At 47.7% G+C, this 131796-nt stretch overlaps 1 protein-coding gene across 1 annotated transcript; it reads right to left on the bottom strand.

Moving 5' to 3' along the window:
• Nucleotides 1-46742: 46742 nt before the first annotated feature.
• On the bottom strand, nt 46743-114854 carry PKP1 (plakophilin 1). The gene is made up of 16 exons (XM_050956170.1): nt 114744-114854; nt 114138-114354; nt 96843-97087; nt 88305-88405; nt 76340-76746; nt 68202-68346; nt 66741-66948; nt 65228-65405; nt 61643-61757; nt 60935-61090; nt 60413-60589; nt 56167-56320; nt 55266-55452; nt 49890-49974; nt 48646-48749; nt 46743-46950 (listed from the first exon to the last, which is right to left on the bottom strand). Exons 3-15 carry the CDS (start codon nt 97042-97044, stop codon nt 48678-48680), a joined length of 2187 nt encoding a protein of 728 aa, XP_050812127.1. The 5' UTR covers nt 97045-97087; nt 114138-114354; nt 114744-114854; the 3' UTR covers nt 46743-46950; nt 48646-48677.
• Between the last annotated feature and the right edge of the window lie 16942 nt (nt 114855-131796).

The following is a 131796-nucleotide window of genomic DNA, read 5'->3' as shown; positions in this document are numbered from 1 at the left end:
TCCAGCTTGTGCAAGGGTGAAAAACTTTGACTTGAAACAGGACCAAGATCAAACGACTCACTCTCTAATTTCAGGTCCACTCGGTGTAGTTCATTACGTAGCTCCCACCTGGCGCAATGGAAGGAATGTGTGCTTTTTCTCACATGCCCGTCTCGCCTGGAGCACAGGGCCCTTGTATATCTCTAAGTGGCCTTCTCTGCTCCCACAGGTAGGCATTGTAGATCCCCAGTGCCTCTGGGCCTGCCCGATGGAGCAGGTGATGGGTTGTCTCTGCAACACCTCTTGCTCCCATGAATACTTGGAGGCCCTGCAGCCATCTCCCAGCAGCTCCCTGCCTTGCCTTCCAGACTGATAGACCCAGAAGCCTTCCTTTGCTCTTGACACCATCCGCTAAAGGTGTGTGCCAGTGTGCTCTATAAATCCATACCTGTGTGTCTATGGAATCAACTCTCTTAGCCTGGAATATTGCTAGGACGAGTCAGCACAGCAGCTACGATATTTGCTCGTGTGTACGGAGCATATCCACTGCAAATAGAGGTGGATATAATCTCTTTGCAATGGGGTTAGAGTATGATTCTGCACATGCATGTCATGGGAGAGCATGTCGGGTCCCTGAGTGTGGGACCTTTGCATCTCCAACTGGCCTAGCTCCTGGGACAGAGAGTACCTCGCTGTTGCTCGGTGGAGTCCTGCAGTGGAATAGGGACTGACTCTGAGCAGCTGCTCAGTAAAGACCAGGACTGTGCAGGGATCTCCAGAACATGAAAGGAGGATCCACAACAGGCTCTAGCTGCCCACAAATGGATGAGGCAGGCCAAGAGGGTGACCTCATGGGCTCCTTTGTCTTGCAGGGCGGCCTGTCTGGCTGCCCTCCCTATGGCACCTGTGAGCTGTCTGCATCTATCCCAGCCCTGTGCTCAGTAACTGAGCTGGCTGGCAGTAGGGTCAGCCAATTGGCATCTCCCTACTGCCCCCTGAAGGTGGGTGGCACCGTCCTACCCCCTCCAAGGAATTAGGGGCACATCAGGCCTCAGCCAGCCTGCAACGAGCCTCTCTGAGTGGGAGTGACCATCCACACCACAAAAGGCCAACACGAATGGAGGGGGCCCACTTGACCTTTGCTGAGGGGGCAGAGAGGCGTGTTCTCTGCCCGCCCCCTGGCAAATGGGCCAGTTGGTGAAGCTGATCTAGCAGAGCTCACAAAAGCCCAGTTCATAGGGACTATCTGAGGGCAGCAGGGGCCTCAGCCTGGCTGGGAAGGGATCGTTTCCCATCTGTCGTCTGCCACAGAGGCCATGAGCAGGGGGCAGTGGGTGCTGGGACCCTGGCAGTCATGCAGAGAAAGGGCATCTGACACACATCCACCTGGGCTCACCACGAGGTGGCACCATGCGTGTGCTCCCCGAAGGCCTGGTGTGCTGGCCACACCCTGGGGTGTCACCTTGCTTCCCACACAGCCACTTGTTTAAAGCAGTGCTGGCCCCCGGCCAGGCCAGGTTGATGCGGCCACACCTGTGCACTCTCCCAGGGCAACGCCCGGGCGCTGCCCCACCCCATGTGTGTTGTTCTGAAGCTGAACCACAAGGGAGCGGCTGAGTCAGCATGTGGGGAGAGCCAGCTCTCAGGCCAGCTCCAGCCACAGCTCCCGTCCCTCTCCCTCTTGCCTCAAAGGCCTCTCCAAGTAGCAGTCGCCTGCTGGCTTCAGAAGGGCCAGAGACCCAGCCAGGGGCCTAACTGCGGAGAGTGGTTTCTCTGAACGAGCTAGCGAGCAGCAGAGGAATCCAGGGCAGTAAGAGTGATGGCGGATGTTAGCTGGTCAGAACTCAGCCCCCATGTGCCTTCTGCTGGGGTCAGGCTGCACAGCACCAAGTCCTGGCTCCGGGGACGTCATCCATCCATCCAGCAGCAGCTTTCTGCTTGCTACAGGGGCTGTGCAGGTTAGAGCAGAGGTGGGTTGCAGAAGCCATCAGCTGGATTAGGACCATGCTGCATGCTTGGGAATCCCTTAGCCCTGCAGAAAGCTGTGCATATGGAAAGGGAACAGGGCCCCAGACCTGGTAATCGCAGAGGCATTGTTGAACGTTTTGCTTGTGAGTGACTGATCACTGGGATGATGCTGGGAGCTGCCTCTTGCTAGGCCTTCATGTGGTGGGTAGTACAGTCTCATCAGCCAGCTGTAGATAGAAAGAGGCATTTTTGGCACTCACTGCTCTCTGGGAGTCTAGGTGGGGAGATAAGGCTGGCAGGACCATAAATTGTGCCCCAGCAAGACCACCAGGATCAGGTATTTTCTGCTGAGGGGATGGCTCTGGCAGTTCTTCAGAGTGCCAACCAGTGGTACTGCTTTTTGTCATGGGTTGAGCCTGAGTCAGCTGTGACCACACGTTCCATACGGGCCAGATATTCCAAAGAGCTTGGCAACCAGCATACACTCAACATGCACTCAATGCACACCCAACATACACCTAATGCACACCCAATACAATCCAACATACACTCAATGTACACCCAACATGCACCCAGCATACACACAATGTGCACACAACTTGCCAAACACAGGGGAAAAATCTGCCCATATATTTTGGTGCCTAAACGGGCACTGAGTTTTTTTTGAAAATCAAGCCTTGATTTGGCAAAGCCTTTAAACGTGCTTACTTTTAAGCATGTGACTAATCCCATCTGTCGCAGGGTGACTGGCCCTTTAAGAGGGAGAAGGGACCTGTGCACCTCTGACTGGTCAGCTGCCACTCAGGTTTAAGAGAAGGCACCTGGGCTCTGTAGAAAGGGAGATTGCTAGGAAGGGGCAGGTGATAACTGCCAGAAAACAGAGGGAGAAATGGCAGCTGGGGGAAAGAAGCTGAAGGAGCAATATACCTGTGAGTTACCAGTGATGAGGACTGGCTAGTGCTGGGCTGAGTTGCAGGAGGGCTTGTGTAAAGGAAAGTGGGGATGAACCAGCTTGGTCACTGCAAGCAGGGCTAGAAGCAAGGGGCTGACTCTGCAGGGTAACTCTCAGGTGGGGGTGGGGTAGGGCTCACCAAGGAGACCTGGGGAGTGGGCTGCTGTGGGAAGCCCCCCTTGCAGCAGGCCTGACCCAGGAAGAAGGTGCTGGCAGGAGAAAAGTTCCCCTGAGCAGGGATAGGACTTTCAGGCAAGGAGGAATCTTGGACCTCTCAGGCAGAAGGTCTAGTGAGTGGAGAATGGGAACAGGGGCTGACTGGTTAGTGACTCTCTGGAGAGTCAGCAGGGGTTGGTTCCCTTTGAAAGGGATTGAAGAGCTGTTGTGTTGTCCTTGTTTTGTTTTGATGTTCCTTCATCTGGCTGGATGAAAGGGAAATGGAGGTGGGTTCCCCATAACACCCTCCCAGGTCAACGAAGCACATGCTTATGTTTTGTTTGGTTGTACCACAGCCTGACTGTGGAGTTGTACGGTTGGGTTCTATCAGCGTAGCTGTAGCCTTATAGCCCAGAGCACCCTTATGAACTCCTGTAGCCTCCCCAGATGTAAACCAAGAGGCAACAGGAATGAACGCTTCAGGACAGGCAGGCAAACAGTTGTATAGCAATCCTGGGTAGTGGTCATGAGAGCCATGCAGTGCAAAACCAGAGTGAGATAGCTACAGCGGGGCTAGAGCATGCCAAAGTGAGCCAGAATGTGCCCCTTCCACTGCACTAGGTCTAACCACAAGGACTTATGGGTGGGAATTGGTATTTTTGTATTTATTCCTGGGTGTGATCAGGACAAAGTGCTTCATTTCCACCAGGGGATGTGGCTTCCCGTGGCACAACAACGTGATGATCCGGTGACTGGGGAACAGATGGGGAAATTGGTGGCACTGCATTCTACTCCTTGAATGGCCAGTGACTGACTTCTGTGACCTCAAATGAGCCATTTCCTCTCTCCCTGTGCTTGCTTCCCCACCTGTTGAGCAGGGATAATAGTACTACTTATCCTCCTTTGCAAAGAAAGCACTTGGGTCCAGATCCTCAAAGGTATTTAGACTCCCAACTCCCACTGATTCCATTGGCAGTTAGGTGCTTAAATGTCTTTGAGGTCTGCAGTTCAGGGCAAGGCCCCTAGCCAGTGTTATCTCCACTGGTAACTTAATTGTGGACAGATGGGGGCATGTGCACATATGTATGCCAATCTTGTCTGTCCAACCAAGACTTGGTGGGATGATTCCTAAGGCCTTGTACTGCAGCAGCTTCCTCCAGGCAGGCTCCCCATGAGTTTAGGGTGGGAGTGAAGGGTGTGCATATGTGAGTGGGAAGTGTCCCAACCCATCATGTAACTCATCGGAGACCGTCTGCCCTGTGTGTCCCCTGGAATAGGGCTACACTGGGGGAAGTGGTGGTGTTGTCCAGATTCACTTCCTCTTTCCCAGCCTAACCCATCTAGAGCTAGTGAGAGACATGCCCACCTTGCTGCTTGCCTCAAGGAGGCTTATGAGAGAGCTGCTCAGGACACGGGTTTTCCCATGGAAAACTTTGACTTCTTTTTTTTTTCTTTTCCCAATAAACTGAAAAGCAAAAAACTAGTGGCTGAAATGGCTGCAAACCCAAATGTTTTTCAACTGAAACACCCCAAAATGGGGGTGGGGGCAGCATTCAACTTCTTCTTTTGGAAGAAAACAGACACTGTGTGGAAAACATTCATTTTATCGAAAACCCAACTTTCTGCTGGGGAGTCAAAAAACATTTCAAGGGGAAAATGTCTGACCAGCCATTGCTCACAACCCCAGCTCCTTGGCTGCTCTATTCTCAGCAGTGCTGGGACTGTCTCTTGCCATGTGTTTGGCAAGGTGGCTGCATCCTGGTCCAGACCTTGCTGCAGTGAGATGGACCTTTACAGCAATCCTCCTCCCAGCAGACAATGCATTTGAATGGTCTCCGAGCAGAAAGCTGCAGCTTGTTTGCTTAGCAGAGTCACCTGCAAGCCACATAATGCCTGGTCTTCTTAACTGCATTGGCTTCTATTTGATTCTGAGAGCAATTCCTTGGATTTGAATTAGGAGAGGGAACAGATTAGGGCCCAGATCCTCAAAGGTGTTTAAACACCTAACTCCCATTGTAATCAATGGGAATTAGGCAGCTAAATACTGCCCAAGGATCTGGGCCTTGTAGCAGGGCATTCTGAGTTGAAAGTCCTGTTTCTGGAACTTGCTTCCTTTCTGTGCATGACTGAGAGACTTGAAGGCCAGAAGGGACCATTGTGATCATCTAGTCTGACCTCCTGCACATTGCAGGCCACAGAACCTCACTCACCCACTCCTGCAACAGATCTATAACCTCTGGCTGTTAGTGAAATCCTCAAATCTTGTTGTTGTTTTTAAAGACTTCGGGTTACAGAGAATCCACCCTTGGCTCTAGTTTAAACCAGAAAATGACCCATGCCCCTTGCTGCAGCAGAAGGCAACTCCCCTCCCCGCAATTTTTTGCCAATCTGACCTGGGTAAAATTCTTTCCTGACTCCAAATATGGCAATTGGCTGAACCCTGAGCGTGACCCATGAGCTAGCTACTTTGGGTAATGAGCGTGGTGAAGCTGCACAGAGTGTACAAACCCCTAATCCTTGGTAATTACTCAGGCAACTGAATTCCACGTTGCCATGGCTTCGCTGCTCCTGGTACCTGGGCTAGCTAGATCAAAGCTAGTTCAGGATGTCCACATGCTACAATCACCCCTCCCCCCCACTGCAATGCAGACATCTCCAGCCTCCCCTTGGGGGTCAGAGCTGGGGATTGAACCCCAGTACTATAATCACCAGCCCAGCCTATGCTTCACCCACAAGACCATCCTATGCAGCTGGTTTGGTTATAGTGTAGGATACATCTGTTTGCTCAGGCTTCTGCTAAATGCAGGTTGTATGTTCTCTTTAGGTCTACTTAAGACAGGATTTCTTCCCCCCCCCCCCACAACCAATTTGGCCTGTAAATTGCTGGTGACTGTAGCCAGTACACAGGTATCAATTGCAGCGGAATTAGTAAGTGTGACTGTGATAGATGGACATCTGGATTCAAGCAATACAATCAGTAATGCTCTGGGGAGCCATTGGTGGGCAGGACTGGCCTTACCATGAGGCAAACTGAGGCAGCCACCTCAGGTGCCAGACTGTGGGAGGGCGCCACTAGGACCCAGAGTGTAGAAAATTGTGTCTGCTGCTAGTGTATATGTATTCTCTCTGCTCTAGATGCACAGAGATGGTGGAGTGTTGTGCTGGAGAAAGGAGGGCGCAAGAGACAGAACAGGCAGGCAGGAGAAAAGGGGAGAGGGAATAACAGAAAGCAGCAGGAACTGCAGGGAAAGAGAGGAGGAGAAGCCTCTTATGTACCTCTCCAGCACCCCCAGGAGCCTGGACTGATTCACACCAGCTTCTCGGGGAGCTTCCTGTTCCTGCTGCTTCCTGGAACCCACTTGAGGGAAAACGGGCAGTCAACTGAAGTAGTAGGAGCCAGTTAGGCCCTTAAGATGCTGATATCTTCCCTCACTCAGGCCCTGCTACTAGCCTGCTTATTGGTGCCCTTCAGCTGAGTGTTGAGAGCCACTGTAGCTGGCACAGAACAGCAGTCGTGAGTGAAAGAAGAAAACGCCACCCTGGGGCAGCATTCAGAAAAAGAAAGAAAGCAAAGGAAGCTTTTCTGTCTAAGCAGGAAGGAGCTCTCCTGAGATACAGAGACACAAATGTTCACACTGAGCCTTCTGGTCCCAGTGAGGATGTCAGTGATGAGCAGATGCCTGATCTTCCAGTTAGTCAGAGTGCAGGGGACCTAGCAGCTACTGCAGCATCCATATCTCCATCTCAAATGGATGGAACCATGCACATTCCTGAAGAAAAGTGTAGATCAGAGAAGAGTTTGGTGGAGGTGCAAGAAACAGCTGCTGTGGAGTTCAGTTCCTTAAGTCTAGATGATCCAGGAGTGTGGACCCACTTGAGCAGTAGCCTGAGGGACTTCCTTGTACTGCATGGGCCACAGCAAGTGAAAAACTTCATGTTCCCCAAAGACAATGAAAATAGAAGTTTCCATCCAACACATTACTAGCCTGAAATCCCCAATGGTGACAAAGTGGAGAGGCCATGGCTTATGTACTCAAAAACCCAGAATGCTGCGTACTGTTTTTGTTCCAAACTCTAATGTTCCAGCCACATCGGGTTCTACAGGAACAAAGGACTGGAAAAATCTGGCTAGAAATCTGGCATGCCATGAGAAGGCAGCAAATCACCAGAGACCATTCTATAGGTGGAAAGACCTTGAGATGAGACTAAGGTTAAAGGCCACCATAGATTGCATCAGCGTCTCTTTACTGGCAAAATGTTCTGAACATGCTCATTGCCATTGTGAGAAGGCTTGCTATCCAAAACGTATCACTGCGTGGCACTTCAGATCAGCTGTATATGCTAAACAATGAAAACTTCCTTAAAATTGTGGAGCTGATGGCTGAGTTTGTTGCTGTACTTCAGGAGCATCTAAGAAGCATCCAACAAATGTACACACACCATTACCTTGGAAAAACAATTCAAAATGAGATCATAGAATCATAGAATATCAGGATTGGAAGGGACCTCAGGAGGTCATCTAGTCCGATCCCCTGCTCAAAAGCAGGACCAATTCCCATCTAAATCATCCCAGCCAGGGTTTTATCAAGCCTGACCTTAAAAACCTCTAAGGAAGGAGATTCCACCACCTCCCTAGGTAACCCATTTCAGTGCTTCACCACTCTGAGTGAAAATTTTTTTCCTAATATCCAACCTAAACCTCCCCCACTGCAACTTGAGACCATTACTCCTTGTTCTGTCATCAGTTACCACTGAGAACAGTCTATCCTTCTTGGAAACCCCTTTCAGGTAGTTGAAAGCAGCTATCAAATCCCCCCTCACTCTTCTCTTCTGCAAACTAAACAATCCCAGTTCCCTCAGCCTCTCCTCAAAGTCATGTGCTCCAGCCCCCTAATCATTTTTGTTGCCCTCCACTGGACTCTCTCTCCAATTTTGTCCTTTTCTGCACAACTGCTTTCTAGCCATTCGGTCCCTAGTCTGTAACAGTGAATGGGATTCTTCCGTCCCAAGTGCGGGACTCTGCACTTGTCCTTGTTAAATCTCATCAGGTTTCTTTTGGGCCAGTCCTCTAATTTGTCTAGGTCCCTCTGTATCCTATCCCTATCATCCAGCTTATCTACCACTCCTCCCAGTTTAGTGTCATCTGCAAACTTGCTGAGAGTGCAGTCCACGCCATCCTCCAGATAATTAATGAAGTTATTGAACAAAACCGGCCTCAGGACCAACCCTTGGGGCACTCCACTTGAAACCAGCTGCCAACTAGTCATGGAGCCGTTGATCACTACCTGTTGAGCCCGACGATCTAACCAGCTTTCTATCCACCTTATAGTCCAATCATCCAGCCCATACTACTTTAACTTGCTGGCAAGAATACTGTGGGAGACCATATCAAAAGCTTTGCTAAAATCAAGGAATAACATGTCCACTGCTTTCCCCTCATCCACAAACCCAGTTATCTCATCATAGAAGGCAACTAGGTTATTCAAGCATGACTTGCCCTTGGTGAATCCATGTTGACTGTTCCTGATCACTTTCCTCTCCTCTAAGTGCTTCAGAATTGATTCCTTGAGGACCTGCTCCATGATTTTTCCAGGGACTGAGGTGAAGCTGACTGGCCTGTAATTCCCCGGATCCTCCTTCTTCCCTTTTTTTAAAGATGGGCACTACAGTAGCCTTTTTCCAGTCAACTGGGACCTCCCCTGATCACCATGAGTTTTCAAAGATAATAGCCAATGGCTCTGCAATCACATCCGCCAACTCCTTTAGCACCCTTGGATGCAGCGCATCTGGCCCCATGGACTTGTGCTCGTCCAGTTTGTCTAAATAGTCCCAAACCACTTCTTTCTCCACAGAGGGCTGGTCACCTTCTCCCCATGCTGTGCTGCCCAGTGCAGCAGTGTGGGAGCTTGTTTGTGAAGACAGAGGTAAAAAAATCATTGAGTACATTAGCTTTTTCCACATCCTCTGTCACTAGGTTGCCTCCCTCATTCAGTAAGGGGCCCACACTTTCCTTGACTTTCTTCTTGTTGCTGACATACCCGAAGAAACCCTTCTTGTTACTCTTAACATCTCTTGCTAGCTGTAACTCATAGTGTGATTTGGCCTTCCTGATTTCACTCCTGCATGCCTGAGCAATATTTTTATACTCCTTTCTGGTCATTTGTCCAGTCTTCCACTTCTTGTAAGCTTCTTTTTTGCATTTAAGATCAGCAAGGATTTCACTGTTAAGCCAAGCTGGTCGCCTGCCATATTTACTATTCTTCCTACACATTGGGATGGTTTTTTTCCCTGCAACCTCAATAAGGATTCTTTAAAATACAGCCAGCTCTCCTGGACTTCTTTCCCCCTCATGTTGTTTTCCCAAGGGATCCTGCCCATCAACTCCCTGAGGGAGTCAAAGTCTGCTTTTCTGAAGTCCAGGGTCTGTATTCTGCTGCTCTCCTTTCTTCCTTGTGTCAGGATCCTGAACTCAACCATCTCATGGTCACTGCCTCCCAGGTTCCCATCCACTTTTGTTTCCCCTACTAACTCTTTGTTTGTTAGTAGCAGGTCAATAAAAGCTCTGCCTCTAGCTGGTTCCTCCAGCACTTGGAGCAGGAAATTGTCCCCTACACTTCCCAAAAACTTCCTGGATTGTCTGTGCATCATACAGTTACTGGCAACAAAAGTCAAACAGAAGATTGTGGCAAATCTGAAGTCAGCAAGATTTTACTCCCTCAGACTGAGACAAACACCTACAAGATCTTTATCAAGTGTTCTTAAAACTACAATACCCACCTGGGGAAGTGAGGAAACAGATTGACAGAGTGAGATGGTTACCCAAAAATCACCTACTACAGGACAGGCCCAACAAGGAAAAATAACAGAACACCACTGGCCATCACATACAGCCCTCATCTAAAACCTCTCCAGCACATTATCAATGATCTACAACCTATCCTGGAAAACAATCCCTCACTCTCGCAGATCTTAGGAGGCAAGCCAGTCCTCACTTACAGACAGCCCCTCAACCTGAAGCAAATACTCACCAGCAACTACACATCGCACCACAGGAACACTAATCCAGGAACCAATCCCTGTAACAAGCCCCGTTGCCTGCTCTGTCAGCACATTTACTCTAGTGACACCATAATAGGACCCAACCACATCAGCCACAGCATCAAGGGCTCATTCAGCTGCACGTCTACTAATGTTATATGTGCCAGAAATGCCCCTCTGTCATGTTAATTGGCCAAACCAGACAGTCCCTATGTAAAAGAACAAATGGACACAAATTGGACATCAGGAATGGTAACATACAAAACCCAGTAGGAGAACATCTGGACATTCTATAACAGATTTAGAAGCAGCTATATTTGAACAAAAAAACTTCAGAAACAGACTTCAAAGAGAAACAGCAGAACTAAAATTCATTTGGAAATTTAACACCATTAATTTGGGCTTGAATAGGGACTGGGGGTGGCTGGCTCATTACAAAAGCAGTTTTGCCTCTCCTGGAATTGACACCTCCTCATCTATTATTGGGAGTGGACTACATCCACCCTGATCAAATTGGCCCTGTCAATGCTGGTTCTCCATTTGTGAGGTAACTCCCTTCTCTTCATGTGTCAGTATATAATGCCTGTATCTGTCATTTTTACTCCATGCATCTGAAGAAGTGAGGTTTTTTTTACCATGAAAGCTTATGCCCAAATAAATCTGTTAGTTTTTAAGGTGCTATTGGACCCCTTGTTGTTTTTGAAGCTATTACTCTTTCATTCTGGACTGCACACCTGACATCCGCCATACAGAACAAATGACTTTAATTATGCGTTTTGTAACAACAACAGAACCTAATGAAAATGTCCCTGCAATGGTGATGATCAGAAAGCATTTTCTAGAATGTATTGACATTGATGATACTACAAGAGCTGGTATGACAAGTGGGCTTCTTAAAAAGCTGGAAAATACTGGAATTGTGATAAGCTGACATGAGAGGTCAGGGCTACGATAATGGTGCCAACATGAGAGGAAAGAACAGAGGAGTGCAGACACGGATCCAGGAGTTAAACCCTCAAGCTTTTTTTGTCCCATGCAGTTCTTGTTAATTGAACTTGTCGGTCAGTGATGCAGCATCAGCTTCTAGTGAGGCTGCTGAATTTTTTTAATATAATTCAAAGCAGCTGTGTATTTTTCTCTGCATCAACTCATTGATGGCAAATTTTGAAGCAACATTTGGGAACATCCTCTCTGACACTGAAACCAGTGAGGTGCCACATGATGGGAAAGTCTAGTAGAGGCGATAAAGCCTATCCAACACCAAATTGGGAAGATAGATGATACCATAGTTGCTATTATGGAGGATAATGCCATGACAGGAACTGTTCGTGGGAGAACAGTGGCAGAGGGAAATGGAATCACCAGAAACATACATAATTTCAAATTTCTGTCTGGCTTAGTGTTGTGGCATGAAACACTGTTTGAAATAAATGTTGTAAGCAAAAGACTCCAAGGTGTTGACCTTGATATATCTGGAGCAATGGAACAACTGGGCAAAGCAAAGTCAGACCTACAGTCTTACCCATCAGATGAGGGATTTCAAAACGTTCTGAAGAGTGCACAGAAGTTGGCAGAGGAACTTTACACTGAAGCTGTTTTCCAATCCATTCAAGAATACAAGAGTCACTGAGGAAGACATTTTGACCATGAAGCATGGAATAATCCCATAAAGACCCCAAACAACAATTCAAAGTCGAATTCTTTAACCAGGTGCTAGATTGTGCAATACAGTCAGTTGAAGAATGTTTCATGCAGCTCAAGGAACACAGCAGTATATTTGGGGTGTTTCATGATATTCCAAAACTCCTCACTATACCTGAAGATGATCTACACTGGCAATGCAGGGCACTAGAAACAGTGTTGACACATGATGACGTGCGATATTGATGCGAGTGATTTAGGTGATGAACTGAAAGCCCTTTCAAGATACACTTCAGCAAAATCAACTCCAAAGGCTGTTCTGGAATATATGTGCACGAATAAGATGACTGCCCTCTTTCCAAATGCTTTTGTTGCTCTGTGCATACTTCTAACATTTCTTGTAACAGTTACCAGTGGAGAATGCAGCTTCTCCAAACTGAAGTTAATAAAAACACATCTATGCTCCACAATGACACAGGAGAGGCTGGTTGGCCTTGCAACCATCTCAACAGAGCATGAGCTGGCCCAGACTGTGGACCTTCAGGAAGCAACTCAAATCATTGCAACCAAGAAGGCATGGAAAGCACCACTCTGGTTATTCAAACAGATAAAAATGCCAGTGTTTACTATGCAGACAAGAAAAATTAACTTTCAAATGCCTGAACAGCAAATGTAACAGTTTTGAACAAGGCATTTTAAGTTGTTAGTTATCCTTTATTGGGGTAGGTAGCAGAGCAGGACCAGGAGAGGAGTAGAACAGGAAGAAGGCAGAATTGAGACCTTTCAAAGTTTGGCCCAAGCGAGGAGGCATGGGGGCGTCATTTGAGCTCCCTGTTTCAGGTGCCAAAATGTTGTGGGCTGACCCTGTTGGTGGTCACAACTCAGCATATACATCACACCAGGCTCTTGTCATTGTCACCCGGAGTATGGCAAGTCCAGCACCATCAGAGGCTGCTGCTAAAGCAGGCTGTGAGCAGCTGGGCTGAAAAGGAAAGGGCTCTACCTGTAGTCTGTAAGCTGCATTTTATATGAAGAAGAGCTGGCTTCCAGCTGAGCTCTAGAGTCATGGCTTTTGCATGTGGTCTCATGCCCAGTGTTTGCATACAGGTATCAGCTGCAAGCTGTGCTCTTCTCTTTGTTCAGTGCAGGAGTCAATGGGAGGTGCTGAGTGAGGTGCCAGGAGTTATTGGCAGCCTGGAGTTTCACACTTATTGCCTGGGTCAGATCCAGAGCAGTGCCTAACTACGCACCCTTTAGCAGTGCCACCTTCCAGTGGCCAAACACACAGGGCTCGTGTAAACTAGGGCAGAGTCCCTGACCCTACTAGAGCTGTGACAGTTTAGGACCAGATCCTTGGCTTTGGAGAAACACTGACCAGCTGTAGCTCCTGTTAGAACCCATGGGAGTAGCTGATGCTTGGCAGCCTCTCAAAATCGGGCCCTACCCAGAGCAGGTTGGGCGTGTGTTTTGATGTGCTCAAATCCAGCTGGGTAGAAAGAACTGATCTGAGAAGAGGATTCAGCCAAGACACACCCTTCATTGCTGTCCTGGGGGAGAAGAGATCTGACTCCACTTCTCATTCAGGGGTGAAATTGATCCTTTATGGAGAGTAGACACAAGGTTCATAGAAGTGCACAGTCTCCTGTGCACGGGGAAGTGTCAGAGAGCATGGGGCAAAGGGCTCCTCCCTCCAGGTACCTAGACAAGAAGGGATTGCCCTAAGTCCCAAGGAAACAAGTGTGTGTCTCCACCCGCCCCACAACACTGACTCAGTGAATGGGGCCTGATATAACCCTACCAAAGCCAATGGTGTTTAGCCTGTGTCTGTAGATCAGGTAGTTGTAGGCAGTTTTATAGGTGTGTCAGTCCCCGTAGGATAATTGGGACAAGGTGGGTGAGGTGATATCTCTTATTGGACCCTCACTCACCTTGTGTCTCTGTGCATCAGGGGTGTCCTTAGGAGAATGCAGTAAACAAGACGTGTGTGTGTGTGTGTGTGTGTGTGTGTGTGAGAGAGAGAGAGAAAAAAGAAGGGGTTTGCTGGGCTCCTGGCCAAACCCTGAACTGATCTGGTGTAGCACTAAGCTGAGCTTGGGTTTAGTCACTGCCCCTCCCCCAGGGCTGGATCGCTGATGACACAGATCCCCAGAGATTAGCATCTCCCTTTCATTAGGGCTCTCCTAGTCCCTTGTTGCTGAGGAAGGTGTGGCGCGAACTCCAGGCACAGACTCCTCCAGAAGCCTGGGAATGTCTCTGTGGGGCCAGCCCTCTGCAAACACCTCCAGGGCTTTGGGGTTTGTTGTTATCATTAGGTTCCTTTCTGAAATGCTGCCTTCCTCCTGGGAACGCTCCTTAACCCTACAAGTCCAGGCTCGCTGGCCGCTGCTGCCCTGCAAAGGAGAGTTCCCCACTCTCTCAACTACACAGAAATATCAGGTCCCCATGGTATGTACATGTGTGCGCACAAACACAACATGCACATGCCCATAATCAAACCAACCACACTCAAGGACAGGGATGTGCACTCTGTACACTCCCATACACACATGTACACTCCCATACGCAGTTGTGCCTGGTGCAGCACCGGATCTGCCAGCCACCAGCTGTAATGGGCTCAAAGGGGCTGCAGTGTCAGGCTGGAGATAGGGCATGCTATCCAAGTCCCTACAGCTTGTGACAACCCCAGCTGATTTAGTAGCTCTTGTAGAATTAATAGGATCCTGCACTGGCCCCTCCTATAACCCCTCCATCTCTTCCCATAGGTGTGGTGCTAATTACCCTTCCCACAGGACCCAACAGTAATGCTGAGCTAAAACTTTGTTGGGCAGGTTTTATCGTGTGCTGTGAAGAGGGGGATGACACACCAGGCCCAGGGAGGGGGAGGAAGGTGGTTGATTGAGGGTGCAGGGTGCTTTCCTTGGAACCCCACCCATGCCAATTTGCAGAGCAATGCTTGTTGCGCATAACAATGTGCATCTGTGGTTGCTGCAAAAGTTCTGGCACCAGCTCAGAGGCCTTGGTGCATGTGAGGGCATTGTTTGGAGGGCACCCACCACCATAATCGGCATTTCGACCCACTATTGCCCCAGCTGTAAGTGGTCTTGCTGAATGTGGGATGTACAAGCCAGGAACCAGAGACTCAGAATGTACAAGCAAAAGATGCATGTTGGCAAGGGTGGTGCTGTGTGAGAGGAGTGCGTACGCTGTGCAGACAAAAAATGAGAGGTTGTAACAATCCGTGGTCTCGAATCTTTCATGATGTGTTTCAACAGGATGGGTGGATTGAGCAACATGTAATGGGGCCTGGGCAGAGCACAGGGGAGGGGACTCTGCTCTTTTGTTTTTAGACGTTTTCTGTTCATTTAGTTCTTTTCCTTCTTTCAGTTCCCAGCTCTGTGAACTGCAAACACACTGAGTCTGATCACTTCAAAAAAAAATCATTAGCTGGAATCCTGGCTCCACTCAAGTTGATCAATAAAACTCCCATCAAACTTAACAGCACCCTGTTCCCCAATAACTTTTAGGGCATGAAATTCACCCTCCCATGAGGCTTAGGCACCCTTTACATCTCAGTTTAGCCCTGTTTTGGAGTCTATTACAGTCAGAGGGACTTAACTACCTGCTTCAAGTTAAGCATGTGCTTAAGGGCTTTGCTGAATTGGGTCACTGGACCCAATCCAACCCCTGTTAAATTCAGTGAGAAGGCCTCTATGGCTACGTCTACTCTGCATTTGAGACTTGTTGCTGTGCCTGTTAAGAGCCCAGATCTAGAGACTCAGGCTTGTGCTAAGAACAGCAGTGTAAACACTGCAGCTCAGGCTGGAGCACAGGTTCCCAAATTCACGCCCTTTTTGGGGTTTCAGGGCCCAAGCTCCGGCCTGAGCCCAAATGTCTGCACAGTTTGTCTGTTAACGCTGTAGTTTGAGCTTGGGTCTGTGGACTCCGGCTCTGAGACTTGCTGCTGCGGGTTTTAAATGCAGTGTAGACAGACCTCATTGGACCCATAATGTAGAATAATCTGGGCAAACGTTCTGAGTACGGTTGCCAGGCATCCATTTTTTGACTGAAATGCCTGGTTGAAAAGGTGCCCTGGAGGCTCCAGTCAGCACCACTGACCAGGACGTCAAAAGTCCGGTCAGTGGCGCAATGGGGTCCCAGGGCTAAAGCAGGTTCTCTACCTGCCCTAGCTTTGTGTGGATCCTGGAAGCAGCTGCCAGGCTCCTGAAGCCCGAAGAAACAGAGTGGCCAGTGAGGCTCCAGGCACTGCCCCCGTCTGAGGGCCGGCTCCGCAGCTCTCATTGGCCGGGAACCCCCATTGCAGGGTGGTGTCTGTAGGTGAGAGGGCAGCGCACAGAGCCTCCCTGGATGGCCATGCCTCTAGGGGCTGCAGGGACCTGGCGGCTGCTTCCTAGGAGCCCGGGACCCCACATCTCAATCCCCTCCTGCACCCCAATCCTCTCATTCCTGTCCCCACCCCAGAGCCTGAGCCCACACCCCCAGCCAGAGCCCTACCCCCTGCACCTCAACCCCCTGCCCCAGCCCAGAGCCTCTTCCTTCACCCCAAACCCCTCATTCCTGTCCCCACCCCAGAGCCTGAGCCCACACCCCCAGCCAGAGCCCTTCCCCCTGCACCTCAACCCCTGGCCCCACCCCATATCCCACACCTGCAGCCAGAACCCGCAACCAACCCCCCCGCACCCTAACTCAGTGAAAGAGGGTGAAGGTGGGGGACAGGGAGGGAGGATGGAGCAAGTGGGGGTGGGGCCTCAGAAAAGGGGTGAGGTGGTGGTTTTGTGTGATTAGAAAGTTGGCAACCCTAGTTCTGAGTTATAATAAAACTAGAATTTACTACATTATGAGGATTTCCTAATGTCCTGTCATCACTCCTGACTTCTTGTATGTAACAAACAACTTAACACAAAACTATTGAACAGGGAAAGGGGAGACGCCATTGACTGAGGTTCCCACATTCTCATCCTAACCCTATCATGTACTCAGTGTTAACTTGAGTAAGTCACTAAGGTGAGCATTTCCAAGAGTGACTTACAAACCGGGGTGTCTAAAGCCTGCCACCCAGAATTAGAGGCTGCTTTTGAATATCTTGCCTTAACCTTTCTGCTTCTGTCTCCTCCTGCCTGTAATAGGAATAAGTCTCTTGCCCAGGGTGATGTGGCAATTAGCTAAGCATGTCATGTTTGTGAAGTGCTTTTGACGATGAAAACTTCCACTGAATACATTAAATTACCCTCTGGGCTTGACAACGCAAGACCTAATAGGATTGGTAGATTCCCCGGTAGGCAATCATGGAATAAATTGCCCACAAGGGAAGTTTCTTCCTGACCCCAGGTAGTGAGTTGCTGGCTCATGCCCTGGAGCATGAGGATTTATATCCCATATAAATATGTATTTCTTCTCATACAAGTGTGGATGGCTTCATTATCCATGTTACAAAAAAAGTAACCCATGCTTACTCAGTGGAGTGCTCTATGCTTGTCTAGTGGCTGGGCCACACACAACTGACGAGAAAGCTGCTGCCTGGCTGACAGAAGTAGGCTTTGTAGTGCAAGCTGTAGAAGTTCATGGTAGGGGTTGATCCAGAGGTCTCCAGTTCAGTCCTAACTGCTGATGACCCAGCCTGGAGCACTGCGTGACGCTTAACTTCTACTGAGCAATTAGGGTCCGATTCTGTCCTCTGCTGAGATCTGCTCTGACTCCTTCTCTCTTGCTCCACCAGTATGTCACCTGGCATGAGCTGGTGCAGTCGGTACCTACAACTCCTTTTGGGGAAAAGCCATCTTGCCCTTCGTGCCCATTGTGTCTTGTGGCCATGAGTTCCACAGGTGAAGTGTGCATTGTGTAAGAATATTTTTCAGTATTAAATCATCTGAAACTTCCCTTTTTTTCAAATTTATTGCCACTGTGCTAGCTTTTATCTCCTGAGGTGATCAAATGTAACTATATTGTGGTCACTGTTAGTGGCTCAACTTCTTGATCCAGCTACTGTTTGTCACTTACGCATTAGACCAGCATAGTCTGCCTCTTGTGCGTGCTAGACTAGCTAGCCTCCAAAAAACAGTCAAGGTGTCATGCAATTGCTTCTCTAACCCTTGTCCTGTTGGAATGTTTGACCTGCTTCATAGAAATATGGGACTGGAAGGGACCTCGAGGGATTGTCCAGTCCCTGTGCTGATGCAGAATTAAGCATTTACAGGGAGCTGATTTCCACCACTTGACAGAACTTTATCAGAGTTAGTCACCTCTGACTCACCTCATCCTTTTCCCAGGCTAGAGGCCGAGTAATGCAGCCCTACTTGAATATTTGTATTCTTAGCACTTGGGAATTGGTAATCGCACAGACTGTACTGTGTGGTCCTTGACAACCAGAACTCATCTCACTAGGGATTCTTTTATTAGAGCTCCATTCCACCAACTGTATGACCTGAGCAGCTCTTCCAGATGGGCATCAGAGTACAGCAGGGGTTTTAGCCATTCCTCCATGTCTTCAGTGTTCACCTTCCATGCCATGGACCCTTTTCCCACTGCTGCGAGCCTTGGACTCCAAAGCCAAGTGTCTGTGTAACAGGGTGTCTGGCCCCTTTAAGGGCTAGAGGTCTGGGGTCCAGCTCTCTTTGGTTACTAAGCCCACGTCCAGACTAACCCGCGGCATCGGCGGGTTAAAATCGATTGCTCGGGGATCGATATATCACGTCTAGTCTGGACGCGATGTATCGATCCCCGAGCGCGCTTACATCGATTCCGGAACTCCATCAACCCAAACGGAGTTCCGGAATAGACATGGAGAGCCGCGGACATCGATGCCGCGCCGTCTGGACGGGTGAGTACCTCGATTTTAGAAATTCGACTTCAGCTATGTTATTCACGTAGCTGAAGTTGCGTATCTAAAATCGATTTTAATACCCTAGTCTGGACGTGGCCTAAGGAGGCACAGCAGAGCAGGGATCAGCTGATTTCCCTCGAAAGATCAGCAGGGGGTTGGGAGCTGCTCGGGGTGGAATACAGAGGATGGCGGGAGTGAGGAGGTGCCAGCAGAGACTTGGGAGTGAGGCTACAAGCAGGAAAGGCCTGGGAATAAAGGGTAAATGGATGACTTTGAGAACTTTATTTTGAGCTGTTTTTGTTAATAAAACCAGACCCCTAGGTGGGGTAGTGTTGGGAAACCTGAGGCAGTGTGCTGCAGAGCCACCCCTCTCCAGGAGGGGGTGCTCAGAAGGCAGCTTGCACTGTGACACTGGTGTAACGAACAGGATTGGAGATCTCCTCCCAGCAAGGCGAGCAGTTTTGAGGGCCAAGAGGGAGTCCTTGTGCTGCACCCATTGTAGTGGTGTCTGAGCGTCTCTTTTTTTCCAGGGGCGAGACTGTCGGCTCCAGCTTTGGAAGCTTGTTTGCTCCTGTGGCTCTGGGGAATATCGCAGCTCCGAGTCTCCATCTCTTCTCCCAGTCAGGGGAGGAGGTGCTGAGAGCAGAGTCTGTGCCATTGCCTACGTGAGCAGGATCTTCTCATCACTGAGTGACGCTGCTCTCAGGCTGAAGAGAGAGCCACTGGCATCTTCAGAGTGTAGTGGGGTGTCTCTTCGTTGTTGTGACCAGAACTGGTCCAATATGCAAAAAACAGATTTGCAAACACTGAGCTTCTCCTCCAAGTCCTTTCTTGTGACCTGCAGGTCCGAGCTCCGAGGCTCCAGCTGGTGCTGAAAGCTGAGGACTGCCCTCCGCACATGTAACATGGCCATTTCTTTGTCCTGTACTCCATTCCCAGATAACCCCACTTGGGGCCAATTCATTTCAAGAGCCAATTCAAAATGACCCTGACTCCATTAACTTGCTCTTGGATCTTTCTCTCTACTCCCCTTCTCTAGCACCTGCCTGATCTCTGACCCTTCATGTGTTCACAACACTCTGCATGCAAGAGCCTTCCCCTCTATCTTCTGCCATCTGCAACAGCCCCCTGTCTCCTCGTGCCTTGCCACCTATTTGTCCATTTTCTTATCGCTGCTAAAAGCCTCCCGTTTCTGCCTCACTCTTTCTTCTTCTTGTTCTTGGGGTTTTTTTTTATCTGCCTCATGTGGAGCATAGCTGATGTGATGGATTCTATACAAAAAATCTGTGCTGTATTGCAGGCCAGGTTTAAGGCATATCAGCAGAGCTGTGAAGGGATATGTGTATATATGCATGGCTGGTATAACAGCTGGGTGGCATTGTGGTGCATTGGAAGTGCTGGGCTGAGGGGGGCTCATGGCTGGAATAACAGCAGTTGCTTGCAGATTGGGACTGAGGTGTAATAGCAAATCTTGTTCAGTACCTGCCAACGCTCCATATGGCTGTAATTAGTGCACTTCACTTGCAGTAAAAGTGTTCCTGGATTCACCCAAACATTGAAATGACAAAGGAACAGCTTAGTTAGTAAATCTTAACTATCATTGTCTTTCTGTGGCTGCCACACAAAAGCCCCAAACATGAGCAACTAATTCCCCGTGGGAGGCACCCTGGCGTAGCACCAGTACAAATTACCAGCTGCTGCTGCCATTGCAATACGTGGAGACTAATCAAAACTTGCACTGAAGTACTTCCTCTTGGCAGAAAAAACTTTCAAGGAAAAACAAAGTGCAGAAAGAAAAGGCAGAGCTGGGTGGTGGGATTAAACCGGCGTAAACTGAATGAAACTAATCGCTATGACCATAGTAACTTGAGGTCACAAGTGAGATCAGGGCTCCATTGTGCTAGGTGCTGTACAAACACCCAGACCAGACTTTTCATGATGGCCCAGCTCCCATTCTGAAACCTGAATATGTGGCTAGATTTTCAGAAGAGCCCAGCAGGTTGCATACTGACTGAGCTCTTGGAAATCTGGTTCTGAGCTTTCTTGAAAATTTGGCCTGTAATAAGGGACATCCCCCTGCCTCAAGTACCATACTATTATCCCCATCTTACCGGTGTGGGGAAGTGGAAGCCCGGAGATGAGGGTCCAGTTTCCAAAATAACTCAGCATCACAATAGATGCCATGATGGGAGTTGAACACTTCTGAAAACTTGAGGGCATCTACACTGCAAGTGAAGGCGCTCTACAATGGGTATGCCTGCCTGCACTAGCTTTAATCAAGGTAGCATGTGTCACAGTGGTAGTGTAGAAATGGCAGCATGGACTGACAACCAGAGTACAGAGTAACTGGGGTGTCTGGGTAGGCACTTGAGTTGCTAGCCTCTGCTGAAGCCTGTGCTATCACATCTGTATTTCTATGGTTACCCATGCTAGCTAGATTAAAGCAGGCACAGCTGGGCCTACCTGTGCTACAAGTATCCCTTGATGTGCAGTGTAGCTGGACCCTGAGTGACTTGTCCAAAATTGCACAGTGAATGTGTGTCAGGGCTGAGAATTGATCCTGTTTCCCCAGGCCAGTGGCACAATCTTGAGCCCATCCAGCTCAGAATGATTGGACAGCTGCAGGTGTGGGAATGGTACAGCTCTGGACACAGGGTACTGTGACTGAAGAATGCCCTTTGGCAAAGAGAAATCAAAGGATCAGCACATGATATTGGGAGCAGGGCTGGATGAAAATATCCCTTTCCCATGAGGGGAGCTGGCTGCTAGTTGTACTACTTCCAAGGAGAAGGCAGGACTCTTTGTGCAGGGCTGTTAAATTCAGTACTTTCTTTCTCCAGCACAGAATTCAGTCAAAAATAAATGAGTTTGGGACAATTCCATTCTGTGTGTGACTCCTTGTAAGTCAGTTACTCCAGCACTGAGGCTGGCCCTCCTTTTCAAAGCCGTGGAATAAGGTCTCCAGCTGATGTGACCAGGCCTTCCTACGAAATTAGTTTTTAGCGGCATCTTCAAAGACCTGTTGCAGGCAGAGTGAATCATGTGGCTTCTCAGCTCTTAGTCATGTCCTTCTACGGGTAATTAATTAGCTTGTGTTTGTAGAGTGCTCTGAAGGTGCAAAGCACTGGAAGTGTGAAGGATCGTTCTACATGATATCCTGTGCTATAGGGAACTATGGGCCAGACTTGGTTTTGAGATGCTCTGTAAGCTAAGCAAAACCTTAATGTGCCCAATTATATTCACACTTACACCACTGGTCTACTGTAAATTCATTAAACCTGGTCCTCATTTACACTAAGCACCACTGTGGCAGAGTAAAGGGAACTTAAACTGAATGCACATATGGTTTGGCATCACTGTGTCTTCCATTTACCCTGATGGAGCATGGTAAAGGGGCCTTAGCATAAATAAGAATCAAGGCCTTTTACTTTAATGCAGTGACTCTCTTGATTTACCCTGGAGTAAATCAGAGAACTGAGTCTTAGGGGTCAGATTCTCAGGTTCAACAGTGGAACATCAGTTGAGAATCTAGCAGCTCTAAGGTATGTGTGAAATTAAAAGTTATATATGACATGCTGTTTGCCATTGTAGGTGAAAGATGGTTCTTGGGTGTCTGATGTGTCCAAAGCTTCTAAGAAAAAAACTAAAAATATCACTTTTAGTGAGACATTCGTCAGACCGATGGTGAGCTCCAAAGGACTGGCTATTTATCATGCATTTTTAGTGTGCCCATCACTGTGTATTGTACTTGTTAAAACTTCCTTATCTAGATTAGTTGCTCCATAGTTAGAAAACACTTGGGATCTTGCTTTGAGCCATTGCAACCTGCCTGAAGGCATTTCAGCTGCTGATCTGTAAGGTTACAGCTATTTCTAGTCAACAGTACTGAATTACAGGGAATATAAGTTTGCTTAGCCAGTCATTGTGAGAGGAAGTTGCTTGTTGCTCATGCAACAACTGCCATCTTGGTTGCCACTGGGGATTGAACTGGGGGCTGCTGCTTCTAGATATAAAGCCTGAGCCTATGCAGGTTGAACCAAAAGACTTTTTTGGTATAGATTGCTTGCAGACACCCATTCTCTGTGGATGGGACTGACAGGAACACAACAGTGACCATGTGATGGTTGAGGTCAGGATCCTCACGAAAGGAAGAAAGGAGAGGAGCAAAATATGAACCCTGGACTTAAGAAAAGCAGACTTGGATCTCTTGGGAAGCTAATATGAGGGAGTAAGGAGTCCAGGAGAGCTGACTGTATTTTAAAAAAGCCTTACTGAGGGTGCAGGAACAAACCATCCCGATGTGCAGAAAGAATAGCAAATATGGCAGGCGACCAGCTTGGCTTAACAGTGAAATCATCAGTGAGCGTAAACTCAAAAAGGAAACTTATAAGAAGTGGAAATTTGGACAGATGATTCAGGAGGAGTATAAAAATATTGCTAGAGCATGCTGGAGTGTACTCAGGAAGGCCAAGGCACAATCGGAGTTGTAGCTAGCAAGGGATGTGAAGGGTAACAAGGTTTCTACAGGTATGTTAGCAATAAGAAGGTATCATAACCTAGTCCCAGATTTGGACCTTAGCGTCCAAAATATGGGGATTAGCATGAAAACCTCCAAGCTTAGTTACCATCTTGGACCTGGTAAAGCTGCCACCACCCAAAAAATTAGTGTTTTGGGGCACTCTGGTCCCCCCAAACCTTCCCTGGGGACCCCAAGACCCAAATCCCTTGAGTCTCACAACAAAGGGAAATAAACCTTTTCCCTTCCCCCCTCCAGGTGTTCCTGGAGAGATACACAGAAACAAGCTCCGTGAATCTAAACAGAGGGATTCCACCCTCCCCGTTTCCAGCCTTGGAAAACAGAAGTACCGAGAGCTAATCTCTCTTCCCCCCCTCACCCAGAGGGAATGCAAAGTCAGGCTAGTAAATCTAACACACACAGATTTCCCCCTGACTTCCTCCCACCAATTCCCTGGTGAGCACAGACTCAATTCCCTGGAGTTCCCCACTAAAGAAAAACTCCAACAGGTCTTAAAAAGAAAGCTTTATGTAAAAAGAAAGAAAAATACATAAAAATGGTCTCTCTGTATTAAGGTGACAAATACAGGGTCAATTGCTTAAAAGAAATATGAATAAACAGACTTATTCAAAAAGAATACAATTCAAAGCATTCCAGCAACTATACTATGTAAATACAAAAGGAAAAAAACAATAACCCCTATTGTATTATGATCTCTGTACTCACAACTTGGAAACAGAAGATTAGAAAGCAGGAAATAGAGAAATCCTTCCCATAGCTGAGAGGGAGATAGGCACAAGACAAGGAACTCAGGCACAACCTTCCCTCCACCCAGACCTGAAAAGTCTTGTTTCCTGATTAGTCCTCTGGTCAGGTGTTTCAGATTACTTCTTTCCAGGTGAAAGAGACGTTAACCCTTAGCTATCTGTTTATGACAGAAGGTCAGGGAAAGTGTGGTACCCTTACTGAATGAGGGAGGCAAGCTAGTGATAGATGATGTGGAAAAAGGTGAAGTACTCAATGCTTTTTTTGCCTCGGTCTTCAAAGACAAGGTCAGCTCCCAGACTGCTGCACTGGGCAGCTCAGTATGGGGAGGTGGTGAGCAGCCCTCAATGGGGAAAGAACAGGTTAAGGACTATTTAGAAAAGCTGGACATGCACAAGTCCATGGGGCCAGATCTAATGCATCCAAGGGTGGTGAGGGAGTTGGCCAATGGCTCTGCAATCACATCAGCCATTATCTTTGAAAATTCATGGCAATCAAGGGAGGTCCCAGATGATTGGAAAAAGGCAAATATAGAGCCCATATTTAAAAAAGGGAAGAAAGAGAACCCGAGGAACTACAGACCAGTCAACCTCGCCTCAGTCCATGGAAAAATCATGGAGCAGGTCCTCAAGGAATCCATTTTGAAGCACTTGGAGGAGAGGAAGGTGATCAGGAACAGTCAACATGGATTCACCAAGGGAAAGTCATGCCTGACCAACCTGATTGCCTTCTATGATGAGAACTGGCTCTGTGGATTGGGGAAAGCAGTGGATGTGATATAGCTTGACCTTTAGCAAAGCTTTTGATACAGTCTTCCACAGCATTCTTGCCAGCAAGTTAAAGTAGTATGGACTGGATGAATGGACACTAAGGTGGATAGAAAACTGGCTAGATTGTCTGACTCAGCGGGTAGTGATCAATGGCTCCATGTCTAGTTGGCAGCCGGTATCAAGTGGAGTGCCGCAAGAGTCAGTCCTGGGGCCGATTTTGTTCAACTTCTTTATTAATGATCTAGAGGATGGCGTGGATTGCACCCTCAGCAAGTTTGCAGATGACAGTAAACTGAGAGGAGTGGTAGATACACTGGAGGGTAGGGATGGGGTCCAGAGGGACCTAGACAGATTGGAGGATTGGGCCAAAAGAAATCTGATGAGGTTCAGCAAGGACAAGTGCAGAGTCCTGCACTTAGGATGGAAGAATCCCATGCACCGCTACAGGCTGGGGACGGACAGACTAAGCAGCAGTTTTGCAGAAAAGGTCCTGGGGATTACACTGGACGAGAAGCTGGATATGAGTCAGCAGTGTGCTCTTATTGCCAAGAAGGCCAATGGCATATTGGGCTGTACTAGTAGGAGCATTGCCAGAAATCGAGGGACGTAATTATTCCCCTCTATTTGGCACTGGTGAGGCCACACCTGGAGTATTGTGTCCAGTTTTGGTACCCCCACTACAGGAAGGATGTGAATAAATTGTCGAGAGTCTGGTGGGGGGCAATGAAAATGATTAGGGGACGGGGGCACATGACTTGTGAGGAGAGTCTGAGGGAACTGGGGTTATTTAGTCTGCAGAACAGAAGAGTAAGTGGGGATTTAATTGCAGCCTTCAACTACCTAAAGGGCGTTTCCGAAGAGGATGGAACTAGACTGTTCTCAGTGGTGGCAGATGACAGAACAAGAAGCGATGGTCTCAAGTTGTAGTGGGGGAGGTCTAGGTTGGATATTAGGAAACATTATTTTACTAGGAGGGTGGTGAAGCACTGGAATGGGTTCCCTAGGGAGGTGGTGGAATCTCCATCCTTAGAGGTTTTTAAGGCCCAGCTTGACACAGCCCTGGCTGGGATGATTTAGTTGGGGATTGGTCCTGCTTTGAGCAGGTGGTTGGACTTCCAACCCTAATGTTCTATGATTCTAACACAGTGAGCAATGGGTTATACTACAATTTTATGTCTTCAGGGTGTGGTTCCCCTCACCCCCAACCCTCTCCAAGTACAAATGAGAGAAATGTCTAACACTAGCTTTTTTCCCTCCAGTGGGAACTGGTTTCTTCTCTGCAGGGCTGGTGCAAGGATGTTTCGTGCCCTAGGCAAAACTTCCACCTTGCGCCTCCCACGGCAGCTCCCCCTATCTGCCCTGAGGCGTCCCCTCCCCCCCGGCAGCTCTCCACCCTGAGGCACCCACCCTGCCCCAGCTCACCCCTGCTCCGTGCACGAGCACCCCGAGCACGCCCTCACTGCTTCACTTGTCCTGCCTTCCAGGCTTGCGGCGCCAATCAGCTTAGGCAACTCAAGCCTGGGAGGCTGGAGAAGTGAAGCAGCCACAACGTGCTGGGGAGGAGGCGAAGCAAGAGTGAGCTGAGGCAGGGCGTTCCCCTGGTGCCGCCACCCCCCCCTTACTTGCTGCAGTGGCCCTCCTCGTGCTCCCCTGCCCCAGTTCCCTCTGCCTAAATGCTGGCGGCGACAGGGGAGGCCGAAGATCCAGGAGCCGCGGTTTCTGCCAAAGAAAATGGCACCCCCCAAATCCCAGCGCCCTAGGCGACCGCCTAGTTCGTCTAAATGGTTGCACTGGCCCTGCCTCTTTGCCTCTTGTGCGCTTTAAATGTGATCACCTAGGGGACAGTTTCAACACTTAGGGCTGTCTGCTGTTCAGATTTTTAGGAGGATGCTCTGATCTGGAGCTTGTTTTCAATTGCGTGTGTGTGCGCGTGCTTGTGTGTATACACAGATGGTTCTGGAAGCCACTCACTTCAGAATCATGGTCCTATTGGCTTGAAGAGCCAACCCATCCTGTGTAGAGTGGTGGATCCAGTGTTTCTCTCAGCGCTCGGAGGGGGCTGTATTATCCATGTACATACACCACAGAGCTGTTAACAGAATTAGCACTGGGTCAAAGATCATTCTTTCCTGGGCCTTCGTAGCAACTTGACGCCCCCATGATCAGTTCTGTCCTGGGGATGAGAAGTCACATGACATAATCTCCATTGCTCACATGAGTTTCTGTGATCAGGGTCCTGTTTCCAGCCCATCCCCTCACCCATAGCTCAAGGCAACCCTAGTAACAGCCAGGCCTGGTCATCCTAGGGGCAAAATAAACCAGGTTATGAGCCCAGCTTGTGTAGTCTGCCTATCCACAATGCAGTGTTGTCAAGTCCTCCAAAAACCATAAGATTTTTTTTAAATGATAAATTGGGGGAACTTTTATTTGCCTGCTGGCTTCTGAGCCCTTAAACTTCACATATCAAGTTTCTCTCTGCAGCCAGAAAGGGTAGAAATGTACTTTATATTCAGAATCTTGGCTATTTTTCTAATCACATGACTCCAGGTGCTCACACTTTTAAAAAGAGAAACACCAAATACCACTGGACTTGCAATAAAAGTGCAAGAATTGGTAACACTGCTGTGTTACAGGACCATAAGATCTTCCCAAGCTGGCTTCATCCAGTTCTTTGGTCCCCAGCTTGTTTTGCTTGGATGTCAGGATTCCACTAAGCTGCGGGAAAAGGCCTCTCTTAGAATTCCATTGGTCTTTCCTCACATGTACAAGGGTGAGGTTATTAAAAGAAAATCAGGTCCCAGAGGTGTCCCGCCACAGAAGTTTGTTCCTTGTGTGCATAATTGGAGGGATTGGTTTTATTAATATATATGCTCGGCACTTCAAAGACATGGGCTCAGATCCTCAAAGATATTAAGGCATCTCACTCCCATAGGAGTCCCTTGAGGCCCTACCCCAAAGAGCTTACACAATAAACTATCTAGGTATTCACATCATATTTATTTATTTTGCGGTAACGCCTATGGGCCCCAGCACCATTGCACTGTATGCTGTATAAACATGTGACAAGTCTGTTCCTGGCAGTGGAGTACATGAGCACCTCACAAATGCTTAACCCCCCTGTGTGGTACAGTAAAACATTTACCCCCATTTTACGGACTAGCACATCAGGGGTCAGTTTGTTTGTTTTTTAAAGGTAGTTAGGTACTTAAAGATGCAAAGAGTTGCCTAGTGGGATTTTCAACTGTGTTTAATTCCCATGGCAGTTAGGGACCAGCTAGCTATATCTGCTGAAAAAGTGGTCATTTTGCTCAGGTGATAGTGACAAATGAAAATCTAGGTCTAGTTTCGGCTTTGCAAATGCATGTAACTGACAACAGTTGTTACTCTTTTCAGGAGCACTTTAAATTGTATGATGAGTAAAAAGCCGTTTGTAGCAGGTGTGATCCAGAAACAGACTGACTCCATTGGCGGCAGAAAAATCCCCTCTCGTCTCTTTTTTCAGTTTGGCAGCTCAGAGCCCTGTCCCTCACTTCTCTAGGATGAGGAGTGTATAAGAAACACAAAGTTCTCTGGGACCATCCTCTTTATAATCTTCTAGGACAAAATTTTAAGCCTATGGCCAAGATTTTCAAAAGCCAGTATTGACTTTGGGGACTCAGCGTGAGTTGCTTTGAAAGAATCTGGTTCCCGGTGAGGGGGTGCTCAGCACTTTCTGACAAAGGGGTCCCTTTAAAGCTTCTCATATGGGGCACTGAAAGCATAAGGCCCCCAAAACAGCTACTCACTCGGCCCAGCAGCCTAAAAGTTAAGCACTTTAACCAATGGCCCGATTTTTCAGATATCTGAGCTCCCCCTGACGTCAGTGGGAGTTCTTGCTGTGATGCACTTTTATTTAGGTGCCGAAACATGGTTTTTGGAGCTTAACTTTAGATAGCTGTGTTTGAAAATTATGGCCTCTGACATCATGGGGTCAGCTCTTCCAAGAACTCGGAGCCAGATTCCCAAATGCCCAGCACCCAGCGGTGCGGCTCCCACTGTGACGTGGTCATATTTTTGAATTTTCATGGTGGGGGCTGAGCTATTCTGAAAATCCAGTGTGTCTCTAAACAGGAGATGGGCTTTTTCTGAAAATCTGACCCTGTATGGGAAGTTTCACGCAGGGAGCTGATGGGATGAAAAGACAGGTCGCACCTCACCTTGTAACAGCCAGCCTGTTTACATCCAGCCCTGTGCTCTTCTGGGCAGGGCGTTTTCCTCCCTTTGGCTGAAGAACATGGCGTGCCAGTCTCAGCACCAAGCTGCACTGCCAGTTCCAACTCATTAGAAGCATCATAACCCAAATCAAAGCAACAAAACAAACGCCAGAGAGCTGAAACTTGCACTTACAAATAGCGTGGATTCACTTTGTGCTTTAGAGGGACTCTGCTGAGCTCCTGGAGATGGAACATGCAGGCTCGGGGACAAACCCATCCCTCTCAGCAGAGAAGCCTCTGGATTAGGGAAATTTTGCTGTGCTACCAGTGCAACTGGTTCTCAGCCAGGGATGCCGCCATTTTCATGCTGAATGGTAGAAAAGAACTAAGGGCTTCAGAAAGGCTGAGTTTTATATGGGTGAAAATACTGGTGTTCCATGAATATCTATGAGCAGAGTCAATTGAATATTTGTATGAGCAGGCAAATGGGACACAGAGCAGGGCAAGGGATGGGAGCCTGTTGATTATCTTTCCAGATCAAATGCATTGATCAATACATCATATGCATTCAGCAACAGCTCATCTGCTGCTTCCGAACATGATCAATCAGACAGGGAATGATGATCAGTCCCTGGGCTTAATGTCTCGCCTAACATTGAGTGATGAATCCCCAACAGTGCAGCATCCTCCAAGTCCCACTGTTGTAGGGGGTATTGGCACATGTCTATCTTGCACAGACTGGAATGCCCCTGTTTGAAGCCCTGGCACTCAAAAAGGCTGACCTATTGAAGGCAGGGAAAGGATTTCCATTCAGTTCTGTGAGCACCAGACCAGAACTGTAATTGCTTATTGTGCAATGGGATCTGTAAAAGTGCAGCATCCCAGTGAAGCCATAGATGGGGGCCCTAGACTGGGAGTCAGACTTTGGGTGTCATTCCCAGCTTGCTGAATAATATTGTCCCCCTCTCTGTGCCTCTTCTCTTCTCCCCCCCCGCCCCCCATTAAACAAAGGTGGAAATGATCTCCCACGTGAGTAAAGTGCTGGGAGATTAGCAGATGAGAAGTGCTGTTACTTTCCAGACGGCCTTTGCTCCTGGTAGCACAACCGACTTGTGTTGATTCCCGTTCTGCTGCCATGATGATGCGCTCAGCAGTAGGAGGGCCAGGGCTGCAAAGCATGAGGTGAGTGCTAGCTTAACACTGCAGTACTGTTGTACTTGGAGATGGTCGGAACTTTTCTGAATGGGAAAGGGCAATAGGGGGATGGATCACTTGATGATTCCCTGTTCTGTTCATTCCCTCTGAAGAACCTGGCATTGGCCATTGTCAGAAGTCAGGATACTGGGCTAGGTGGGCCATTAGTCTGATCCAGTGTGGCCATTCTTACATTCTGACAAAACACAGAAATCGCAGAGGGGACACTGACACCAATCGTCAAGATCACTCGTCTGATCCCAGAGAGAAAATTTCCTCTTGAAAACACTATGTACTGATGTTTCTGAAATGTAATGCTTTCAGAATTTCTGGTTCATGGGAGACTTACAATTTGGTTTCGCTCTGAATCAGAATGAAGCCAAATTTTGAAATGCTGAAACTTCTCGCAAACTAGAAATCCTGAGTTTCAGCCAGCACTAGGTGTGTCTAGGAATCTGATGGATAAATCCCCACTGTAACATTGGAGAATTTGTTTCTCCTTCCTACTGCTTTAAAACTCTGCCCGTACAAAGATCGTTACATTCCTGGGGTGCCACTGTTTAGCAGCGTTGTAGGAAACTGACTGTCCCTTAACCCCACCTCCATCATCCTATCAATTTCCATGCCAATGAAATCCATGTATTTGCCCAGCTACACATATGGTGAGCTTGTTGGCCCAGATCTTCAAGTGGTGGTGTAAACTGGTGCAGCCTCACAGAAGTCTGTAGAGCGATGGTGATGTACAGCAGCTGAGAATCTGGCTGTGTGTGCGCATCCCTCCCTTTTTCTCATGAGCACGTTTGCCACCTGCTTAGGTAGGGGAAGGTGGGGTTCTGACTCACTTTGCATCCATGTCTCTGCTGTACAGCAGGCATCTGAGTGCTCTCTCGATTGATTTTTCCCATGATGGCTCACCCCAGCAGGAATGCTGGCATTCTATCTAAGAGCTTGTGCTGGATGAGTTTCAGGAACATGGCCACACCCATGCAGGTTTATCGCTCCATGCCATCACACATCATGGAGTCATCGCTTTGAGTAAAAGAATAAATGGACACAAATCTGACCTCAGGAATCATAACATTCAAAAACCAATAGGAGAGCACTTCAATCTCTCTGGTCACTCAATAATAGACCTCAAAGTGGCAATTCTTCAGCAAAAAAACTTCAAAAGCAGACTCCAATGTGAAGCTGCAAAATTGGAATTAATTTGCAAACTAGATACCATCAGGTTAGGCCTGAATAAAAACTGGAAGTGGTCAGGTCATTATAAAACCTAAACTTAATTTCCCCAATCCAACTTCTCCCTACTGTTACTCTCACCTTCTTGTCAACTGTCTATAATGGACCACTCTCTTACCACTTCAAAAGTCATTTTTCCTTGCTTGGTATCCTGCTGTTAATTGATTTATCTCGTTAGACTGACCTAACACTTGGTAAAGCAACCCCCATCCTTTCATGTATTTATACCTGCTCCTGTATTTTTTTACTTCATACATCTGATGAAGTGGGTTCTGACCTATGAAAGCTTATGCCCAAATAAATGTGTTAGTCTCTAAGGTGCCACAAGGACTCCTTGGTGGGTTTTTTTGTTTTTGTTTTTGTTTGCTGATACAGATTAACACAGCTACCACTGAAAGCTGTAAACAGCCTGGTCTGTTCATCCTGGCCTTGACTTTAACCCTCTGGCTGCTGGCCACCCCAGGCCTGCAGGAGGTTGCATCCACATCACTTTTGAGTTGAGGAATCATCGCTAGGAAAAGGCAAACTGGCCTGACCCTTCCCACAAAGCACCTATCAAATGACCAGGTGCCACTTAGGAGAGGTTGGCTGGAGCACTGCTGTGGCCAGGACCGGCTCCAGAATGTTTGCTGCCCCAAGCGGCGGAAAAAAAAGCCGCGAATTGATCAGCGGCACTTTGGCGGCAGGTCCTTCCCTCTGAGAGGGACCGAGGGACCTGCTGCCGAAGAGCCTGACATGCTATGTCAAGCACCTGCTTGCTCAGCTGGTGCCTGGAGCCGGCCCTGGCTGTGGCACTCAGGAAACATGAGTCTTGGTTTTGCTGTTTTCCCCTGCTATGTGATACTGAGCAAGGGACTTCATTGCCCTGCTTCTTTCCCCTAATGTAAAGTGGGGACTATACTTTCCTCCTTTTGTAAAGCACGGCAAGGTCTGTGCATGAGAAGTGCTATATAGGAACGAGGTGGTATTGTGCAGTTTGAGACAACCTTTAAACTTGCAGGTAGCCCTTTGCTTCCTGGTCTCATCTCGTCTTATGCTCTTTCCAGCCCTGCTGAAAGCTGGGCCCGGTTCTCCTGCTTGAAGCCCACAAGAATCACTCCTATCCCACAGCAGAAGTAATTGTATCCTGTGATGGAACAAGAGGGTTTTCACAAAGAAGAAAGCAACAAGATGTGCAAACCAAATAGGCTAAGAATTTGTTCAGCTAATGTAACCCACATACCTCCTGAGTGTGGTGTTCTGTCACATCTAGTGGCACCGAGACACTTAGAGAGAGAGATTAATGTGTTTGCCACGTGGCTTTTATCTCCTGCTGCAGAGGCTCATGCATTTAGTGCCGAAGGTCCCAGGTTCGATCCCACCCACCAACAACCAGGGTCTGTTGGTGTTGCACTAAACTCTGTGCAATGACTCCATTGGCTGGTTTGGTTTTTTGTGGACCGAACCTCAGCCGTTGGATTAACAGCAGCAACCTCTACTGCCTGAGCAGAGGCCCCATGTCAATTAGCCCAGTGCTAGTGGCATATTTATAAAGCTTTGAGGTCATTCATAAAGAGAGAGAGCTCCTCAGTGTCAATGCAGTTACCTTTTGGAAAACTCCACATGGACAAAACCTGCAGTGGTTTTGGTTTTTCAAAAGCTTAGGTCTGACTCCTCCCCACCCATGGTGTCGTCATGCACACAAATGCAGAGTGGGTATAGCACACTGCCTTTCTGACCTGGTAGCATTATAACAAGCTTTACTCTCTGCTTGCACAAGTGTCAATGAATCCACAAGGTGTAAAGGCAGTAGAGAGCCAGGCCTCTTGTCTTTCCCTGCTGAGACTCCTTACTGGCATGCAATGGTAAAATAGGCCTGTTGAACTGATTGACAACTGTGACTGTAGATGCCCTGCAGTAAGCCTCTTATGCCTGTGGCTGGCAGAGGCTGCGGACTCTCAGGCCTGCTTTTTGTCTAATGCCTGCTACCACCACGTTCTCTGCTCGTGAAGACCTCAGGCTGCTAACATGCCTGAACTAGTTCTGTTACATGCCTGTGCTGCTCTCATATTCCCAACACAATCTGCCAATGTAGAGGGACCTCTCCTTCCTTCCTTTGAGCTGCAGTGTCACCAGCTAGTGAGAGAGTTGTGATATTTGGTGTCTGTCTTAAATCCCCAATTCCTGGAGTCCTGTGATTATATGAGAAGCTCAGCTTCCAGTTTAAAAAAAAAATTGCAAAGTTTGATCCAGATGCACCCTAAAGGCTCAATCCCAAATTCACTGGGTTTTTCAAAGAAAATCTCTTTTTTAAAGCAGGTGTATCCTTATTTCTTTTTTAGAACATGGAGGTAGGGGAGCTGGGGGATGCTGATACTGCAGGGTTGTTATCAAAAACAGCTGTAGGAACATTTCCTCTTCCAGATTCATTTGTACAGGTTGGCTGCCCCTGGAGCACTGTAATCTCACAATATGGCTGAGTCAGGATTACAGGGGTTGTAACAATGTTTGATACTGAGGAAGGGAAGTCACGCTGTTTGGTATTAAGTGTGAGAGGGTGGCTGAGAATAGCAATTCCAGCTTCCGCAGCACTGTGTGTACTGTTTGTACAGGTTTGCTCTGTGAATTATTTCAGTCTAGATCCTCAGCTGATATAAATTGACTTCAGTGACGCAGCACCCAGTTGCACCGGCTGAGGATCTAGTGGTGTGCATGTACACACAGTATGTGGACGCATGCCCTTTGTGCACACCCTTTGTGTGAGTGTACATGGTTACTATATACTATGTGTTGGGGGTGTGTGCATATCTACCCAACATCTGCCAAGAGTGGAGATAGAAACAGGTATGTGCTCACATTCTGTATGCACTAGGCATGCACATGGATTCTCTGTGTATACTGTGTTTATGCTTGTGTGCATGTGCGTGCTCTGCATTCAGCCTCTAATGCGATGCTGCTTGGCTGCTCTGTGAAGAGCAGTCTTAGAAAACTAACTAAAGCTTAAGAACCATTTGTACAAACCCAAAGCTGCTGTGTGTCCTTTTAATCTGCTCTTATTTGGTCTTGGAGTCATAAGAACAGAAGAATGGCCATACTGGGTCAAACCAAAGGTTGATACAGCCCAGTTTCCTGTCTACCGACAGTGGCCAGTGCCAGGTGCCCCAAAGGGAGTGACCCTAACAGGTAATGATCGAGTGATCTCTCTCTTGCCATCCATCTCCACCCTCTGACAAACAGAGGCTAGGGACATCATTCCTTACCTGTCCTGACTAATAGTCGTCATTAATGGATTTAACCTCCATGAATTTATCCAGTTCTCTTTTAAACCATGTTATAGTCCTAGCCTTCACAACTTCCTCAGGCAAGGAGTTCCACAAGTTGACTGTGTGCTCTGTGAAGAAGAACTTCCTTTTATTTGTTTTAAACCTGCTGCCCATTAATTTCATTTGGTGGCCCCCACTTGTTATATTATGGGAGCAAGTAAATAACTTTTCCTTATTCACTTTCTCCACACCACTCATAATTTTATATACCTCTATCATATCCCCCATTAGTCTTCTTTTTTCCAAGATGAAAAGTCCTAGCCTCTTTAATCTCTTCTCATATGGGACCCATTCCAAACCTCTAATCATTTTAGTTGCCTTCTCTGAACCTTTTCTAATGCCAGTATATCTTTTCTGAGATGAGAAAACATATGTACACAGTATTCAAGATGTGGGCGTACTGTGGATTTATAGAAGGGCAATAAGATACACTCTGTCTTGTTCTCTATCCCCTTTTTAATGATTCCTAACATCCTGTTTGCTTTTTTGACTGCCGCTACACATAATCAGATCAGTAATAGACACCCCAGAGGCTGTTTACCACTGATGAGGCTGTTAATCTCCATGTCTAATCCAGCTAGACGCCCCCAACCTTTCACTTCACCCAGCATCTACCTTTCCCCTCCCTGATTGCTTCACCCCCACCTTACACTGTAGCAGCTGAGCATGCTCATGGAGAATTTACTCCGCTCTGTGTTTAAATATGATTCTCCCCAGAAGTATTGGTCAATGTCAGCCTGTAAGAATTTGATGACTCGCACCTAAATTCTCCAAAAGGAAGCTGGCACATTTGCAGATGCGCTCATCAATGCAGATCTGCTGCCTTAATCTACTTGTCAACAAGTTGTTGTTTTTTTTTAAATCCCAGCGTAGTCCCTGTTTGCATTGCAAAGAGGACTCCGACCTGTCAGTGCTGTTCTTATGGGAAAATATTCAGTTCCCCCTAGCCTCTCTTTTTTTTTTTTTTTTGTTTTTTGTTTTTTTGTTTTTGAGACTCATCTTTTCTACTTGGCTGCAGGTGCTCTGATCTCAAAGGCAGTTCTGGGTTTACAGCTCTAGCTGACCCAGGTGCCAGCACAGAATTTCTGGGGCCAAAGGGAAGTATGCAGCTGCTGGATTGAGTGAGAATATGCAGGACAACAGATATTTCTTTTTCTCCCTGAGTTCAGCAAATACTTCATTCCAGCAGAAGACCCTCTGCATCTCAGAGCACTGGGAATGTGATATAGAAAAGAGGCATGAGTTTCCAGCTCACAAAAGGCCAGGTCTGATAGGTGCTGATAGACTACAACCTGATAGCTGGGCAATGTCTTTCGTAGGGATGGCTTGCTGGGTCTCATTCCTCCCTGCTTTGTTTTGGAACAATGAATTTTATGGTGGGTTCCGCATGTTTGTTACTGTGACCTGTCAAAAGTGTGTCCAAGTGGGTGTCTTCCTCAGGCTGAATGTCTTGGGAAAACTTAGCAGAAACAGTCCAGCTGTTTGTCCACCTGAAGCCAGGGCACAAGGAGGCTGTCTTGTTTGTGTTAAAACAATTCTCAGCAGCATTTAGTTGGGACGATCTAGTGACTCCACACTGTGGAGCAGGGCCTTGAAATTTGCCAACTGCTGTCTGGGATGAGGAGCTGGTGAGGTTGGGCGGGGCACTGGCGTGAGCAACCTTTAATTCTGACTGCTCCTAATACTCTCTTTTTGGAGCGCTTGACTGAAATGTGACACTTCTGTTAATGTAGTTGAGAAGCTATGGCTGTTCTGCTGGCCCCTTCTGGCCTTAACCAGTCTGTACCATTTAACTCCATAAAAATCAGCTGGAATTCTTAACATGAAGTTGTAGCGCTGTGGAGGCCAGTGCTGTACCTAGTCAGGGAGGACCCTGGTATGTTGTTGGGTCATTAATGATCCTGCTGTCAGGTGGAAGAACTTGAGGGCAACGGCTTGGCTGAAATTCAGAGAAACCAGTTTATCTTCAGGAGACAGGAGTTGTCCCATTCTTCATTTTTCAGACAGCAGAATGAGGAAACTGGTGGCAGGCCCTATAAACACACGAGACTTCTAGAGGAAGACTCAGGAAGCTGTGGACAGGAGAGGGGGTGTGCTTTAGTGAGGGGTCCTATTTAATTGCAGGAACAGCCAAGGGCAAGGAACTGTTAGATGACCTGCAGCAGGAGAGAGACTTCAGTGTCTGAAGCATCTTGGGGTATTTCATCTTGGGGTATGTGTGTTAAACGTTTGAAACAGCAACGTGCTCGCAAGGGGAAAGTGCAGTGTCAGTGCAGTGTCTGGCTGACCAGCAAGGGAAGTCCTGCCTGCCTCTGGCCATTCATCGCTGTTTCCCCAATTTGTGAACAAGACAGCGTTTCTGTGCAGGTGACAGCAAAGCTCTGCTGTGGGTTTACCCTGCTGGAGGCTGTAGTAAAGGAATTATTTCACTAGCGTACTGCAGGGAGAACATCTGCAGTGAACGCTTGACACTGCCAATGAACTAGCACTCCTGTGATCAATGGGCAGGTGAACTGCCCCACATCAGCCTTTCCCTATACTGAGAAGAACATCGAAGTAGAGGAGTGGTCGGGAATAGGTGCTTCCTTTACAAAGAATCTCACATATCTTGAGACGGTCTCCCACAGTTAGGGTGACCAGACAGGAAGTGTGAAAAATCGGGATGGGGTGGGAGATAATAGAAGCCTATATAAGAAAAAGACCCAAAAATCGGGCCTGTCCCTATAAAATCGGGACATCTGGTCACCCTACCCACAGTATTCTTGCCAGCAAGTTAAAGAAGTATGGGCTGGATGAATGGGCTATAAGGTGGATAGAAATCTGACTCAACGGGTAGTGATCAACAGCTCGATGTCTAGTTGGCAGCTGGTATCAAGCAGAGTGTCCCAGAAGTCTGTTCTGGGGACGGTTTTGTTCAACATCTTCATTAATGATCTAGATGATGGGATGAATTGCAGCTTCAGCAAGTTGGTGGATGGCACTAAGGTAGGGGGAGAGGCAGATGTGCTGAAGAGTAGGGATAGGGTCCATAGTGACCTAGACAAATTGGAGGATTGGGCCAAAAGAAATCTGATGAGAGTCATCAAGAACAAGTGCAGAGTCCTGCACTTAAGATGGAAGAATCCCATGCACTGCTACAGGCTGGGGACTGACTGGCTAAGTGGCAGTTCTGCAGAAAAGGACCTGGGGATTAGAGTGAATGAGAAGCTGGATATGAGTCAGCAGTGTGCCCTTGTTGCCAAGAAGGCTAACGGCATATTGGACTGCATTAGTAGGAGCATTGCCAGCAGATCGAGGGAAGTGATTATTCCCCTCTATTTGGCAGTGGTGAGGCCACATCTGGAGTATAGTGTCCAGTTTTGGTACCCCCCCTCTACAGAAGGTATGTGGACAAATTGGAGAGTCCAGTGGAGGGTAAAAAAAAATTATTAGGGGACTGGGGCACATGATTTATGAGGCAAGTCTGAGGGAACTGGGCTTATTTAGTCTACAGAAGAGTGAGGGGGGATTTGATAGCAGCCTTCAACTATCTGAAAGGGGTGGGGGGTTCCAAAGAGGATGGAGCTCGGCTGTTCTCAGTGGTGACAGATGACAGATCAAGTCTCATGTTGCAGTGTGGGAGGTCTAGGTTGGATGTTAGGAAAAACTATTTCACTAGAAGGGTGGTGAAGCACTGGAATGTATTATCTATGGAGGTTTTTAAGGCCTGGCTTGACAAAGCCCTGGCTGGAATGATTTAATTGGGGTTGGTCCTGCTTTGAGCAGGGGGTTGGACTAGATGACCTCCGGAGGTCGATTCCAACCCTAATCTTCTAAGATTCTATGACTCCATAATCCTGAAGAGAAGCCATGATCCGGAGGAGGCTTGGGCAGAGTGATGAGGAAAGGAAATGTATATGGGGTTTGCTATTTTCTATTGCTCTTTCTTGTATTATCTAAATAACTTCTTTATTGTGTGTGCAGAATTGTGTTTTGTGCGTCCCCCATCACGTGCAAGTGAAGGGGAACTATAGACCCAGAGCAGCCACGTTGCTGGAGTTCTGCGTGAGGAGGTGCTTAAGCTGTGGAGGAGCCTGAGTGGTCAGGGCTGGGCAATTGGATTGTAGGGTCTCAGCTCTGAGAAAGAGGTGCTAGACAAAGGATCTGCACCTCAAGGGCATGCCTAGAGACCCCAGAGAGGGCAGGGCCTTGACTCTATTCAGACTCTGGGCTCCATGGGCATTGACCCAGTGAGATAGGCACCAAAGACAACAGTCTGAGAGTGCCCAGAGGAGGGGGAGAGAGACACAGAGGCAGCGATGAGCCTACACCAGGGGTCAGCAACCTTTCAGAAGTGGTGTGCCGAGTCTTCATTTATTCACTCTGACGTAAGGTTTCACAGGCCGGTAATACATTTTGACGTTTTTAGAAGGTCTCTTTCTATAAGTGTATAATATATAACAAAACAATTGCATGTAAAGTAAATAAGGTTTTTAAAATATTTAAGAAACTTCACTTAAAATTAAATTAAAATGCAGATTTCCCCCCACTTCCTCGGACTGGTGGCCAGGACCTAGACAGTGTGAATGCCAGTGAAAATTAGCTTGTGTGCCACCTTCGGCACCCCCGCCATAGGTTGGCTAAACCATAGTATAGAGCAGATGTGTTCCAATTGTAATGGTATCACTGAGTCTAGTGGCATTTTCTATATACAATGGGTACATTTTAAAACTTCCTTCTATCCTCATTTTATTTTGCTATCCTCCTCCACGTACCCGGTAACTACTCGGTCACCTGAAGTACTTTCTGGCGTGTAATTACCCATGGAACAATCCCTCCAAGAAGAGCTTGGCTGGGCCTGACGCAGTAGTGCTGCATCATGATACATTTTTATGATGAGTCACCAACCAGTCTTAGCAGTGTTGGAAAGTGCAGGGTAGAAGCAGGTATCTGGATGATGGCAGCGACATGATGATTCTTATCCCTTATGACGAGGCTTTAAAACCTAGTGGTGTCCTGCACCCCCCTAATGAAATAGACATCCAATGCTAGCAGCTTAAGGGTCAAGTGTCACTGTGGCTTGTAGAGAAGGTATGTGTATTTCCAAAGGGCAGCATCCCTCCCTCTCCCCACTCTTTGCCCTGCTCTTAGTGGTGTCCATGTGCTGTTATCCCCAAGCTTCAGGCCAGACAGCTTTTTTTTAAAAACCTGAGCCATTCATGCTAAGGGACACTTTTTTTTTTCTCCTTCATGTTTTGTCACCGTCCTGCACCCTCCACACCAATGGCATCTTTGGTGCCATTCAAGGTAGCTTTATGGCCAATGGTGTGGTATAAAGTGGCTATAGGCTGGTACCAACCCTCAGAGCAAGGTAGGGAGCTGTCTGATGGCTGTTCCCATAGGTGAATTGCATGTGGGCTTAACTAAGTACATTTTATTAGCACAGGAGCAATCAGATGGCTGCTTGTTAACCATGCAGAGAACCCAAACCAAGGCTGGGGCTGGCACAGAGAGAAATGGGGGCTTTTCTACCCAACCCTTCCAGCTAACTAAAGTGAACTCCTAGAATTGAGTGCTGCGTACAGGCCTGCAATTGTGCCATACTCATGGCCTTGCACTGCAGAAGACATGCATCTGCAGGTTCCCAAGCTGCAGTCACATCAGCCCAATTACCTCTCTGCTCCCCGAAGGAGAGCCTCTGGTTTCTCTAGGGCCCGTTTGAAATTGAGGACACTTCATCTCTTACATCATTTGATCTCACTTGCACGTTCATTTCAGAAAGTCATGTCTTGACAAGCAGCTGGTGTCACTGAGTCAGATAACCAAGAAAGAGCTAATTCCAAAAGATGCTAGTGCAAACTATTTCTTATCACAGTACATCAGTTCTCCTTTTCTCACTCCCTCCTCGGCTCAGTGATTGAGACAGGCTTTATTTCCACAGGCGCCTTTTCCTTCCAGCTGCACCAGAGCCTCAAACACAAAGGTATCACACCGTAACGGAAGGTAGAGCTGGTTTTAAAGTCGGAGTGAGGAAAGGCACTTTGATCCCTTCCTTCTAAACTCCAATCTGTCCCTGTGTTTCTTCCAGGCCAATTACAGGCTCTGGCCTGTGTCCCTGGGTCAGCCACCTTTAAAAAAGAATTAGTCCCCTTTAGATTTATTATCACTAAATTGGGTTACTTTAGTTTGGCCAGGCATCTTAACTTAGTGTGTGTGTGTGTGCATGCACTTTCCTAGCTGAAACATACTACATATTATATCAGACTTCCATTTTTACGGTGCTCACATGTATGTTACATGCTACATCTGGTTGCCTGGTGGATGGTCCCATCTATACCCCTAGATCCCCATCTCTCTTACTTAACGATTTCTCTGTTTTCTGAACTGAAGCCACCCTCCAATGCACCTGTCCTGCAGGACCTGTACATGTATATGCTGACCTATACCATGGGCCCTAATCCTGCATTCTGTAGGTGCACTAAAATCATACTCAAACTAGCAGGTGTTTGGGGCGCACAGTATCGATGTAACAGGCTTTGACTAATGCGCTACATTGATTAAAAGACTAACACTGGAACACACAGTACATGGATTGAGAACTGACTAATCTCAAGAAGTAGTTGTCAATGGGAAACAATCATGGAATGGGGGAGGTGTTGTGAATAGGGTTCCTCAGCGATCAGTACTAGGCCCTCAGCTATTCATCAGTGAGCTGGAAGTAAATATAAAATCACTGAGCTTGGGCCCATTCCAACAAAACAGATTTTAATGGAGCCAAATGCAAAGTCAGAGAGAATATAGGCCATACCTATAGCCTGGGGGGCTGTAACCTAGAAAGCAGCTATTCTGAAAGGATTTTGGGGGGGGGGGGTCAATTGTGGATAAGCATCTGACTATGGGCTCCCAGGATGCTGCTGTGGCAAAAAGGGCTAATGTGGTCCTGGGCTGTGTAAATAGGGGAGGAGTGAACAGACCTAAGGATGTGATGTTACCTCTGTAGCTGGCTTTAGGGAGACATGTCCAGGGCTGATGCTCATGCTTGGAAAAGGATGTTGGAATATTGGCGTGTGCAGAAGAGTCACAAAAATGATTTACGGTCTGGAGAAAATGCCTGTTGGTGAGAGACCAAGTGCTCAAAAAGGATGAGTGAGAGGTCACCTGATGACCATATATAAGTAGGGGGAGGGATAGCTCAGTTGTTTGAGCATTGACTTGCGGAACTCAAGATTGAGTTCAATCCTTGAAGGGACCCTTTAGGGAGCAGGGAAAAAAGATCTGTCTGGGGATTGGTCCTCCTCTGAGCAGGGAGTTGGACTAGATAACCTCCTGATGTCCCTTCTAACCCTGATATTCTATGATACTATCTTCAAGGAACAAAAATACTACCTAGGACAGGGCTCTGTAATTGAGCAGAGAAAGCCAGAACAAGAGCTGGAAGTCAGACAAATTCAAATTAGAAATGAAGCACAATTTTTTAACAGTGTGATTAACTATTGGAACAAACTACCAAGGGACTGGATGCCTTTCTGGAAGCTATACTCTAGCCAGCCACAAGTTCTGCTGTAGCCAAACATAAGCTGTTGGGTTTAATGCAGGTGTAACAGGGTAAAAGGTAATGTCCTGTGATATGCAGGAGGCCACAGTGATCTAATGGTCACTTCTGGCCTTAAATCTATTCATGCATGAATCAATGCAGGATCGGACCCTATTAAATGCAATAATTGAACAATGAACTTTGTGGATACCAACTTGGTCCCTGTTTGTGGCATCTGTGTGGTGAGGAATGTAACCAGATAAGCCATGACTGACTGGCCAAATATTGCACATACAGCGTGTGAGGAACTGAACCCAGCTGAAACCGAGAACAGCAAGAGTCTTCCCAGTTTAGTCTTTTGCTTCAGACGTCCTGAGCACTGACTTTGCAGGAGCTACTCGTGCTCAACCCATCTGAAATTCTGACCATTAAAGATATATAATGTGTAGGGTTCACCAAGTGAGGGTGCAGCTTGCTCATCTAACATGAAAGAAGAATTACCAGGAGCACCCAGTACTCCTGGTTGGTGAAATGAGGCCTCCGGAAGCCCTGTACAAAAGCAGCAGGAGACTTAGGATTTGAGTCTTTGTAGCTAGGTTCTCCATGTATAGTCCACCCCACAGTTTGCTCTCCATATCCCAGCAGTCACCTTCCTCCTAAATCTCCTCACCCTTTGCATCCAAGCCAACACAGCCAAGAGCAGGACAAAGGGTGGAACTGAACTATAATTAGTGTTAATTAAGGTGATCCCATCCCCTATTAATTCCATATACAAACATTTGTAGTCATGGTCAAAAAATGCATTCCAACTTTAGTCAAGCTGGTCCATCATGTCCTATCCTACTCCTCTAGCTGGAGCTATCTCTGATGCTTCAGAGGCAGGTGTGGGGAGAGGCATTCCTTCCTGACTGCTGCAGCGTAAGATTTGGGAACATAAACTATAGGATCAGAAGGGAGCCCGCTGGGCCACTGAACCACAGCCCCTACCATTATGGGAACCTTGTCATAGCATTCCGCTTGTAAATGTGTCAAGATCTTATTTTACAACAAGTTAGGTTGGTTGTCCCCACTCCTCCTAGCCTGACTCCTCTGATGACTAGAAGCCTTCTACTCATTTCCAGCCTAAATCAATGACTGGCCTGTAACATCGTGTGCAAAAGTGTCCTTTATTATCTTAAATAGCTTTTCTCCCTCCCTGGTGTTTACTCTCTAAATATATTGGGAAGTAATTTGACCACCTCTCAGATCACATTTTGCTAGGCCCAACAAGCCAAGCTTTTTTCAGTCCCCCCCTCCGAGGATCAGTTCTTCAGTCTCCTGATCACCCTAGCAGCCCTTTCCTGAACACGGAGGGGACCCACGTTGTGCACAATAATCCAGGTGAGGAGGTCTGACCAGTTTCAAATGGGCGTTTTACTCTTCACTAGTTCCAACGGCAGGGAAAGCAAAACCACCACCCTCCAGAGAAAAAAGGTCCAAGACATTTCAGCCATTTTTATTGGATTTCAGATTCTTCCAGTGAAGCAAATACATATGGTGCAGCCAAAACAGACATTATTCTCACATCTCTACAGCATAGACCGTACAGCTATGGATGGGTCAGTTACAAAGACAGATGATGATCTCACACTTCCCTTTACTAGGAACTTAAAATACCTAAAACACAGTACATGTGGGGACCCCTTCCCCTCCAAAGCTCACCTCAGCCTAAATTAATGGAGTTATTTACATGACTAGTGTCCTCTGGAAATATCAGGCCCTAACATGTGTGGCAGGGCCAGCATTGGTGCTGGGTATGTTCCCCGCCCTGGTAATTCTCTATTCCCCTCCCACCACGAACAAGGGCACATGATATGTACACTGGGCTTGTTCTCATCGGTATTGCTTTGAGGGTATGCTAAACTCAATTTTGGCATTCAAACACCAACAAACAAAAAATCCAAGGCTCAAAATATACTTAGAATGAGTGGGGAGAATATACTGTCGAGGAGGATGTCACAGTTAAAGATATGCATTTAAAAAACAGCGTCTCTCTAAACAGTACAGTGTTACTACTGGGAAGTGAGAGTTACGCCCTTATCACATGTTAGGTGTTTTTCTGAACTCTGTTCTTCTTTGGCAAGTAAGCTACTTTGAGGGGACACACCCAGCCAATTCGTTGCAGTGACTTCTGTTATCCCAATGGGCCTGATTTTCCTTACAACCTTTTTATACCAGCATTGTTCCATTGACTTCAGTAGAGTTACCCCAGATTCACACCATTGTGAGCGGGGAGAATAGACTCTAATATCACCCTTTTTTACAGGGAATAGTAGCTGTAAAATACCTCTGGGAGCACAGTGATGGCTGATAATGTATGATTTTGCCATATCAGATTAATGGGCTCTCTTATGTAAGTCAGTAACTAACACCACACTAAAGGGGCAATATTTTTGAAGCTATTTGTTAGTTTTAGATAAACTGTCTACTGAAGTAATGGAATTTATACCAGGTATGGATCTGGCCTTTTGAGTTTTGTAATTACTAATAAAATCCTATCGGCTTTATAAAGTATCCAAGTACAGCTATTTGTGTCTTAACTAAAGTGATTACTACATTCTACTACTCTACAACTGACAGTGGTGGTGCCTTAAAATAAAGGCACAGTATGTCAATTAACTGCAAAATTACACTAGGATTCCCTCAGTCTGACACCGATACATTTAACAGGTCAGCAGGTTGTCCCTATTAACTTTACAGCTATGGACATTCAGCTCCAGAATTTCAAAGTTATGTGCCCCATTTACACATGCAACTCCATGCATGAACTGCAAGAGTACAGTTGTTGAGACTGTACCTACGACCACCAGTAATGAGAAATGGCATGCCTACCACAACTATGCACAATGCACTTTAAAACTGAAAAGATATCTTGCACAAGCAAAGTTTGATGTTCTCCTAAGAACACTTTGAACCACATAAATGGAGCGGTTACGTATTTGAAAGGTATGATGGCATCCTGTCCCGGGGCCAAATTCCCTCTTGAGACTGGGACTATGATTTTGTTTAGCCTATTAAGTCCACAAATCCACCCCAGGGAGGCTTTATTCTCCATCTGTTTCACTTGGCTGACATCCTTGCATAGAAAGGATACAACATGTAGAAATAAACATGTATGGGTACAAGCAAAGAAATGTTGCTCATCAAGGTGCAAATGGTTAAAAATACTTTTTGCATCCCAAGTGAAAAATCAAGTGGCTAAGAGCTTCCACTCTACCATTTTCTTCTTGCCTTTTTACCCTGGCTGGAGACCCCCCACCCGCATTCTACTCCACAAGGGTGCAAGTTCTGCCCCTTTGCTCAGACCTAGCGAATAGGCATAGGAGGCCCAACCTAAATTCTGTGAGCCAGATCCCAGCTGCTGTAAACTGACAAAACTCCACTGCCGATAACGGAGCTATGCTGCATTGTCCCAGCTGAGGCACTGACCCTAGACTTTTGCCTCCCAACAAAACACTAGCATTATTTTCCTTCTCTCACTCACTTCCTTAATGATTTCCTTCCGGGAGCTCCAGCGAGCCCTGGAATCTGTAGAATGACTTGCTTATGCTAAGCAATGGTATCACATGCAGGACACCTAGCACAGACCTTCCGCAAACGTATTCCATTCACATAGCTGATCCTATCCCTTTCCCCAAACAACACATGTTCGCTCAACAGCACTGGAGATAGTGTGGACTTTTTCAAAAGAGCAAGACAGAGCCATCAGTTTCATCCTGTTAATGTCATAGAAGACTGATTAAGAAGAAATTTAGGTCTTTTCTAACACATACAGGATGAACTGGATAGCATCTGGGACCAAAAAGTATTCCAGACTGTCCTTCCTTAAATTACTCTCTAACTTTTTTAACCACTCAATTACTTCTTCTACTATTTCCAACAGTGATAAAACAGCTGTTTTTCTTTGCCTTTTATCCCCATTTAGTGTGCACTACGTCCCTGAGAAACAATGTCATGTCCCTTTGTCGAGCTGAGCCTATCTAATGCCAAGCTTTTCCAGTTACAGCATTATTAGGAAAGCAATGGTGGTATTTAGTAAGATATGTGTCTTATGTTTGCTGTGGTGTCTTAAATGGTTTGTAGCCTCAGCAGCTTCCATGCTCTAGACTATCTGTGACTAACGTACAGTAACATACAGCTTATGAGAAGATTTTCCGAGGCCCTGCTTCCAGTGAGATTTCTCAGACATGAATTTGCTTCTTGAGATTTAGAAATCATGTAACCTATAAGAGAAAATACCTGTCTCTGAATATGAAAGCTGACTTGACAAAGAGTCGAAAGCAGAAAGAAGCCTATGTCCACCAAGTTTAGAAATAACCAGCCATCTAAAATATTATGGGTTGTAGCTGTCTACAGTGGCCATCTACAATGAAATAAACACATAGCATATAGTTAGTAGTTTTACACATTTGCATAAGAACGGGTTATGACATGGGTTGGTACAGTTGTGTTTAGTGCATATATATACATACACACACATACACATATCTATATGGTGGGATTTTCATAAGTGCCTAAGGGGGTGAAGGTGCACGACACCCATTGGCTTTCAGTGGAAATTGCGGGATTAACTGTTTTAGGTATCTCTTTGGAAAATCCCACTTTGTGTGTGTCTACACACACACATAGTTTGAAAAAAAGTTATTGACATCTGGAAACTTTGAACTCAAATTCCTCCTCTCCCCACCCTCCCCCCAAAATGCTTTCAAATATCTGTATCAACCACAAAAAATTGTATACTTAGTTTTCTTTACAGTTAGAATAACTCTATAAACACTGCATATCTGTAATGTCCTAACTAATCCCTTGAGGATTAGGTCATTCCAGACACGAACCAACGACAAACTCTGCAAGGGAAAAACAAACACCTTGATTACTCATTTCAAAATGCCTTTTTCACATTCAGAAATGTCCTCACCCTTTGACTCGTCACAATCCCCACATCCTTTCCCTGTGCTGTTCCCCTCCCCTCCCTGAATCTGTCGTAAAGTTACAAGAATCTATCAGACCACGATTCTCAGTGGAGATGGTCAAGTTATTCATCACAGCTGAAATTCACCCCTGTGCAGAGGAACTTGATTCCATCATTTTTGCCCCACCACAGGGACTTTTTGCGGGGGCCCCACAGTGTTTGACCACATAGGACATACTGCAGAAGGGGGCAAATTACTAATTTTGGATGCCCCAATTTCTGGGGTGCCCAAACTCCAGATGTGAAAGGCCTGATGCGTTAGAGATGCTGAGCAGCTCTGGTTCACTTCAGTTGGAGTTATGGGCAATCAACACCTCTGAAAATCAGGTTCTTCAGTGGCATGTGATTGTTCATCTGCATCCAAAATGGTGTCTTCCATACAGCATGACATTACGCTCACTGTGCGTGTGAGCCCACGCTGTGCAAAGGATATCATTTTGTCCTACAAAATGGTGTCCTCTTTGTGGTGTGACCTCACACATGGTGAATGCAGAAGATGCCATTTTGTTTGCATGCTTGGGGACTGGACAGAATCCTCCCATAGGCAGAGCCAGTCCCGGGGCATGCAATACATGCTCTGCAAAAAATGATGGCATGCCACTGGGCCCTAAGTCTCAGATTTCTTGACCAAAAATTGAGGCAATGAATTTTAGTGAGTACTTCAAAATCCTGGTGACCCTAACTTCTCAGCCTTGGGTTCCCTAGCTGGAATATGCAGACCCTATTACAATTCTTAGCTATCTCAATGGGCTTTTCTGAGGACTAATGAGGCTCATAAAGTGCCTAGAAGCTGTTAAGTGCCATATTAAATTTGGGAATCATTCCATGCTAATCATAAGGTCTGATTAATGTGACTCGTGGTTCAAGAACTGACGTGTTCCTAGAGAGAGCTGAAACAGAAGCTGCGTTGCCCAATAATTGCATTCTGCAAACTGATGTTGAACAGTTCATATTCTAGCTTGGAAGAAAAAGGACAAAGCCACTGAAGGGCTGTCCTGGTTGTAGAGAGGAGGTTTCGTGGTCACATCACATGCTCTGTTCAATGTGCTAGGCCCTGTCCAAACATAGAGAAGGTACAGTCTCTGTCCTGCCAACCTCATCTGTTTAGCTGTCACACCATGTGAGTCGGAAGGAAATGACTTCCCTACATCTAAGTCGAATGAGGCAATTTCTGCATTAGAAGCAGCAAGAGCTGACGACTGGAATTTTTTCCTCCCCTATTGAAAATGTTGAATGTTTATTGAAAAACCAAAAATTGGAAATTTTTGTTGGCCTAAAACTAAGTTTTTGGCCAAAAAGGTTTTCAATGGAAAGTCAAAAGTTTCTTAAAAAAGCACTTTTAGTGAAAAATGTCACTGACTCAAAAAAACCACCTCAAAATGGTGAAACAGGGTTTTCATGGAATATTTGCAATTGGCCCTAGAAACAGCCTCACATGCTTACCACTTAACTAAATGTAAGTGAGCGGAGCAGCATTTACATGACATGACACTGCTCCTGGTGTCAAGGCATCATCTTGTTTGTCCTTGAACACCATGTTTTTTTCCAGCAGTGACAATCCCCTTCTCACCTGCGGACTGAACCTGTGCGGAAGGTCTCTTCTTAGAATCTGGAAGACAGGGTCCTGAAAGTGCTCCCGGTTAAGGATCCCAACATGTTCTTATCGAATCCTTGCTGCAGAATGAGACATGGAAGTTATTGGAAGGCAGTTAATGCAGGTAACTTGCAAATCACTAATTATCTAACGTCATCACCCATGAGTCAAATTCCCCTGTCCTACCTCAAAGACCACCTGCAACCAGCAAGTTGGCTGTGTGCACTATATCTTTTGCAGAAACGTTAATGTTGCATGCACTTTGTGCAATCTTTTGCCTGCACAAAGCATGCAATGTGCATGCAAACTGTTATAGTTAGTGAGGGAATGAGTCTTTCCTGCATTGTCTTCCCACTATAGATAGCAGGACCTCAACCCGCCTTGCTGAGGAAATATTTGTTGCCTATACTGGAAAGACACTAAAGATCAGGTATGTACGATACATATTTGAGCAAGGACCATGTGCAAAATATGCTAGAGTGACTCTGTCTTCTCAAATTGGAGGTGGAATTGGTGTCTTAAGGAGAGCTGCCATAAGGTTAAAAACAGAAAAAAACCCTCACCATCAACCTTTGTATGGATTTGAGGCCCACAAGTTGCACCCATTTTCCACACACTGCCCCTTCCCTTCAGTCAATCCTTTTACAACCTGCTGCTGTTGGCTTTCCATGGTGTGGGGAGGAGAACCCCAGTTTAGTGAAAGAAACCAGTCTAGAGCAAAGAGGCTAGTTCCAACTCTGTAAGTTTAGGGATTTTGCTGGGGAAGGAGAGGGGACCTAACAAATGCTGGCTGCTTCTCTTGTTGGTCTAATGGATTATTCTTTCCCTGAAGTAGGGGAGGTGACCACAGGGCAGGTTTGGGGACAAAAGAGGAAGTGTGGGAATAGAGAAAAGGAACCCTTGTTGGGGACTGTCACAATCACTTCTCCTCTAGCCACACAAAGTAGGGACTCCGTGGAACTGCTTCTTTCACTTGTGCTGGCTTTGCACCAGTGGATCTGCATGGGCCTCAATGGAGTTATTTACACCAGTGTAAACGAGAGGCAAATGGGGCCCGTATGTTGGTGGGCAGCTCTAAGGGCACTCTCAAAGCCTGAGGCTTTTCTCGTAGACACTGGCAATATTTAACACTGACTTACATCCCTCGCAAATTCATTGACCTCAGTGGGTGAATCCAGTTACCTGAGAATTAGGAAAATGCCAACACTTGGCTTTCTCACCTGTTTGAGAATGCCCTGGAGCTCTCTGTGTGACCACAGATCACCCAGCAGGAGGCGAGCTGCTTCAGCCGCTTTTGGACAGGAGCTGGAAGGATCAAAGAAATCCAGTGAATCTTAGCTGGCCACAGCCCACCAATGCCCCTCTCAGCAGGGTGTGAACCAGCTCCACCATTGCAGAGGGTTGGCCAGCCACAATGGAGATCATTCAACTACATGCTCACAGGTTGCCTTGAAGACATCATTTGGGCAAATGCCAAGGAGGGATGGGGATTTCTGGGGTGGTCCAAAGGGGAGTAACTCAGAGGAATGGGAGGAAGCTGAGCTAAAGAGACACTTCTGAACTGTTGAATCTAAACAGCTGCAAGATAGGAGGGAAATGGCATAAGTGCCATTGTGGGACTCCTTTGGAACTAGATAGCACAGATCACTCAGTAATACAATAGAAGGAACAACCTCATGCTGCTTCGTGGGGACAGCTGAGATGCAACTTGGAAGAAACAACAACAATACAGGTTGAACCTCTCTAGTCCAGCACTCTCTGGTCCAGCACCATCCATGGTCCAGCCTGATTTTATTTGGGGTTTTTTATGCTTTATCGACTTTTTGTCTTGTGCAATACAGTAAGTTTGTGTAATGACACTATCACTTTGTTATGAAGAGAGACAGTAATTCTGGGCTAGGCAGCGTTGCAAGTGGTGTTCCGTTTGTTCGCCTTGGTGAAAAAAAAAATAAAAAGGAACCCGCTCACTACAATATTGACCTCTCATGGTTTGGCAAATTCTCTGGTTCGGCACAGTCAGATCCCAAGGGTGCCAGACCTGTACTTGTACCAACCCTGAAATCCATACTCAGCAAAAATTAATGCGAGTTTGTCCAAGTAACAACTTTGTGAACAAGACTCAGGCCGTCAGGCATTTGCTTCAGGTCTTCCTAAGATTTTGGAACATTTTAGACCCAGAACTGGATCCAAACTTCACTGCTGGCTCTGATCGTTATAACAGGTCCAATATAAACCCTGACCACCCCAGACTTTCAGAGAGTTCTGACCCAGTTCATACTCTGCAACTTGGCCCCAGCTCTAGCCAAAACCTGGACAATGAAGCGCTAGAAAGCAACTCATGCAGGGGGCGTGGTCAGTTCTAGGTGTGACACAGCTGTGTGCACATGGCCACACAAATAGCAGCAGCAGCTGCTGGTCAGACTATGTGAAATAAGTCAACTGACCATTGGTAAAAACTGATCCAAACGCTTTAAAACAGGTATGAAAATTACAGGCAATGATTTCTGCTGAGAGAGAAAGTCAGTTAATACTAGGGCCAATGTTTGAAGTGGATGGATTTTTGACTCTAGAAATCTTTCGGCCTGTGACAAACTAGAGGCTCTACCCAGCTAATCCCCAAAGGAATGCTGCAAACCTGTAGCAGATTAAGGGTCTGATCCAATTCCTAATGAATCTTTCCATTGACTAATGGAAAGCTGGACTGGTCCTTATTCACCAGAGGTTGCAACAGTCTCTGGGAGGTGGGAGATCCCTGTTCAGGTCCCTGTGCAGATGGGAGATTGGAACTGGGATCTCCCACAGCTTGGGCAGGTAGCCAGCCATAGGGGACGGAAGAGTGATTTGCATTTTATTGAAAGGGCCCAGAGGGGTGGAATCCTTCCCCTCAGCAGGCACAAAGGGGAATTGACCAAGGAGATCCAGAATTCCAGGTGAGCACCCTAACCACTATACTATAAACAGGGCCAGCTCCAGGCCCCAGCGAAAGAAGCAGGTACTTCGGGTGGCCAATACAAAAGGATGGCACTCCATCCACTACAGGGGTGACACGTCCAGGTCTTCGGCGGGAATTCGGTGGCGAGTCCCTCTCTTCCTCTTTGAGCTGCTGCCAAAGTGCCACTGAAGAGGAAGAGAGGGAGCGAAGGACCCGCCACTGAAGAATGGAGTGGTGTGATTGAGCTACCGCTGAAGTGCTGCTGACTGGCCTTGTTTTTTTCCCTGCCACTTGTGGCAGCAGAAAACCTGGAGCCGGCCCTGACTATAGAGGGATTCACATGCTTAGCAGTTGTTTGGTACAATCAATGGTTAATTAGAATGGAACAGCTTCAACAGGACAGCCTGCGAGCGCTTGCTGTTTAAATCACTTCTCCTCAGGCCCAAGCAAGACTTGAACTCAATTCTCTACCACCCTAGGGACTTACCCCAGCAAATGGACTACAGAGGACTTCTAAGGCTTAGGCCCAATTAATAGTTAATTAAAGTGGAACAGTGTCAACAGAAAAGCCAGGGCAGCTCCTTGTTCAAGTCCTTTCAAGACCGTAGGTAGCTGGAGGACTCAAGCCCCCACCCTACTATATTATAGAAGGCTGTTTACAGCTGTTTTTTCCCCCAATTCATATTTAATTAAAGAAGACTAGCTTCAGCAGGTAAGACAGAAGGAAAATGCTGTTTAAATCTCTTCTCATCTGGAACAGGGAAGAATAGAGTCAGGGTCACCACCATTTCAGATGAGTCCTTAACCACTTGGCTACAGAGGATGTCCTGTTGTTGTGTCTGGCTTTGGCCCAATTAATAGTTAATTAAAGTGGAACAGCTTCAGCAGAAGAGACCAAGGGATCCCCACCTCAGCATACGTCTAAGGCCAGCAGTTGGGACATTCTCTTGCAATGTAGGAGAACATTGCTTAAATCCCATCTCAACAAACAGCAGGTGATTGAGCCAAACCCTCCCAGAGTCTAGGTGAGCATCCAAAACACTGGACTAAAGAGTGATTCTTAGGCTCCCTGTGGCCCAATTAATCGCTAATTATTTCATTAAAGTGAAACTGCTTCAAGAAGAGATGGAGACAACCTACACTAGAGAACCCCTGGGGTCAGGGATCAGGGCACTCACCTGAAAGAAGGTAGATCCCTGTTCCCACCCCTTCCCATCAAGCACAAGGGGAAATGAAGCAGGGTCCCCACATCCCAGCTAAGGACCTAAGCCACTGAGGTAAGGGTTAGACAGGAGACAGCCACCTACTTCCCCATGTCCCTGGCTGTGCTCTGTGGGGCTGGGCAGGTACTTGACAATCTCCCACGAAATGGTGTAGGCACCTATGTCACCTGACTGTGGATCACAAGCAAAGATAGGGACCAAACTCTGTGACCGGTTGGGCTTAACATGGCTTCCCACCCCCTCGGCACCTCCCCGAGTGGCTGGCATATGTGGCTCCCTGCCTAGCATGCTGGCTTTTGTGGATCCCATTCTGAGGTGCCTGCCTCTCCCCATTCACTGATGAGGGAGCCTAAGCACCTAACTCAGACTTAGGGGGTCCCATTGTTCTTCCAGTGGTTTTCTAGGCATCTAAAAGTGAGGGCTGGTAACACGGCGTATTGCCGCACCTAAGTCCCTCTGTGCTGAGACAGTGGGAAGCTAAGACTGGGTCTACTTGGTCTGTATTACAGGCAAGCAGCTCGGCGACTAAGGGGACTGAGAATGGACATGACTCAGGCAAAAAGCCCTGAGCCCAAAGAAGGGTGGTTGGGTTCATACCACAGACACACCACTGAGTCCCCAGGAGCTGAGAGTGGGCCTGCTTTGTGAGTGCCACAAGCACGGAGATCATTGGGGAATGTGGAATAGGCCCTATCAGTGCGTGCAAAGTTTCACCCCCAAAACCAGGGTGGAGAATTGAGAACAAGCAGTCTCACTGCATGCCCTAGACACAGAGCCCTGAGCCAGGGGTGTCCAAATGGGGGTGTGAGAGGCATTCTGGAGCTCCCCTTTCCCCCCATGCTCCTACGGGGGGAGGGGGAGGGCAGGGTGAGAAGAGCGCTATACAAGCTCTAGCAAGTAATGGTGCAATGATTGGGTGCTGCTCATGAAGTCTGCCCACCCATTCTGTGCCTCCTGTCGCTTTTCCCTGTGTGCCTTCTCCACAGTTCCAAATGCTTCTCTGAATGTCTGAGCTTTCTCCAAGACAAGGCTCATCTCATCTTCTGGGAGAACCTCATTGCTCCTGCAGGTGCCAAGTGCCAGCGAGTTCAAACAATTCTCTGTCTCATTTATGAGTTTGTGAATTCTACTGCCATGGTTATATGCTTTCCTCAGATCCTGGCTGATGACTGAAGCACCAAGTGAATAGTGCACTGGACTGTGACTCAGGAGACCTGGGTTTGATTCCCGACTCTAGCATTGGCCTGCAGGTTGACCTTGCCTCAGTTTCCCCACCTGTAAAATTAGGATAATGATCCTGGCTTTCTTTGTCAAGCACTTTCTATGATTATCGTTAACAACAACAGTAATGCTGAGAACCCAGAGCTATAGCACCTGATTGAATAAGAGGTAGATGGGATTCATAACAACATCACTAATATTTAGGGCTGGGATTTTCAATGGAAGTTAGGTGCCCAAATTCATAGATTCATAGACTTTAAGGTCAGAAGGGACCATTATGATCATCTAGTCTGACCTCCTGCACAATGCAGGCCACAGAATCTCACCCACCCACTCCTGTAACAAACCCCTAACTTATGTCTGAGTTACTGAAGTCCTCAAATTGTGGTTTGAAGACCTGAAGCTGCAGAGAATCCTCCAGCAAGTGAGCCACGTCCTATGCTGCAGAGCCTCTGCCAATCTGCCCTGGAGGAAAATTCCTTCCTGACCCCAAATAAGGCAATCTGCTAAACCCTGAGCATGTGGATAAGAATCCCCAGCCAGCACCCAGGAAAGAATTCTCTGTAGTAACTCAGATCCCACCCCATCTAACATCCCATCACAGACCACTGGGCATTCTATTGAATTTCAATGGGATGTAGGTTCCTAACTCCCTTAGGCTATGTCTATGCTGCAGCTGGAAGGTATCACTCCCAGCATGGGCAGATAGACTCTCACACAAAATAGCAGTGTGGAGGTTGCAGCAGGGCAGTGGCTCAGGCTAGCTGCCAGAGTCCAAGCCCACTTGACCCCTGGATCTGAGCTCAGGTGGCTTGCCTGAGCCACGGCCCCTGCCATAACATCCACACTGCTAGCGTTAGCAGCTCCAGAAGAGCTAGTGCGAGTCTGCCTACTTGCGCACGGAATCACACCTCCCAGCTGCAGTGCACAGGCTCCCATGCAAGCCCCAGCGTAGATGTAGAGGGGTCCTCCTTGAGAAGTTAGCACTTCCCATTTGTCACCACAAGATGGTATATGAGATTCAGCTGTAATCTCTCATAACAAACATCAGGGGCTTCTCAGCCCCTACAGTGAGATAGTGACCGCTGGGACTGTCACTAAACAGCATTGCATCAGGGATGCAGTTGTTCCGGGCCCCATGGGCACGTGCACAAGTTGGCTGCATAGTCTCTTAATGTGCTTGCACATGGCTTCCCAGCCTCCTCCTCACCATCACTCACCCATTTCGGCACAGGTTTACTACATTATTTAGCATGCTGCTTGTCAAGTAAGGCTTGGCCATCTGCGGGTTGGACATGATTAGGTTCCGCATGGTGTAGCAAGCAGATGACATAATATCTCCAAAGTTGCTGTTGTTCCCGGACTGGAAGGCCAGGAGACGGGACACATCTGGAAGCACCTGGGGAGCTAAAGAGGAGGAATATTCCAATCAGGACTGAAATAAAAACCAGTGCAGATCAATAAGATACTTGAGTAAATACTGTGTAACAGAAGGGCTGCAGAATCAGGCCCTAAATGAGGCATTAATAATCACACAATAGCAGCTATGGCCTAGATCTCAAAGGTATCTATGTGCCTAACTCAGCAGGAGTTACACACCTAAATACCTTTGAGGATCTGGCCCTATTTGATCTAAGCAATAACGATGAACATGGCTTGGTGTCACAAGCGGTGAGGTTCGGGAAACCGTATACACCACCCGAAGAAGCCAAGTCCAACGCAACCAGGGGAAACACTCCCTCTCCCAAAAAGAGGCCCAGAGAAACCAGCTGTTTTATCTTATCCATGAAGCATGCCAGGGATCAAGTGAGAAGCCCACTAATGGGGTGAGGTTGCATTTGTTAATCAGACTGCGCACTACTCCAAAAGACATCAGCTGAGGGTTCCTCATGGTGGCTATAGGTCAGGACAAATAGCATCTCTTGGCCAGCATCACAGCCCTGATGCTCACCAGCCATGGGGAGGGGATGCATGATATCAGTGCATTGGTTTGGTGACTCTATGTCCGGTGGTGATGCTTGGCATAGTTCAGCTGATTGGTTTACAACAGTTGGTGGGCTTGTGAAAGAAGGGGAGAGGCTAGACAACCCCTCGGAAATGGCCTTTATGGAAGCTCCTTACCCATGGTTTTGTGAAGAATAGGATGCCGAGACATGTTGCTCAACAAGGAAGCCCCAGATCGGACAACTTCACTGTTACTGGATTGGAGGAGCCGTGCTATACGAGGCAACCCCTTCTCCTTTAAGCCAATCAGCTGGCTCATTGCATTGGACATCTAGGGGACAAATTAGAATTTGTTAGTGACAGCCAACCCATGCAGGCCAGGTGTTGTCTATACAGCATTTCTGGTTATAGACATTATAGACAGGAAAGTATAGCTAGGTAATACAAGAATCATCAATATCATACTTTATTCTTCTGTAGCCTCTTGGATCCAAATCCTCATAAAGTATTTAGGTGCCTAACTCCCATTTATTTCAATGAGAATTAGATGCCTAAACACCTTTGAGGATCTGAGTCTCTCCTATGCATCCCTTTCTGTCCATGAACAACTTATATTAGGGCTGGAGAGTCAGTCTCGCCTCAGCCTGCTTGGCCGGGGTGGGGAACAAGCTGATGAGGTTTATGAGTTAAATCCTATCAGCATTAATCAGAGGGTTTTGAGTTTCATGCACAAACTGCCCCTCTCCTGCCACCCCTCACATCCCAGGAGGAACAAACCACTTCTTGTACAGCTAAATGATACTTTTAAAAAGACAGGCGCTTTCATGAAATTCTGTCCTTGTTTACACCGGTGTGAATCCATTGGCTTGATGCATGCCCAGCAACTCCAAAAATCAGTCCATTTAGTTAGGTGCCTACATACGGACACAGGAGCCTTGTTTTTTGAATTCTTGACCTCAGAGACCAACAATGAACAAGCTGCTAAACAATTTTATGATGTTGCCAGACAGCTGCATTCTTTCTTCCAATAAGGGCATGTCTTATTGGCACAGGATCTTTTCTCCTTTTGGGTAATCAGCTGCAGTGCTAACACCAGTGCATTCTACTGGGTTGAGATGACAGACAGCTTGATTACCCTCCCTGATAGCAGAACAGACATGTGCTGTGTTACCTATTGGTGCTAACAGGATTGAGGTAAGTATCGCAGGACACTGAGGAGAGAACAGATCCACTAGTCTGTAACCAAAAGGGCTAAAGGATTCCATTCTGCAAACCACCTGCATGTAGAATTCTGTCGTCTTCAAGGGAAGATCTGTCTGAGGAAAGCTTGTAGGATAAGCGTTTGCAAATTTCCTTTGCAAGTTTTCCCCTTGCAATGTTGAGCTCATTAAAATTCACACTTGCACATGAAAAGATATTCCCATGAAAAAAAAATCACATACGTCCATATCATTTATGTGCTGCCTTTTATGCTCTACAGTTCATCTCATGGCAAACCTGCACTACTCTAGGAAAATTGGGGAGGGCAAACAGAGATCAATATAAGGAAACATGCTGGAAATCTTAGTTGAAAGGAACACGGATCTAACACACAAGGCATTGTATGTCCCAGATTTCAGCCAAAAGACTCAGCTTAACAAAATGAAGTTTATTAATTGCATACAAATACCACATTTAAACAAATCTCTATAGAAGAGACCTGGAATCTTCATGGCAGGAAATCTGAGTATGGTGATTGTTCTGGTAACAGAATGCTGAACAGTGCAACACAGTTTAGCATTCCATTCCATCTCCTCCTTTAAGTTCTACATTCCTACCATTTATAAAACTCTACCTTCCAGAGTCAGTAACTCATCTCACCAATCTCCCTTTTCCTTTGTTGACAAGTTTTTTCCTAAGCTACATAACCAATCCCAGTGCAAGCCTGGGATTTTCAAAGGTGTCTAAGGGAATTAGACACCCAGCTCTAAAGGAAGAGAAAAAATCGTTTTGGGAAGGATTCTGAAAATTGGCTATATTTTGAATTGGAAATCCTCTGCGAAGGAAAATTCTGAAGAAAAAAAGGGGTTTCAGGGTAGTAGAAATGTTCATTTCCACAAAACCATTTCTCCTCAATGCCTACTTTTAAAATAATTAGTATAATCTAGTGTTTTTAAAAACTGAAACAAAATATCATTTCAAAATGAAAAATCAAAACGTTTTGTTCCAAAAAACATCAAACCAGATGTTTCAACATTGTTTTGGAAGCAAACCACAAAAATAAAGAACTGCCAAAGTTCTAGTGAAATCAACCTGATGTCATGAAGCATTTTGATTTAGGCAGAGCTGCATATTTCAGTGGCATGTGGTTCCATCAAAGTTTCCCCAACCAGCTCTACCCAACTCCCACTGAAAGTCAAATTCCCTATGCCCCTTTGAGGATCCTCACTCCATTGACAAAAGGGATAATTTTCTCAGATTTGAAAGAAATTAAAACTTTTCATGTCCAAAGACTGAGCAAATCAAGGCTGGCAGTGTAGTGTCATCCTTTCACCAGCTAAACATGCAGCAGAAGACTTCCTCTGAGGCATCATCAGGCGGCCTTTGGGTGGGATGCCATAACTCTCTGTGCTGTGCGCGCATGGGACCCCAGTAAAGAGAAAATGCTGAGAGAATGTGGAATCAGTCAATGCTACACTCGGCTGATGAGGCAACTCATGGAGTCGGACACCATCAGGTGGTCAAGGGACATCTATATAGAACACATCACTGGACGTCAGCAATATCAGGGGGGATGAGCTGGAGCGCCGATGAGAAGCACAGTCAGGAAAGTAACAAATACTTTCCTTGTGGACTGTATTTTCTAAATGGATAACCTACCTACTTCTCAATTACTGAGGGACAATCTCCACTCATTGATATATTTTGGTTTCCACAATCAAATCTCTGTACAACTTTTCATGAGTGATGTACCTGAGTATTCGGATTCTAATATCTAAACTGTATTGTTAAATCTATTCACCTAAATTTGGGTTATTGTTGATTATGTACTCTATGTATCATATGACTTTTAAAAATTTAACTTTGTATTTGTGGATAATCTAAGCACTATACCCAAATGTACAAACACTCTTTTTCTAACCTATGTATTACCATATATACTCATTCATAAGTCAAATTTTTTTGGTAAAAAAGGGAAACATCAGAGAAGAGAGTCAGCTTATGAATGGGTATAGAGAGGGAGAGGTGGGATGCGCTCCCCCTCAACAGAGGGGGCAAGGAAAGACAGCACAGCCAGCAGAGCCAGAAGGGAAGAGGCGGGGCCACAGTCTCTCTGCTTCTGGTCAGGCTGCTCTCCCCTCAGCCTCCAAAGCAGCTGCAGCTCCAGGGATGGCAGGCTGTGGCCATGCTGCTCAGTCCCACCCCCGCCAGAGCAGGCTGTGGCCCTGCTGTCTGGTCTGCCGGAGCACGCTGTGGCCGCACCGCCCAGCCTGCCGGAGCAGCTTCAGCCAGGCCAGAGACATCCTCCCCGGCCCGCCCCAGCTAAGGTGGGAAGGGATGGAATGGGGAGAGTGTGGGGGTCCCGGGCTAGGGGTGGGACAGGGAGGGGTCACATGGGGAGGGGTCATGTGGGGAGGTCCTGGGTTAGGGCTGGGGTCATGTGGGGAGTGGCCATAGGGGTTACTCCACTGACTCCCAGTTTCTCCCCCACAAAAATTTTCCCCACCAGTTGCTGTCCCAGCCCGTCATGGTAAGCAGCTGGTGCGCCGGGACACTTTGTTTACTTAAGTTTACCTCCGTGCCTGTGGTCGGTAGAGGTAAACAAACCATTCTGGTCCACCAGCGGCTTATCTTGATGGCCCAGTAGCCAAAGTTTGCCAACCCCTGAATTATAGGGTCAGTTTATGAACGGGTCATAAAAAAACTTTCCATTTTTACTTATCCATCTTGGGGGAGTCGGCTTATAAATGAACCATTATCTACCTAGCCATCTCACTCAAATTAAAATCAACAACGTTTAGGCAAGAACAAGACCATATATTCACCATGCCCATCCCCTATTTTGCATACAGACAGACAGTGTCTTAGGCCCAGTCCTTCCTACTTTGGCACATAGACCTCAAAAGACAACACAACCAGGGTACTTCTGCTGGGTGAAGGCCACGAAGAGTGTGTGCTGTGCAGCTATGTCCATCGTTGCTAGCGGGGAGGAAGGTTTGAGGTGTCAGCCTTAGCCAGGGGAGTGTTGAGGGTGTGTCCAGCGGATCCGTGGACTAAATTCTCAGTGCACTCTGTGTCGAATGTGTGCGGGTAATGGCAGTAGAGTTTAATGCTGTAGTAGAAACCGTGGAGCAATTCTATTGGTGCTCTGCAGTTTAGAAGAGGTGTTTGTCCCCCTGCAGAGCCCATTGTGCTGTGTGTGTGCGAGAGAGAGAGAGCTCACCAGTCCTCTGCTTGCAGTGAGGTTCTGCAGGGCCCCAGCACAGGCCTCGAGGGTGGCATCTTTCTTGCTCTGGTCCATCAGGTTCAGGTATGTGCGGATGGCATCAGAATGGTAGAGCCAGCTGGGCCCTCTGGGTTTGTACTCCTCATCGGGAATGGGTAGAACATACTCATCGTTCTAAGGGGAAGTAAAAGATTGATATCCAGGAGCCTGGCATTTTCTACATGAATCACACTTCGTTATCCTTGGTGGCTTGGGCAGTCGATCATGTATAAATATCTGCATGCACCCGTGCACCTATTGCATACAGACGACACATCTAGTGTGGCCTGGCATATGCTGCCAGCCTCTCAACTCGCCCAGATGTGCCAACTGGAGGACATGTGACCCCTATGTAACTCCTCAGACCCCCTTTCTGGCCCTGATAATGCAGAGGCAGGGCAGCTCTTCACTCGAACCCAGTGACTGGGGCTGAGTGAACGGTGCATTTTGCAAGCACTTGGAATCAGGAGCACGTCTTACCTCCAGCTTCCCACTCCTGTTGTTGAAGCAGCCTGTGAGGGTCTTGTCCACATAGGCATTCCTGGCCACGTGGTTGAGCTGGGTGTATTTATTGGGCACCTCGGCATCCAGGCGGTAGGACAGATTGTGCAGGATACAGATGCAGTTTTCCACGGACTGAAATCAGCCCACAGAAAACAACAATAGTTTTACTGTCAGACAGGAACATGGAACAGTATGCACATTGTAACAATATTTAGTGACAATCAATGACATTTTGCGGTATAAGGTGGATAAACCCTGCTGCCGGAACATAAATATAATGCACCAAACTCTGAGGTCCTTACTCTGATTTTACTTACGGCTTGTCTACATGGGGGCATTCCAGAAAGTTAATCTGAATTAACTTTTAAAGACGATTAGTTAAACCACATTAAATTCCTTTATGGACACTCTTATTTGGAGTCAGAGTAGCCTTAATCTGATTTAGTTTAATTCACTTCTAAATCAGAGCCAGATTTTCAGAAGCGTTCAGCACTCAGCAGCGACCATTGTGACATGTAGGCCATAATTTTCAAAAGAGCTTTGAATCCATTTGCGCACCAAACTCAATAGCCGGACTTTCAAAAGAGCTATGCAGGTTCAGTGCTCAGGGTGTACTACTAGGAGGCTAGGGCTAGGCACAGGCTGATGAACTGTGTGTAAGTGAGAAGCTCATATGTCTAGTACCTTGTCATCAGGCCGGCTGGCAGCCACACAATTCTGGGTATAAGTCATGACTGAGTCAATCAGGCCAGGGTAGTTTCTCATGGTGTGACGTCCAGCATCTGCAGAACTCAGGTTTCTGAAGGAAGACATTTTATAAAATGTAGGGAGATAAAGTAAGACAGATAAGCAGCTCCATTAGCTGGATATTTTCCATCAGCCACTGAGCCCCACACATAACTCTGTTTGAATTCAACCCGCTTGGAAGGATTGCCTTTATAGGGTGAAATTCACCTCTCTGCTGGAGGACGGAACAAGGCCAATGCACCACCTAAGTCCCACTTCAACTCTGACAATGAAAGTGGGACCTAGCTGGTGTGTAGGCCTTTTCATGTTATTCTCCAGAGGGGTGAATTTCATCCATGGAGATTTTCCTTTTAGGGTAAGTCCAGAGGGGAGATATCCCCTTACAGAGAACAATCCTACCAGTACAATTTTTCCTTAGAGACAATGCATGTACAGAGAGGACATGCAAGATATCTGCTTAGAGTTATTTCCAGAGAGAGGGTTGAAAAATGAGTAGCTAGAGATTGCCATAGAGAACCAGGAGCACACCTTCAACTGGCGTAGGTCAGTGTAGCATCATTACCACACAGCTCTTTCTAAACAAGCACATTTATTCTTAAGGTGAAAGCATTACAGAGAAAACATATTAAATCAATACAACAACTTACATGCATAGTAATAAGCTTACCAGAGATCACCCCGAATTCCAACAGGGGCTTGGGCTGGTGACCAGTCCTTCAAACCTCACAGAGGGTTTTCTGTGGTTATCAGTCCATAACACCTTTTTCTCAGAACAAGAACCCCCATGTCTCTCTGAGTCCCTCCTTTCTACTGTTTGGGCCTCTGATCTTGTCCTCATGTGACAGGTGACCACCATGACCAGCACACAAATGTCCCCTCCTCAAAGCGAAGCTTCAAAAAGTACATTGTTTAAAAGTTTCCTTTGAAGCTCGTAACATTTCCCAGGGTTTACATGAGTCATGTCTCTCTCCTAGAGACACTACATACGATCTCACAACAATACGAACTCCTAAAATACTTTAACTGAATTCAGTAAGGTTTAGCTTAATCCAATAAGGCTTGTCCAGGATATTTCAGGAATTTGTCATCTCTCTCACACAGGGGACACCAGGTTTTAAGAAAAAGAGGCAAAACTTAGATTGAAGTGGTGATGGTCTCACTGCGCTATATTCTGGACAAGGTGTTGGCTAAGACAGCAGAGTTTTAGCAGTGGCATGAAATGATCTTGTTTTAATGAACCAGTAGCTCACAAATGAGTGGTTTGCAATAGCTCACAGACACCTGCCAGCCAGAAGCTCTTAAGAAACCTGAGTGGCTAGGCTTTTGTCAATATCAGATATTATTACAGACTCATTTTAGGCCCAAACTGACCTCAAATTTGGCATTATCTCCGTGGCATTGCTATGCATTATGGGCACAAGAAATGACAAACCGGTGCATAGAAGACTGCCCCTGCCCTCGGATGGCTATTTTCTCAGTATCCCCCGATGCTGCCACTTCTCCATTAACATGTATCCACATATCTGAGCTCCAGTGCCTTTAGAGGGATGGAGCAGATGACAGCCCTGCTTACAAGAACCATCCTGCTGCGTAACTGCAGGGAAAGTTCTCCTCCAAGAGAGGGATAAAGGCAGTAGCGCACTGTCCTTCAGAAGTGATTTCTAGCCTCAAAAGGCTGAGACCTCAGGGGGCTGATAGTGACAGGCAGAGAAATCTGCAGTCCCTGCTGCAGTCTGCTTAGTCAGTTTCACAAGAGAATGCAGCTCCCATTAGCTAGTGCGTCTGGTAAGGGCGCGGTCTGTTGCTACACTCCCTAAGGCAGAGCTTCAGTTCGTTAAAGTACCTAATTATACAGTTTTTTCATCTCCCTACTGAGTTGTTCCCAACATGATGGGGGAGCTTGAGGCTGGAAGAAGAAATTGCAAGTCAGAACGAAGATCTTCATGCTAAGAAGTTCTCTGACTTTTCCAAGAAAGAAATAAAACCATCCCATGCCCATATATGGGCCTCTCACTTTGACACTGACACTTATATTGGGATGGACCAACACCCAGTGACTGTAACTGGAATGAAAGGATCCAGTATAAAAAAAGAGAATCAGCTGGAATTTGCTGGCAAGAGATAGTCATTACAGCTGGATTGAAAATGTGGAGGTTTAGTCCCACGCAGAAAATTTTGACTTTTCATCAAATAATGGAAAACAATTTTTGTTTTCGTTTTTTGGCAATCAAAATTTTAAAAAATTCAGCTGAAACCTGAAAAATTTTGGCCCAAACCCACCGACCTCATCCCCCACCCCAAATTCCTTGTTTTGGCTAAAAATTTTCAAAAAGTTTTCTAATGAAAAATCAAAACTTTTCAAGGGAACAAGACGCTTTCTGTGAAAATGTATCTTATCAAAAACCCAATTTTCTCTTGAAAAACAAGTTCAATGGAAAATGTTCATCTAGCACTAGATACCATGAAAACTTTATGAATAGGCTTGGTAGAATTTCACTTGTAACTTTTTAAAATCATGAACAGTGTGGAGAAAGTGACTAGGGAAGTGTTATTTACCCATTCACATAACACAAGAGCCAGGGGTCACCCAATGACATTAATAGGCAGCAGGTTTAAAAAAAACATAGGAGATACTTCTTCACAACACAGAGTCGGTCTGTGGAACTCGTTGCCAGAGGATGTTGTGAAGGTCGAAAGTATAGCTGGGTTCCAAAGAGAACTAGGTAAGTTCATGGAGGATAGTCCATCAATGGCTATTAGCCAAGATAGTGAGAGACACAACTCCATGCTCTAGGTGTCCCTAAACCTCCGACTGCCAGAAGCTGGGAGTGAACAACGGGAGATGGATCACTTGACAATTGCCCTGTTTTGTTCATTCCCTCTGGGGCATCTGGCACTGACCACTGTAGGAAGACAGGATACTGGACTAGATGGACCATTGGTCTGGCCCAGTATGGCCATTCTTACATTCTTATAATTTTGATGGATAATATCAATCGTGCTTATTTTAAGCATTGTTTTTTATCAATTTAAATGTTCGCAGTTGCAGGAAATTTTGGGAGATCAGACAATAATTAATGACAATAGATGCTGAGATTCAAAAAGCTAAAGGTTTACAACTTAAAATACAAATTGTGAACATCACATGTCAAAATATACAAAGTAAATATTCTTAAATCAAACTCTGAAAAGTTCTCAGGAGGCATTTTTCTTACTTTGCTTGTCTGTAAATGGAGATTATTATTGATTGAAATATTTTTCATCAGTTGGGTGTGTATGGTGAAATCAACGTTTACTGACATTTACCAATAAAAATCTAATCCTTCCAAGTCTATTTATGAAGGAGCGTTCGGAGGAGGGTAGCATTTTTAGCAAAGATGGAAAATCTTACTTTTGTGTCTAACTGCCAGCTGTGTAGATATGGCACCAGTTTTCCCTAATCCATTTTAGACACGTCAACACAAGGGGCCCATTTTAAGCATAGCCACAAAGGGTGTGAGCGATGCTTGTCTGCTGACCTACCTCAAACAGCCTGTGGCATTGAAGAACACCTCAGGGTCAACAATTTCTCTTGTCCTATTACTGACCCCATCAGACCACCCCGAGAAAGGGATGATAACACAATCTGTCAAGACAGGGAGGGCTTCGTGTATCAAATCTTCTTTCAGCTCATCAGTGGAGGACAGGTTCCACAGCAGCCCTAGAAAGAAAATGCAAGACAAACATGACCTCAAGGTCTCGATGCAGTAAAGGCCTGAATCTCCTCTCACTAACATTGTAACTAAGGAATAACTCCATGAAAGTTACATATCTGGAAAACTTGTGCAAAGAGGCAGAGGCTCAAGCTCTAGATCTGCAACTGAGGCATTTGAGACAGCCTCCAGGTTTGGGGAGAGATGCTCTGGTCCAATCTCCCCGTCCAATCCCAAGGGAGTTTCATCTGAAACCAACCAAAATGCCACTCCATGATCAACCTGTGTGGTGCTGTGTGTACAATTCAAACCAAGCTTCCCAGTACAGACCCAGAATGTCACCTCTTCTACCTAGTCCATGTTATCTTGAGAAGGGTCTTGAACCTAGTTCTCCCATAATACATTGTACTAGCTCAGTGGTCTCCATCCTTTCCGGGCAACAAAAACCTCTTGTATTTCAGGCTCACTACCTACTATTTAACCGCGTTCCCTCTAACCCACCATGGGACTTGGGCATACTCTAAATTCTAGTTTCAGAGTATATACAGTTAAATGGGAGACGATAGAGGCATCACAGCGGCCTAGGACAGAGGCCCCCTATTACAGTTCAGAATGGAGCCTGGTGTCCCAGCCTCAAAGATCATATTTCTGTATACATTTCTGTCTGGGGCAGTGAGGGGAGTGAACCATCTATCCAAGGCTCAAGTACACTATAATCAACTCGGGCTGACCCACTGTTAGCACATGCACTTGATCCCAGTAGAACTCAACTCTTCAGGAAAAGCCTAGGACGCTAAACAAACTGTGCAATACTCTCTGAAATAAACCCCCACATCTCAGCCCCTGTCAGACCAGGAAGGGGAACTAAGTGCCAGAGGATGGGACCCTCCCCTGAGAATGCCCTGGACACAGCTCTCAGATGATCACACGTAGGCCCTGATAGCTCAAAAGCCCTCAATGGTCACAGCTGTGGTGGTAAACCTGGTCAGATAGGTGTTATCTCTAAGTCTCAGACCTGATTCATGGGCCAGTGGTTGGGAACCCCTGCCACCGTGTGCAAGAGCAACAAAGCTGATAAATTGGGCAATCCAGGGGCCTGATTCTGCACTGCCTCGCACTTTGTGTTGTCATTTCCATCTGGGGAAAGTGAGTGCAAAGTGACATGCCGGTCTGGTAGTGTTGTACTTTGCACAGGTGCATATGGCAATGCAAGGTGCCAGGCAGGTGAGACTCAGGCCCCAATGTCTAGGAGCCAGATCCCCAGGTGTTATAGGCTGGTGTGGAAGTCAGTGGAGCTATCCTAAGTTACACCAGCTGAGGATCTCTCATTTGCTTGCATGTACCTGTCAGCTGTTTCTGTATTTCAGTGTTTGGAGTTCTCCTCAGGAGGCTCACACACTCCCTTATCCCATTCTGCCGTCGGGTTTCTAACTTGTTGGCAGGATTTCTGAAGACCAGGTTTCTAAGAGCCCCAGCTGCAGCCTGCTGGACATTTTGGTTTGGGCTGCGGAGGAGTTCTATTAGCTTTCCAATTCCACCCAGCCGGTAGACCTGTGAAAGGGGAAGACAGACAAGGATCAGCATCCCATGAAAAGCTCATCTACTTGCTCTGGTGCATTAAAAGACCACAGCAATAGATGTTAACGCAAGAAGACAGCATAGTGTGTACTAAGTGGAACTGAAAAGATACCCTGAGTATTACAGGCTGGCTAGACCCAAAACACCTCATTCTTCACAAGGCAGTCAAACGGGTTGATAGCTGTAGTCAGGAGAGTCTGTACTGATTGCCTTGATGACTAGGGTATCAGAGTAGTGAGGCAGTGTGTCCTAGTGGACAGAGCACTGGCCTGGGACCAACTGGGTTCTATTCTCAGCTCTATTATTGACCTGCTTTGCTGTTGGACAAGTCACTTCACGGATCTGTGCCTCATTTTTCCTTCTGTAAACATAGGGATAATGAATGATACCTCTTTTGTAAAGCACTCTACGCTCTACCAAGGAAAAGAGCTAGGTATTATTACTAACAGATGTCAGCAATTAAGACTTGCAAGTAATGACCATGGGCCAGATCCTCAGCTGGAGTAAATTAGTGTTTGCTCCCACTGACTTCAGCAGTGCTACACTGATTTCCATCACCTGAGGATACGGCCTCATGAATCTTATTACTGCAGTGAAAAACTACCTAAAGACAACCTTATAATTGTAATATAACAACATTCCCTTGTGCTTTACCTGCACCCAGAAACCATGGGCCACATTCAGAGGCAACATGTATGTTGGTGTAATACACACTCAGAATCAAGGGGCCAAATTCCAGGCTGATATGTAAGGGGAGGTGGGTGTGAATCTAAGTCTAAGGCAGCCTAGAGTTGATGTAACATACATGTTGATGAGACTAGGGGAAGGTAGCAGCCACACAAGTTTAGACTCTCTGTAGAAAAGTTGACTAAATTAGTCTCAGCAATGAATTGGTCCTACTTCTTTAAAGTAACCAGAGCCCCTGTGAAAGGAATTCATTGCTGTGAGCCTAGGGGCTAGCAAAACCACCTGCTCATAAATGAATGAATGAAACTGTTAGCTGGGAAAAAATGCCTTGATGTTTGGAAGCCTCACTTAATTAACCTTGGGACACATTTTCAGAAAGTGCTGAGAACCCAGAATTCCAGTTGAAGGCAATAGAAGATAAAGATGTTTGGCACTGCTTGAAAATCAGGCCCCAGATGTCTCACATGGACCTTCTGAAATGAAGGCACCCAGACCCAGAGCCCGCTTTTGAAAATGCAGCTGGAAACAAGTTAGTTTACCTCTTGCTTGGCAGATTCATCTTGGAAGCAGGTGTGCTGGAGATAGTACGCGCCCATGGCTTGAGATTTCTCATCCGAGGCGCACAGGAGCTGTATGGCTTTCTGGATGGTCATAGCCACGCTGTCCAACTCATCATTGCATATTCTAAACAAAAAGAAGGGAAAGGAATGGATCAGTCACTACGTGGCAAAATGCAATATGCTTTAGAGGCTGATGACTTCTTTGAAAGATGCCACCAGATTCAAGTAGTCAACAGCCCCTCAGCCTACTACTGTTAGATCTTATGGGTTTGTTTATCTAGCTAGATGTATCAATACTGCAGTATGGTCCATGCAAAGAGAGCTGCAACCATCATGAACTCAAGAAATCTGGTGGGCTAAGTATTCAGGTTATGACTCAGTTTTTTACCCAGTCCTTACTCCCACTGACATCCATAATAATGGAATGATGCAGTTTGTTTACAAAAAGAAGGCTGGGAAACTGTGTGTAACCTCTTGTAGATTTCGCGATGATAACCATGATCATACGCATCTATTTTAACATTCAGGGTGCTAAATTACAGGCTTGTTTCAAGGAAAGCCATTGCTGTTTGTGGCCAAGTTATTGTCAGAAAAAGAGCCTAGAGAGGGAGGTTTGAAGTTGAGTTGTGGATGGACGCTGACAGTGGAATGATTGCAGATGTCTATAGAATCCCGAGGTGAGTTGCAAGAGAGTATAGCCTTGGGCGGGGGGGGGGGGGGGGGATGGAACGCCTGGGAAAAAACCCCACCCAGACCTTTGAAAATGCACCTCTCTGCTCTGGAAATGAGGGGCCTGATTATCTTCTGCCTTGCACCTATGCAGAGTGGGTAGAAAGTGCTCCTACTTCACAATGCTAATGACAACACAAGGTGCAACACCAGGAAAAATCAAGCCCTAGCAGTCAATTGTTTGTTTAAAGAATTAACCAACTGCAAGTGGAAAATGGTAGGTCACAGGATGGGTGAGACTAAAATGTTCATGTCTTGCCATGATGTTTTCCCTTGTTTGTGCTCCCATTGATATCAATGAGGTTTTACCATTGACTTCAGTGAGGTCATGATCAGATCCTGTCAGGATATTGTGTCTTTGGGAACTGGATGTTTCTTGGTTTCAGCACATGGAGGGAATATCCCTGATGGGAAAATCCAGCAGACTCTTAAAGAGAATTATATCTTTTCTACGGAATTTTTAAATTAACCTATGAAATTCCATATAGTGAGACGATCCTCCATTAAATTCTATTAAACAATCCACAGAAAAGTGTCATTCTCTATCACATTGTATAGACTGTCCAGAGTAACTTCCATGGTACCTTAATAGTTTCATCTCTATTAAGTTCTATAGGGTTTCCCCATAAAGGATAGCCCCTCTTGCTGAGATTTTGTTATTAAGCTAGAAACAAAGTCAGTCTCTCATAAAATGGGGGCAGGAACGGTTGACTTTGAACCTTCAGAACCTCAGAAGATGTTTGCTTTGGGCCATATTTTGGTGAAGGTTCAGGATGGTGTCATTTTATTTAGTCCATTCTGACCATTTCTACCAGGTTGATGGTAGCTTTGGAACTGAAGCCCTCCCTCCACAAACAGAACAGGCGCAGCCTGAGCTGTGGCAGGAGAAGTTGCTCCCTCCACTGTATCCATGCTGACTAGGAGAAGAAAGTTCTATCTCCGGGGATCATTCAATCTTTGGCCATTCTGCTGAGCATACCAGACGATGAGTGTCAGCTGTGATGGCGGCTCTGATGATGGCATCCAGTTCTAGAAGTTCTCAACACAGGGGCAATTTTTATAGGCAAGTTCCCCATCAGGGTCAGTTTTGCAAGGACAACTCCCCACACAGGCATTTCCCCGGGTGACAAATCTGTCCCCAACCAGAACCATAGAGGAAAATCTCTGTAACCAGGTCCAGTTCCACAGTGGAAAGGGTCAGCAACCAGAATCCATTTTCTCCAGGGGAATTCATCCGAGGGAACAACTCCTTGCTCAAGTTAAGTTCTACAACCAGAGCAACTAAGCAGAATGGAAACTTTTCTTCTTTGTTATTGAGAGTCTAGGGGCCCTGGGGACAAAGGAGCAGGGAGGAGCTAGGAAAGCCACTGCTCATGGTTTATTAAAAACCATTACAGAGAAGATAATATCCACAAGCCCAATGATTCCTAACATATGACTCAAAACCCTTTGCACTGAGCACCTTTCCACAACCATTAGGAATTCAAATATGGCTCAGAGTATTGTCACTCATCTTTGATCCACCCAAATAATTACTGTTGAAGCTTTGGCACCATAGGCAGCTAGCTAGGCGGATTCCCTTCCATTCTTCATAGATTTATAAATTCCAAGGCCAGATTGGACCACTGTGATCTTCCTGTCTGACCTCCTGTACAACACATGTATTTCCCCAAAATAATACATGCTTTGAACCAGAGCAGATCTTTAAGAAAAACATCCCATCTTGATTAAAAAATTGACAGTGATGGGGAATCCACCACGATGGGACGTTTTTCTAAAATATCTGCTCTGGGAATTATTTTGGGGGAAGTTCTATGGCTTGTGTCATATAGGAGGTCAGACTGGATGATCATACTGGCCCCTTCTGGTCTTAGAATCTGTCACTGTTGGCAAGTTGTTTCAATGGTTTGAGAGCTAAAGACCTGAGAGATGAACTCCAATGTGCTATTCACAAGACACTGAAAGGAGGCAGTTTTCTTCCTGTCATGAACGACTGCAGTACGAACCCCCGTCAGGCCAACTGTGATGGATGTCATAACAAACAGAGGCATCACTCTACCTTTGGGAAACAGATAAACACTTCAGGCAACTCTGGCCTCTAGTGGACCAGGCCATGATTACTTGTGCTGACAGTCCGAACTATGGTCATTTGCAGAGGCAGTTTACAGCAGGGAAGAACGACTCAGGGCTAGGCTCCACGTTTGGTATTGCCCCATGGTTCCATCAGCCTGGACAGGGAGGATAGATACATTCCCTGCTATTGACCTCTCTTCAGTCATCTCCAGAAAGGAGTTATATCAGGCACCACGACCTCCATCAGAGACTAGTCTACAACGCTGGATATAACAGATCAGTGAGGTGTTGCGCTCTAACTTTTAAGAACAATTTATATTGTCTTGGTTACAGCGGCAGTGCACCCAGTGCTTCAGGCACAACCCATGCAGGCCAGGCTAGCACAGTACAGCCCTGGCAGCATTGCCAGGATGTCTCGTGATAGCCATACATGGACAGTGATGAATGTATCAGGCTTTGTACTGGATTCTGGCCAGGCAACAAGTCCAGAGGATCCCATTCGAGTCAACAGCTTTGCTGCTTATTCCATAGCATCCAGTCTGATACCCGTGGCCCTTTCCTTTAGCTCAGGTTTCCAGTGCTCCTCTGTCTGTTATTCTCTATACAACTTACAGTCATGCCCACACCTGCTGTCACTTCTGAGGTGCTGAAGCATTTACTCCATGAGATGCTGACCAATGGGGGCAAGTGGGTCACCACATGCCGTTACCACCGACAGCCACACATTTTGAGGTGTACCCAGCAGATGTATCTTAGCCTGCCAGAGAGGGACTCCGTGTTCTTTGTAAGGACAAAAAGGTGAGTTCTGGTGCCCGCAGACCCTCCCTAGCATGAGGACTGCTGGACCTGAGCTGTAGCATGCACTGAATTTTGGAAGGGGAACAGTGTCAGCCATAATGCTGGAGGTCCACTGAGATCTTCTTTCAAGATGTGGTTGGCATGTTTGCTTTACCGCCACCATTCAGCTGTAGGCGGAAGAAAGAGGCTATCATGGAGCAGGTATAACTGGCCTAGCTTGGTGGGATCTGAAATGCTAAAGGCGAGAGCCTCTACAGCTTCAGCTAAAGGTAGGACTCCCCTAGCTGGTGGCAGAAGTAGTTTCCTGTCCTCTTATGTGTACCAGCTGGAGAGGGACAAAAGATGCCCTTGCTCCTAGCGTTCATTACATACAGCTTGCCCTTCACTAATGGCTCATAGCGTCCACTTTGAATCTGGTGGCACTGGAGTGAAGGGAGCTTTCTCCTAACTGGGCAGAGTCACTACAGATCATTGAGCCAACGTGGCCAGCAATGAGTGACTGAGTGACACACCATCCGGCTGGAGGAGGAACTGACTGCAAAGAGCTCCGCTTTTGGAACATGCAAATGGCACTACTTGGGAGCTGACTAGCTGCAACAGCCATTGGAATAAGCACAACAAAAGGCACGTTCTGAGCCCTCAAAGACTCTGAGCTGGGACATGGGGCCCCCAGTGAGTCCCACCATGTCCCAGAGCTTAGAACAAGAATATCACACTTTACACCCAGGTGAAGGGGGAAGCAAAGGTGAGTGAAGAGGTGATTGTCTGCTGTGAGTTAAACAAGCTGAAGATTTTATTCACATAACCACTGAGTCTGCCTAATAACTTCAGAGCAAACTGTCCAGCCAGAACCTGCTGTATGGGGGGGGGGAAGCTACAGGTCTTCAAAGGGGAAAATTCTCAAACCAGACTAAGTTCTACAAGCAAATCTGAACAAGTTCTACAAGGGGTCAACTTTCCCAACAGAACCAGTTCTACAAAGCAGGGGAAAACCCACAACAAGGTTTTGTTTTACAAGAACAACAATTCCAAAATCCAAATCTATGAGAGACAATACGCTTCCAACACAGCCAGATAGGGAAGGGGAGCAATTCCCCAATCAGAACCAGTGGTACATCAGTGGAGTCCTCCCATGCAGAAAGTACTGCACGAGAGAGGTCATTTTTAGAAGGGGAAAAGTTGTCTCCTAAGGAACTCAGAGAAAACACACAACCAAGAATAGTTCTAGAAATACAATAATGCCCTGACCAGATCCAGTTCTGTACGAGGGATTACTCAATACAGCTAGCTTTACAATTCTAATGCACCTAGCATCCTGGTACCAAAGTGCAAACCATAGCCATACCAAAAAGTTAAATAGACAGTATTTTCCATCTTCTCTTGCTAAGAGCCACTGTGATATGTGCTTGTAGTTCTTTTTTAATTCAACTCTCATCCCTTTCTTCCTTTTACTTCTTACTACTACTTCTCCTCCTCCTCTTTTCTCTGTATCATTTACTTGTCCCCACCAAGGTAGCTTCAGAATTACTGAGGAAAAGCCCAGGTAAAAGGATGGGTTTTAATTTTCCCAGCCCGACCCTATTCCACAGCAAGACCTCTCCAACCTCAGCCAGTTCAACAATGGAGTGATGCAGCCGATGGAATTAAAACCAGATGGGTTAGCAGGATCATTCAGAACAAGACCAGCTCTAAATTAGGGGTAATTCTCTGTCCAAGAATGGTTTTACAGCAGGGATAGCACCCATATCAGAACTAGCTCCACAAGGAGGACCACTCACGATTGTAAACAGTTCTCCAAAAGAGAAACACCCCAATCCAGCTCAATTTCTCAGGGGTACAAGGCCTGCCTATACACTGCATCAACCTGGATCAGTTCTAAAAAGAATTCATCCAAAACAAGACCAGTAGTGTAGTGTGGTGAACCCCCAAACCAGGACTATCTCTGGAGAGGACCATCAGTCTAGAGAGATTGCTAATAGGGAGGATGCTTCCCAACCAGAACCCAGTTCTGCAAGAGGATAACTGCACAGAACCTGCTCTACATAGGAGGCAATACCTCAAGCCCTCTCAGTTCTGTAGTGGGGAACCACTTATTCAACTGCATAACCATGTCCAGTTGTTCACGAGAGACAATCTGACAAGCAAGGCCAGTGTTTCATTGCAGACAACTTATTCTCTGGCACAAAACATTCCTGCTATGAGGATAACGCCCCACACAGTCCCGGTTCTGCAAGGTGAAAACTCCGCCTTAAGAACCACTAGTACATAGTGGACAATGCCACAACCAGGGAAAATTCTTCAATAGTAACCATTACTCAGCCAAGCCCAGTTTCTCAAGGACAACTCCTCCTCTCAATGATAGGGACAGATGCCCAAGAAAGACCTGTATTTCCAAAAGAACAAAACACCGCCTAGGTCTCCCAGGGGCAGAACTCTCCAACCAGATCTAGTTCCGCAACAAACTGCACTCAGCCCAGAAGCAGTCCTACAAAGACGGCATGTCCCCAGTGAGAACAAGTTCTACAGAACCTAATAAATACACAGGTGACAACTCCACAACCAGACCCAGGGTAATAACAACCCCCATCAGAACTAGTTTTCATCTCCCCAGCCTCCAAACAAGAGTACAGTGACCAGTCAGCAAGTGTGAAAAATCGGGATGGGGGTGGGGGATAATAGGTGGCTATATAAGACAAAGTCCCAAATATTGGGACTGTCCCTATAAAATTGGGACATCTGGTTACCTTAAGCAAGAGTGGCTTTTCAAAGGGAACAACTCCCTAATCGATCTACACAGAGGAAGTGTCCTTCATCTCAATTCGCTCTAGAGGGCAGCACTCACTAGGCAGAGCCACTTTTACCAGTCAGACCACTTCCCAGACTAAACTAGTTCTATGGTGGGGGACAACCCCCCCTGCCAGGTACAATTCTAAAAGAGACTAAACTCCCCATCCAGAACCAGTTCTACCAGGATGACACCTCCCAAGCTAACGCTTCATGATAAACAACTCTCAAGTCAGAACCAGTTCTGCAGGGTGAGCCACACCCCAAGCTGGGAGGGTTCTGCAAAGGGGACCACTCCCTAACCAGGGGATGTTTGGCATTGGAGAGCATTTCTGATACAAGGGCAGTTCTCCCTGGAGTAAATCTTCAGAAAACCACAGCCATTCTTCAAGGAATCAAATCATTCCATAATTACGAGTAACTCTACATATGAGAAAAGTTCCATGTAGACCAGCAATTTCAGTAGGGAAACAGCTACCTAGCAGGGACCAATTATTTAAAGGTAACTTTCACCTTATGCAGAAAACATCTTCATTGTTGCAACTGTTCACTGGGGGTATTTCTTCACCCTACAGCCTCTCAGCCTACTTCCCGCAACTGGAGTGAATTGCTTCTAGTTATGAAAATGGCAGCGTTCCATCCCAAAGCAATTACAGGGTTTATGAAATGAGCCAATGCACAACACCATGCTCTGAGGAATGGGCCATCCAGCCACAAGGAAAGCCGTGGCTAAACTGAGTAACATTTTGCACATGCAAAAGAAGCAAAGGCTGCGCCTGCATAAAGCCAAATCGCCAACAGCCCAGCTCATGGAGTCTCAGACCCTGCTAAACATCTGTGGACAATTTTCAGTGAGGGAGATTTACAAGTGGTGTGTAAAGCTAAGAGTCAAAACTCAGCGGTGATCAAGGGGAATGAACTGGCTCCCAAAATGGAATTTTCACAACCTCTGCGTCACGCTCTCAGGCTGCACTAGGCAAGGCTTTCGGGCAGATCCTGTAGTGATCCCTGTTTTTTATTGTAATTATTAATTCTATGCAGTGAGGCAGCACCACATAAACCAGGGCCCTATTGTGCTGGTGTTGCACAAACAGAGAAATGGCTAGTGAGACAACGCAGGTTTGAACACCACGGCTTAGAGCATCATCTCCTGATCACAAGCTAGGCTCATCGATCTCTGAATGCAGATGTTTGAGAGAAAGTGACGTTTGGGACACGAAGCACCTCTGCCACCCCTTGTATACCTACCACACTTTTAAGTGTCTGATGGGATTGCATACTGTGTATAGGGGAAGGGAATGAGCAGAATAGAATAGATCACAGCATAATTCGGGATCAGATTGTGAAGTACTTTCACTCTGTCTTCTTTCTGGACAAACTCACAGTTGGACTAAATCCTGAGGCCCTTTCTGAGCGTCTGCTCGTCCTTACTCGCCTCCTGCAGAAATCAACCAGTGCTGTCTAAGCACAGGCTTGGTTCAGGAGTGCTGTGGGACTCAGTGGCACTCAGCAGGTACCCAGAACCTCTCAGGATCAGACCCTGGGAGCTGGCCATTTGGAAATTGGACTCGCAGTATGAAAACTGGTGCTTTTTTGCAGGGAAATGAACGCGAACCCAAAGTGGCAGGGCGAGCAGGAGAGGCGCTCAACCAAGGCCCCTGCATTCCAGGGATTTCACCCTGCAGAGAAGTCCTAGGCTAATCCATTGAGCTCACAGGCACATGCGAACTCACCTGGAGCTGGACATAGAATGCCCATACACCCCATCCTGCCTGCTGCTCGTCACGGGCTGGGCATACAACGCATCCGGCTTGTTGCCCGAAGGGCAGGAGAGGTTGCGATCCAGGAGGGGTTTCCTAGTGGTCCCATGGTGGGTGCTGCAGCTGCTGTACATGCTCTGGCGGTTCAGAGTTGCCTTGTGCACTGCCTGGTTTCCCACTTGGTTTCTCCTGAGTGTGCCCCGGGGAGGCTCGCAGCACAGGTCAGGCTCACTTCTGCTGCTCTTGAGGCAGTAGTTGCCGCCGGGGCTGGTGGGGCTGCCGACGGCTTTGCTGTGGTGCCGGCTGCCCCAGCCCTCCATCTGACTGTAAGAGCTGAAGCGCCGGTTGTCGGTCTCTCTTTTAAGGGTCCCATTGTACATCTGAAGGGGGAGGAAACAGGAAACACAACAATTAAAAGGGGCTTGAAGTGACTCCCAGAAGTTCACCAAATGGGGCCAAATCCTGAGGGGACACTGAGTCTTGGCTTTAATGGAAGCTGTGGGCATGCCACCCATTAACTACAGTAGGACCTGTTCATGGTACTTTGATGGTCCCCATTATCCTAGTATCTGAGCACCGCACAATCTTTACCATCTCTCTCCTTCCAGGTAGGGCAGTGCTAATATCCCCATTGTACAGCTAGAAAACTGAGGCTAAAGAGACTAAGTGACTCACCCAGGGAGTCTGGAGCACTGCAGGGAATTGAATCCTGGTCTCCTTGCATCAAGTTAGCACCCTAGCCCCTGAACTACCCCACCTTCTAGTAGTTTTACTCAATACCATGCATTAATATTCATCCCAAAGGCTTCTCAGCCTCTTAACCAACTCTGTATACACCTGACCCAGCTCACCTAACACCAACGTGCAGCTACCTCTGGACTGGAATGTGGCAGCCTTTGAAGAGAGTGCAGCGACACTGCCACCCAACAGAATTTGGCAGGGCATCAGGGCAAATGTCCCATTTCTCACAGAATGGGATCTTATATGAACTCCAGGGGTCTGGAGCTCAGGTGTATATGTCACGTGAAAGGCGTGTCACCCCCCTCCCATCACAGTCGCTGACCCTAACACTATTCTATCCTTCCCATTGCTTGCTTTGTCCTTATCAACTCTTCTTATCCATCTTCCACCCTGACAGACACACTAACCCGTATGTGAGAATTCCGCAGTGGAGGCCCAAAATGGGGTCCATGTGGGGAAAATAGGATGGATTTATGCATTAAAGAAGGAGTAAATGACTAGCTCATGACAATGATAACGTTTGAAGTTTTGAGAACAATAAGATGAAATTTCTTAAGAAATGCCAGGGTTAAACCAGCAAAACACCACCGTATTTAGTTCAAAGAAATGGGCCCGATTCTGACCTGTTACACTGGTGCACATCCACAGTGACTTCAGCGGAGTTACTCCAGATTTGCCTCAGTGTAACTGAGCTCAGGAACTGGCCTGAGATTCTGTTGCAACAACATCACTTCTGGATGCTAACTTTGGCATCTGCCTCTCAGAGGGCCGCACTTGGCAATAGCTTGGGAACGTTGCCAGCTAGGAAAGAGGGGCGCTAAGGTGTTTTACTCCATGCAAAAAAGAACAAACCAACCAACCTAGGCAGCAGTTAGGGCAGCTTTCCTGACAGACAACTAGCAACACTGGAAATCCTGGCCCATTCCTCTTACAGTGCAGTGGAACCTGCGTCATCAGGATACCCATGTGGACACAGCCTTCGGTCCCAGTTACACAGCTCTCCTGATCAGCAGAAGATGCCAGTGGGGTACTAAGGCTGCTGCTAAGACAGCTGTATTGTGAGGAGGCCCCGCAGCCATGCTGCAGGCCAGAAAAAACGGAGTCTTTGTCCGCTGCCTGTTCAGTGCTGTTCTAATCTAGCCAGGTTCTTCTGCCATGCCCATCACCATTGTGTCTGAGCCCCTGGGCAGGGAGAGCTGCAAGACACATTACCCCGATGGCCATGGCCAGTGCCTGTCTTTGACACTGGCTCCTTCTCTTAAATCCCCAATGGCAGTAGTTACAGGGCCAGGCCCTGAGCTCCTTGCTCATCCCTACAAATGCTCATGGAAGTTGGGAAGCTACACCCTGAGATCCTTCTGTGGGACTAACGCTGCTCTTAGTTCCAGCAGTATAAATCTGGAGTGACTCCGGAGTGACTCAGCATCACTGAGGACAGAATCTAGTTTTCATGTTCACTCAGTCCTAACCCAGGCAAACTCCCACAAAAGATGAACAGAAGTCTTCAAAATTTGGCCAACCAGCACTGAGTGGCATGAAGGTCAAACCAGTTCCTCTCAGGACACCCCCATTAGGCAGGGTTCCTAATTCAACACGCCCCAGTTGAGTGGAGTGAACTGCACTCTACTGAACAAAGGGAGTGCTCCCTTTCTCTGCCTCCTCCTGTTCCTCCTCTAGCTAAGCCAAGCATTGGCCCGGTGTGCCCTGAGAGAAAAGGGGAGGGGAAGAGATGACTTACTGGTCAGCTACAGCAAAGAGGAACTGGGGATGATGAACCGTTGTCATGGGCCCCCATCCAAACCCTCCCTATGAATTCTGGGATGAGATAAGCTACAGCACCCATATAAATTAGGGCTCCTTTGGAAACTCAGGCCTTGAACTCAGCATCTGTGGTTGAGAGTGGGGCTATAATATTGCCCTCCAGCTCAGAACAGAGCAGCTGCAGATGTTTACCTTATGAACTCTCATCCTACCTTACACATAGGTGCTGAGCGGATTTGTTGAGAGACTCACTTCTCTGCTTTGGCCTCTGTTCTACCTGCACATAAGGCCTGATCCATAGTCAGTGGGAGTCTTTCCACTGACCTCCAAAGGCTTTGCATCAGGCCCATACCATCCACAGCAACACTCAGGTAACAGCTAGGGCTGTGCCACTTGAACGAGGTCTAGAATGGGAACAGCCCAGCAGCTGGCAGCATCTGCAGGAAAACTCATGCGCTGGCTTCGGTAATGAGCTTCTCACCACACAGCAGCTGTTTTCCAGGAGTGTGCAAGAGGTTTCCCAACTACCCTGCCTCGCCCAGATCGGAGCTGTGCTGACTTGCTGGTGAGGGCTCATTGTCTACCAGAAAAGAGTCTTCCCAAAAAAGGCAATAAGCTGGAATTTGCCATTCCAAGGACAGTGGGGAGGAGAGAGAGTTTATCAGCTAAACAACAACCGCCTGCCAGCCATGCTAAAATGCAGGATGAAATAATTTCCCCATGACATACACACCAAGACAAACAGCATGCACACGCCCCCCATCCACACACCTCCCCTCATCTGCTCTCTCGGCAGGCCCCTGACGTGAACACATTGACAAGAAAAACAGCAGCTTCACATCAATAATATGTTAAGTCCTTAATGGAAACATAATAGATAGTTGAATGGCTGCAACAAAGGCCCCAAGGGCTCAACATCTCTGCAAATTGCTGACAGCTCCTCAAAATGATCCTAGCAGAGTCAAACCTGACACTGACTCATAAAGGGAAGCCATAGCAAGGGTGTGTGTAGGGGGGTGCTCAGTCTAACAACCTGCTGCTTCTTTATTCCACCCAGCCCATAGAGATCATGTATCCTTGAGAGCTTGCACAGAGCAAAGGTGATCATGGCTAGGCAGAGAGAGAATGATCCAAGCCACTCCTGAGATGTCAGAGCCTCACCCCACTCTAACTGCATCATTCCTAGAAGCTAGAATCTTCCCAAGAGAGGGTCCCATCTCTACATATGATGTATCCATGTAAAATGTAATACTGAGATGGCTTTGGTCAAAGGCCAGCTCCCTGGGGCCACTGACTATTGGTGCATGGGTGGCATTAGCCACTGGGTACAGCAAAGTCTTCCCCCACACGGCCACCACTGGCTGATGGAAGTTGTCACAGGGCTGCTACTCAGCGAGGCTCTCTGGTGCAATACTAACCCGATACTCCTTGCTGAAGCTGTTACTAGAATCTGTCTTATACACCACGGGCTCTCAAACGTTTGTACTGCTGACCCCTTTCATATCACAAGTCTCTGAGTGCGACCCCCCCTTATAAATGAAAAACACTTTTTTATATATTTAACCCCATTATAAATGCTGGAGGCAAAGCAGGGTTTGAAGGGGAGGTTGACAGCTCACGACTCCCCATGTAATAACCTCGTGACCCCCTGAGAGATTCTGACCCCCAGTTTAAGATCCTCTGTTACACACCCACTTCCCTCCCGCACATGTATAGCACTTTCTTCATTGCACACAGAGTTCTCCTCTGAGATGCCAGGGGTCCTGTGCTGTGCATTCGAGTAGTACGTCCACAGCAGGTTTGTGTTTGTTCAAAGGCAAAGGACATTTGCGTCCTGCCACCCAGTCCCCAGCTTGAATTCAAACTTCTGCTGACTAGCAGGCATATTATGAGGATAACACCTCTTGCAGGCAGCTTGCTCAGACCTCCAGAGTAGCTAAGAGAGCCACTTATTATCAGGAACCGTTAGTCTAGACCCCTTAGCCCATCAGTGCTGATCCTGTAAGAGGCCTGTATTGAATCATATGATCAAAACCCTCCACCCTTCCCTAGGTCCTACTATTTCTCCTTAGTGGAAGGCAACACCATAAAGAGAAAGAGCTGCTGGTTGGCGGGTTCATTACACCCTGTATTCTAACTCTGACTGAGGAATGAGCATGTCCACCATAAAAGCAACAGGGTCCCCTCCAAACCGAGGAATTGCTCTGGCTTCCCTGATAAACTCATAAGCTCACCAGCCCTGCCTTTGAACCGCTCCAACAAGCAACAGGGGAAGGTCATCTTGCCTGCACGCCTACGTCAGTCAACTCAAGTTGCAGGGATGGAGGAGATATTTCTCCAGCTTGGATGCAGAGTGACATCCTGCTGAGGCGTTCCTTCCTCGCCTCTCAGGATGAACATGGGGGCCAAATCCCAGCTAAGTAGGCTCCAGCAGGCCTCCTTCAGCTAAGAACTGGTCTTTACAGTTGAATGGAGTTTCCTAACCAAGCGGAATGTCCTCTGCTGTCACACTGATCTGGGGCTTAGGGCCAGGTGGGGAGAATATTAAAAAATCAACAGCTGGCACAAGTGAGAGAGGGAACGCTGCTGAGTACAGGGCCTGATTCTCGACTCCCCTACACCAGATTTATGGAGAGAAGAGGACAACTGGGCCAAAAGACTGGGTCAAATTCCCTCTCATTTACACTGGACTCTGGATCTGCCCTAGGTAGAGTTGAGCAAAGAACTGCTTTTTCAGTTTGGTGGCTGAACTGAAAAATACAAAAATTGTTTGTTTCACTCGACCGAAAATAGTTTTCTCCCCCCGTTTTTTTTTTGGGGGGGGGTTACCTTTGGTTTGTTTAAAACAAGGCTAGCTAAATTTCTAAATGAAAGTTCATTTCAAAATGAAAGAGTTGAAACATTTCATTTAGAAAATGTCAAAACAAAACATTTTGACTTGTTCATTTTTTTCCCCCGAGACAAAAAGTATTTGCTCAATTTGATCCAAATACATGAATAGTTTCACTTGAACCAAAGCTGGATTTTTTTCAGCAAATAAACTGTTTGCCTGAAAAATTCTGGCTGGCTCTAGCACTAGGATCACAGAGCAGTCTGGATCTCTATCTAAAATAAACAGTGGTTATATACATATCTGAGCACAGTATCACCAGCTGTTTCCCCACCTATGCCAGTTTCCTGGTCATAGCAAAGAGAGGACCAAAATATATTCGTGAATTACAGTAAACATTGATTGCGCAAAGGAGATATACAATGTAATGAATGTAAAGAACATTCATGAAGCCCCTCCTGGAACCAGACCCAATAATATGGGGTGGGAGAAAAGGAGCAGGGAAGGGACACAGAGAGAGAATGTGCTGGTTATAATTACCCTGGTTCTCCTTTATCATGTGCTGTTTCTTGGTTGAGAATTCCACTGGTTTCTACAGTCACCCAAGATGACGACTGCTCATGTGTACACACACATGCTCACATTGAATCAGACAGAGTGTACAGGTCACCAAAGAATGTGTCTGAATCAGTTTTTTCCTCTAAAATGTACCTAAATTGATCACTTAATTAACTTTAAGTGTGGGCTTGATGCCTCACCTGCAGTGTTCTTGACCTAATATCTATCCATCCGTCCATCCGATCCAGGGTGATCATAACATATAATAAGAGAATCCAGGCACCAAAGGTAGCTCTGAGTAATGGTATTCTGCACTCTGATTCACGTTGGCCAGAAACTGCGGGCTGCCCCATGGGATCTTGTGGGGAAAGGAATGAGCAGCACGGTAAAATTGATTAAGGATGATTTGTTTACCATCTGGACTAAGGGGAACCAACTCTGGAGCAGGAGAAGAACATGTGATTATGCAGTTTATGCACCCAAGACCCCTTTCTCTAATAGGCAGCAGGTTTAAAACAAATACAAGGAAGTTCTTCTTCACACAGCGCACAGTCAACTTGTGGAACTCCTTGCCTGAGGAGGTTGTGAAGGCTAGGACTATAACAGAGTTTAAAAGAGAACTGGATAAATTCATGGTGGTGAAGTCCATAAATGGCTATTAGCCAGGATGGGTAAGGAATGGTGTCCCTATTCTCTGTTTGTCAGAGGGTGGAGATGGATGGCAGCAGAGAGATCACTTGATTGTTGCCTGTTAGGTTCACTCCCTCGGGGGCACCTGGCATTGGCCACTGTTGGTAGACAGGATACTGGGCTGGATGGACCTTTGGTCTGACCCAATATGGCTGTTCTTATGTTCTCCACTTAGCAAGAATCATGTTATTTTTCCTCTTTCCATTACGTTAGTATCACCTGGGTGAAGCTAGATGTTCCAGCACTTCTTATGGGGAACAGGCTTATTTGAGGATTAACAAAGGGGAATAAATCACTACTTTCCACGCACACCTACCATAGGTCCCAAGTTCATAATAATGGGATCTGAACTTCTCCAAAGCTTGTGGCTGTTTGTTGGCCCACGGTTTTACTCCAGCCTCACGTCTAGCTTTATTATTTTTTAAGAGTGCAGAGCAGGGCTGGCAAAGCCCAGAAATTGCCCCTGAAAATGGGAAACGAGGCAGAAAATCATGACTCATTCTGCACTGCAAGTTTTGCAAAGCTCCATACGAAAGCACAACCACAATCTCACTGTGAGACGTTCTGCTTTTCCTACAGCAGCTCTGCACAGCCCTGCCCTTCCCTGAGCAGTACAGGCTCACTCGGTGAATTCAGAATTTCCTACAGTCCCTACCAGCAGAGCACAAGATCTACTGCAATACTGCCTAAACATGTAGCTCTGGAAAGCTGAGGTCCTCCTAGTCTCATTGACTCAATGGAAGTCCCTCGCATCCTGCTAGGGCCCTGAGTTTGAGTCTGAAATTCTCATCACTCCTATAAAACGAACTTAGAAATCCAAGCTTAGTCCCTAGGGGCCATTGATCCATACAAAAATACAATGAGGAAGGAGACTGAGGGGCAAAGGTAGAGGAGCTCTCAGAGTCATAATTTCCCTGACCAGCCCAGGAGTCAATCCCTTTCCTTCACAAGCAGAAAATCCACCCACATCTAAATTAACAAGCGTGTCCAGAGCACCATTCCTCAGCCCAGGATTGCAAAGCACTTTGGGATCATTAATTAAGTCACATAAAACCCACAGGGGGTAAGTAAATATGTATCATTATCCCTATTTTACAGATGGGGAAACTGAGTCATGGTGAGTCACATAACAATATTCATTATTATTATGGTTAACAACATTTAGTCCTGTTATTGTGCTTTTCATGCACAGACCACAAAGCACTTTACTAAAAGTGATCCTCACTGAGCAGATGGGGAAACTGGGGCACAGAGAGGCAAGGTGACTTGTTCAGGGTTGCACAGCAGGTCAATGCCAGCACCAGGAATTGAACCCAGATCTCCTGATTTGCTTTTCAACTACAAAACACCACCCACCCACACACTCCAGTGGCTGGGTGTTTCTGAATTCTGCACCTCAGAATGCACTCTCTATTACCCAGCTCTGATTTATTTTATTTTACTCACTACCAGTTTGTTTATTTCTAGAGCAGCAGACAGCAAAAAGGAAATGATGCCATATAAACATGTCGAGACTGAGTCTCTCCCAGGCCGCAGGGGAAAGCTGTGGCAATGAAATATGACTGGGTCCCACCCTGGGTGACGGGTGGAGAACACCCTTGATCTTGCTTGTGAAATGCAGTGGTTGCTGCCTTTTAACACAGCGCAGTAAGGAGAACATTTGCAAAAGCAGCAAAAATATATTGCTTCTCCAGAGACGCTCATCCCCTCCCATGCACTTCTGGAAGCTGCTTCTCTGTCACAGGCAGAGAGGCAACTTTCATCTAGTTCTGTGATGGTTCAACTTGCATTGGCCAGGGAAGCAATTGTTAAACTCATGGCTATTCTGAAGGATGCAAAACCTTGGATCTGGACTCACGGATCCAGGTGCTCGGGCTTGTGGCTGTATGAAACAAACAAAATTCCTTTTTCTTTAAGAAATATGCCCCAAGCATCCTTTTTTCTCCACAGATGTTTCAGTAGCAACAAATAACAACCTTGATCCTGAAATCCTAACTCAGGCAAAACTCCTGATGAAGTCAGGGGGAAATTTTGCCTGCAGAGAGAGTGCAGGATTGGGGATAACAAAACCATATTCCATGGTCTGCTAAGGCCCATTCTGCACTGCAGCTGGTGGAGAACTCAGTCTGAGCAGGGGGACTCTGCTGGAAGAAAGCTGGTAGCTGGAGCTCTGCCACTTCCTGCACCAACTGCTCCCACAAATGTAATGAGTTTGAGGGTCTCAGTACAGTTCCTACTGGAGAAGTGTCACAAAAAGGCACTTACTCATTAGTGTAATAACAGGCACTAATCTACCTCCTGTTAGCATCATCATCAGACAGACCAAAGAGTTAATGGGTCACGGACAAAACCCTGGCTGGGATTGTTTAGCTGGGGATTGGTCCTGCTTTGAGCAGGTGGTGGGACTAGATGACCTCCTGAGGTCTTTTCCAGCCCTAATATTATATGATTCTATAGACACCGACTTACGGCCTCTTTCATAGGATGGCCAGCTGCTATCTGTCTCATTTGCAGAGACAGAGCACTCTGCTGTCTGGTATGTATGCATTCATGGATAAGCAGAGCACTCCAGCCTCTAGGACTGCCAATCCAGCACCTTGCATTCCCCCAAAACATTAATGTAAAAGAAAAAACTAGGGAGGAGGGCAACATTGGCAGAGAAAGGCAATCATGGGCGTATAAGGGTCTTTTGCTCTGCTAGTTATAATATGGGGCTTCTGCTCCAAGCATTCCTTCCCCTTTCGGAATGTGGGTCAGACGCTGGTACATTGCCTCTTCAGTACAACAGCTGCAGCATGGATGAGTCTCTTGCTGTCAATAGGTCTGTGGTCACCAAGCTGGGGAAGTGGTGGCAACCTCTAGGTTCAGGACTGACATGCAAGATGCCTGCAGGTGCGTACAGTACCTGCAAAGGCCTCTCGCAGGCTCCCGGTGTGTGACTCAGACCTCACTGTGTGGTGTGGCTCCATGCAGCCATCAGTGAAATGAGCTCACACAATTCACCATGCCTATGGTGCGATGATGGAACATACAGAAGGGCCCACATTCACCTAAACATGGGTCCTCTCTCTGTTAGAACAATCCGATATACAGCTGTTGTACCATGGGTCATCAGCAGGGATAGAACCCAGGACTTTCATCATCAAAAGCCTCTACCAAGGGAACACCAAAGGAGAGCGCCTATAGGGCCAAGTTCTGATGCCCTCACACGGGTTGAATACTACCATATTCCATGAGCAGTCCAACCAATTTCAGTGGGGCCAAGTGCAGAGCAAGGTACTACACAGCAGGAGTGAGGATATCAAAATCTGGTCTTTATTAATAAATAACATGCAGGCTTTTATCTATGTGTGCCAGCCATTAGCAGGGGACATGATCACACACACTTATCGAGAGTGCATCACGTAGTAAAATGAGATACAAGGGAAAACCCAGGAGCGACAATGCAGGTTCTCCAGGTAAAGAAAACTGCAGAGGAAAGAGAATAAATCAGTAACATGCAAACCATGGGCCTAGAAAACCTCTCTTATCACCAAAGAGACACTGGTTAGAATTCAAGGTCACCTACCAACAAGAACAATATTTAGAGTGCAAATTCTTCTGGGCAGGGACCATATCTTGTGGTAGAGGATAGAGAAGGATTTCCTTTAGTACTTCTCATACTCTGGGGAGAGACAATCAAGGCTTGCAAGGATTATAATGGATCACTGTCCCAACTGTCAGGACTCAGTGCAAAACCGTAAGTGATGCCATGTTCTTATCACTGCCCTGCTAGCTCAAAAACTTTTTAAGACTTCACAGAAATGACAATTCCAATCAAGACATGAAAGGTGTTAAGGAAATTGCCCCTCAAAAACAAAATTAGATCTTATTATTGCCATCTTTTCCATTTCTTAAAGTAGAGGAAATGCAAATGGGAGACACACCTGCATAACAGAGTCTAGACATTTTGAGTTTCAAGCAAACTTGCAGATAGAGCTCACAGTTAGCTGAAAACAGGTGATGGTGGTGGTGGTGTTTGCATTCCTTTAATACCTCTAGGGGGCAAACAGAACGGAAAAAGAAGTTCCCCTGTCTGCATGTAGTGTGCAATCTCACGGGCCCAAGCAGATTTAGGCCTGGGATTACATTTTCAAATCACCAATGTACCCAAAGACTCAGTACCGTTTTCAAAAGTGACCAAGGAACTTAGGACCCTCACTGAAAGGCTATTGGACTCGGCCACTTTGAGAAACTGTACCCCTGGTCTGCAACTGGAGAAGAGACCTTCAGGGAATGGCCAGGTCAATAGTGAAATAGTGCTCAGCTGCAATGCTAGGGGGCACTGCACTATTGCTGGTGCCATTTTTGGGAGATGTAACACGGAGGCCCTGATCATTCCCAGTCATCTCATCCGCCTTTTTCCAAGAGGACTCTGTGACCCTGAACCCTAAGTCCTAACTCTAACCAGCTCTGAGTTTGGGGATAGGTTTACGTTCGGATCCGACCCGTGAGTTCATTGTTAGTCGCCACTCAGGTCAGATACACAGTCATGGTGACCACAGCTATTGTCGTTCAGCTGGTGCTGGCTAGGGGATATGGAGGATCGTTCAACAAAGCAAATCAGAGAGGATATGAACTGGCATCTAAATTGTAACCAGCCTTTGGCTTTTACCAGCCAAAGACACAGCATTTACAGCAAACGTGCGAGAACTAGAGAAGGAGCAAGAACAAAGCTAAATGAGGGAAGATCTAAATCCCCAAACTGCCAGCCGCACCCCCAGGGTGTTTTTAAGCAATGGCCAAATCACAGAAAAGTATCACCGGGCTTTGTAGGGTGCTGAAAATACCACACAGGTGATTCTGGATTCAGTGCCGTCAGCTTTGCTAAATAGAGGGCTCTGAAATGCAGTGTTTCTTCTTCAGTCAGAGCAATTAGGCGGGGCAACAGCTTAAGTGAGACCTTCTTACCTATCCCCCACACACCTGTCGCTGAATCTTTCCCTTATTTGCAGAGATGAGCCCGAAGCAAAATACTAGAGCCAGTGTCAGAAACAAGTTTTCTTGAACCTACCCCTGTAATGGCTCCACACCATCCACCCAGCGGCAGAGCGAAGTTCTGATCCAGATTGTGGACTGTTGAGACCCAGGCTTGTTGCACTGCCCAAACAAATTTGTTACCTCCGTTCTTAGGGAACAAGGTAACTTCCTCCCTCGCCTGCCTAGAACATCTGGAGGCTGTTGATGTCCATCTTACTCTTGTCTCTACGGTACCATTGGCTCTCCACATTGACCAGCAGTCCATTCCTATGGACTCTCATGCTGAGAGTTGCTCTCTGAACACCCCAACAGCAAGGTACAGAGAAAAGAACACCTTACCGGATACCCCCAGTTGCTGTTTCCTGTCTGGGCTTTGGTATAATAGCTGCCCCGGGCAGTCCCATAGTTGATGCCATCAGCCAAACCATCATACATGGAACCTGCAAGCAGAAGAACAACATTAGGAATGGAAAGCTAAGCTTCTATGTGGTTTGCATGTGGGACATGGAGTTCTTTGTTCTTTGATGGGTCAAAGTCTTCCCCACTGGCCACCAGAGAAGGACAATGGACATATCATAAATCGGGGGCAGAGAAGTCCTCTCTCAATGGACATGGCTGCATAAGGCTAGAAGCCCCTTCTGAATAGTCATTCAGAAAGGAATAAAGGGCAGGAGAGGGGTGATCCAACCTTCCAGTCACCTCTCAGGACCAGATTCTTCCACCCTTTCTTGTGCTGGGTAGTGCCTTGCTCTGAGAGCAGTCCCATGAATTTCAGCTAGTCATTGTGAATTAAGGAGACCCACTTTGGCGCTTAGCTGATGGTGGTGGAAATGGAGTTTAGAGGTTCGGTTCTGTCCTTATCCAAATCTCTTAGATCAAGAGGAAACTCTGCAGGTTTTATAATCAGCCACCGCATAACCCAGCCTAGAAGCATGAACTTCTCAACAGCCTATAACTGACCAGCCCTGCTGTGTAAAACCTCTTTCCATCTACCTCCCACTGGCAAACTCTAGTAAGGGAATCCTTGCTTCATTTCTCCAATTTCTCTTTCCTTCCAAAAGCCTTTTATATGAGGTCACATTGATCATAAAGAACAAAGATTAGAAGAAGTATTAACTATCCTCCAAGCTGGAACTCCATTGCACCATGTGACAGCACAATACAGTGAGAGTTAATAAGACCTACATTTTTGAAAGTGCCCACTAATTATGGGTGCCCAAAATGAGACCTGATTTACAGAAATGTAAAGACCCACTGGCTCCAAATGATGGAATTCCATGGGAGTTCTAGGTGCTCAACACCTCTGAAAATCAAGCCCAAAGCATCTCAATGTGAGCACCCAAATTAGCGGGCACTTTTGAAAATGTAGCCCCTTCATCTCTTAGTAGAGATGGTCCTAAACTGGAGTTTCCCTTCAACCGAAAATTCTGGAAAAGAATTTGTTCCATTTCAGAATGAAAAAGCAGAATTTCAAAATTTCACGCGGAAGAGAAATCTGAAAACACTTCATTTTGAAAATTACAAAAGAAATTTGAGCCTGGAAGCCCAAGCTCTGTGGTCCCTGGCCCAGTCGTGGCTGCCAGAGCTTCTAGGCTCTCTGCCAGTCTGGCTCATGGGGAACCAGAAGCCAAGAAACCCTGGGAGCCTTGGCTGAAGCGCTCCCAGCTCTGGGTTAGGGAGCCTGGAAGCCTTGGTGTCCACAGCCCCAGGCCAGTCTGCATGGCTGGCTGTCCCAGAGTTGCAGACTCTGGAAGACCTTGGCTCAGCATCCCTGAGCTGGTAGGAAACCTGGCGGATTTCTGATGGAAAACTGCCTACAGTTCATCTAAAGTTCACTGAACTCCATACGTTTCCATGAAACATTTTGTGTTACAGAAACAGGCATTTGTTGATAAAGCCTTGTTTAATCAGAAAATGCATCATCAGCTCTCTTTCTCCCTTTTACATCTCTGACTGTTTGGTGTGCCAACTTGGAGACACCCTGCAGTCATTCACATGGAGCAGTTCCTCCTCAAAGTGCCTTACAGCCACTAATGCCAAGATCCTCAAAGGCATTTAGGCTCCTAACTCATTAATAACACCCACACTGGGTAATGAAAGACCACGACGCAGATGAGCGCTCCAGCCCAACCCGCCTCTGAAGGCTGGCACATTCTAGTCACCACTCCCAGCCACAGCAATAGCATGGATGATGACCATGTGATCATCCTAGGCTGGAGCAATGTACCAGAGGGGGAGAAACGCTGATCCAGAAAAGGTAGGAGAAATTACCCATAATGGGCATCAGCAGGGAAATCTTCCCCCGACTTTTCTGTCCCAATGTCTAGACTGAAGATTCCATTGTCCATTAAACTCAAGAGGTTCAGAGAGTAATTTCTCTAGAACCAATTCTTAATTTGGTCCCGGGCTTGCCAGAGCTGAGCCCCAGCACCTCTAGGCTTGGTAGTTCATAGCCCCTGCACCTCTGAGCTTGGCAATTCATAGCCCCAGCACCTCTGAGCTTGGCAGGTCAGAGCCCTGGCACCTCTGAGCTTGGCAGGTCAGAGCCCTGGCACCTTTGGGCTTGCTGCATCAGTTATGAAAGTGAAAACAATTGCTTGAGCCCTGGCACCTCTTTCATTACAAATTAAGCACTGTCCAGAACCCTATTAACTTCTCTATAACCCAACTCATTTAATCCTTATTCACTTCCAAAGGACTTTCCTATAAGGGCTGTACTGGCAAAGAGAATGGCAAGATGTGTGGATGGATGGATGGCACGCACACTGGCATTGCTCCATTTGAGTACTTCCCCACTCTATGCATTCCCCTGGCACAATTCCCTGGGTTGCTTTCAATAGGGCAGGCTGGTGCATAGCTGCATGGGTGGGGAACGAGTAGGGTGGGACACGAAACTATGAGTTTAACCCATGCGATTCTCCCCGGCGATATGTGTTTTCTAACAAAGCTGGCACTAGGGACAGATCCCTTGGCCCCGGTTGCCTGGGAATAATTTCTTAGCTAATACTCTCCTGATCTGTGCTCATGCCCAGTAACACCCAGAGTGGAGCTTCTACGCCTTCCCCCTTGCACACTTCCCATGCAGTTCAACAGCTTCCCTTGTTGTAAAAGGACCACTCACTGCAGCAAAAATCAGCTGACTCACAGAGCTGCAGGCTGGGAACTTGCTGCTTTATTCAACTTCATCACGAGGGTCAGGAGAAAACTCCATTAACTAAAAGTAAGGGAGGGGTGGAGCCTGATTCCATCCCATAATGATCTGTGTAACCCAGCTAACCATATCACAACTACTTCACTACACACTCCTGAGTACAGGAAGGGTTTGGTGCTCAGGGCAGGTCATGGGCTTATCTGACCCTGTTTTAGGGACAATTTCCCCCCCTCCTCCTTTTTCATAAGGACCTTCTCAATTTGTCCTGAGCTTCAGCGAGACCGTTTCTTTTCCTAGCTGAGGATCACCCTGAGTCATTCATGATTGATGCTCATCAACAGACAGTGCTAAATGCTTATTGAATCAGAGTTGCAAGGTCACTGCCTGCCAGGCTGACAGATATTGTCTCATTGTTTCTTTGTACTCCCCCTGTCTGTCTGTAATACTTAGTATGTAAGCTGTTTGGGGCATGGACTGTCTTTTTGTTTGGGGTTTGTACAATGCCTACACAGTGGAATCCTGTCTAAACTCCTAGGTACTCTGATAATACAATACAAATAATAAATAAGCCCCTTTGATGCACATCTTTGCTTTCATTGTGTAGCTTCATTACTATGGGCTAGAGTATCAAGGAATTTTGCATCATGAACAGTTCACCCCCTACCCCCTCTCCGGCCCATGAGATTTAATGATTGGCTTTATTACTGAGAATTTCTGTGGCATGTACAGCACCAAAGTTGCTACTCTCTTTAAAGCCTGGAGTGTGAAATTTGTCATGGAATTGTGGCCCTCAGCTGCTAGAACTGGACAGCAAATTCAGCCTCCATGCAAGAGAGCATCATTTCCGGGGGGATCAATGTAAAACATCAGCCTCATAATGTTCGCGTTCTACTTAAGTAGTTGATGCTTCGGTTTATCGTGGGCGGGGTCTTTGATACTGGCAATCAGCGGATAGGAGAGAAGGACATTGTAGGTCTCCCATAATCTGCCTTTCCAAGTGGAGGTGCCTGTTGTGCATCCCAGATCTCGAGGTTCTGGAAGTGAAAGCCAAAGTCTCCTGGAAAATGGCATGGTGAGGGGTGGAAAAGGGAGAGTACCAAGGAAAATCCCCAAAGGAGGAGCATTTCTGGAAGTCTTCGTTGCTACTGGGAAATCCACTGGTCCTGCTCACTGGGGAAGAGCCTACACTTGCCAACAGAAGTATTATGACCTAATGGTTCAGTGTGTGCTGTATACCATTTATTTTAGTCCGGCAGTTAATTAGATCTTTACAATGCATTTGGACTGAGCCGGAGTCCTGTAAGCCAGAGGGTTCCTTGTGGCAGGGAGAGACACGGCATGAAGGACCACACCCTTCGCAGGTATAAATCGGCATCGCTGCACCAGGGTACTGGAACCATTTGTATAGTGGGGGCGCTGAGAGCCACTGAACCAACTGTAAACCTGCATAGGATGAAAACCACTTCAAGCCAGGGGGTGCGGCAGCCCCCTACTTCCAGCACCTGTGAGCTGCACTGAAGTCAACAGCAGCTATGTTGATTTACACTAACTGAGAGCAGGGCCACAGCATTCTAGTTTGCAGCTGCACACACTACAGATGATGTTGAACAGATAGCATGGTGCTGGTAGGAGCAGGCTCAGGGCTGTATGGGCCTCTATCGTTCCTTAGTATGTCTTTCGGGTCTGCCCCTGCAAACTCTGGGTCCTGCTGACAGGCTCTTCAGTAGGGCTGCCCATGTGACTCAGGGCTAATTGCAGTGAATGAGTTGCAGGAATGACCTTAGTCAATAGAAGTTAATCAGATTTCTTGCAGGCAACCTTACATTAAGCAGGGCTAAAAGGACTGCTGGGGGGATAGGGGAGGAGATAGGCTATGTCAATGGAGCAGTTTTTCCATTTTCTTTGCAGATTCAGAAGGGTTTTTTTTCCCCCCCCAAACCTTATCCATGCAGTAAAAATAATCTATTTAAAAAATTCAAAGTGACACCACAGCAGTAAACCACAGCCACGCACTGAACAACTATCAACCCAGGAACCCATACCATAGCGAGGGAATGGGTGTATATTAATCTCTTTAATTAACAGAAAGCAGCACAACACAAACCAACAGCTGGAAGTTGAAGCCAGACAAATTCAAATTAGAAATAAGGAGGGTGACTAACCATTGGAACCAACTAGCAGTGAGTAGTGGTGCATTCTCCAGCTCTTGAAGTCTTCAGCTCAAGACTGGATACCTCTCTAGAAGACATGTTTTAGCCAAACACAAGTTACTGTGCTCAGTGAAGAGCTAATGGGATGAAATTTTATGGCCCATGTTATGGCTTTAAAAAAAAAAATATCAGCGTATCTTGATTCTAACAGCTCTGGAGTATGCAAAGTCCTCTATCCAGCCACAACAGAGACCGGCCACGAGCAGCAACAGAGTACGCTTCCTACACTCACTACCACAGCAGTGGGAGCTGTAGGGACCCGTCCCAGGATGAGAGAGTTCATTGTCCATGGCCCACTCATTCACTGGCCTTTCTGCACAAGGTGGTCACAGAGTCGCTGTTGACGACGACACCTGCTCACTCAGAATCAGCTTGATTTGAGGTGGAATTTTCAAAAAGCACCTCATTTTAGGACCCCAAGCCCCACTGACTTTCTACAAGCTCCTGGGTCAGGTAGGATCTTTTGAAAAATCCCACACTAATCCAATTCCTTTCAAGTTACTTTGCTTTGAGATTCCACCCCCGCCTCACTCTCTAGGGAACTTTGGGATATCTGCTCTGGGTTCTGGGACCTTGTGCAATTTATGTCTCATGTGACGAACACAGGACAAGGTGCCATAAAACGAAATGCTATTTAGTCCCTGAACACGCACAGAAGAATCAAAAAGCAGAATATGTCCCACAGTCAATGTTTCCTAAATATCTTGGCCAAGAATGTCCAAGGTGATTACCAACAATAAGCCAAATTTTCAACAGCAGCTGGATGTGAAGTATGGATTTAGGAGCCAAAGGACCTGGTTTTCTAAAACACTGAGTGCTCTGCAGTTCTCATTGAGATCCATGGGAGGGTTGGGTGCTCAGCACTTTGGAAAATCAGGGTGTTTATTGGATCAAATCCTCAAGGGTGATTCTGTTTCACCATGTAAATATCTGCCCAATTTCTCCACACATTTTTTAAATGGCACCTGCTCCTGCCCGTCAGCTGTACACTGAATCTCCAGCAGAGCTGTAGCAAGGTGTGGGGGCAGAACTGGCACTGACGCCTGCAAAGATTTCTGCCTACAGTTGAGGTGTTAGTGGTGAACAGCTACCATAGCATCACTAACTGGCAAAGTTGTCTCAGTCCTTGCCTCTTCATCCAGCACTTACTGTCAGCCTGGTTCGTTTCTTATTCCACCAGGTCCTGAGACCACAAAGCCTTAATCAACAAAAGTGAGAGGAGCTGGGAACAGATTTACACATGACCACATCTTCCAGTTACCTCTGTGATTAGCGCCTTCAGCTGGCACAGACAAGCTTGCTTCTGCCCTCTTCAATACCAACGCTTTGGCTCCTACAATCATAGCAGCCACAGATTCATACTATGCCAGGATGGCAGTGTATGGAGTATTGCATACACACACTCCTCCCCAGAGCTGCTACATCCCCAGTGCCATGGGTTCGGAATGCAAAGGAAAGAGTTCAATGGGGTTTAGGAAGCCAGCTGGAACTGTATAAACATCTTGACCCGTACCCTAAACTCCACAATGCAGCCCTGCTTCTCCTCGGAAGCCAGTCCTACATTCAAAGTCAAGTGCCACTGTAACCGAGAACCTTTGGAAGAGGCACGAGGATATTTGACCCCTCTCATTATTTGAGTCCACCTAGACCTGGGATCGGCAACTATGGCACGTGTGCCGAAGGCGGCACGCAAGCGGATTTTCAGTGGCACTCTCAGTACCCAGGTCCTGGCCACTGGTCCGGAGAGCTCTGCATTTTAATTTATGGTAATTTTAAATGAAGCTTCTTAAACATTTTTAAAACCTTGTTTACTTTATATACAACAGTTTAGTTATATATTATAGACTTACAGAAAGAGACCTTCTAAAAACATTACAATTTATTACTCACACATAAAACCTTAAACTAGAATGAATAAATGAAGACTCAACACACCACTTCTGAAAGGTTGCCGACCTTGACCTAGAAATATCAGCCTTGAGGTTCTCACAACCTTGCAAAGCCAGTCCAGATCTTCAAGGGTTGAGCAGAGACCTTTGCATGTCTCATTCAGCATCAGTATCACTCATCCTTCCTGCTAACACCACACTATCCTTCCATCACAGCTGGACATCTTCTCCCTAGGAGGACATGTCTCAGCTTTGCTGCTCTTTCAGCAGGAGTGAAATCCAGATCGCAAGGCCACTGGAAATCACAAGCACAACCGAGACCGGAATAACTTTGTGCAGTGGATGGTGAGAACGGCTCAGCTGATCACTGAGGTAGGTGACTCAGTCACAGAACCCTTCCCGACACATGGACCAGGGACAGGAGCAAGGTTGGCTCTGCAGGGACAGGGACAGGGGCAAGGTTGGCTCTGAGGTTTTTTTTGTTTTTTTCCCCCTCTGCTGGAGAATTTCTACAGTTCCCCAAAGGAAGAACAAAGAAGCAAACTCTAAAAAGAAAGGACAATCCAAGGCTCTTCAGTTCTTTGCCCATCTCTGCCACAGACTTGCTCTGTAACCACGGCTGAGTCACTTTGCTTCTTGTACCTCACTAACTCTGTCTGTAAATTGTGAGCAATGCTGCTCACCTGCTTTTCAGTCAGGTTCAGAAAAGCACTTTGAGCTCAGGTGCAAAGTTGCAGTAATGAGCGGGGAGAGATGATCTTCACCTTCCAAATGTGATGGGGATTCCTAGTCCTCCTTCACCTCCTCTTAGGTGCTAAGCAATCGACAGAGCAGCAATTGCTAGAGCAAACCAGCCATAGACCCAGAATGTAGCCTGTGATTTACAAGGTGCTGGCTCTCCACCACTCTAAACTCCTTAGCACGCCTGAGCTGCCCTGTATAAAAACAGCACGTTTGGCTAGCTACACTGAGCCTAGCAGAGACGTTACAGGAAACATGTGTTGGGCTGCTCACGGTCAGCGTTCCTAAACCTAGACTAGAGGAGGAGGAAGCCACCCAAAGGGCACAAAGCTGTGAGCCCAGATACAGAGCAGGTCATAAGACATTTGGCAAATAATCCAATTGGCAGGGAAATACGCAGAGGAAAACAGATCACTGTCTGGGAAGCGAAACACTATTTAGAGTCAGGGAACAAAGAGTTAATAATGCTTTGCACCTTTCATCTGATGCTGTCAAGGCACATCTTGAAGATACACTAACTATACCTCACAGCAAGCCACGAGAAGGGGATGATGGCCACTTTACATATGGGGAAATGGCAGCACAGAGCAGGTAAAGTCACTGGCTCAGAATCACACAGCAACAGAGACAGGGATTGACCCCAGAGGTCCTGACGCCGAGTCCTGTGCTAGCCCTTCCAGATTTCCTGCCATTTCTTCTGGACAGAGAAATCCCAGCAGGCAACTCCAGAGAAACGGGCCAGCTTGTCAGTTATAGACAAAACCCAGAACCAAAATAGCCTAGATTACAAAGATCCCAAATACAAACCCACTGTGGGTTCTGAGGCAGCCCAGGGAGGGGGAATGTGAATCCCTTGCTACTTGGCAGGCAGCAGCTGGGGTTTTACCTCGGTTGGAGCGCCCAAGGCTCGACGACTGAGAGGACTTTTGCTTCTGCCGTTTCACCGTCATCATCACCTGCTCCTGGACCCTCTGTTTTCCCGTGCCTCTAGTTTTCAGCTTGTGATCTGAGGGCAAGGCCAATGTAGAGCTGGCCTGGTCTTGGAAACACTCATAAGCCAGGGCTGTTTTCAGAGGAGAGTGAAGCATGGCTGCAGATAGAGCGAGTGGACTGGAGCTTCACCTGACTGCACTTGAGAAAACACAATGGTAACAATTCTTGAGCTGGGGTTAAACCTCAAGAATCCCTCCTTGCCATACGTCCCTCTGCTGCTGGCTTCTCTGTGCTCCTTCCCCTGGCTCTCTGGCTGGGGTGTGAGCCGGCACGCCCTCCGTCAGACGGGATATACAGCCCCCTGCCTGCACACACCCACTCAGAGCACAGCGCGCTCAGCTCAGGTGCTGCAGGGCAGGCAGGTTTACTGCTGACCTCGATGCGATTGCGCTTTTTAAGCTCATTACATAAATGCACCAGGCAGTAGAGAAGTGAGAGCAGGCCGATGGAGCGGGAGAGGAATAGACTCGGGAAACTTCATCCTTGGAGTGTCAGCTTCCAGTTCCCCTTTGCAGATTCATTGCCAGCTGTGTGTCTAGGTAGAAAACTACCCAGCATGACTGTCCTCCTCCCCAGCAATGGATCACTGGGCCCTTCCCCATGCAGCCTGCTCCCTCCCTTCTTTGCTTTGAGGTTTTTTTCTTTTCCCTAGTGCGAACTGGATCAGAATCCAGCACCAGCACCAACAGCCTAGGGGACAGGCGGTCTCTCTGTGGGCATTTCTATGCTGCATTGTAAATCCAGGTCTGCTAGAGCATCCGTGCTGCATTGTAAACCTGGCTTTCAACTGCTGGACTCAGGTCTCTCAGCCGGGCAAACGCATCCATACTGCGCTATGCTGAACTTCTGACTCGGGTCTGCGGCTTGCAGCAGAGTCTCAGCAGGACTCAGGCTCTGACCCACCCACACAGCAGGGCCCACAGGCACAAGTCCAGAGGGGTTCTGGCCCAAGTCAGACTGATTTCTGCATGGACTGTAGCGGGGTTTGGGCTCAAACTGGAGTTTGAGCTGCCTGGGTTGACAGCGCAGCACAATTTCAGGAAGAATGCCTTTCACTATGTATGTACAGCTCCTAGCACAATAAGGCTCTGTGCTCGGCTAGGGCCTCTAGACTTTAGTACTGCTACTGGAGAACCACGGGGAGCCCTACCCAAAGACAGACCCCTCCAGAGTCAGAACTGGTCATACTTCTGCTCTTCATTCCATGCACTTGACAGGAAAATTCAGAGGACCCTCGCCCGGATCCTCAGAGGTCTGTAGGTGCCTAATTCCCATTGAAAGTAATGGGAGTTAGCCCTTTGAGGACCTGGGCTCTACTTCCACTCCCACATGAGGATGGCCTACAGCTTCTCACTAAGAAAATCAAATTCAGGTACCGGATACATGCATAAGAAGCAGAGCTGGTCAGAAAATTTAGGGGTGGGGGAAGTTGATATTAAAAAATTGAAAATTTCAACCCAAAAGTACCAAAACCCATTCCCTCCCCACCAAATTTTTCAGCTTTGAGTTTGTCAGTTTTCCAACCACAAATATAAACATTCTTGGGGAACCAGACTCTTCCTGAAACCATGTTTGTTTGGTCAAAAGCCTAATTTTCCAGCCCTAACAAACAAGTGCAGCCGTAGGAAAGCGAGTGTGAAACAGACAAACTCAGAAGCAGGCCGAGGCACTAATTAGGATAGGTGTAGGCACAGGTACCGCTGAGTACAGGTGCAAGGCTCAGACACGCTTCAAGAGGAACAAGCTCCTCTGCATTTCTGTACAGAGATCCTTATAATGCAGAAACCTTACATGCTACATACTGAGGCTTCTCCTTATTGGACCTCAGTGGCAGAGAGGGTCAGTGATCTGGTTTTGCATGGCTGGAGGGCTAACTTGAAGTGCTGGCTAGGGTCACACAAGGTTGATAGGCTTTGTACAGAGACGTGAGGAAAACAAGGAGAGGACCTGGTCACCATTTCGTTCTGCCCTGTTTCACGCCTCCCTGAAACATTTTGTGAAAACAGTAAGTTGACTAGGGTGACCATGTGTCCCATTTTGGCTGGGACAGTCCCCTTTTTCAGCTCTGTCTCAGCCGTCCCTACAGTTTTGCCAAAACTGGGCACTTCTCCCAGCTGCAAGGCAGAGTGGAGAGCAGGGGTGTCATGGTATAATTCCCCACTCTGAACCTTAGCGTCCAAAAGATGGGGTACCAGCATGAATTCCTCTAAGCTCAATTACCAGCTTAGTACTTGTAGTGCTGCCACCAACCAGGAATTCCAGTGCCTGGTACACTCTGGTCCCCCCAAAACCTTGTCCGGGGACCCCCAAGACCCAGACCCTCTGGATCTTAACACAAGGAAAGTAAACCCTTTCCCCCCGTTGCCTCTCCCAGGCTTCCTCTCCCTGGGTTACCCTGGAAGATCACTGTGATTCAAACTCCTTGAAGCTTAAAACAGAGAGGAAAATCCACCTTCCCCCTCCTTCTCTCTTCCCCTCCCAGATTCTCCCTGAGAGAGAAAGTAATCCTAACACAGAGAGAAATTAGCCTCTCTCTCCCCCTTCCCTCCTTTCTTCCCACCAATTCCCTGGTGAATCCAGACCCCGTCCCCTGGGGTCTCACACCAGAATAAAAAAAACAATCAGGTTCTTAAACAAGAAAAGCTCTTAATTAAAGAAAGAACAAAGGTAAAAATTATCTTTGTAAATTTAAGATGGAATATGTTACAGAGTCTTTCAGCTATAGACACTGGGAATACCCTCCCAGCCTAAGTATTCAAGTACAAATTAAAATCCTTTCAGGAAAATATAAATTTGAACTCCTTCCAGCCAAATACACATTTGCAAATAAAGAAAACAACCATATGCCTAACTCGCTTTATCTACCTAGGACTCACTATTCTGAACTTATAAGAGCCTGTATCAGAGAGATTGGAGAGAAACCTGGTTGCACATCTGGTCCCTCTGAGCCCCCAGATTGAACAGCCAAACACTAACAGCACAGCACAAAAACTTTCCCCTCTCAAGATTTGGAAGTATCCTGTCCCCTGATTGGTCCTCTGGTCAGGTGACGGCCCGGCTCACTGATCTTGTTAACCCTTTACAGGCAAAAGAGAGATGAAGTACTTCTGTTCTATTAACTCTTACTTATTTGTTTATGACAAGGGGTGTCAGCTGAAGGCGGCGCTGCCCGCCAGCAGGAGTGGAGAAATGTGTTGCTGGTGGGCAGCACTGCTTGGAGAGCTGATCCGCTCCCCCCCCCCCCCCCAGGTGGCGCGGAGCTCAGGAGATCAGCTCCAGTTGCAGGTGGCACAAGGGGTTAGCCCCAGCCATGGGCGGCACAGGGGTGGGGGGGTCAGCCTCAACCTCAGGAAGCATGGGGAGGGCAATTCTGGCAATCTCGGGGGGGGGCATGGCTTGGGTGAGCCCCAGCCATCCCGTTTTTACTTTAATAAATAAGGTCCCCTTAAATTTGACTGCAAAAGTGCCACAAATTTCACGCTTTTATGACGCCAGGATCAATGTCAAAACAGCAAGAAAATATGGCAATGTTCATACTTAGAGCACTTCAAGTGTAGCGACGAGAATTTCACCCACTTTTCTTCTCACTTTAGTCCCTAGTCGCTCACTTGTCCAGGGCACCACAAAGTTAATTACCATTCTTCGCTAAAGAGAGGCTCAAGTCAGAACAGTAGGAGGCAGCTGCAGTAGGTTAAAATCGAGAAGGATCAGCTGTGTGTGGTCCCAGGACTGGAACAGTAGACAGTTGCATATCAGGACTAGAGAGAGGACTGGAAGAGCTGGAGGTGGGAAAAGAAAAAATAGCAGGGGGCCGTGCAGGATTGGGGTGCATTACATTACTACCTGGAGGTAGACTTGTCTCATTTCCATCTAGTGCTATTTCAGTCTGTGAGCTCGCACATCCAGCTACAAAATGAAAGTGAAATGTGCTGCCCTATTTCTTGTACCGACGGAGAAGTGACAATGGCAGGTAACTCTGCAATTATTACATTGATGAGAAGCTGGCGACGTCAGACAGCTTCCGAACAATGCAATACGCTGCCCTTGCAAACCAACAAGGCCAGTTCCATGCAGGCATGGTACACTCTGTGCTTGTCACAGTGCAGAAACAGCCAAATGTTTATCAGATCAACACAGTCCCGATCATCTGCTGCAGAGTAATGCAAATGTTACTACACGCAGGCCTCTGCTTTATTTCATAACCTCAGCAAAACTGCCTACCGGGGCTGTCGAATTTAAATAGGGAAGATTTCAAAAAGTGATGGACCAGATCCTCGTACGGGGTAACCTACGCTGGCAGAGCATCCGCCAACCAAACCAAAGAGTGTGGTTTTTAAGACTCTTACTGGAAAGGACCAAGGTCATCAAAATCCTTTAGCATCTTAGGCCTGGTCTACACTACGCGTTTAAACCGATTTTAGCAGCGTTAAACCGATTTAACGCTGTACCCGTCCACATAACGAGGCCCTTTATATCGATATAAAGGGCTCTTTAAACCGGTTTCTGTACTCCTCCCCAACAAGAGGAGTAGCGCTAAAATCGGTATTACCATATCAGATTAGGGTTAGTGTGGCCGCAAATCAACGGTATTGGCCTCCAGGCAGTATCCCACAGTGCACCATTGTGACCGCTCTGGACAGCAATCTGAACTCAGATGCACTGGCCAGGTAAACAGGAAAAGCCCCACGAACTTTTGAATTGCATCTCCTGTTTGCCCAGCGTGGAGCTCTGATCAGCACGGGTGGCGATGCAGTCCCAAATCCAAAAAGAGCTCCAGCATGGACCATACGGGAGATACAGGAACTGATCACTGTATGGGGAGATAAATCTGTTCTATCAGAGCTCCGTTACAGAAGACAAAATGCCAAAGTGTTTGGAAAAAAAATCTCCAGGCTACACAGTGCTGTGTGACAAGCGTAACGGAAAGCCAAAGAATCAAATGGACGCTCATGCAGGGAGGGAGGGGGTGGGTACTGAGGACTCTAGCTATCCAACAGTCCCCAGCAGTCTCCGAAAAGTATATGCATTCTTGGCTGAGCTCCCAATGCCTGTAGGTTCAAACACATTGTTCGGCGTGGTTCAGGGTATAACTCACAATTTACTCCCTCCCCCCCCCACGTGAAAGAAAAGGGAAAAAAATCGTTTCTTGACTTTTTTTTTAATGTCACCCTATGTGTACTGAATGCTGCTGATAGACATGATGCTGCGGCAGTAAAGAGCAGTATCCGCTCCTCTTCCCTCCCTGGTGGCAAACAGTACAATATGCTTGATAGCTACTGAATACTCCTGGCTGGCCTCAGGTGAGGCCAGCCGGGGGGGGCGCCTGGGTAAAAATAGGAATGATTCCTGGTCATTCCCAGTAGATGGTACAGAACGGCTGGTAACAGTCCTCATCATAGCAACTGGGGGCTGAGTTTCAATCAGCCCCCTCCCTTTCATGTGTAAAGAAAAGATTCTGTACTGCCTGGACTATCATAGCAGCTGGAGGCTGGGCTCCTCTCCCCCACACTGCTTAATGTCCTGCCTGGACTATCATAGCAGCTGGAGGCTACCTCCCCCTCATTTTATCTCACTAACAAGTCACTGTTTCTTATTCCTGCATTCTTTATAACTTCATGACACAAATGGGGGGGGACACTACCATGGTAGCCCAGGAAGGTTGGGGAAGAGGGAAGCAACAGGTGGGGTTGTTGCAGGGACACCCCCCGTGAATGGCATGCAGCTCATCATTTCTGCGGGATCTAACACAGAGCGGCTGTGCTCTCTGGTTCTCTGATACACTGGTTCTCTAGTACACTTGCCCCATATTCTAGGCAGGACTGACTATTTTTAGATACCATAAAGGAGGGATTGACTCGGGGAGTCATTCCCAGTTTTGCCTTTGCGCCCCCGGCCGACCTCAGCCAGGGGCACCCATGATAGCAGCAGAAGGTACAGAATGACAGATAACCATCATCTCATTGCCAATTTACAATGGCAGCAGACGGTATAGAACAACTGATAACCATCTCTGCTATCATGCAAAAGCAAATGAATGCTGCTGTGTAGCACCGCAGTATCGCCTCTGTCAGCGGCATCCAGTACACATATGGTGACAGTAAAAAAAAATGCTGAACGGACTCCATGGTTGCCATGCTATGGTGTCTGCCAGACCAATCCAGGGGAAAAGGGCGCGAAATGATTGTCTGCCGTTGCTTTCCCGGAGGAAGGAATGAGTGACGACATTTACCCAGAACCACCCGCGACAATGATTTTTGCCCCATCAGGCACTGGGATCTCAACCCAGAATTCCAAGGGGCGGGGGAGACTGCGGGAACTATGGGATAGCTACGAAATAGCTAGCCACAGTGCAATGCTCCAGAAATTGACACTAGCCTCGGACCATGGATGCACACCACCGAATTAATGTGCTTAGTGTGGCCGCGTGCACTCGACTTTATACAATCTGTTTTACAACACCGGTTTATGTAAAATCAGAATAATCCCGTAGTGTAGACACACCCTTAAACAAAGGAGCATCCTTGCAGCTCAGGGAAGAATGGCAGGTCTGGCCGGCCTTAGGGGCGCCATCTGCACTGTTACACAGGAGAGACAACGCTGAAGGTGTGGAGACCTAACCCCAGACTTGCTGCAGTGTCTTGTCAACAAGCAGGGTGCAAACCCAGCATCTGTAACTATCATTAAGCAAAGTGCCCTTCTGCTGTACGGGGGTGGAGCACACAATTCTCTAAGGCAGCAAAGGGGGGGGCAGACAGGGAGCAAGAGCTTAGGATGTGAGCGATGGAAATCTGGCGCGTGAAAAAGCAGCCACTGGCCAGCTCCAAACAAGGTGCTAGCACTGATGGATGCTTTCACACACAGCAGCAGAACATGATAATGCCATGAGTCACCGCTCCACACCCCGCAGACTAAGGGCGACACACCTTGTGTATCTGGCCTGTTCAAAGCATTTTTGTTCTGAGTTTCTGGGATTCTTGCCAAACCGCTGATTACAATCAAAGAGCTCGCTGGCCCGATACTGCTCCCAAAATGCTGCAGACCTCTCTGTTGGAACTTGTCAAGCGCTCCTGAATTGACAGTGCCTACACTCTCGGGTATCTTCCCGGAGAAAGAACAGCTGACCGGAAATCTAGCCCTCCACCAGATTTCCAGCATCAGCTCCTGACCGCATGTGATGTTTCATGAAAGGCCTTTTCCTCCCTGACACAATGCTGCCATGGCATGTGGATCTGCAGAAGGAGCTGGCTGGATGGCTTCACAGCCAAGCCCAGCCCAGCAGTATATCTAGGTGGGATTTTGACTCCTAATGACATGCCACAGCATTGAGGCACATAATATTAGAATAGCCCCTCCTATGGCACTGAGACAGAGAAGGCTTGGCAGGGGGGGAGGGGCACTGGGAGTGTCTGAGACAGCCTCCTCAACATTGCTTCTGCTTCCAGTGAGCCTCCTTGAATCTCCCACCACCCCAGCCTGTTCCCTTTCACCCTTCTGTCAGCAAGGCCTTGAGGGAGCCAGCAGCTGCATCCTCCTTTCTCTGGCAACTCCAATCCCAAGCAGGGCCATTGAAAGCAGAGCAGAGACAGTTGCTTTGCCCTCAGACCTGGTGCTATCACATCTGGGAGGAGTGACTGCAGGATAAACCCTGCTCAGGCCCTGCAGCCTGGCTGGGGGAGTGAGACAGATGCTACACGGCATGCCTAGAACAGGGCCCAGTGTGCTGGATTCAGTACAGACACCAAGTCCCTGCCCCAAGGAGCTCACACTCCAAACAGACAAGACAGAGAGGAATGTTCTCATCCCATTTTTCAGCTGGGGAGGTGAGGCCTGGGGAGATTAAGTGTCTTGGCCAAGGTCACATAGAAAGTCCGTGGCAGAGCAGGGAATTGAACCAAGGTCACCTGAGTCCTGGGCTAGCCACAGGGCAGCTCCTCCATCTGCCACTGGTATTTACAAGCTATAAAAGCTGGAGATCTTCCTGTGGCTCTGAGGTTTTGCAAAGTTTGGGTTAGTTTTTACAAATTTGCACCTTAGAAATATCAATTTTATGCCAACAGTATCTCTGTGAGCCTGAGAAAAAAGTGAATGTTCACATTCTCCATAGTTATTAACCAACTGGCTACAAGTGCAACAGGTATTTATTGCCACTGGGACAAAGACTTCAGGCCTCTCAGAGGCCAGCTCCTGCCTAAACCCAGCTCAACTGGCAAGCATCACAATTTCTTCGTAAGTGACAGGATTTCGGCTGGGCTGCGGCCCATACTGCAATGATGTGAGAAACTCCAGCCCTTTGTGAATTCCATCCCCGCCTAGGGAAACCCCTCTCATTGGCCACTTCCCCCACTGTCCCACCTCCTGGGGCAGAGCAGGCTATCTGGGCTCCTGCAGGAAGCAGGCAAGGCTCCCACCTCCTTCTCACCCCATCCCCAAGGATTGGCACCGTTCTCACAGAGAGGGGGAGCAGAAAGTGCTCAGCGCAGTTCCTCCATCCTACACCCCCAACACCACACAGCCTGGGAAAGGGGCCCCACTGCAGCCCCATGAGCCTGAGAGAGGGGATGAAGGACACCCAGAGGAACAGAGATGAAGCTAGGAATGAGGAAGATGACAGAACGGATATGAGGACAGGATTGATTTGGAGGTTGGGAGACAGATTTAATTGCTGGGCAGGGAGCAGACAGATATAGGGTGAGAGCTCCTGCTGCGGAACCCACAATCACTGCACCCAATAAATTTGGGAGAGTGGGTGACACTGTCACTCACACACCGGGGACGGGCAGGAGGGTTCAGCAACTGAGACACAAAAGGCAAAAAACAAAACCCCCAAACGATCTCTTTTTTAATAACAAAAGCTGACCGTTTTGAGGGTCAATCTCGTGATTTGCTGGGCTCTGACTCACGATTTTTGAACCGCTGGGGTTGGTGGCACAACCAACTGCAGCTAAACAGAGGAAAGGATTTTTACATCTTTCTCTCTTTGTTCTTCAAACAAAGGGTGGGGATGGATACCTCAGTGGTTTGAGTGTTGGCCTGCTAAACCCAGGGTTGTGAGTTCAATCCTTAAGGAGGCCATTTGAGGATTTAGTTGAGGATTGGTCCTGCTTTGAGCAGGGGTGGGACCTGATGACCTCCTGAGGTCCCTTCCAACCCTAATAAATCTATGATTCCTCTACTTTCAGTAGTCTATGCTCCTCTCTATGGGCTTCATTAGGGTCAGGTTCCAGTTGTTGAAGGATCCCTGTGGGTTCAAATAACTTCTTGTCCCCTGCCATTCAACTGGGCTGGGTGCGTTTCTTGCTCTCCTGCTTCTTTTCTTTCCCAGGGCAGCTCCCTAGGGGTTCTGGGACTCGCTCAGAGTTGCCTGGGTAGCCTCCATGCTGAATCTGAGGATTCCAACGGCCTCGCTTTTGACTGGGGGGCATTTTCGAGGCAATTCCTCAGCGCCTGACTCCGAGGGGGGATTTTCCATTTCAGGCAGAAACTCAAGCCTGGATGGCAACAAACTGCCTGAGCTGGACCTCTGACCCTGCCACAGCTGGTCTGATGCTGTTTGTTTCCACAAGAGTCACCTGCGGCACTTCGTTCGGTCAGCTGAGCCGTGGAGCGAGCCTAAGGAGATGGGCTGGCTGGAGCAGGTCTGGTTTTTCCCTCACAGCACGAGATGGTGACCTTTACATGGCTGTAGGGCAGCATGGCTGGGTTACCACAGTGCAATCTCTATAGGGCAGCCTATGATACAGTGACAGTCTCTGCAGCTGCTATGAAGTTCAGTGCAGCAGCACAATTGCTAGTGGTGGGCAGAGGGTGTTCTGCCTAGCCCCTGCCCTGGGACCTCATCTCCTGGCCTGAGGGCTCTGCACCACCCTGCTCCACTGAACTGCAGCTGCTGCTTCAACCTGCCTGTCAAGCATGGCCCTGTTAGGTAATAAAGCAAGTCCTCACTCACCTCTCCAGCACCCGAGTTCGTGCGGAGTTGGTATGGGGCACACAATTCTGTCAGAGACCAGACACCAATGCGTTGATCAACGGGCTCACACTATCCTTAGCTCTAAAAAGCTTTAGATTAAGTGTGGCCCCTTTATTAGGGGTGAGCATCAATATTTATACACAGAAGTAAACAAAGTGATTAACAAAAGATAAAGGTCATGCATAATTAATCAAGATTTTACAGGAAAAGCAAGTTAACAAGTAAATGCATAGAGATAAAGGCTAATGGCTACCAGGGAAAGGGGGTGTCATGAGTAGTTTGCAGGTCAGTGCTTTGTTCAAAAGGGTTCAGGAAGGATTATGCAGAGACAGTCAGTCTGGGTGTGTTTTGGCTCCCCAAAGTTCACCAAAAGTTTAGACCCAACATTCCTCCATTTGTAGCTTTGAGATAACTATTAATCAAAAAGCTACACCCTATTTCAAGATCTCAAGGGCCGCTTGGCAATTTCAGCCTGGGCCAATTCGAAGAGAGTAAGGCTTTTAGCTGAAGTGGGAAAAGAATAAACTGACTTACATGAGTTTATGAGGGAGGGGACACACTGAATACAGCAACACAGTATTATAAGGACTACTATGGCCCCAACAACACCCACCAAGAGTTTTTTTTAACCCACCCAAATCCGGGCAGCCAATTCCATAAGGCTCCCCACCAATCATAAGGTGGCTGGCCAGAGGAGTAGTTTTTAGCCATTTCCCTTAGGTGTTTGGTACGTTGAAAAGTGTCAGAGTAGGTGTCATTTACAAAAACACAGCATTCTTCATAAGCAGAAAATAAACTAAAAAAGCATAAAAAAAACATACAGTTGTCAGAATAAAGGGTCCTCTCATTTTTTTCGAGTCAATTTAAGTCTAATGTCTGAGAGAGGTAAGCTGGTCCACTGGTCGAAGGCAGTGTCCTCAGTGGTGACAAGAGCTGCTGGTCCGTCACTGTGGTCCACTACGGCTGGCTTGACGTGGGAGTGGTGGATCCAAGATTTGCGTCCTTCCAGGAACACTGCAGTCTGGGTTGTCAAAAGAACCTGGTGGGGTCCAGTAAACCTTGGCTGGAGGGTGTCGTCACGAACGAACTTTTTGGCCCAGACGAAGTCCCCTGGTTGGAACGGGTGGATCTGTTCCTCCAGCGGCACGGTCTGGGAAAACTGCGAGGCTTTCCAAAGGGTACGGAGGCGAGCCTGTAGGGAGAGAAACTGACACGCGGTTAAATGATCCCCTCCCAATAGTGAAACATCAGCACGTGGTAGCGCCCCGCCTTTGAAAGGGGGGTGTCCATAGAGCAGTTCAAAGGCGGATAATCCCAATGCGCGGGTTGGGCGAGTACGAAGGTGAAACAGGACCAAGGGAAGTACCTGAGGCCACTTTAATCCTGTTTCCTGACAGTATTTAGCCAATGTAAACTTAAGTTCCCTATTCATACGCTCAACTTTCCCGCTAGACTGGGGGTGGTAGGGTGTATGAAAGGAGTGTGAAATGCCCAGTCCTTGTTCTAAACGGCCAAGGACATGACCAGTAAAGTGAGGTCCGCGATCTGAGTCGAGCACAAGAGGGATGCCAAAACGGGGTACAATGTCTCTAAGGAGAATCTTCGCCACTGTGGCAGCAGTACAATTAGCAGTAGGAAAAGCTTCGACCCAGGAAGTCAGAGGGCAAACCAAAACAAGGAGGTGCTTTTTTCCAAAAGCCTTTGGCATATCTGCAAAGTCAATTTGAAGATGTTGAAATGGAGCAGCAGGCGGAGGTTTTCCACCCTTAATTTTGTTAAGAGATGGAGCAGGTCCATTACGCTGACATGTGCTGCATGCTTTCACTATTGATAGGCAATAGGGTTGAATGCCTGGAGCATACCAAAAGCGAGCGATGGTGTTCACGAGGGCGTGCGTGCCGTAGTGACCCCCTTTATCATGGTGCCAGCGAACTGCCACGGGGTATGTGGAGCGAGGGAGGCAGGCTCGGCCATCTGGCATAAGCCAGGTCCCTTTGACCAGAGTGGCCCCGAGGCTCTCCCACGATTGTAGTTCAGCAGCGGGTACTGGTACGGGGTGCGGTGGAGTAAAGGAGGAGGCTGCAATAGCCAATGTGGGCATGGCTAAAGGTAAGGTGGCAGCCTTCTTAGCGGAGGCGTCAGCCAGGGCATTCCCACGTGTAACGGGGCTACTATCTTTAGTATGGGCCCGGCAGTGAACTACAGCCAGGACAGAGGGTTTTTGGAGGGCGTCCAAAAGCTTGTGGATGAGGGGGAGGTGCTGAATGGGTTTACCGGCAGCTGTCTGGAAACCTCGAAACTTCCAGAGGTGGATATGACAATGCACAACTCCAAAAGCATATTTGCTATCAGTAAAAATGGTAACGGTCTTACCAGCGGCCAACTGGCAAGCTCGGGCCAGGGCATAGAGTTCAGCGGCTTGGGCTCCCCAGTTGCCTGGCAGTGAGGCGGCCTCTTGAATGTCCCATTCAGAGGTGACAGCATAACCAGTGAAACGCTTGCCATCAACATAGAAGGAGCTTCCGTCCGAGAAGAGGATGCAATCGGGGTTGTCCAGTGGCACGTCAAACAGGTTGTCTCTTATCTGTAAGATGCTGTAAACTACTTCCACACAGTCGTGCTGATCCTGGAGGACTGGCAGGTCAGGAAGCAAGGTAGCTGGATTAAGGGGTCCACACCTTTCAAAAATTAGGTTAGTGTCTTCTAAGAGTTCGGCCTCTAGCTGTTGCTGACGATGGGCCGAAAAGACTTGGGTTGTGCCCCTACGCAGAAGGGCTGACAAGGCATGAGAGGTCCAAACCGTAGTAAAATGACCCAGGGTTAGGCTCTTTGCCTTTGTGATCAGCAGGGCAGCTGCTGCCAGAGTTCGGGTGCAGGATGGGGTTCCCTGAGCGACAGGGTCGATTTGCTGAGAGTAAAAAGCAAGCGGGAAATGGTGGGGCCCGCTCAGCTGGGTAAGGACACCACTAGCAATTCCGCCCCTCTCGTGGACAAAAAGGTGAAAGGGTTTGCTGTAATTGGGGGGGCGGAGAGACATGGAGGAGGCCACACTGTCCTTGAGTAACTGAAAGGCTTGAATAGTGTCCGGGGACCACTGCAAAGGGTCAGGAGCAAGGTTAGCAGTGAGTCGGTGGAGCGGTTTGCTTAACTCCCCGCAGGACGGCAACCAGGGGCGACAGAAGCCAATTAATCCTAAGAAACCTCGAAGTTGTTTCTTGGTGTTCGGTAGAGGGCAGTTTTGAATAGTCTTTATGCGGGCTGGGTCCATCTGTCTTCCCTCTGGGGTTAACAGGAAGCCCAGATATTGGACCTTTTGTGAGACCCACTGAATCTTTTTAGGGTCTACCTTGTGGCCTCTGGTGTGTAGGTATAATAAAAGTGCCTTACCATCGATGCGGAGGGCAGCTTTTTCGCGATTACCTAATAGGATGTCATCTACGTATAGGACCAATGTGGATCCCTGCGGACTGGTGAAACCTTCCAAGTCGTGGCGGAGGCACTGGCTGAAAATCGTGGGGCTGTCTCTGTAGCCTTGAGGAAGTTGTTGCCAGACATAACTTTGTCCCTCCCAGGTGAAACCAAAGAGATACTGAGAGTCTGGGTGCACAGGAATGCTGAAAAAAGCTGATTTTAAGTCAATAACAGTGAACCACTCAGCATCCCAGGGGATTTGGCTGATGATAGTAGCTGGGTCAGGAACTACTGCATGAAGAGGGACCACATACTGATTAACAACTCGTAGATCCTGTACAAAGCGCCAACGAACAGGGTCTCCGTCCTTTTTAGGAGGCTTTTTGACAGGCTGTATAGGGGTGTTACAGGGAGTGCGCTGAGGGCGGACTAGCTTTTGTGCAATGAATCCCTCGATAATGGGGCGGATGCCCTCCCGGGCTTCCAGCGACAGGGGGTATTGAGGGACTGACGGGGGGGTTAAGGAAGGCTTCACCTGAATCCTTACGGGCTCTGCCGAAAGGAGCAGGCCAACATCAGTGTCAGAAATTCCCCAGAGGGTTGAAGGCAAGTCAGTGAGGTCAGGGGAGAGAGAGGGGGGTGTTTCCCAATTACCCTGAGTAGGGGCCGAATCTCCTAACACTGTCATCAATAATCCTACCCCTTCAGGAGTGCAGGTTAAAGTAGCCTCAAGCTTACAGAGTAAATCCCGGCCCATCAAAGGGATCGGACAAGCTGGGGAAAAAAGAAAACGGTGAGGAAAACATTTATCAGCATAAATAACATTCAAAGGCAAAGTGAGTCCCAGAGACTGTGGGTTGCCCTCCACCCCAGTCGCAGTTTTAACCTCAGAGGATAGCCAGGGAGAGGGGGCATGATTTAAAAGAGAGAAAGTAGCCCCAGTATCAATGAGGAAAGAGACAGGCAGTCCCTGGACTGAAAGGGTTAAACGAGGCTCGTTGCTGGGAGGGGAGAAAGTGAGAAAGGAGCCGGCTAAAGACATTAAGGAAATAAGACCATCACATTGTTTGTCTTCGCCCCCGGGGTACCGTCATTGAGGAGGCTGTGTTTGCTGCGGCTGCTGCTGTTTCCCGTAGTTGATCCAGGCCTGGGGAATGGGCTGAGCTGGTGGTGCACCTGTAAAGGCATCTCTCTAACTATACTTTTATTACTCGCAAGAGATTTGACGGGGACATCCTCTGGGCTATCCTCAGGGGGGGGCATGCACCCTGCTGTATCTGTTTGGACATTAGCCTAGTAACTACTCCTCCCGAGGTTTGCCCCTCCATTTCCTCCTCATCCTTCTGCAGAAATTCCAATTTGGGATTCTGCAGATTCCCCTCTGCTACATGGAGAGAGTCCCCCTGCGGAGGAATAGGGGCAGGTGCAGAGGGGACCAGCTGACGAGTCAAAACACGCCGTGGTCTACACCCTTCATCGAAATAACCTGGAGGGGGTTCACTCTCGGGAGAGTACCTGACTGCCATAATTTTTAAAGATTTCCACAGCTCTGCTGCTGTGTCCCAACAAAACCAGTAACATAACTGTCCCGGATGGTCTTTTTCGATCTGGCTCTTTACTCCTCTTAAGGCAGCCTGTTCGAAAGAGCCATACGAAGGCCACCTCATCTCCGGGTCGGCCAATACCGCGGTATACCCAGTCCAATTCCTTACACATAGTGTGTACAACTTCTTCCTAGACATTCCTGTCTGTACTGGGAGTTTCCCTTCGTTCCATAACTTATTTACAATCCCCAATGGACTCTCAAGAGGCACGCTAGTCCCTTGACCCATGGTGTCTGACAGGAGCCCTCCAACTGGCGTTTACCCTGCTGTCCAATACACGACCCCTCAATATTGAATTGGCTGGGAGAAATCTCCTGTGGCGCCTTGCCAATTCATATATGAGTGGTCTGACCACTGGACAGAGGTACCGCACCAGAAGGAATCCCGGACGAGCCCCCAAATTGTTAGGTAATAAAGCAAGTCCTCACTCACCTCTCCAGCACCCGAGTTCGTGCGGAGTTGGTATGGGGCACACAATTCTGTCAGAGACCAGACACCAATGCGTTGATCAACGGGCTCACACTATCCTTAGCTCTAAAAAGCTTTAGATTAAGTGTGGCCCCTTTATTAGGGGTGAGCATCAATATTTATACACAGAAGTAAACAAAGTGATTAACAAAAGATAAAGGTCATGCATAATCAATCAAGATTTTACAGGAAAAGCAAGTTAACAAGTAAATGCATAGAGATAAAGGCTAATGGCTACCAGGGAAAGGGGGTGTCATGAGTAGTTTGCAGGTCAGTGCTTTGTTCAAAAGGGTTCAGGAAGGATTATGCAGAGACAGTCAGTCTGGGTGTGTTTTGGCTCCCCAAAGTTCACCAAAAGTTTAGACCCAACAGCCCTGCTCCCTTCTCTACTTATGTTCAGCCATGGCTGCCAACAGGTGTGCGGACTGAGTTACCAATGAGTTCTTAACTCCCCAAGCCCCATCTGAACTACCGCCTCCTCCACTCACCCTTCCCCACTCACCCAGACAGGCCTGGGTTTTTAGCTTGCCTGGATCAAAACACGTGTATCCATAACCATGCCCTGCTGTCTCACGTGGAGTGGGAGTGTCCCACTGCTGCCCATTGATGAGCATGTGTCTCCCCTCCCCCCCATGCCTGATTCACGGATGATATGACTCTTACTGACCCAACTTGTGAGCAGTGGCTCAGGCCATAGCAGCTCATGGTTTTAGCTCTAGAGATCCCCACTTCGGCCCCTGGTGTGTCAGCTTCCTGAGTTTCTGAGGCCAACCACAGCTTAAATCCCAAATGATCCATCCCCCTACAACTTATATGACAGCCCCCATTATGGCCAACACAGTGGGGACTGAACTAGGGATCTCCAGAGCCAAGAGCACAAGCTGCTACAACTCAAGCTAAAGCTCCCTCCCCGGGCCTGTAACAGAACCTCACCTCTCTCCACAGCTGAGCAGGGACACCTATTTTAAAAGAGGCCAAACTACCTTTTAATCTGATAAAGCTTTTGACACGGCACAACAATCTGCTTGAATTATTTACCAGTTCATTGTCCCTGCTGTGTTAACAGCAGTAAGTCTCTTGCTGCGAGGCACCTAAAATGCACCAGGTGCCAGGCAGCACGATGTTCTGTTATCCTTAGATCTACTACTGTGCTTGATGCTCTAAGAATGCTAGAAAGGCAAACCCATCCCCAAGAGTCAGCCCCCAAGAAGGTTCCATAGTGAGGAATCAGGCCTGGGATGGGGATAGCTTAGATACAGAGAACATGCTGCCTTCCTGGTCCTGAGCTAACAAGGGCGCCAGACATCCTGAAGACTGCCCACTGACTGTAATCCACGTAGGAACAAATTGACATCAGAAAGATCAGCTAGAAACAAGGATCACAGTAGGGACCTGGGAAGAGAACTGAAGCCAAGGTTGAATTAGGTGATCTTGGAAAATCTTCCAGTGAAGGAGAGAGAGAGAGAAGACTGCTACTAAAGACCAAGTCACGAGGGTGCTGAAGTCATGGAACACTGGAGGCAGGTGTGATGAGACGCTGCAGGTGTAGATGCTCTCCAGCAGGAATACCAAACAGAGCTGGCCAAGCATTTTCCATCCAACAATGCAGATTGGACAAAACCAAGACTTTTCATGGGAACATATTAGTATTAATGAAGCTTCTGTGAAACTAGAAAAATTTTGCTAGTAAAAGTATGTAACAGAACACTGAGAAGAGAGAATTAGTAATAATACTCACATATATCACTTTGTATCCATAGGTCTCCAATTGCTTTATAAAAGGTGGATAATTGTCTTATCTCCTCCTTCCGGATAGGGAAAACTGAGGCACTGAAGGCAAGTGACTTGTCCAAAATTACACAGCGAGTCTTCTTTGAAGCTTGGAACAGCACTCACCAGGCCTGATCCCAACTCTCCATTCCAATGACTGAACCATGTCAAAGAAATAGCTCCCACTGCACATGTGCATAGCAAGCAGGCATTCTCAGAACCATAGAAATGAAGGGCTGGAAGAGACCTTGTGAGGTCGTCTAGTCCAGCCCACTGCACTGAGGCAGGACCAAGTAAACCTGTACCATCCCTGACACACATTTATCCAAGCAGGTCTCAACCCTTCCCACCCCCTCACCCCACAATGATGTGGGTTAGTATTCCGGGGATTCTTCCAGCTTGTGTTACCCTATTGATCAAAAGACTATGAGGTCACATACCTAATATTGTTGACACAGAACACAACTCCACCTCTTCTTCCAGCCTCATCAATCCATCAGGGATTCCGGGTTTCATGCAGTACTGCGCTACGTCATAATCGCCATCATTTAGTATCACCTCTAGATCATCTCACCTTTTCCCCTGGCTGTTGTGCACAGCCTCTTGAATATGCTCCTTCCTCTTCTTATTTCAGAGAAAATCCATCATCTTCTCCCTTGGGCTGTTGGAAACACCTTCCAGAGAGAGACAGTCCCCAGGCTAATGACACAGGTGTACAATCAGTCAAGAACAGCACATCTCTTTGCTACTGGAAGAGGGGATGAGGGCAGCTCCTCTCCTGCTTCAGGTGCAGTTTCCCTCTCTTCCCAAGGCAAGCGGACTGGCTGGAAGGAGCCACACACTTTAGGAGCTGAGTGTGGATGTGCCATACTCCCTCTCTCCCAGAACAGTAACTCTGTTATAATATTTACCAGGCTGCAACGCTACAGACAGACCATGAAGAGCACGGAGGTGAAGTTCTTTGGCTAGAATAAATTGAATGGAAAACAAAGAAATGACAGTCACTCAAAGGGGACTAAGCTAAAGCAACCCACAGCTGCTTTACTTCTGAACGAAAGCCTCTGTACAGGTGTTTAATGCACTTTAACTTCACACCTTTAGTTAATTCAGCTTAATTTGCCTGTATCCCATAACAGGAGTGTCAGGGTAAGACACGGGAGGGAATTGTCCTGCTCTGCTTGGCACTGGGGAGGCCTCAGCTGGAGTACCGAGTCCAAATCTGGGCACCACGCTTAAGGAAAGATGTGGCCACACTGGAGAGAGTCCAGGAGGAGATCAGCAAAATTGATAAAAGGTTCTGAAAACCTGCCCTATGAGAAAAGGTTAAAAAAAAATGGGCCTGTTTAATAAGAAAAGACAGCTGAGGGAGGACCTTGATATGTTAAGGGGTCTTATTAAGAGGACAGTGATCGATTGTTCTCCATGTCCACTGAAGGTAGGACAAGAAATAATTGGCTTACTCTGCAACAAGGGAGATTTAGGTTAGATATTAGGGAAAAAATTGTAACTCTAAGGGTTGTTCAGCTCTGGAATAGGCTTTCAAAGGGAGGTTGCAGAATCCCCATCCCTGGGGGCTTTTAAGACCTGTTTGGACAAATACGTGTCAGGGATGGTCTAGGTTCAGTTGGTCCTGCCTCAGCACATGTGGCTGGACTATATGACCCTAAATGTCTCTTCCAGCCCAACATTTTTATGATTCTGTGAGTGCCGGCTTGACATTCACATATGCAGTGGGTGCTATTCATTTAACATGGTTCAGTGGATAGGATAGAGGGTTGAGAACTAGGACTGGTGGCTTCTATTCCAAGCTTTGAAGCTGACTAGCTGTGTAATCGTGGGTAAATCACTTGACTTTAGTTCCTCAGTTTTCCCCCTCTGGAAAGAAGAGATCTTATCTACCTTCATAAAGTAATTTGAGACCTATGGATAAGTGATGTGTGTTGAGTATTACTAACCTTCTCTTCTCAGTATTTCGTTATATACTTTTACTAGCAAAATTTTTCCATCTGTTTTGACAGACAATTGAGTTTTTAACTATGTGAAGTTTTTCAGGAAAAGGGTCTGCTTTCCACAGAACATTTCAGCTTTCTGGGGGGAAAAGGAACATCCAAAACGGAAACAATTCGATTTAGAAATGCAGCCGTAGTGCCTCATGGGAGTGGAAGTTTTGAGTCCTTGCACTCCCATTCTCCTGTATGGAGGGACTTCCCCAGCCAGACTACATCTGCCATGATGCACCATCGCTTCCCTGTAGAGGAGAGATCTATCATAGGATATGTAGTTCACGCAGGGACCCCAGCCTATGGAGAAGAATGGGAGCATGAGGAAATTTAACTTCAGCTCTCATGAAGCCCCCTGGCAGCGTTTCCAAAATGAAAATTTCAGTCAAGAGTTCAAGTTTTAATTTTTTGTCAAAAAATTGGAAAATTTTCCAGGGGAAGGAGATGTTTTCTGACCAGATCTAACTTTTAGCTTGCAAGCTCCTTCATACCCCTTGTCTTCGTATATATTGGACAATGAATATCAACACCCACTAATCCCATTTGCCTGTTCTCCTTCACAGGTTGTAAGTAACTATAGTTTGCTTCTAAGTGCCAAGCCAAGAGAGCCCAGAAAGGCAGGATGCAGCAGCTCAGGTGCATGTCACAGAACGCTGCCATTCTATTGGTGCTCCTGCATCACTGTGGCTTGACATGAAAAAGATCCCAGTGCATGTGTGGAGTGGTATGGAACATTTCACAGAAGTCCCACTGAAAGTATAATTTGTCCTTGCACGTCAGATGGCAGGTAGACAGCAAGAGCCAAATACAGCCTGGGCATAAGCAGGCACAACTCAATTAGAGTCACTTATGCCAGGACCGAATTTGATGGTAGGGCTTTAGGAAAGCCCAGCATACTTTCAGCCATGCAGAGAGGGAGGGGGAACCTTGGGGGAGATGTTATGTAATGGCTTAGCAACGTACACCCCAGTATGACACAACTTGACAAAGTGATGCAACAGGGGGTGAGAGTTATGGAGCAATAACCTAATCAGGAGTGAGGCCGAGAGCTCCAGGTGCACATTGTGCTCAACTCATGAGTGTAGGTTTTTGTGTGATGATCCTTGCTGGGGGTCCAGATCACATGTAGGTCATTTGGATACTGGTGATAGCTCGTGCAGGGGCATGACTAGGCATGCCAACCTGGTAACCATGTAGTCTAGGCATTGGAAAGGTCTCACACCTCCTTCCACAAGAAGGAGTCACTCCCCTTAGAACTCTTCCTGTGGCAATTTTCATTTGGTGCCTGGGGACTGCACAGACAATCCAAGATGTTTTTGGAAAGTGTAGGGGACAGTTTCCTGGTGCAAGTTCTGGAGGAACCAACTAGGGGCAGAGCTCTTGCAAGGGAAGCAAAAGTGGATGGGAACCTAGGAGGCAGTGACCATGAGATGGTCAAATTCAGGATCCTTACATAAGGAAGAAAGGAGAACAACAGAATACAGACCCTGGACATCGGAAAAGCAGACTTTGACTCCCTCAGGGAACTGATGGGCAGGATCCCTTGGGAGAATGACATGAGGGGAAAGGAGTCCAGGAGAGCTGGCTGTATTTTAAAGAATCCTTATTGAGGCTGCAGGAAAAAAACATCCCCATATGTAGAAAGAATAGTAAATATGGCAGGTGACCAGCTTGACTTAACAGTGAAATCCTTGCTGATCTTAAATACAAAAAAGAAGCTTACAAGAAGTGGAAGATTGGACAAAGGACCAGGGAGGACTATAAAAAATATTGCTCAAACATGCAGGAGCGAAATCAGGAAGGCCAAATCACACTTGGAGTTACAGCTAGCAAAGGATTTTAAGAGTAACAAGAAGGGTTTCTTCAGGTATGTTAGCAACAAGAAGAAATTCAAGGAAAGTGTGGGCCCCTTACTGAATGCAGGAGGCAACCTAGTGACAGAGGATATGGAGAAAGCTAATGTACTCAATGCTTTTTTTGCCTCTGTCTTCACGAACAAGGTCAGCTCCCAGACTACTGTCCTGGGCAGCACAGTATGGGGAGGTGACCATCCCTCTGGGGAGAAAGAAGTGGTTTAGGACTACTTAGAAAAGCTAGATGAGCACAAGTCTATGGGGTCAGATGTGCTGCATCTGAGGGTGCTAAAGGAGTTGGCGGATGTGATTGCAGAGCCATTGGCCTCCCTCTTTGAAAACTCATGGTGATCTGGGGATGTGTTATTCCTTGACTTCAGCAAAGCTTTTGATACAGTCTTCCACAGTATTCTTTCTGGCAAGTTAAAGTAGTATGGACTTGATGAATGAACTATAAGGTGCACAGAAAGCTGGCTAGATCATTAAGCTAAACAGGTAGTGATCAATGGCTCCATGTATAGTTGGCAGCTGGGATCAAGCCGAGTGCCCCAAGAGTTGGTCCTGGGGCTGGTTTTGTTCATTAACAATCTGGAGGATGGCGTGAATTGCAAGTTTTCAGATGACACTAAACTAGGAGGAGTGGTAGATATGCTGGAAGGTAGGGATAGGATGCAGAGGGACTGAGACAAATTAGAGGATTGGGCCAAAAGAAATCTGAGGAGGTTCAACAAGGAAAAAAGCAGAATCTCGCTCTTAGGACAGAAGAATCCCGTGCACTGCTACAGACTAGGGACCGAGTGGCTAGGCAACAGTTCTGCAGAAAAGGACCTAGGAGTTACAGTGGATGAGAAGCTGGATATGAGACAGCAGTGCACCTTTGGTGCCAAGAAGGCTAAAGGCATTTTGGGCTGTATAAGTAGGAGCATTGTCAGCTGATCAAGGGACGTGATCATTCCCCTCTATTCGGCATTGGTGAGGCCTCATCTGGAGTACTGTGTCCAGTTTTGGTCCCCCACTACAGAAAGGATGTGGACAAATTGGAGCACATAACTTCTGAGGGGAGGCTGAGGGAACTGGGGTTATTTAGTCTGCAGAAGAGAAGAATGATGGGGGATTTGATAGCTGCTTTCAACTACCTGAAAGGGGGTTCCAAAAAGGATGGATCTAGACTGTTCTCAGTGGTACCAGATGACAGAATGAGGAGCAATGGTCTCAAGTTGCAGTGGGGGAGGTTTAGGTTGGGTATTAGGAAAAACTTTTTCAGTAGGAGAGTGGTGAAGCACTGGAATGGGATCCCTAGGGGAGGTGGTGGAATCTCCTTCCTTAGAGGTTTTCAAGGTCAGGCTTGACATAGCATGATTTAGTTGGAGATTGGTCCTGCTTTGAGTAGGGGGTTGGACTAGATGACCTCCCGAGGTCCCTTCCAATCCTGATATTCTATGAGTCTATGACTGTTGTATTAATTTAGATGGACCAAAGGTGTTAACATTAAACAGTGTTAAATTGTGGGGTTCCGCATACAGAGACCGCAGTCTGCTTAGTACCATGGCAAACAGACGATCAAAAATTCTCTTACCTTTTATTAAAAAGATACATAAAAGAAAAACTTAATACTTTACATTTCAAATGCTTTAAGTAAGGCTTTCATCTAAACAGCTGGAGAGTTTTTACGAAGGAAAATCCCTGGGGTGACAGTCTCTTAGATGGCAATAACTGTCCATTTTGGAGAAAAGAAGCTTGCTCCAGTAGCCTCCTTCTGTTCTTCCATATTCTCCTTCTCAAGCCTCTTATTTTTTGGGTCCTTAAAAGGAGCATTGGGTGGAATAGCCCATCCCCTCATTATTTTATCCTCTAATTAGGCCTAATATCGGAGACAGGAAATTTGGTTCGTGAATTTTCAGTTGCACATTTTCTGTTTTTACCATGCATAATTTCAACACAGTCCTTGAGCCACACAATCAAGCCTCCCTTTTGTTTAGACTAAGTGTGATGCAGTAGGGACTGTCTGTGTGGGGAGTGGGAGAGCAGGGGAGGACTTTAGGAGATGGACGATGCCAGAGCCTGTAACCTGAGCTAGGTAAGGGAGGGGAAAGGTCAACACCTTTGCCCGGGAAGGGGACAAAGGAAGGGAGTGGCAGGAGGGAAGCAGTTTGAGTTTGGGCTTGGGGCTGTGTGGGTGGAATTCAGGGTATCCTAGCTAGGATCCAAGCACCCTGAAAGCCCAGAAGGACTCGGTGGAGGGGTCCTGACTGTGCCTGCAAGCTCTGCTGTAACCTGTGTTCCTGTTGTCCAATAAACCTTCTGTTTTACTGGCTGGCTAAGAGTCACTGTGGGTCCCAGGAAGAGGGGTGCAGGGCCGGACTCCCCCACACTCCGTGACAACTGGTGGCAGCGGCGGGAGATACTGCACCCGTGGACGGCGCTTCCTGCAGTAAGTGACTGGGGAGCAGTAAAACGAAGGGGTGGTTAACCCCTGGGAGTGTGTGCCCAGTGAGAAGGACTTTGCAGTAACAGGGTCCCCCGGGGGATTGCAGCGAGTGGTCCCAGGGGCGGAGGAGTCTGCAGCTCGACCCTGGCAGAGAGGTGGTGACCTCACGAAGGGCTGGTGCACTAGGGGTCCCCCTGGAAACCGTGGGGAGCGGCGAGCACCCCAGCCTGTGAGTGACCAGCAGGAAGATGTATGCCAAGCGGCGCAAGTGTGACCTGGTGGAGCTGTGTAAGCAGAGGGGGCTGCACCCAGGGAGGCTCAGCAAGGACCAGCTGATTGCCCAGCTGGAGCAGGGAGACCGCATGAATGAACGGAGCCCTGTCTCTGAGGGAAGCAGCCGAGCAGATGCAGCGCAGGCACCAGTGACTGTCCCTGCTGGGAGTGGTCAGCCGGCAGACGAGGGCTTCCCGAGACCCCCCCTTCCTAGGCGTAGAGGAAGGGCGGGGAGGAGCCCAGTGTATACCGAGGGCACCGTGACACCCCCGGCCAGCAGGGGATCCGCCCGGCGAAGCCCACCCCCCAGCAGGGGATCCTCCCGGCAACGCTCGGCACCCGTGGAGCGGATGCGGCTGGAATATGAAAGGGAGCTGAGACGGGAGGAGCTCGAGTTAAAGAGGCGAGAGCTGGAGGAGAAGGCGAAACAACGTGAACATGAGCGGGAGGAGAAGGAGAAACAGCGTAAACATGAGCTGGACCTGGCCCGGCTGAGGAGAAGTGAGGCCCCGGCTGCGGTGAGTGAGGGGGGACCCAAGCCTACAAAGAGCTTTGATAAGCACTTGCTGCCCCGGCGTAAGGAGGGGGAGGACATAGATACCTTCCTGACGGCCTTTGAGAATGCCTGCGAGCTGCACAGGGTTGACCCTGCAGACAGGATCGCAGTTCTCACCCCCTTACTGGACTCCACAGCCGTGGAGGTGTACAGCCGACTGAAAGGGGCGGAGGCAGGGGACTACGAACTGTTCAAACAGGCCCTGCTCCGCGAGTTTGGGCTGACTCCTGAGATGTACCGGAAAAAGTTCCGGAGCCAGCGTAAAACCCGTGAGGTTAGATACCAACAACTGGTCAACCGGGCGCAGGGGTATGCCCGCAAGTGGACAGCTGGGGCCCAAACTAAAGAGGACCTGCTTGACCTATTCATACTGGAGCACCTGTACGAGCAGTGCCCGTCCGACCTGAGGCTGTGGTTGATGGACCAGAAGCCGGAGAACCCGCAGCATGCAGGCCAGCTGGCCGACCAATTTGTGGATAGTCGGGCAGGGGATGGCAGGGAGGAGTCTCGAAGGAGCAAGCCTGCCTCAACGCAGAGAGAGAGTCATCATGGGACCTCCCAAAGGGGGCCTATGGAGAACCCCCCCAAAAGGGGAACATCCAGCGGCAGGTCCCTTCGACCCACTCAAGGGGACCCACGAGATATGGGCTGCTATCGCTGTGGCCAACAAGGTCACATACGGGCCCAGTGCCCCAAGCTCAGGGACAGACCAAGCAGACCCAACCCGCAGAAGGTGGACTGGGTAAAAACCCAATCGGAGGAGGGGCTACATTCCCAGGAAAGGGGGGTTGGCAACATACCACCTGTGGATGCTCCCGGTTCCGGGTTTTTGGTTTACCGGGTGGGCGCGGGGCTGCCCCTCCGGAAAGAGTGCATTGTTTCCCTGGAAGTGGATGGGAGGAAGGTCACTGGGTACTGGGACACGGGCGCAGAGGTGACGCTGGCCCGGCCCGAGGTGGTGGCCTCAGATCGTATGGTGCCCGACACCTACCTGACCCTGATGGGCGTGGGCGGGACCCCATTCAAGGTACCCGTGGCAAGGGTACACCTGAAATGGGGGGCCAAGGAGGGCCCCAAGGATGTGGGGGTACACCAATATTTGCCCACTGACGTGTTAATGGGAGGGGACCTTGAGGACTGGCCTAGTAACACCCAGAGTGCCCTGGTCGTGACTCGTAGTCAGAGTCGGCAAATGGCACTGCACCCCGAAAACGGGGAAGGTACTCGACCTGAGGTGCAGGACCCTAACTCAGGGAGCGGGGAACGCCCAGGGGCACGGTGCAGAGAGGCTGCGGCCTCAGACCCAGCCAGCAAGAGAGAGCCGGTCCCCATTCCTGTCCCAGCTGCTGAGTTCCAGGCCGAGTTGCAGAAAGATCCCTCCTTGCGGAAGCACAGGGACCGGGCTGACCTTAGTGCGGTACAGACCATGAGGAGAGGTTGCAAGGAGAGGTTCCTGTGGGAGAAGGGGTTCCTGTACCGAGAATGGGCTCCCCCAGGGGAAGTAGAGTCATGGGGGATCAGGAGGCAGCTGGTGGTTCCCCAGAAGTTCCGTCACAAGCTGTTGTACCTGGCCCATGACATCCCTCTCGCAGGGCACCAGGGAATCCGGCGCACCAGGCAGAGGCTGCTACAGAACTTTTACTGGCCTGGGGTCTTTACCCATGTCCGACAGTACTGCCAATCCTGTGACCCCTGCCAGAGGGTGGGGAAGGCCCGGGACAAGGGGAAAGCAGCTTTGAGGCCTTTACCCATCATAGAAGAACCTTTCCAGAAGGTAGCCATGGACATAGTGGGACCTCTCAGCAAGACGACCCGGTCAGGGAAGAAATACATCCTGGTGGTGGTGGATTTTGCCACTCGCTACCCCGAGGCGGTGGCCTTGTCCTCTATCGAAGCAGACACAGTGGCAGATGCGCTGCTGACAATTTTCAGCCGGGTGGGGTTCCCCAAGGAGGTCTTAACGGACCAGGGGTCCAACTTCATGTCGGCCCTGCTCCGGTCCTTATGGCAGAAATGTGGGGTCCAGCACAACTGGGCCTCAGCGTATCACCCCCAGTCCAACGGGCTGGTAGAAAGGTTCAACGGGACGCTGAAGATGATGCTAAAAACATTTATGAACCAGCATCCGCAAGATTGGGACAAGTACTTACCTCACCTGCTGTTTGCGTACAGGGAGGTACCCCAGGAATCTACCGGGTTTTCACCTTTCGAACTGTTGTATGGAAGGCGGGTGAGGGGGCCCCTAGACCTGATGAGGGACGAATGGGAGGGGAAGGCCGCTCCCGAGGGAGAGTCAGTGGTGGAGTATGTCCTGACCTTCCGGGAAAGACTGGCCGAGCTCATGGGCCTGGCCAGGGAGAATCTGGCCCGAGCCCAGAGGAGGCAGAAGGTCTGGTATGACCGCACAGCACGAGCCCGTACCTTCGCCACCGGGGATCAGGTGATGGTTCTTATCCCCGTGAGGAGAAACAAACTCCAGGCCGCTTGGGAAGGGCCCTTCAAGGTTATCAAGCAACTGAATGAGGTAAACTATGTGGTGGAGCTGTCAAACCGGGCACATCACCGTCGGGTGTACCACGTGAACATGATGAAACCATACTATGACAGGGGGAATGTGGTGTTGGCCGTGTGTGGACATTGGGAGGGGCAGGGAGATGACCCCTTAGTGGATCTATTCCCTGGGACAAAAGCTGGTTCCCCCCTGGAGGCGATTCCCCTCTCTGAGCAACTGACCCCGGGCCAGCACGCTGAGATCAGAGGGGTGCTGCATCTGTACCGACAGCTGTTTTCCAACCAGCCTGGACGCACTAATTTGACTGTCCACCGGGTGGAGACCGGGTCACATCCCCCTATAAGATGCTCCCCTTTTCGGGTCACTGGTAAAACTGCCCAGGATCTTGAAAGAGAGGTCAGGGACATGCTGGCTTTGGGGGTGATCCAGTCGTCTTCCAGCCCTTGGGCCTCGCCAGTAGTGCTGGTTCCCAAGAAGGATGGGTCAATCCGGTTCTGTGTGGACTATCGAAAGCTCAATGCCATTACCGTATCTGATGCCTACCCTATGCCCAGGCCTGACGAGCTCTTAGACAAGCTGGGAGGTGCACGGTACCTCACCACTATGGATCTTACCAAAGGCTACTGGCAAGTGCCGCTGGACGCAGATGCCAGGCTGAAATCGGCCTTTATCACCCCTCTGGGGCTCTATGAGTTTTTGACCCTGCCCTTCGGCCTCAAGGGAGCACCAGCCACCTTCCAGCGCCTGGTGGATCAGCTACTGAGGGGGATGGAGAGTTTTGCCGTGGCGTATATTGACGACATCTGCGTCTTCAGCCAGACCTGGGAGGACCACGTGTCCCAGGTTAAACAAGTCCTGGACCGACTCCGAAAGGCTGGGTTAACAGTAAAGGCTGAGAAGTGCAAGGTGGGGATGGCTGAAGTATCTTACCTGGGCCATCGGGTGGGGAGCGGCTGCCTGAAGCCGGAACCAGCCAAGGTGGAGGTGATCAGAGACTGGCCTGCTCCCCAAACCAAAAAGCAGGTCCAAGCCTTTATTGGGATGGCGGGGTACTATCGAAGGTTCGTGCCCCACTTCAGTGCCATAGCCGGCCCCATCACTGAACTGTGCAAAAAGGGGAAGCCAGACAAGGTGATCTGGACTGAGCAGTGCCAGGAGGCTTTCCGGGCGCTGAAGGAGGCTCTGGTTAGCGACCCAGTTCTGGCAAACCCAGATTTTGACAAACCCTTTATGGTGTTCACCGATGCCTCAGACACGGGACTGGGGGCGGTGTTAATGCAGGAGGATGAAAAGGGGGAGAGACACCCCATCGTGTACCTGAGTAAGAAGCTGCTACCCCGGGAACAAAGCTACGCGGCCATCGAGAAGGAATGCCTGGCCATGGTGTGGGCCCTTAAGAAGCTAGAGCCATATCTCTTTGGGCGACACTTCACCGTATACACCGACCACTCTCCCCTGACCTGGCTGCACCAGATGAAAGGAGCCAACGCCAAGCTCCTGAGGTGGAGCCTGCTCCTGCAGGACTATGACATGGACGTGGTCCATGTGAAGGGAAGTGCCAACCTGACAGCGGATGCGTTGTCCCGGAGAGGGGACCCTGAACTTCCCCAGGTCACTGGGCAGAGTGACCCCGCTCAGTTCAGTCTCGAAGGGGGGAGAGATGTGATGCAGTAGGGACTGTCTGTGTGGGGAGTGGGAGAGCAGGGGAGGACTTTAGGAGATGGACGATGCCAGAGCCTGTAACCTGAGCTAGGTAAGGGAGGGGAAAGGTCAACACCTTTGCCCGGGAAGGGGACAAAGGAAGGGAGTGGCAGGAGGGAAGCAGTTTGAGTTTGGGCTTGGGGCTGTGTGGGTGGAATTCAGGGTATCCTAGCTAGGATCCAAGCACCCTGAAAGCCCAGAAGGACTCGGTGGAGGGGTCCTGACTGTGCCTGCAAGCTCTGCTGTAACCTGTGTTCCTGTTGTCCAATAAACCTTCTGTTTTACTGGCTGGCTAAGAGTCACTGTGGGTCCCAGGAAGAGGGGTGCAGGAAGAGGGGTGCAGGGCCGGACTCCCCCACACTCCGTGACACTAAGTTAGGGTTTTGTGTCTCTTTTTTGTACCTGTTCCTGATCAACATTAAAGGTTTTGGTGACTTTTTATGAACTTAAATGAAAAACCATGAAAAAAAGCCCAACACAGTTGAGGGTAAATTTTTAGGCCCAATCATCACACAGGACTTAGATCCATTCCTCTCTTAACCTGCACCACTGGAGCTCTATCACGGCCTCACCCCAGAACCTAGCATAAACACCCCAGAGCAGTGCAATATACTGGCTACTGTGAGGGCCACTGCCCTCTATGGAACAGAATTAGATTTGGCCGGGTATTTACATCACCATTTAGCAGTTGGCGGTCCTATAAGAGCCATGCATACTAAGCCTACTGATGGCCAATGGGAATTTTCCACTAGCCTGAGTAGGAGCAGCAGGTGTTTTGGAACCTCTATGAAGACCTTGCATTCTCTTCACCATGCGGGGTAAGCTCTGACTGGATCTTACAATGCCACCACTAATGATGTATTCACCAGCTTAATTACAGGCTGGATCCAAAGCCCCTTGAAGTCAATGCAAAGAGTCCCACTGATCTGGCCCTTGGTGGGTACCTGGGTGCCAGTCCTCACTCCAGCATCAGTAGCAAAATTCCCATTGACTTTGCTGGTAGGCACTTAGGGCAAGATTGTATCTCACTCTCCACTGAAATTAACAGGAGTTAGGCAGCTAAATACCTTTAAGAGTCATAACATCAGTAAGTAGGGGCTAGCCGGTATTCAGCGTCAGTCTGGGTTTCTAGAGGGCAGGATCCCTGCAGCAGAAATAGAGTATTGTTAGCAGGCTTTTGCCAATGAATTCATTACTAGGCTTGGGGATTATCTATTACAAAATAAGCCAATGAAACCTGTACGGACCTGCTTTGGTTGTCTCTTTCTCCATTTATAGGACAGCATGAGGCTGAGAGGCTTGAGGATGGGCTCGAATGCTTTCCCCTCCGGGTTGCTGGGTCTAATTCAGCCCAGCTCAGAGCTAATCAGAAGTCATTGTCTGACAGCAAGTGATTTTGGTGGGTTTCTGTCTAGTTCCCTGTAGATAAGCATCCACATCCTCCCACTGCTGGCACTAATCGACCATCTCATGAACAGTCTCAGCAGAGTCCAAAATATGAATGGGTTAAGGCCTCCACTTCTCTTCCACCTTGAGAGTTTCCTTCGGTGTGGGGGGAGCACTCCCTGCCCCTGCTCATGCCATAGTGTTTACTGGATAAATAGAAGGTCTCAGTCTCAAAAGGCTTCTGTTTTCCATGAGCACTAACATCCACATGCAGAGCAAACGTGAAACACGCAGTACAGAGAAAAATAAAATCTCCTTGCTAGCAAAGTTCCATAAGCTCTTCAAACACATGGGGCAGATTCTCAGCCCTCCTCCACTCTCTTCATCCTGCTCTGCTTCCTGTCCCAGCGCATCGTGACTGAGACATGATGGGGGCAGGAATGGGCAGAGAGGGGCAATGGCCAAAGCAGAATGTGCTCCAGCTATTACCAGCTGGTGGACAGTCCCTTAGGGTGAACCTACATTGCGATAAGAAACCCACAGAACCAAGTCTCAGAGCCCAGGTCAGTTGACTTGGCCTGCAGAGCTAAAAACCTGCAGTGTAGCCATTTGGGCTTGGAGACTCTTCACTCTCGCAGGCCTTCCAGTGTAGATACACCCCCAAGGACCAGAGCCAGTGGGCATAGGTCAGAGCAGCGCTGAGGCTCAGACAGCTGTACCTGGCTCCCTGACAGCCCTCCTCTCTGGTGTCAGCTGGACATGAATTAACACTGAATACAGCCCACTGAACATGTACCAGTACAGACCGCCTACAGAAAGTCTCTACTTGCTTCACCCACTAGCCGTGCTTCTATAACTGTGTACAATACCCAGAGACAGAGCCTCAAGCCCCAGCTCCCCCACACCAACACGCCAGTACAATGTCTTGGCTTTCCGATGCTCAAGGGCAGGTGAGGTATTGGCAGCTTTCCACTGAAGTGCAATCAGACCCTACATTTTCCCTTCCCATGAGAACCCCTCTCCCCTGATCAACAGGACACAATAACCATGCTTCTCTTGGAGCATTCAGACTTTTAGGGCCGGCCCTTGCCAACGAAGGAGAGGAATAGTTTCAGATGGTCCAGAGGAGGTGGATGGAGTGAGGTCTGTCTAGCTGAAATGAAACTGAGCAAAGGAAACGTTTCCTGTTGTAGCAGAGAGATCTACAGAGCAAGGAACAGACTCCCACGTGATGTGCTGGAAGGTCCATTGCTTCAGTTACTTATAACTGGTCCAGTGAACGTGTAGGAGAATATGCTGTCGGAAACCTCCTTGCACGGGGCCCCTAGGGCAGTCGTTCACTAACCAGTCCATGGAACCTTTGCTGGTGGTCTGCAGAGAGCTGGCTAGTCCCACAGATCTGTCTCTGCCTCACCTCCAGCTGCTTTCATTGCATCAAAGACCCTTCAGATACATTGAAGCTTGGAGAGGATTTACTTATCCATGTCAGCAATTGCTGCCATTGCCAGAGGGACAGTATGGGACTGGAGGTGGGAAGGGAGAGGGCCATGCAATTAGGAGGGAAGCGTGGTTGGTAATGGAGAGGAAGGGTCCAAACTGTTCACTATATTGTAGGTTAGGCCATGGACAAGTCTGAGAATCCCTGACTCAGGGAGTGCACTAGACAATCTATATGATCGTTCCCATCTCTAAACCAAGATCTTGGAGCTAGATCCTCAGCTGGCATAAACAGGTGCAGATTTATTGCAGCCAATGGATTCATGGTGATTTGCACCATCTGTAAACGTGGCCCTGTTCCACACACCAGTTAAGTTGCTAAGCAACAGTTTGTTTTTGCCTATCCCATCATTTACAAATCCCAAGCAGCACTTAAAAATATATATACACACCAAGGAAATGAATACTTACACTAGTCACTTAGTAACACATTTTACTTTCTAAGCATAAGGAGATGCCTATTTCAATACAACAACCTTAACTCTGACACACGGAACGGTAAGGGTTTTATATTGCATTATCTTTGTTATCTTGATCTCTAAATATCTTCTCTTAAACGTGATCCTTTTAAAATATTAGTTAATATGTTTAATTGACTGACAATATGTATTTTTGCTGTTTTTGGTATTATACTTTTGTTTCTTGAGAATACCACTGCAGTTTAATATTGTTGCTCTATAGTAAAATAATAGATTTAGGTGGACTTGGCATTTGACACTGATCAATCTGTGCCATTATCATGTTATCTTTATAGTGCATATTTTCTTTTCAGATGTGTTGTCTTTATATTTTGAGATTAGAAACAAGAAAATATTTGGGGTCACAGTTAAGGTGGTGGCAGAAATGTTCTGTGCTGCCAGAGGAAATCTGGTAGCCTAAGTTTCCAACCCCATGTTAGAGTGGGGCCAAATGAGATGTCTTCAATGGCATACAGTTACAGCTAACTGGAGAGGCTGCAGGCCTCACTGAAATGTAACATGCAAAGAATGTTTCTTCCCTTGGCATAGCTGATGTAAAGGCTAAGTGGCAGGGACACTCAATGTGGCAAGTAAAGCCACAAGACCCAGTTCAGAGGCATTTTAAAAAATAAAATTTATCCTCCACAACACAACACCAACAGGCTCAAACTTTCCTCAGTTCCTTTCTTCAGCAACTCTGATTACCAGTTGAAAGCCAGGGAGTTTTATAGAGGGCTTCCCTACCCAGAACCCTTTACAAGAGCTTCACCCAGTCATACGCAGCAAAATTAGACAAATTAGAGGACTAGGCCAAAAGAAAACTGATGAGGTTCAACAAGGACAAGTGCAGAGTCCTGCACTTAGGATAGAAGAATCCCATGCATGGCTACAAACTAGGGACCGAATGGCTAGGCAGCAGTTCTGCTGAAGAGAACCTAGCAGTTACAGTGGATGAGAAGCTGCATATGAGTCAACAGTGTGCCCTTGTTACCAAGGAGGCTAACGGCATTTTGGGCTGTTCTAGAGGGGCAGACTCACCCCTGCGGCGCCTCCTGCTGGTGACTTCTGGGAATTAGCTTGGTTCCAGCTCTGGAGCGCCCTCTGCAGGCCAGTGATCCACCTGTCCTCTGGCCCCCTGTGTCCCTCCCTGGACCCAGTGCCCTTTTACCTGAGGTGCTGCCCCTGGCAATACCCCCCCTTTCTCTCAGGGTCTCCCCTCCCCAGGAAAACCCCACCCACTATTCCCACCTTGCCGCAGTACAAGGCTACTGCCAGTCATTGTCTAGCCCCCACGCCCTGGGGCAGACTGCAATATCAGCCTACTCATCACTGGCAAGGAGGACTTGGACCAGCTGCCTTGGCCTACCCCTGGGCTGCCCTCTGCAACCCCTAGTACCCGTCGGCCCAATGCTAGCCTGCAGCCTGGGGCTTTCCAGGCTGGAGCTCCCCAGCACTTCTGGCCTTTCCCCAGCCCTGCTCCACTCAGGTAGCCTGTGTCTAGCTCCCTGCAGCCAGGCCCATCTCCCTTTACAAACAAAGAGACTCTCTGGCTGCTTTGGCTTCTCTGTCTTTATATGGCCAGCTGAGTCTGTTTAGGGTGTGGCCCCAGCTGCAGCCACTTCCCCAAATCTGCCCAGCCTAAAAGCTGCTTTCTCCACCCACAGCCCCCTCCAAGGGCAGGAGCAGGGGTCCACCCCACTACAGCTGTATAAGTAGAAGCACTGCCCACAGACTGAGGGATGTGATCATTCCCCTTTATTTGGCATTGGTGAGGCCTCATTTGGAGGACTGTGTCAGTTTTGGGCCCCACACTACAAGGAGGATGTGGAAAAATTGGAAAGAGTCCAGCAGAAGGCAACAAAAATCATTAAGGGGCTGGAGCACATGACTTATGAGGAGAGGCTGAGGGAACTGGGATTGTTTAGTCTGCAGAAGAGAAGAATGATGGGGGATTTGATAGCTGCTTTCAACTACCTGAAGGAGGGTTCCAAAGAGGATGGATCTAGACAGTTCTCAGTGGTAGCAGATGACAGAATAAGGGGTAGGTCTCAAGTTGCAGTGGGGGAGGTTTAGGTTGGATATTAAGAAACACTATTTCAGTAGGAGGGTGGTGAAGCACTGGAATGGGTTACCTAGGGAGGTAGTGGAATCTTCTTCCTTAGAGGTTTTCAAGGTCAGGTTTGACAAAGCCCTGGCTGGGATGATTTAGTGGGGCATTGGTCCTGCTTTGAGCAGGGGGTGGGATTAGATGACCTCCTGAGGTCCCTTCCAACCCTGATATTCTATGAAAATCCTCCAAAATAAAAAAACTGAATGCAGTCTTGGGCATGTGAAAAGACTCTCCTGAACCTGACCTTAGGTGTTCAGTGAGTATTGGGGACAGCTGGTTCTGCTGACACCAGAACTCAGCTAAGGTTCAGGGTTAGGAATAAGTTAAGGAAACAATTAAAACTGTTGAATTTTCTTCAACCTGTTGCCTTCATTGCAAAAAGCCTGAGTGGGATGGGCAAGTTAGTCCCATGTACACTCCTTACCTCATCTCCTGAGGACTTGCAGCTGTGGAGGCCTGAATCACAGAAACAAGCAATGGAAAAAAGCCTATTAGCTTCCCTTTATTCCCTGCAGTGCATTAGCCACAGTTGTAAGGCCAGAGAGAAGGGGTGGTGAGAGTCCACCTGTGGGAATTCAACCCAGCTTTGCTGTGAGATAGAGCACTGGCTTAGCCTACACAGCACTTCATGAGAGGTAGGGGAATATACTTAAAAGGTGGCCAAAGCCATGTTACTGGACTATTTTCTGAACACTGGGAGGTATCAGGTGAGATTTCAGGGCTACAGAAGTTCTGGCTAAAGGGAACCCACTCCACTGTCTGAGCCTTCTGAGGGACTTCCATGACTAGTCACCAGCATGGCAGCTAAGATAACCAAACCACCTGGTCCCTGAGCAGCTCACGTGGTGGGGAT

Source organism: Gopherus flavomarginatus, chromosome 5 (assembly GCF_025201925.1).
Source record: "Gopherus flavomarginatus isolate rGopFla2 chromosome 5, rGopFla2.mat.asm, whole genome shotgun sequence".
Lineage (NCBI taxonomy): Eukaryota > Metazoa > Chordata > Testudines > Testudinidae > Gopherus > Gopherus flavomarginatus.
The sequence above is the reverse complement of the archived record's forward strand: the minus strand, read 5'-3'. Positions and strand labels throughout refer to the sequence as shown.

Bases quoted from the DNA above. Each gene is read 5' to 3' on its own strand.
- PKP1 (XM_050956170.1), bottom strand. From the start codon at position 97,044: ATGCTTCACTCTCCTCTGAAAACAGCCCTGGCTTATGAGTGTTTCCAA. The intron at 68,347-76,339 runs GTGAGTTCGCAT...CTTTTTGTTTAG, and splicing joins CATTCTATGTCCAGCTCCAG to AATATGCAATGATGAGTTGG. The intron at 49,975-55,265 runs GTGAGTGATGGT...TGATCCTTCCAG, and splicing joins GTAAACCTGTGCCGAAATGG to CTCCTGTCCAAAAGCGGCTG.